The 144179-nt window shown below is 43.4% G+C and overlaps 1 protein-coding gene and 1 long non-coding RNA gene across 2 annotated transcripts; both read left to right on the top strand.

Moving 5' to 3' along the window:
- The first annotated feature begins 59891 nt into the window (after nt 1-59891).
- Nucleotides 59892-132048, top strand: RYBP (RING1 and YY1 binding protein). The gene is made up of 5 exons (XM_048857984.2): nt 59892-60076; nt 61152-61277; nt 124465-124641; nt 124785-124883; nt 127948-132048. Exons 1-5 carry the CDS (start codon nt 60045-60047, stop codon nt 128198-128200), a joined length of 687 nt encoding a protein of 228 aa, XP_048713941.1. The 5' UTR covers nt 59892-60044; the 3' UTR covers nt 128201-132048.
- LOC142072676 (uncharacterized) lies at nt 104328-106449 on the top strand. Its single transcript, XR_012669184.1, has 2 exons — nt 104328-104407; nt 106344-106449. It is a non-coding gene; the product is annotated as an uncharacterized LOC142072676 (long non-coding RNA).
- Nucleotides 132049-144179: the final 12131 nt, after the last annotated feature.

Raw genomic sequence — 144179 nt, 5'->3', positions numbered from 1 at the left:
AGATTTGAGGCTTTGGGGTATAAATGAGATGAGGAGATACATGGGTTTGCTTGTGCATAGAAATGGGCTTGAGGGATTTGGTGCTACGCAGGAAGGTAGCACTAAGATCAAACAAACAGAGGAAGGTATCAAGTATCAGAGGGGTAGCCGTGTTACTCTGGATCTGTAAAAGCGGCAAAGAGTCCTGGGGCACCTTATAGACTAACAGACGTATTGGAACATAAGCTTTCGTGAGTGAATAGCGACTTCGTCAGACAGCTTATGCTTATGCTCCAATACATCTGTTAGTCTATAAGGTGCCACAGGACTCTTTGCTGCTTTTAGAGGAAGGTTTGTTACCTCAGATCAGTTACCCCAGACAGGTATGTTAAAACAAAAGGCTTCCTCCATTCCTCAAAGCAATTTTCCCCTCACCCATTCCCACTTGCTTTTGTCGTCTCTTCTGATCACACCCTTTGTTCAGTGCATTCCACTTCTTAACGTGAAGCTGATGGTTATGTAACTGTCTCCCATAAACGAAAGAACCTGTTGCTATAACTACATTGCTCATAAATTCATCCTTAACTTCCTGTGTGTCTTTTAGGGAGCTCTCACGGAGTAGAGAGGATGAAGAAGGGTTTATTGTAATAGAAATGATATCCACTATGGTGAGATAGTGTCTTCGTACCAGAGCCTGTTCGGGTTATTTCTTGTACCCCAAGCGAGAACTCAGCGAGACACTGAACCCTAATTTTCTGTTATTACATTCATTTGAAAACCCCTGGAGATTCATAAAAGCTGGACTTGGGTCTCTGCATCTGTATTGATCTTCCAAACTTCTCAGCACTCAGAGTGCTGCAACTGATTGTACCCCAGCCTGTGACCCGTTGGGTTCATCCCACATTATAGTTATGTTATTTCTAACATCTTGTCTTCCTTATGCTAAGACGCTCAGTCAAACCAACCGGATCAGAGGAGCTGGAGGCATTGGGAGGCGTGTCATGAGTCTACTGAAGACACAGGCCTCCCCTCACAACCTCATACACACTTGGAACAGAAGGGCTGTCAGCGTGGAACCTGGGGCCCCTTCCAAGGTGGGGCAGAAAAGCAATTACTCCACGTTGTTCTGTGGGATCTGTTGGTGAGAAAAAGGAGCAATGTCAATCAAAGACAACTCCATCAGGCCCAGCTAGGCACTACAAATGTGTATCCAAAATATCATGATCCCTGTCAGGGACCATCAAAGCCTACAGCTCTGAAAGAACCTGGGCGCCAATCTTTATCCATCTCCAGGAGGACATCCTCAGTCATGCAACTAGCACCCCTTTCATATTGTACCCAGGCTTGAAGGCAATATCTGAACTCTAGACAATGCTACAAACTCTGCTGATCACACCCCATCAAGGGAGATTCGAAGCAGACAGAAGATCAGCCAGATTATTAATGACAAAAAATGGTGTCATGAACAGATGTATCCCAAATGCTTCCTTGAAGGTAGCTGCCCCTTTGTCCTCCTCAGTGGAGCTGTAGATAGCCTTCATCAGAAACAGTTCTAATAATTCCCCCTGGCCTACACCTGCCAGGAAGGGTACAGATCCAAGCCACAGATTGTGAAGCAAACTTCCCCCAGCATGACTGCAGCTCTGTCTAAGGGCTTGTCTACACGGGTAATTAACAGCGCTGCAACTTTCTTGCTCAGGGGTGTGAAAAAACACGCCCTTGAGTGCAGCAAGTTGCAGCACTGTAAAGCGTCAGTGTAAACAGTGCCCCAGTGCTGAGAGCCGCGTCCCTCGTTGAGGTGGGTTTTTTTAGAGCACTGGGAGAGCTCCCTCCCAGCGCTGCGCGTGACCACACAAGGCACATTAAAGCAGCACTTCAGCATTGCCAGTGTAGACTAGCCCTGACTCAGGCAGAGTCTTGGTCACTAGATTCAGGCACAGGTCAAAGTTTCAGCATCCCCTTGTGATTCTGTTCTGCTACAATGGAGCTCGGTCTGGATCTGAACTAGGAAAGGGTAGGAGAGAAGTCCAGGAGGCCAAATTTAGGCTGACAGGTAAGAGATTAAAGTCGAGGACCTCCATGGTAGCATTCTCAGATATGCTTCCAGTTGCACATGCCGGGCCAGAAAGACAGGCAGAACTGCAGGGTCTCAATGAATAGATGAGATGATGATGTAAGGAGGAGGGGTTTAGGTTTATTAGGCATTGCGAAACCTTTTGGGAAAGGAGGACCCTATACAGGAAGGATGGGCTCCACCTAAACCAAAGTGAAACCAGGTTGCTGGCTTGTAAAATTAAAAAGGTTGTAGAGGATTTTTTTTTAACTAAGGGCTGGGGGAGGGCCGAAAGGTGTGGAGGAACACCCATTTCAGGTGGAGGCATCGCTTAGGGATGAATTCATTAAAGGGAGAACTTGATAGCCTAGTAAAAGGGATAGGAAAGAAGCTGGTAAAGTACAGGTAGGAACTAGAGAGGAACAGTCAAACATAAGAGTCCCATTTAAATATTACACACAAAGGTAGACCACTAGGTATTAACAAAATGTACAGTTTATATTTGAATGTTAGAAGCCTAAGTACTAAGATGGGTGCCTGACATTACATGAGGATATTGATGTAATAGGCATCACAGAAACTTGGTAGAATGATGATAAGCAATGGGACACAGTAATATCAGGGTACAAAATATATAGGAATGACAGAGTAGATTGTGATGGTGGAGGAGTGGTACTGTATGTGAAAGAAAGCATAGAGTCACATAAAATAAAAATCTTAAATAAATCAAACTGTCCCATAGAATTTCTATGGATAAAAATTCCAGGCTTAAACAATAAGAGTATAGCAGTAGGAATATACTACCATGATGGTGACTGTGACTGTGAAATGCTCAGGGAAACTAGAGAGGTTACAAAGGCAGAAAAGGCAATAATAATAGGCGATTTCAACTATCCTCATATTGACAGGGTACATGTCACTTCAGGAAGGGATGCAGAGATAAAATTTATAGACACCGTAAATGACTGCTTCTGGGAGCGGCTTATCCTGCAACCCATAAGAGGAGAAACAATTCTTGATTTAGTCCTAACAGTGCACAGGATCTGGTTCAAAAGGTGAATGCAACTGAACTTCTCTGCAGTAGTGACCAAATTGTAATTAAATTTAACATCCATGCAGTGGGAAGACTGCCAAAGAAATCCACCACAGTAGCATTTAACTTCAAAAAGGGAAACTACACAAAAATGAGGAAGCTAGTTAAATGGACACTAAAAGGAACAGTTACAAGGGTGAAATGCCTGCAAATTGCATGGAGTCTATTTAAAAATACCATAATAAGGGCTCAAATTAAATGTAACTACAAATAAAAAAAAACACTAAGAGGACCTATATATACATATATATATGCCACCATGGCTAAACAACAGAGTAAAGGAGGTGGTTAGAAGGCCCCCCCCCCCAAAAAAAATAAATTGGCAGTCAAATCCTAGTGAGGAAAACAGAAAGGAGCATAAACTCTGGCAAGTCTAGTGTAAAAAATATAAGGTAGGTCAAGAAAGGATTTGAAGAGCAACTACTAAGGACACAAAAACTAACAGCAAAAATGTGTTTCAGTACATCAGAAGCCTGCCAAACAGTCAGTGGGGCCACTGAATGATTGAGGTGCTAAGGGAGCACTCAGGGCAGGCAAGGCTGTTGTGGAGAAGGTAAATGAATTCTTCGCATTGGTCTTCATTGCAGATCTCCACACCCGAGCCATTCTTTTGAGGTGACCAATCTGAGGAACAAATTAATGAACTAAAGAGTAATAAGTCACCGGGACCCAATGGTATTCACCCAAGAGTTCTGAAGGAACTAAAATGTGAAATTGCACAACTACTAACTGTGGTATGTAACCTCTCTCTTAAATCAGCCTCTGCACCAGCTGCCTGGAGTGTAGCTAACGTAACACCTATTTTTAAAAAAGGCTCCAGAGGTGATCCTGGCAATTATAGGCCAGTTAATCTAACTTCAGTGCTAGGCAAATTGGTTGAAACTATAGTAAAGAACAGAATTATCAGACACAGAGATGAACACTACTTTGGGGAAGAATCAACACTGCTTTTGCCTCACCAATCTATTAGAATTCCTTGAGGGGCTCAACAAGCATGTGGACAAAGGTGATCCAGTGGATCTAGTGTACTTGGACTTTTAGAAAGCCTTTGACAAGATCCCTTACCAAAGGCACTTAAGAGAAGTAAGTAGTAATGGGATAGGAAGGAAGGTCCTCTCATGAATCTGGTGACTGGTTAAAAGATAAACAAAGAATAGGAATAAATGGTCAGCTCTCACAATGGAAAAAGGTTAATAGCTCCAAGGATCAGTACCGAGATCTGTGCTGTTCAACATATGCATAAATGATCTGGAAAAAGGGGTAAGCAGTGAGGTGGCAAAATTTGCAGATGACAATTACTTAAGGTAAGTTCAAAGCTGATTGTGAAGAGTTATAAAGGTATCTCACTAAACCTGGTGACTGAATTGCATCTGACATTTTATGTTAAGTGTAAAGCAATGCATATTGGAAAAATAATCCCAACGATACATAAAATTGTGTTCTAAATTAGCTGTTACTACTCAAGAAAGATCTTCTTGAGTCATCCTGGATAGTTCTCTGAAAACATCTGCTCAGTGCACATTGACTGTCAAAAAAGCGAACAACGTTAGGCGCCATTAGGAAAGGGATAGATAATAAGACAGAAAATATCATTATGCCACTACATAAATCCATGATACGCCCACACCTGGAATACTGCATGGAGATCTGGTCGCCCCAGCTCAAATGATATAATTGGAAAAGGTGCAGAGAGGGCAACAAAAATGATTCGGGGAATGGAACAGCTTCCATATGTTCAGCTTGGAAAAGAGAAAATTAAGCGGGAATATGATTGAGGTCTATAAAACCAAGAATGGAGTGGACAAAGAGAATTAGGGAAGTGTTATTTACCCTGTCACATAATACAAGAACTAGGGGTCACCTATTCAATTAATAGGCAGCAGGTTTAAAACAAAACACACAGTCAATCTGAGGAAATCATTGCCACTGGATGTTGCGAAGGCCAAAAGGATAACTGGATTCAAAAAAGAATTAGATAGGCTCTTGGAGGATAGGTCCATCAGTGTTAGCCAAGAATGGTAAGAGATGCAATCCCATGCTCTTGGTGTCCCTAAATCTCCAGCTGCCAGAAGCTGTGACAGGACAACAGGGGATGGATCACAGCAAATTGCCCATTTCTGTTAATTCCCTCTGAAGCATCCAGCACTGGCCATTGTCAGAGACAGGACACTGGGCTAGATGGGCCATTGATCTGACACAGTATTGCCGTTCTTATGTTCTTATTTTATCCACAGAGCAGCAAGGAAATTCCTCAACCTGGGGGAAAGAACTTGACTTTGCTTCCAAGTGAAGGCAGGCCAGTCAGGCAAACCATCCACGATCTGCTGTCTGGCTTAGGTGGAGGTAAGCAACAATTGATCAGAACTGGAATAAGGTATCTCCTGCCACTGGCTTCCCCCTTGCTTCTTTTGTCACAGGCAGTCAGTCTCTGAGCCACAGTGACCTGGGAGGGGGAGACAAGTGGCTTATAGGAGTTGCTAGTTGGACAGTGATGGTCAAAAGTTTATTAGAACATCCCATCAGACTATTGACAGAGAGGTCTGTTGGCTGGATAGAGGTTAAAAGAGTCCTTCAGAGCATTAAGCCCTCTGCAAAAATATCTCCTTAGCAGGTTGGCCACTGAGGTAATCCATTGTGCATGGTCGTGCAAGTTTGGAGCAGTTCCTGACCAAACAACAGTTCGATGCTTGGCCCTGAATGTTTTATTAGATGCTGTTTAGAATCATCTCATTGTTCCCTTGTACTCGCCCATCTGTTGGTTGTAGCCACCCGTTGTATTCTATCACATACTTATGCTATAAGATCTTTGGGGCAGGTGGGTACAGAACCTAGCACAGTGCTTGACTAGGCCTTCTAGGTGCTACCCCAATACGAATAATACATAATTATTATTAGTTATTGAGGGGTAAAGATGCAGAGCTCTAGGAGGAATTACTTACACAATCTCACTTTGCTACAGGACTGGCATACCCTGAGAAAACTGGCTTCTACGGGAAGATTCATGGTTATGATCAAAACAACAAATGTGATGGATATTTTCTAGGGAATTGAATTCTAAGACTAATCACTTAAGGACCTAAGCATGGATTAAAAGGCCTCCCAAGATAGGTAAAGGCTCATAATGGGCCAGTTTCATAGCTGGAGTAAGTCGGCATAACCCCATTGAATTCAATGGGGCTATGCTGATTTATACCAGCTGAGGATCTAGTCCTTTGTTTTTAAATGGCTAAAGATTGCATCCCTAACTTAGCTATAAATAAATACAAAGTCATTTTAGCTCTGTTCCTGCATAAGCCTTGAAGTGATTCCTTTGGAGAAGGCTTAGCTCAGTCTAAACGCTGAATCTGTGAACTTCTAAGAGTCTTTCAAAGATAGTGTCAAATGTGGGCTGCCAATAAATAAGGCAGCAGCAGATGTAAAAGGCTTATGGGTCTGCCTCTGCATAGCTCGAGGGCAAATGCACTGGGTATTGATGCTCGCTGCTTATGGGATCCTGCGTCATTATTTTCTTCATGCTCCCTTGCAAAGGTTTCTTAGTTTAGGGAGGGAGGGGGGAAAAGTACAACTATACTTTTCCGATACACTTTGAACTCCGCATTAGAACTATTGAAAAATTAATTTGTGGTGCATTGGGACACTGTTTACTGTGCAGCTGTTTACCGTACGTTAGTATGACTGATCATTTTTGCAGTGCTATAGGTCTGCATGGTGCAACAAAAAGGTAGAAGCAGGTCCCTGCCTCAAGGAGTTTACAGTCCAAGGACTAGGGAGGCAGTGCTGCCTAGTGGATAGAGCACTGGTTGGCGACTTGGTTCTATTCCCAGCTTTGTGGCATGGAGACCTTGGTCAAGTCAGTTCCCTGCTCTGTGCCTCAGTTTCCCCAGCTGTAAAATGGGACTAATGACACTTACCTCATTTGAGATCTACTGCAGAAAAGTGCTAGCTGAGAGCTGGGTGGTCGTGTTATCCTGTGACCCTGACTCAGGCGAGGCGTCAGTGGGGCTAATCATGGAAGCAGAGTTGTGCAGGACTGGGCTCTGAATGCAATAGATGCTGCACATCATGGGATTACCAGGGGTTGGGGGAAGTAGGTGAGGTGAGGGGCCCAGCACGGATTGATTAGGAGACATGTTTTGTTCTGCACAGTGACTGTCTTGATGGTTCCTCTCTCTTTTGAGAAGGGGGAGTTGACTTGCTTCTCTGCCCCAGCTCCCAATGCCATGGCTGTCTGTACAAGAGGGACAGTGCGTGTGGATGGGAGTGTGGAGGGATGGATACAGCATCGTAATGCATTGTGCAGGATGAAAGCTGCCTTTTGTGTACGGCCCCGCCCACCAGAGATGGGGGGAACCAGGAGCCGGACCATGACTGAATCACCCGTGGACCTTGGAAGAAAGCCAGGATGGAGCCCAAAGACTGCAAGTTCTCTGGGGCAAGGAGCATGTCTTTACTTGCGTTGTCAGGTGCTTAGCACATTAGTGGATGCGTTAAACATAACAAAATCGGGATAATGCTTATGACGTTGGAGAAAACAACTGTCAGTAATAAACAGCATCTGCAGTTATCAAATGTCTCTGCTATGGGGGCTTGGCTGGTGTTTAACCCTTTACAGGCTGCAAGCCAGACAAATGCTTGGGAGATTTTGTACATATGTCCACAACACCCAGAGGCTGATTAACCATAACATTATTTCATTGCTTCATGTACCCAACACCATGAAGAGCACATAAAGAAATATCCTGTATGTCTTTTAAAGCACAGACATTGCCTTATTTCTCCACTTTTATAGATATGCTCAGTAGAGCCATATCGCTGGTGGTTTAAAACAAAATAGTTCAAAGTGCTAGCACAGAAAGAGGAACTCTGTGTTTTAAGACTTACTGCAAAACTTTTTCTAATCCCAGATTTAATACCTGACATCTCTGTCAGCATCAAGTCTTCTGCATAAGTAGGGAGGTGTGTACAAGGGGAGCTAAGCCGCAGATGTGTTGATGAATACAAAATGGTTATTTAGCAAACCACCAGAACTGGAGGCAAACTGATGTTAAATGGAGCAGCTGTTAGCTTTTATTTCACTCTAGCAGCTTATCAGAGATCATCTCCTCAATCAAAGGCACTTAAGAAAATCTTTGACAATCAATTCATATTCTACTGTGAGCTGGGGATAAAAGAATTACTAATAAGAGACTTCACATGATTGCCTTTGTAATTTTCTGTCTATAAGATAAGTTTAGCTCCCAATTCATAGAGCACAACACACAGGACATAAAGTTGTTGTTTTATGCAGAAAAACACAGAATAGGCTGCTAGCCCATAAAGAATTCAATTTTGTGATTCATTAAACCTTTATTCCATGTCTCTCTATCCCACCCCTCGAATACATAATTCCAGACAGACATGATTGGTAAAAGTGTGTTCCTATTTTTAGCATTGAACTATGCCTATCCAACAACAGGGGAAACTTTCAAAGCCGAAGGGAGCAGCAGGTCCAAAATACTGTGGCACCAGGGTAACAGAAACGTATGCTCACAAAAACAAGTCATACAAATTGATGGCCCACTGAAGTCAACGGAAAGACCATTAATAAATAGAAGTACTTGGCTTTGTTATAGCAATCCTGACATTTTTGTCCTGCAAAGCATCTTCGGAAGAAAACACCCTTTGGGCTCCCTTTGAAATCAATGGGGGTTTTGCCATTTTTTGTCAATGAGAATAGGATCTGATCCAAAGGGCCATTAGAATGTTGAAACATGATGTGTTAGGAAAACCCTACTCAGAGGAAGCTATAGCATTTGTGCGGTGGTTGGAAGGATCTAGGACAGCAATTCCACTGAAGAAGTTTAACTTCACTTTCCTCAGAAGGACCCTGACCACAAGACTCTGCGGATTATTCAGAGTTCTTAAGAATAAGACTGTGAGCCTGATTCTCCATCGCCTTGCACCTTGTGTCATTATTTATACCAAGGCACAGTGGGTATGAAACCCTGCTGTTCCAATCTGATACCCTCTTGGCACTACCAGGCCTTATATTTGCTATTTTTACTGTTTTCAGTCTTTGGATGCAAGTCTATTGAACAGACAACAGATTCACCTGAGGAGGGCATCCCATGTAGGAAACGCTCTTCATGTATGTCTCATTGTTTTGTGGCTGGGATGCAGTGATCTTGATGTGCTGGTTTGTCTTTCCCCCCCACCCCCCAAGTTATAAAGAATTTAGTAGAAAACAGACATTTATCCCCTTGAGTCACTAGGAGCAGAGACCACCACTGACTATGGAAATATATGGATGTTATGCCGCTGAAGATGTTCGCTTTCCGAATTTCCTAGCCACCAAGGCTAAGATCCCCAAAGGTATTTAGGCACCTAACTCCCATTGATTTCAATAGGAGGTAGGTGCTTTTTACCTTTTGAAGATCTGGGCCCAAGATGCTGTCTTCAGAACAAAGAAAGAAAATTAATGGTGGTGGTGGGGAGAGGGGAAAATAACTAATTCCATGCATTTCTCTGGGGTAAATTGGGATTATATTGGCTGAGCTCCTGTTCAGTGAACCCACGGATGGCCTTACCTAACACTGCACACCAGAGGGTAATGTTATCATGAGGGTAATTAAAGTCGGGTTGACTGAACTGGGTAAGCAACAGGAACTTCATACAAGGGTGCCTGGTAGAATACAGGCTGTTCCTTTGAATCTCCTACATTCTGGTTTGTATATGTATTACACCAGGTTAGTTTCAATATGGGCTAGGAAGTGTGGTGACATCTCTGTGAGTAGGGTGTTTGGGGTGGGAATATATTGGTCTGAATTGTGAACTTGCAGTAAACATCAGCCTGTATTTAATCAGCACTGATTGTATTTAATCCATGTGGGTAGCAGCAAATGATTGACGAGTCATGTTTAAAAACCAACAACTCACTCATGAGCGTGTCAACCCAGGCAGCATGTTAGTTGAAAAGGCCCCAGTACGCTGCCGCCCTTGGAGTGCAAGAGGCGGAATGATGCTCCTGCTGGCGCTGAAGCTGTTTGCCAGGACCGTGGCATGTGTGGGCAGTCTTTGTGCTGCTTTCTTGGTGGCTGACAAAACCCCGCCTGCCGCTGCTTTGTTCGGGAAGAGCCCCTGCCAGCTGCGCTGCTTTTGGCCCAATCCTGCCCCCCGTTGAACTCAATGACCAAACCCTCACTGACTTCAATGGGGGCAGATTGGGCTCTTTTATCTGTATTCTGAATTTATGAGAGCACAGGTCAAGTGAAAGGGCAAAGGTCTCAGGGCAAAGTGAGAGACTGAGGGGCACATTGTACGGTCATTCCACAAATAGCACGGCCTGCTTGCAGACAGGGCACTGAAATTTCCCCCAAGTACGATGCTCTCACAAGCTCGAGACAGGCTAAAACGTGCTCTATTTTGAGAACATCCTGTTGCATTTAAAAGGGTGAGTCACACTATGCACCAGGCCCCCTAGCAGCCAGGATACAAGGGGCTGGATTCTCTATATGAGCTGAGCAGCATTTGGTGCAAGTTCAAAGATGGTGTGATGCATGAGGAAGAGGGGAAATAGCGTTAAGCCATCTCTGAGTAGGGGGAATGGAACAGTTTCCGTACGAGGAGAGATTAAAAAGACTGGGACTGTTCATCTTGGAAAAGAGATGACGGGGGCGAGGGGAATATGATAGAGGGCTATAAAATAATGAATGATAAGGAGAAAGAGAATAAAGAAGTGTTATTTACCCCTACACATAACACAAGAACCAGGGGTCACCCAATGAAATGAATAGGTAGCAGGTTTAAAACAAACAAAAGGATGCAGTGCTGCACAAAACACACACAGTTAACCTGTGGAACTCATTGCCAGGGGATGTTGTGAAGGCCAAAAGTATAAGTGGGTTAAAAAAAAAAATTAGATAAGTTCATGCAGGATAGGTCGATCAGTGGCTATTAGCCGAGATGACCAGGGACACAATCCCATGATCCTGGTGTCCCTAAGCCTCTGACTGCCAGGTGCTGGGTGACAGAGAATGGATCATGTGATAATTGCCCCGTTCTGTTCATTTCCTCTGGAACTGCCCATTTTCAGAAGACAGGATACTGGGCTAGGTGGACCATTGGTCTGACCCAGTCTGGCCATTCTTATGTTCAAGAATTCCTCTAAACGGGGAGAGACCTCCAGTGGATGGATTCACTGGCTTTAGGGTCATTTCTTACTGCCAGATCAGTGCAAAGCAGGCAAGTGCGCTGGAAGAGCTGATCCAGCAGCGCCAAGTCTGCCTGGCTCTCCCCTCTGATCCAGACCTCTGCACTGACCCTGATAAAGCCACAGAACTTCACAGCACCAACTTTTGGCTTCGTTCTGATGGCTATACATGAAGTGGAGCTATTTATTTCTCCTGATTTATGGTTTGAATAAAACCAGCATTTTGAGATTAGTGTGGTTTAATGCTATCTAATGCATCCATCCATCTAGGAAGGTTCATATACCCCAGCCAGGAGGACCACGGTATTTGAACACTGTGAAGTATTATTTAAAGCCCTGGTAACTGGGCAGCGTCCTGTAGTGACAGAGGACCATATGGAGGGCCAGAAGGGAAAAATAAACAAATGCAGCTGTGCAACTGCTTTTGGTTTTGAGCTTTGGACAGCTTTGTGACTTTCTTTTCCAATCCATAGCGGTTAATAGAGCACAGTGTGGCCAAGTGCTTAGAGCAGGAGATTGGGAAACTGACTGTTGGGTTATATTTCCAACTCTGCTCTTCACTCTCTTAGCGCCACTGTGCCTCAGTTTACCCACTTGTAACGATGGGTAATGGAGCTAATTATATGTGCCTACGTCACTGAGGTTTTGGGGGTCTTAATTCTTTATTGTTTATGAAGTGCTTTGAGCTGCTCAGATGAAAGGTGTTACATAAGCACAAAGTACCATTGTTGTTCTTACTTTTGTCGATCTTCTACACTGCTGTGCCTCCAGGAAGACATGAGGTCAATGTGCCAAATGACTCCAGCTGACTACAGCCCTGTACTCTTTGGTCAAATGCACTGAGATGTTAGATGGGGTGGGATCTGAGTTACTACAGAGAATTCTTTCCTGGGCGTCTGGCTGGTGAGTCTTGCCCACATGCTCAGGGTTTAGCTGATCGCCATATTTGGGGTCGGGAAGGAATTTTCTCTCAGAGCAGATTGGCAGAGGCCCTGGGGTGTTTTTGCCTTCCTCTGCAGTGTGGGGCACGGGTCACTTGCTGGAGGATTCTCTGCACCTTGAAGTCTTTAAACGACGATTTGAGGACTTCGGTAGCTCAGACATAAGTTCGGGGTTTGTTACAGGAGTTGGTGGGTGAGATTCCATGGCCTGCGTTGTGCAGGAGGTCAGACTAGATGATCATAATGGTTCCCTTTGACCTTAAAGCCTATGATTCTACAAGCTTTGGGGAGGGGAACTGTACTTCATCCTCGGAACTAGTACACTGCGCAGCACAGAGGCTGGTGGGATCTCTTCTGTCGATAGGAGCTGGCAGCATTACAGCTTGTAAATCTTCTCCTGGACACTAAGGACCCTTCTGCTGAAACAAATTGGAAAAGTTTTCAACTTTGAATAACCAGCCACAGAGGGTGAAATCCTGGTCCCAATGGTGTCAATGGGAGTTTTGCCCTTGACTTCAACTAGGCCAGGATTTCACCTGCAATATCTATGAATTGAGCTACCTTAAATATGGGCCCAAACCAAAATTCCATATTCTAAGACTCCCAGAACTTGGGGACAGGGCCGGCTCCAGGCACCAGCGAAGGAAGCAGGTGCCTGGGGTGGGCAATAGAAAGGGGCGGCATGTCCGGGTCTTCGGCTGCAATTCGGCGGCAGGCCCTGCAGTCCCTCTCTTCCTCTTCTGCGGCACTTTGGCTGCAGCTTAACCAGTCTTGTTTTTTTGTTTTTTTTTTCCTTCACCGCTTGGAGCGGCAAAAAAGTTGGAGCCGGCCCTCCTTGGGGAAGTCTGTCCAGAGATCCAAACATCACAGCTCAGGGCCTTTTCTAAATCTACATGCAGAAACCTTATGTTAGTGCTTCTGAGGCAGCTTTATTGTTTAATTTGTAGTTTTAATATATCTATTGAAATCTCCCCTCCACACACACACACATCACCTTCATTTTAATGGCATTTGTCGCTTTGCCTTAACCTCAGCTGATTTCAGTGGAAGCTCAAACAGACCCAAGATTAGCTAGTTGCAGAGGAGGTGCGAACAGAAGACTCAGTAGTTTGCTAACCCATCTCTCAGATCATATTGGGGTCTGATAATTATTCTGCGAGCTGGAAATTAACATGTGAGTCATCAAAGAAGCAGCATGTGGGTGTGCACTAATCTGGAGGCAACAGGTGTGAGAACAATTCTATGTATACAGAGAATACATGGGCTCGTGTCTGACCTTTATCTTCCTGAGTCAGGAGAATGATAACTCACTGGCAACAGAGCCACAAGTGACTTCTCTGGGCTCTCTCCACGAGTGAAGATAAAGGTTGATTTGTATCTGAATTCAGCCAATATGTTCCCCCTATGGACAAGAGCCACTGCTCCTGTGTTAACCAGCTGCAAAAGCAGTTCTTTTAATATTTTAAACCAAAATTGAGTTAAACAGCAGTCATTAAAAACTAGCTCCAGGTGTAAGAAGAAGTGGCGTTAACATTCAGTTCAACTGATTTCCCCCAGGTCAGCAAGTCACTTAAGCAGATGCTTAATTTTAAGCCTGTGAGTAATCCAATCCCTATTCAGGCATTTAAGCCTGTGCTTAACATCCTTGAACTTAATGGAACTTATGCATAGTCTAAAGTGCTTTGCTGAATAGGGAATAGTATTATTCAAGTCAAGTATGTGCTTAAGAGCTTTGCTGAATCGAGGCCTACAGATATTGACCTTAAATTAAATTAAAAATATTAGCTGGAAGAAAGTGAATTATTTATAGCAGAGGTATGTTACTGTCTGACAACAGGGCGGTGATGCTAACTTTAAAACAGCATGGGAGCAGTGAGGCCAAAGAATGACATAGGTCGGCATTATACACGATAGAAACCTCTCTTTAGAGCTGAATGCTTATCTAGTCTCTGCTGCAGGCAAGTTAATATTGACATGGCCTCTACCACACCATGCTTAAGGGCACTGCTTGTTTAAACAGTGCTATTTAGCATAGCAAATAATGGTATATGGTGTATCAGTGCTTGTGGGTCATAGATCTCGCCTATCTGAGGGAGGCTTGTTCCCCGTGAGTTTGGTCAGGGGCTTCTGCATCATATGACAGGTTAAATGACTTGCCTGAGGTCACGCAGGAAGCGTGTGACAGCATTGGGAACAGAATCCTTTCCTGACTCTCAGTGCTCGGCTCAAACCAGAAGATAATTCATTACTTGGAATTCAGCTCAGGCTTGGGGGAAGGTCTGCAAATACGCCAAGTCGTGTTAAGTGAACTTCTACTAGTGCATGACATCAGGGCAGAAAAATGGGCCTGATCCAGAGAGGGACTGAGCACTTGCAAAGCCAATATGAGTATTGAAACTATTATTACAGTGGGACCTAAATGAGCTTGCCAGGGTCAGGGCCCTGTTGTGCTAGGCCCGTCACAAAAACACAGTGAGAGACAGTCACCGCCCCAAAGAGCTTACTGCACAAAATAAACAAAGAGTGAGACGGAAAACAGAGGCACAGAGACTTGCCCAAGGCCCCCGATCAGATCCGTGGCGGAGTTAAGAACAGAGCTAAAGTGTCATGACTCCCAGTCCCGTGCCCTACCCAATTAAACTCATTCAGCACCTCGGGCTATCTGGAAACAAAGGCCCTGATTCAGGACTGCCTTTAACCGTGTGCTTAACTTTCCTCTTCAGCTCAAGTCTCACTGATGTAAAGGTAAGCCCATGTGTGAGTGCTTTCCTGAATCAGGGCCAGAGAGCATGCACTGCTGTGTGTCAAACAGCAGCTATTTCCCTTCGTGGGGCCACGTACCCAGCTGAAAGCAGAGGTGGAAGGCAGTCGTAATCCTTAAGGTCCAAAACCTGCCTCCATTGCTCAATCCAAGGGCCCCTTGGATGCGGGGGGAAGGGGAGGGTGCGGGATCTAGTGCCAAGGAGCTGCGCTCTGACTTCAGAAGGCAAACAAGAAGAAGGTGCGTGTGTTCAGAGCAGAGCACTGCTGGGAACGGCTCTCAAGCTGCAGTTGTTACCATGGCAAATTTTGCTTGTTGACTGCACACCAAATGATAAAATAATCTGAAGTAAGTCTATGTGGAGCAGTCACAGAGCAGCCTTGTGCAGTGCTGGTCTACGGCCGAGGAAAAGGCTCCGAATCTTTCTGTTGTGACTCAGACTCGCAGCCACTTGTCTGAGAAATTGGCGTTTCTTCTCCCGGCTGATTCTCTTTCACCCTGTTGGGGTTTGGAAGCCCGGGAATGGTAAAGAAAGCAAATGGTTCACACTCCTTGGGAAGAGTTGATAGTTCTGAGCTGGGGAACTGGTGGAATCCATGTGTCCTGTGGAAAAGCAATGGGATTGTCAAATGAGTTCTTAGCCCCTTATCAAAGGTGAAGGCTGGATTAACAAGCATGGGGTGGGAGCTGGGGGCTTAGGGTATGTTTACACTGCAAAGAAAACCCCCTGGTTAGTTTTGAATTGCAGAGCCCAGGTCAGCTGACTTGGGCTCTCAGGAGGTCGGCTGTGGGGCTACAAATCGTGGCATAGATGTTCCTGCCCAGGCTGGAGCCCAGGCTCTGAAACCTGGCGAGGGGGCAGAGTCTCAGACCTTGGTCTCCAGCCTGATCAGGAATGTCTACGCTGCTGCCCTGCGAGCCTGCTGTGGGTTTTTCTTTGCTGTGGGCAAAGAATCCTCAGCAGGCATAAAGCTGATGTCGCCAGCCACCCCTCCCTTCTGACAATGGGCATATCAGGAGCACGGACAAGGCATCTCAAGGTGGAAGGAGACATTCTTGGGTCAGTGGAACAGTCCCTAAGGGACCATTCCAGCTGGCAGATGTTAGAGAAATTCTGTGGGTCGCTCCACTAAGGCAAGGCCAGTGCTTGGAGCAGCATGGCAGAGGATGAGTTCCAATCCTGCCCTCTGACGCTGACTCACAGAGAGACCTTGGGCAAGTGACTTTGCCTCACTGGGCCAACGTTTCCCCAAGTGTAAAATAGGGCTAACAATACTCATCTGCCTCCCACAGGTCAAGCAAGGATTAATTGCTGTTTGTAAAGTGTTCTATAAATGCTATGCACTAGCAAGTACTTTCCTACTTAATGGTAACACTCCAGTACCTATGCAGTGGGGTGTGGGGTAGAAGATGGGCCTATTTCTACAAGGGCGTGGATGATACTGCAATTCCCCATCGACAGAATCAGGAACTATGTTTTGTAAAGATGCATTTTTTTATTAAATGCTACAAAATAGAATGCTGCTCTCTGTCCATCGGTGTCCATCTATGGCACCAAACGTAGAAGAGAATTTAATAGTTCTTTTGAAAGATGTTCACAGGGAGGTCCAATTTGAAATGAAAATGTCAATGGTGTGAGCAGTCCTCACTGATAGTTCTCATTCCCCTCTTGGGACCCATGTGATGAAGTGTCATCTTCTGCCTTCTCACGCACCTAAACACAACCTGGTTGAGAACATACATGCTTTCACCTCAGCCACAAAACTCCAGTGCTTTAGACTGGGGACTATATGGAGTTAGAAAAATGGAATTCATTTCTCTCTCCCTTATTAAGCTTGAGAGGTGACGGGACTTTCACAATCACTTGCATTAATGTAACTCGGCTTCCTAAATACAATGGCTTAGCCAATACTGTCCTGAAAGGTGGGCAGAATTAATGATGCAAGTTAAGGTGGAATTTGATTGCTTCCTTAGCAGAGGCACATGGCAGTAAATCCAGGACCCAAAGGGCTTAGAAATATTTCCAGCTGCCAGGAATGCTTTTGTTCAGATATTATAAAAATGTAATATTTGGATTCAGGATGTTTTGTAAACCTGGATTTAATATACCATCCTGTCTGTTTCTTTGTGATCTCATAGGAGTTTGCATCTTACAGTGTGTAGAGTCCAACTCTTCCTCACTGTGGCTGAACCCATTGTAAGGGACTCTGGGGAAGGACACCTCTAACAGCTCTAACAACTCAGAACAAAATAATTAAAACAGGCCAGTTTTGAATTCTTCCTGATGGAATCAGAACTTCCTGATGTTTTGTTACTGAGCCATTGCCACATCTTTCATAGTCAAGGTTCATTTTATTTTCAGGGTACAAAAGTTCTTGGCACAAACATTGGTGAAACAAAGTGAGAGAACTTCCTTTGTGTTTTAGAGCAACACTACCAGGGGAATTACTTCTGCAAGAGCGGAGGAAGCCCACTCATGTTGTGTTGGTAGCCATCCTGTATTCGCCTCATTATGATGATTTCAATGGGTATTGTGCAAATTGTATTAATCTTATTAGGGTTCTGTACCTTTAAATTTCAGCGGTGTTCATCCTGGTGATCAGGCTACTGGGTAGCCTTTTAGTTGTAAGGTGAAATGGAGGGAGATTGCTGAACACTGAAAAGAGATGGGGCTTTGCCATGGATATCAATGGTGTATGGTGCTGGCTGTAGACTGAGAAAGAGGCAACTTTCTCCTGGAACATGGAAGCCAAGTATTGCTTCTCCCCCTTCTTAAAGTATTTTAGCAGAATGAACATCCCTTCAAGGAGGAACAGCATGCTCAGCTTTTGAGGACTGTCATGGATCCGAAACATAGGCTGGGGCCTGGAGGCAGCTTCATTCATAAGGGAGTCCAAAGAAAACCTGAATCCTCTGGTATGGACCAACTTGGCTTGACCTCTATATGTGACCAAGGTAGAAAACCCTCGCCAAGGGCTGTGGGATACACAAGCTGATGGAACAAATGCTTATTGATCAGGAGCATCAGAACCAGCAATCACTAAACTGATGGGCCCACACTAGAAGGAATGTCTCCTGCAAGGGATACTCAGATCAAAGTGGATTCAATGAACTTGCAAAAACATTATGGGTGGAATCCTCACCCCACTGAAGTCAGCTGTGAAACTCCCATTGACTTGAATATGACCAGGATTTCACCCTGCAGGGAAAATTTGTCTTGGTATAGAGGAAGCTTGTCTGGGTCACTCTTCCCATAAGCCTGAGGCATATGTTTATGCAATACTAGCTTTAGCTTTACCTGTGTTGAACTCTGAAATAAATAAGGCAGATGGGAGGTATGCTAACTCTTTGTGGCACTGAAGTGCTGGAGATGGCTGAATAAATAAATAAAAGCTCCCCTCCTTTTGTAAGTGGCTTATATCCTTGCTTATTGAGTCTCAGGCCAGGTAACCAGAAGAAATCTGTGGGGGGTAGGGCAGAAAGGGGATGAGAGGACCCTGGCGCTACTGGGCACGGCAGTGAACCCAGCACCCTCTCCAAGAAAGTTGCCACACTCTGGGAGCAGGATTGCCAGCAAACTTTGGAAAGCCTGAGGTTCACTTAACGTTGTACATTTTCTCCAATGCGGAAGTCAAGAGGCTCATTGCCAGTCTCAAAGCCCAGTGTACATGGAAATGGAAACCAAAAGATGGGAAGGAGAGAGAATGGCTGGGCTGGCAGATGAGTGGCAAGATGGAGGGTTTCCGGTTGGCTCCCACCACTGGCAGCACCTGGGAGAACAGCAAAGACAAGGTTCTCCATTCCCAGGTGGTGAGGTGTCTAATGTTGCTCTCTAGTGGCCCCTTCTTGTCAGCTGAAGGAGCAGTCGTGACAGGTTCTGGTGAGATCTTGCGCCACTTGCAGGGGGAATAGACACGGCACTGTCTAGGGTCTTTGAGGGATAGAGTGAATAGCCATTCATTCCATGGGTATTCCCCAGGAAGGAGGGAAATGGGAGAAAGCAGAAACAACAGGCTCTGGAGTGAAAAGGAGGGGAAGGGAAGAAGAGAGGCACAGAGTGACATCTAGGCTAGAGCAGTGATACTCAGACTGAGGCTCACCATCCTGTGGATCTTTGAAGCACATGATATTAAAACAATGTGTGATTTAATTATTAACCACTCAGGGTGCTTTTACTATGTTATTAACCAATTACGTTATCAGCTTGCACTAAGTTATTAACTTATTTGCTGTGAGAAGAACATATATAAGAGGTAAAAAATGTATAGTACTGTAGTAAATGCAACAATGAATTCACACTACTGTGGATCTTTCGGGTAATGCTGGTCACTGATTTGTCTCCTGAACCACTGAGGTCTGAGTCTCACTGGGCTAGAGAAAAGAAGATGTGAAGAGTGGATGGGAGGAGATCTCCTGGGAAGGAATAAAGACCTGGGGCTGGGCCGGAAGCCCAGTGTGGACTTAAATGCAGCTCCAGACTTCTCCAAGGTCTGGGGTTGTTCAAACCCAGAGTTTTGGTTCCAGCCCACCTCTAGAAATGTCAAGGGCTGGGGCGAGATGGGAGGTTCAGGGAAGAGGAAAGAAAAAGAGAAAATATGCCTGTGGTTCCTGCCCTGGCTTCCTGTGAGGTGAGCTGGGCTGGAGATACCCAGTCCTCCAACGCCGGCAGGCCAGCCAAGCCAGGGATGGCCTTCCCAGATGGAACATGTTGAGGAGGAAATGCTTCTGCTCCCCACGGACCCTCCCAACACTGCACCCTCGCTCCTGGAAGCACTGTCAGGAAACAGTACACAGCGCTTAGGTGTGTTAGAGGAAGGGCGGTAGGAAGCAAAATAACAGGCCGTCAAAAATCACCAGCTCTGCTGGGACCATATGCACTTCGCTACACTTGTTTAGCTGCTCTCTGTGAGTCGTGCCAAAATCGAGCTCATTTAAATGAGTTCTGTGTTGTGCCCAAGGTTAAGCGATCACCCCTTTGTCACTATATCTTCTTGTGTTATGCCAGGTGTCTGAAATGTGGCCAAGTTGTTTGGGTGCTGGGTTGAGTGGCAGCTGTATTGTCAGCTGGGTCACACTGCCACTGCTGGAAACGGGAAGGAACAATCTACTCCCAGCTTAATAAAAAAACCAACCCAAACCAAAAAGAAAAAAAACAACAACCACGCAGCTGCTTAGCAACTCTTGCATGCATGTTCCCTCTGAGCAAACGAGCCGGCATGAGCTGGGGAATAAAAAGCCTGGCAGGAGAGCAAGGAACAATGGAATCTGACAAACGCTCACAAGCAAGTGTGTGTGTGTGTGAGTGTTAAAGTTAGTGAAATTCTGAACAAAGATTGTCCCCAATTGTCCACTGAGCTGGTTCACAAACATCCACTCTCATTAGCTGTTACTCTACAGTGTTTCCAGAAAGGCTCTAATATACCGAGGATAGATAGATTAGACAGCGGTCCAGATTCCCTTTCACAATCCGGCCCATTTGTGCTGCTCGGTAAATGCAAAGGGGGCTTTATTTGGGCTATAAGTCACCAGCTGAGGATATCCCTGGTGGAGAGAAACTCCCAACTGGTGTAACAGGGAGTTGCATTTTGCACCTGCTACCTACCCTGCCTTTGATATAGGGTGTGTTCTGGGGAACAAGTGGGTATGGAGGTCTGCTAAACCGATCCCCCACAGGCAGGACCTTAGGACAGTAGCTTTGCCTTGTGCTGGGGCCAAGCTGGTACAGAACTGGGGAGCTGCTATCCCTAACACAGGGGAGAAGTGGGTAAAGTCCTGGGCCAATTGCTCAGATTGCAATCAGTCTTACTGATATGAGTAAGGGCTGCCTGACTAGGCTCAAAGTGCACTAGAAATGAAGTGGGGCAGGGACTGTGTGTGTACAAGGCCTGGCACAATGGAGTTGTGCTACTTCAGTACAGATAATCAATAAGTACTCAGGGTCCACTTATATCGCCCCCCCTTCCTCCCCCTGCAATCTCAGGGAATTAATTAGATAGCAGGCACCCAGCGCATCCTGACAGTGGCTCCCCATTCATTGCACTGGAGGAAAGGCCACACACAGGGCGATTTGCCCTGTACCTGTGCACAAGAACAGCCTCAGTTCAGCCCTTCATCCCATCCACCCCGAGGTACGTGAGCAGTCCACGCAATTCTGTGTAATTATCTGAATTCCTAATGAGGATACTGCTGCTGTCTCTCCAACGACAGGGATTCGCCCATTCGCCCAGTTTCCGACGAGCGGATCGTCGTTCATTGTCTGTACAGCACCAGACATGGCACTGTTCACGTTACCCATTGAATACAGCAGGCCAGATTTTCTGTTGCCTTCCGATCACTCTGGCAGCACAACCGGGCTGGAAAGCAGCTGGATCTGCCCAGCTGAGTGTTCCTCCCCCTCCCCCCCAGCTCTGAGCAGCTCTCTGCTGGCACCGAGCTCGTGTTCCCCATTCATCTGCCTCCTCTCCCTGCCGTGCTGTCACAGAGAGAGTGGCTGGGGCATGCTGCACTCTGGCTCTCCCCAGCTGACATCCAGTCCCTCAGGGGCTGTTGCCAGCTGGCACAGGTTAGCACTGCCTAAGCTGCTGTAATCAGGGCCAGGGCTGGTGCACAGCCTCCCTGAGACTCAGGGATTCATGTAGTCTTCCCCCTCCTCCCTCTGCTGCGCCAGTCAGAAAATTGGCTGAGCAGAGAACCTGGCCCGCTGCTCGTTTTCTCCTGCTTTACTTATTCTGCTGCTGGCAGGCAGTTTGCTCAGCTCCATCCTCTTTTCCTGATAGAGGGGCTGGGGTTGCTGTACCTGCTATGGATTTCTTCGGCTTGATGTCAGCCTGCCGCTACTGCACGCTTCCTTTGCCTGCCCCGTCTCTCCTTCCAGACAGCAGTGCAGGATGCTCTCTGGAGCAGCTTTGCTTTAGGCTCCTTGGAGGCCTGACCCTTCACCTCCGCACCCGCAATAGACAGCTCCACTCCCGTACTTACTATTCTGCAAGGGACCAGGGGCAGGAATGCTCTTTTTTTTTTCCAGCAGCATTTGATAACAAGCCCAAGGAGAGGCACAGGGAAGGCTGGAGCACTCATGCTGAGGGGCTTCTAGCTTCCCCAAACCAGCCAGAGCACTGCCCCTCTGCCAGAAAAATAAGCTGAGCACCCCAGGAGTGCAGGAGAAAAGCTCGGGGCTGGCGTGTTGCTGCCTGCAGCCACAGACATGGCAGCTGCTTCAGTGGCTGGCTACTTTAAGGGCCACTGACTGGGGAGAGCGAGAAGGTGGGCACTTTTCCAGGAGAATCCTGCCTGAGGCTTTACCCACAGCAGCAGAATCACTTTTGCAGTGCAGGATCTAAGGTGATGAAGCTTCTCTTCTCCTTCCCCTCCGCACCCTACCTGAGACCCATCTTTTCACACCTTACAAATCGTCCCATTGCCTCGGAGCGTTCCTCCCCCCCCCGCAAATAGAAATAGAGAAAAGTGTGCTTTTAACACATACACACACACACAAAAGCCTTTTGCAGCAGGTTTCTGGGTGCAGAGTGATTAGCAGCAATTACATTCCAGCTCCCTCACATCCTTCAATTAAGCCTCTTGGTTCCACATGAAAAATCTGCTTTATTAAAAATTGCCCACACACCATTTACAACATACATCGGAATTGGGTGTGCGGTGCTCTTTTCAATTCATTCAACTCCTTTCCCACCTGAACGGGAGCAAGCGTCACTGTTTAATAAGGGTAGGCTGTCTCCCAGGAGCGAAATACACCTGTGGGCCGTGAGCAACATTTATGCCTAGGCAGGGGGCAAACGAGGGGCTAAAAATATCAAGGGACTTGTGATGATGTAACCATGATTGGGCATGTAAGAGGTGCCTGTCTGTCACATGACTCACGTGGGTGGGTTATAAAAGGAAAGGATTCAGAGGAACAGCCGTGTTAGTCTGTATTCGCAAAAAGAAAAGGAGTACTTGTGGCACCTTAGAGACTAACCAATTTATTTGAGCATGAGCTTTCGTGAGACGCTACCAGCGGGAAAGGGTCACGGCCGCTCTTCTCCCAGCTGGCTGAAGCTTGGAAGGCCTTGGGTGGTTCGAGTTGATTTGGTGTGGTTCTGAGCTTTGTTCTTGGAAATGAAGCAAGCCCTGAGGAAAGGGATGTCAAGTGACTTGTATCCTTCGCCACCCAATGAGTCTGCACACTGAACTTAGCGTGCAGCATTCTTCCACGAACAAGCTCCAGCCACCTGAGACGCTAAAATGTCACTCACAGTGGATTATACAGCTTTTCCTTGTCTCTCTCCTTGCTTCCACACTTTGATCAGAAGTGAAAACGCTTACAAGGGTGACACTTCAATCAGCTTCAGGCATCTGAGTTAACACCTTCCTCCCCCCTCTTCTCTCCCTCTCCTGCATCCTCCCACACAGATGGACAGAAGCAGTTAACACCTCTCAGAGCTATTGTTATAGGCTCTCTACAAACTCAAGTGCTCGTCTGTATTAGAAAAATTGCCCCAGTTGAACTAAAGTGATCCTAAAGTGGTCTAGTTACACTGATGGACGCCCCTAATGGAGACAAAAACTAGTTTAATCGCTGCTTAAATAATTTCAGCTTGTGTCAGGAAAGGGCCTCTCATGTGGGTGTGATGATCAGTTTCACTGCTGCAGTTCGTGTTTCTTGTTGAACTAGGTGAGAGTTTTCCCTTTGGCCAGAACCAGTAGCCGATGTGTAGTGGGTACAGAACATCACGGGCTGAAATCTCGAATGGATGTTTTAGGGGAGGGGTTCTCAAACTGAGAGCCATGACCCCTCAGGGGGTTGTGAAGTTATTCCTGGGCGGGTCGTGAGCTGTCAGCTTCCGCCCCCAAACCCTGCTTCGCCTCCGGCATTTATAACAGTGTTAAACATTAAAAAAAAAAAAGTTTTTAATTTATTAGCGGGTCGCCCTCAGAGGTTTACTGTGTGAAAGGGGTCACCGGTGAGAACCACTGTATTAGGGTAACCCTCATCTTTTCTATGCATGCGTTCTCCACTACTTGTCTGAAGGGGCTGGTAATGGGCAGGAGATGAAGGTCACTGTGCCCCATTCACCTGTGACTGAAAGTTCCCACTGGAGGCTGTTTCCAGGCCTGACTGAATGATCAGCGGTTAGACCCCCAAACCCACCCCAGATAGCACTAGAGATGAGCAAATAAGCAGACCAAACCGATATAGCAGCCTCTGTGGTACTGTGCCCACGTGGAGGCTATCTTGAGCCCCAATGGGCCAGATTCATCCCTCCAGTAAATCCTTTGACTTCAGTGCACTTACCCGAGGGATGAATCTGGCCCTCTAGCATTTGTAGCCTGGGATATTAATTCAGGTCTCTGAACTAAACAGTTTTGTCCTTACTAGCTTCCTGCTGAGTTCTGCTTGTAAGGATTCTGCAGCCAAGCAAACTAGAGCTAGGAGTAGCAGGAATCTGAAACATCTCCCACCCTACTTGCCACCTCCCCCGATGCTGACTGTGCATAGCTAGGCACTTTGTCAGGCAGGCAGTGAAAAGACTGAAAGCAAGAGCTGTGCTCTGGAAGAATGTGCATTAAGCTCTGCACATGGGGGCCTGATATGATGCAGTGAGGAACAATGGGAATGTATAATGTGCTGAAGATGGAGCTGCTGGAGCTGGGACAGGCTGAACAAAGTAGCAGAATGATGCTTAGTAAGGGGCCTCTATATGGGTGGGGGTGTTCCTTAACTTACACCTATGCTTTATCCACCCAGATGCTTTCCAGGAGCCCTCTGCTTGTGGTAATAAGCCATGCTGGCTACCAGAACTAAAAAGGAACTGCCCAGCTGTTCTGCAGCAAGATGAGGCTTCATTTTAAAGAATGAGATGGCATGGTAAAATCTATCTGTTGCTCGACCACCTGTAGCCACCTGCAATTCCATAGCTGAATTTGAGCACTCGGCAGTGAGTCTAGCCACAGAGAGAGTGACTCGTCGCCTGCTTGTATTAATGCTTGTGTGTTTAGTTAATTATTGCTGCTATATTTGTTAAGTACTGTTGATGGGCTTGGTGCTGGACGAGACTCAAAAGGAAGACAATCGCTGCTCACGGCAACCAAGCGAGGCAGTGCCAGGCAACTATGCATGTGTGCTGTGGGGAATGCCAACCCCAAGCATTTAGCATCAGGAGTCAGCCTCCAAAATCATGAGATTTAAAAAACAAACAAAAAACAAACAAACTTCGAGGCTCATTCTATTTGCCTGCTGGGTTCTGACTCTTTAAGATCCACTTGGGTCAGGAAATTAAGCTTTCCTCTTCCTCCATGGGGTCTAGAAACTTACTTCTTGTTTAAATGAAAGTTCAGAGTCTCACCTAATCACATGAATCCAAGAGCTGGGGCTTTTAACAAAGTCCAATGTTGTTAGATTTGCAATAAAATCCTAACAGCTGGTAACACAAGCATCCTGCGAGCTGATGACAATGCTAGCGAGAACCACAGTTTGTTTGGAAATTGAGAACATCCCCTCTCCAATCCAGTTTCTTTAGCACGGCTTTGTAAAATCTTGTGGTTACTCTGACGGCATCCAAGTCGCTATTGCCAGAAATTGTCAGGAGCGGAGGGCTCCGTGCTTACACTTGGGGGCAGTTTCTCCAAAGAGCGCTGCTCCCTTTTGGGCGCCAAAATAAGCAGTCACATTTTCAAGAGAGCCCTTGTGAAAATCTGGCCCCGGTTGTGAGTGCTGGGCATTGAGAAATCTGCCCTCTCCTGCTTTCAAATACAGCAATGTGACTTCCACTGAAGTCAGTAGGAGTTCGTCATATGTATGTAAGGGCAGAACTCAGGGCTAAACCAGCAAAATAGTTTATTCTAGCACAGTAGAAATGGTCAAAAAAACCAAAAAACCTGTATGGGGACAGGCAAGTTTAGTGCCTCTTTGATATGCAGCAGAAGCATTCACTGAAAGTAAGAAACATTTGTCAAGCAAGACCTGTATGGCAGCACAGTAGCCTTCGCAAGGTTGATGTGATCTAGCCTGCTAATGTTTATATTAGTGTCTTTGCTGGAGGAACAGATAGCAGTGTTCCCAATTGACAATAAGCACTTTATGCTCTCACCTAGACCCATCTTTTTGTGGCTGGGGTATGGGCATGCATCACTTCCCTATGGTAGGCCCCGTTTCCTAACATTTGCTGTGCGTTGGTGGGGGTGTGCTTGAACACTAGAAGATGTTTAAAGGACCCAGAGCGCACTGAAGTCAATGGGAGTGTTTTAAACTGGCTTCACTGGTGTTTGGATCAGGTTCGCTGTGAATGTCTACGCTGCAGTCCGAAGTGTGACTGCAGCATGGGTAGACATACCTGAGCTAGCTTTGATCTACCTCGCTCGAATAACAACATCAGCGAAACAGCAGCAGGTTGGGCTGTACATGCTCATCCAGGACCCCCATTCTGCCCCAGACCCCACTTCCACTGCACCCCCTCCCTCAAGGCCCCACCTTGTCTCTTCCCATCCCATTCTGCCCTGGTCTCACCTCTTCAAGCCCCTGCTCCAGCCCCGTTCTGCCCCCTCCCCTGAGTGCCCCACCCTCACTTCTCCTCCTCCTTCCAGCAGCAGGTGAGAGGCGCTTGGAGGGAGGGGAGGCGCTGATTGGCGGGGACACCAGTGGGCAGGAGGCCCTGGGGGAGACGGAGGAGCTGATTGGGAGAGGGGCTGCGAGTGGGTGCTCAGCACCCACCCATTTTTTCCGGTGGGTGCTCCAGCCCTGGAGTACCCCCAGAGTTGGCGCCCATGGTTGCGCTAACCCAGAGTCCCAGGACCCTACAGGGATGGAGGGTCATATCTTGAGTTAAGCAGAGGGTCTGAGCCCCGTTGCTTTGCAGTGTAGACGCAGCCCCACTAGAGTTGGGTCCTGGGAGCTAGAATCATAGAATCATAGAAGGTTAGGGTTGGAAGGGACCTCAGGAGGTCATCTAGTCCAACCCCCTGCTTGAAGCAGGACCAATCCCCAATTTTTGCCCCAGATCCCTAAATGGCCCCCTCAAGGATTGAACTCACAACCCTGGGTTTAGCAGGCCAATGCTCAAACCACTGAGCTAGACTTGGGTCCTGGGAGCCAGCTGGAAGTATCCCACAATTCCATGGCACAACTTCCTTAGTCCTCTCTGTCCCGACAATCTGCAATCCACTCTATTGAAAACAGAAGCCACCCTCCCTCTTCATGAATGGCAGCAGCTCAGGTCAGCATTAACTCATTCTCTTCTGATCACGGATCTGCAAGCACGCTGTCAGAGCGCCTCCTGGGTTTGCAATGGAGAGCGAACGGATCAAATCTTTTGCAAAGCGAGCTGCTTCCAACTTCCTGTAACGTGCAGGGTGAGCAGTAAAGTTTTCCCACAGTGCACCACAGCCCCAGGGATAGAGCAGCCACATTTTTCGGGGGTGGAGGGAGACACTAGGGATTCTGGGATATGGCTACTTTGACTCGGGACTGCGCACTGCAGTGTGGACATCAGAGCCCTAATTTCGAGCATGGGTAAAAGAAGGGTTAACACACAATGTAGATGCTCAAGCCCAGGGTTCCCTAACATGGGTCAGTTGACTCGAGTCACACTTACCCTGGGCTTACACTGCAGTGTAGACGTATTCTAACCGTTCAGAGACATTTTACTCCATTGGGAAGAAGGGCCCTATTCTGCATGCTTTATTCAGGCAAAACACCCACTGACCATGAGGGGTTAAAAGGTGAGGCGAACCTTCCAATCTGGGTGCATTTTGTACACTGTATGGACTGTCTGTTTGGGCACCTCCGTGCCCCCATGGAAAATGCACCCACCTCTCCATTGTATTGGCTCAGAAGCACCAGCAAAGGGCCTGACCCAGCTCCCGTTCCCTTCAGCAGGAGATTTTCCATCCACCTGAGTGAAGTGTAATCCTGATGCTGAGCCCTTCCAGGCTCGTTTCATCACCATGGGCCTTTACAGATCCTGGGCCAGGCACTCCAGAGGGGCACAGGGTTGCAGTGGCCCATCATGTCTCCCACTGCAGAGGCAACAGAGGGCTGGTTGTGTGCTGCCCATCACCATTCCCAGGGCGACCTTGGCATAAGAAGGTCCCAAGGGCAGACCAGATCACCCCATTGGATTCAATGGGGGTGACCTGGTGGCCGGACGAGTGGTGGGAAGGGGAGTGGCTGAAGCACTCTGTGCTCTGGCAATTGCCAAATCTACTGCAGTCTGTAGGCAGCAGGGGGAAGCTACAGTCTGTTAGAGCAGCCGTTGGGGCTGCTCTAATTTAAGTAGAGGCTAGAGTGAACCCAAATCTAGGAGGGACAAAAGCGATTTCAAGCCGCCTCTTCCTGCCCATCCCCTGGGCTGTGCCTTCAGAGAAGCACAGCATGGAACCTGGTCCCAAACCCAATGTGAGGCAGGTGTACAAGGATTAGTGAACTTGTCCAGAAGGACAAACTGAGCCACAGGGTTAGTCTAAGGTCAGAACAGTGTCAGAGCTGGAATTAGCCCCCTGGAGCTGCTGGGGCCCAGTCATGGGCTCTGTCCACTAGGCTATGCTCTTTTTTCCTCTTTGCTTTTTGTTGCTTGGCTGAACTTCATTTAGACAGAGGTTTGATCTTACTGAGAGGCTTCCACAGTGCTATATAATTTATGGCACTGCAGTCATCCTTATGAGGTAGGAATGTTTGAATGACTTTTCTTTAGAGCCCTTTTAAAATCCTGTACACATGCTATTCCCCTTCAGCAAATGATGGTTTGACAGGGTTTTGCTGATGCACTAATTGGGAATGTTCACACCGAAATCCTTAGCTGAAATATGTTATAGGATTCAGGCTCAAGAAGTACAGGTCCACCATGGACAATGGATTCTTTAAGAATAATTTTTCACCCCTAAATAATGACGTTTTCCATCATGTTACATCCATTAGCTATAGCTTGGCAGTTGCATCCATCATAATATGCTATTTCAGAGAAATAAATGAGTATATTTTTCTCTCTAAGAACCAAGGCAAAATATCTAGCTAGTGAACTGTTGAGCAGGCTGTATAAAATATTACCCTAATGTTTAGTTAAACTTGGACAATGAACATACAGTACCGATTAGACAGTTTACTTTCTTTAAAATAACCTTGTATTCAAAGACCTAACTGGATTCCAAGTTACTCCACATTAAATTCACTTTTAAAAAATACAGGTAACTTTCAAACAGTGTTAAAGGATTTTGTGGCTCTTCCAAAACCACCCTTGTTCGGTGTACAGCTTCTCTCAGCAGTAAAAGCTCTTCTCAGTGATCTCTGTATGGATGGTGCCTATTTTGCACTTGCAGTTGTTTCTTTAGCTTTTTTACAGCATTTTAGTTAATTATCCTAAATCCTTATTTTTTCATTCTGTTTTAACTGTTTTCACCTTGTAGCTACAGGATTGGGAATCCTGGTACGGTAATTCAGACAGAAAAATTATCAAAATCCACCACCCAATATACATGCACAATTCTTATGGTTTTCAGTGGGGGATGGATAGACAGTGCAGCAGTGTTCCTCCAGCATCATTTCTGCATTGCATTGGGATGGGACTGTGGTGCTCTGGAGGAATTAGCAAAGGTTGGTTGAGTTGTTGTGATCCCAGCTCTCCGGAGCAAGTCACTTGACACTTGTCTCAATCTCTCCATCTGTTAAAATGGTGATAATGTAACTTAACCTAGACCTCACAGGGTTGTTGTGAAGATTAGCAAGTAGTTTTCACAGCATTTTGAGCATGTAAGGCAATACATAAATACTAAAAGGCTGTCTACACTTAAAATGCTATCGCGGTAACTGTAACACTTCTATGTAGACACTATATATGCCAATGGAAGGGAGTCTCTCAGCGGTGTAAGTAATCCACCTCCCCAGTAGCTAGGCTGACAGAAGAATTTTTCCATTTTAGCGCTGTCTGCACAGGGATTTAGGGCGTCTTAACTATGCCACTTAGGGGTGTGGATTTTTCACACCCCTGAATTATGTAGTTATGCCAATCTCATCTTCTAGCATAGACGAGGCCTACATGGTGTTCTCACGGATCTAGTGCCCACTGAAGACATTGGGAGTTGGTTTGGCCCTTTACATACCAAGCTGAGCTGTGCCTTAATACTACCTAGACTGAAGGGATAGAGGAGAGTCTCGATTTACAGTGTTAAAAGTGAGAGCAGAATCTGACCCAGTCTGTGTTTTAAGAGGCAGGCGTACTCAGATTTGTCTTTAGGCACTCAAGTGTTATGGTGATGAGCACAATATAGGAACTTACATAGATTAGAACCTAGCTATAGCACTTCCTATTTCCCATAAAATGCCTAAACCATCACCATTTTTGTGACATAACTAAACAGTTTGTCTGGTGGTTGTACTAAGTGAACAATGAGGAATGAAGTTTCCTTCACACTTTTTTTGGCAAATGCTGTTGAAAATTATTCTTTTACTCAGATTGTCATTCTCCACCGCTCTGCAAAAAACAAAAACAAAAAAACCCAAGCCACGACATTTGGAATTCCAGGAGGAACATAATTTTCTATTGCTCAGGGACGGATGTTCATGTGAGGCTGTTGGGAAATGGATGTATTGGAGGGCAAGAAAAACGTGGGTTGATAAACACTTGCAGGCAGCAGAGAATTCTGTGCCAGTTAAAGACTTTCAGTGAACTAATTGCAAGATATTTAAAAAGCCTGATTTTCAACCAGAACAATCAAAGGGAAGATCCAGAACTTCAGCTATGCAGTGAGACCCCATGCTGTAATAATACAAGTGCTAATCTCAGGAGCTTTAAGGAGCACAAGAGGAAACAATGTATATGGGACAGAGAGAGAGTAGAAGCTGCTTAAACACTGCAGTGTGTAGCTATACATGGCAGTGAAAGGCTTGGACAGGGGGAAGGCAATGCAGTGTGGCCAGAACCTTTCCCCGCTGCCTGCCCCTGCCAGAGCCTTTCCCCACTGCTGAAGCCTTTCAATGGGGCAGGGAAAGGTTCCAGCAGTGGAAGACTACACTGCTAAAAACATCTGTGTAGATGGGGGAAGCGCTGCTTGTAGAGAGCCATGCAGGGTACATACCCTAGGGGTTCAGGCAGGTTTTTACTCACCTAAGAGAGAGAAACAAGCACACTCCACAATTAACGTCCATGCAATTTCATATACGTTAACACAGGATCACAGAACTAGGAGATGGAAAAGACCATCGAGGGCCGGATCCTGCCCCCAATGGCAAATTCCCACTGATTTCAATGGCAGCAGAATTGGGGCCTTAGGTTCTATGCATCCTTATGGGGATAGACAGTTTTATGGATTATAGTTACCAAAACTTTTAATGAGGGAAATTTGTACAATGAGCTAATGAACAGATTGAATCTATTCTCTCTCTGCAATCTTTTCCTTGACATCACCAGTGATTATCCGCAATAAACACATTACAGCTCAGCATTCTCAATCAACCAGCAAGTGAAAGCCAGAACATTATAAATTCACCATCATAATCTTTACTGCAAGGTTTAAACTGAAGTATTGTCAGAATAGGTACCTAGCATTTGAACATCTTTATGCATCTCACAGTAACTTCCTGGGTGAGGTTGGGAAAATAAATTAATAAGGATCTATACCATATGCATCAGCAGAAAATGACAGTACATCTAACACTTCTTTTCACCAGAAGAGACATCTTACAATTACCTTATGTGACCCTGTCAGTTTCCTGCACAGAAGAGATACAACGAGGTTATTAAGCAAATATGATTAATGAATAAAAGTACCTCTGGCATGCTGGAAATGAGGTTTGGAGGCCTGCAAGGTGGTGGGAGAATTCTCCAGCCTGCGCTTTGGGAAATGTGTCAGGTTTCTGCAATAATATGATTTACATGCTGCATAATGGGCCAAATTCATCCCAGGTGCCCCTTCATTTACATCAATGGAAGGACACCTGGGATGAGTTTGGCCCATTGTGGTGTATGTATTTATTCCATAGTCTAGAAAGTGCTTATAATTGCAGTACTGTCCAGCAGCAGGACTGGGAGGGAGGTGGGTATGCCATACCCGCACTCTCACTGGTGCTGTTGGGAAAAGGAGTGCAGGATTGAATAAAGGACTAGAAAGCTGGATGGGATTTCTAGGGTCTTATACTGCACTTATCACTGTAGTATGTGAGCACTGCCACCCGTAGTATCAGAGGAAAGAGGGAGCAAAGAGAGCAGCAAACCATACTCGCTCCATGCTGTTTTACCAACCTCTGGGAACATGAGAAGAGACTGTAGGTTGGAGAAAATCTGCTGTGAACATACAGTGTTTACATTATCTTGCCATGTAGCTTTTATCTTTATGGAAGCTCTGCAGACCAGTCTCACACAAGGCCGTGGGCCTACCCTTGTCGGCCACACCACTGCTACTGTCCTCTGCTGTGGATAACAAAAAGCTGCCTATTCACTGGACAGGAAGAGTGGGAAGAATTAGAAGCACCTCTTTGTTGTTTTCCTTGGTTTAGAGCAGCTGGGGATAGATAAGACAGATGCAGATCTTGTATGGAAGGTGTATATGCCTCATGCTCCGTAAACTCATTGTGCTTCTCTCCCTTCTTCCCTTTGGTACTGACAGTCATAGCTACAGGGCACAAAATCTTCTGAATCACAGTGTTAAGAGCGAGAAGGCGAAGGAGGAGGAACAGGGTAAAGGACCGACAACAGGAACTTGAATGGGCTGGTTTCTGTTTCTTTGTGCACTTATTCTATATCTTGACATGGCAACAGCTGCTGTCTCCTCTTACTTCCCCTCCACTAGCCTACAGTTGGTTGGTTGGTACAGAGGGATTTCCTGTGTCTGCTGGAGGATGAATAGGGCATTAAATGAGGGTATCTGTGTGTGTCTGATGGGCACTCCCATATATGCTTGAAAGAAAGAACATTTCAAGAGGCCCACTTTTGTTTAACGCAACCGTTCAGGAGTGCCACATTTCTGTAAAAGAACTTCTGCCTTGGAACGTGAGTTGAAGGACTCTGTGGAACATCAAGAGGCACTGACTGAGTTCTTACACCAAGAAAGGAACCTCTTCCAGCAGAACCTGTACAAAGAAAGCACTAAATTAGACATGTTCTCTTCTGCCAGGTAGACTTGAATGAGATAGATGATGCTAGAATGAGAAATCTGAACATCTCCTCATGAGCCATAAAAAGGACTTTACTGGCATCAGACTCTATCGTGAACTCTCTCTACCTACTATTGATGACTGAGAAAAAGCTATCTTCTTTGAGGATGTTGCACAGGGTGGGTTTTGAACAAAGATAGTTGATATTCACCTCTCTTTACACTGGATGGCAGAGATATTCATGGACCTCCTATCAAATGGAGATGTAAATTTGCAAATTTACAAGAGCAACCACTCAGACACTTTATGGACCATCCCAATGAAGTCTCCATGAATTTCTGCAGATGCCAGTTTGAGACCTTTTCTTATAGACCATCTTTATGTAGGAGATAACAGTACCAAGTAGGATTCAGTAAATATGGGCTCTCCTAGCAAGAAAAGAAAGGTGAAAGTGTTCTTTACATACACTAAAGAAAACACAAGAATTTAATCTTTACTTTAGAAATTTTAGAAACACCTTTCTGCCCCAGTAATATTATATGGTGTGAAAAAGCTATAGCTCTAGACTGGTGGATACAGCTCGATTGCACACTTACTCTTCATTTTAGTCCCGTGCAATGAAGCTGTCTCAGACATATATTCAATCCTGCATTCATGTCTATTATGATATAAGGCCATGTCTACACTAGAGAGCTTATAGTGGTGCAGCTATACCGATGCAGCTGCACTGCTGTAAGCTCTCTCATGTAGCTGCTCTACGCCGACAGGAGAGAGCTCTCCTCTTGACATCATAAAACCACCTCCACGAGCGGCAGTAGCTATGCCGGTGGGAGAAGCTCGCCTGCCGGCATAGCGCTGTGCACGCTACCACTTATGCTGGCAAAACTTATGTTGCTTCGGGGTGTGGTTTTTCGCACCCCTGAGCAACAGAAGTTTTGCTGAAATAAGTGGTATTGCAGACATGGCCTTAGTCTATCAATTCTTCTTTGATATCTGGTATATGTCACTACTCATGTAGCTGCCGTACTTTCTTTGACACATCAGAGATAGGTGGAGCATTCAGATAAGGCCTAAATATTTATGCTGCCCAGAAATGTGGGTTCAGTCTTAGAAGTCAGACAGTCCCTGACATTACTTTCTTTATATGTTGCCAGTTTTTATTTTCTGCTATTGTCCATCACCTTCCTTTGTAGTTTGAATAGTATCTTAATTAACTGCTGATCACTAGGAATCCAGCTATCTAGAGTAACTGGATGGAAAATCATTAATCTCAACCAGGCCTTTATAAAATCATGTCACCACACTAATTCTCTACACTTATCAAACCCCACTATGGTGTGAAAAATTGATATTTCTACTCCGGAGTGTCAACACATGGCCTGTGCTCCATTCTGTGATTTACCGTCCATGGGGGTTCAAACTGAGATGGTGAGCTAGGAAATACTGCTTGGTTCTGAGTACTCAAAATGAAATAGCTGCCACCCGGGCCTGGGAGCACCAAGCATCACAGGCAGATTAGCTGCTCTCTATTAGCTGATCAACCTTCAGCAACTTGAAGTAAATGGCCTGAATCCTGAGATTCTTACTCAGCCTTTATTCAGGCAAACCCATTGAACCATGTGAAAACAGAATCAGGACCTCTGGTTTCTGCACCAGTGTATAAAATCTTCCTGTTAGCTGTGATCTGTGGCCATCCCACGTCACGCTGTGATCTCATTCTGTCTCACAGATGTAGTTGGTTAGTGCTTACACTGCAGATGTCTAAGGAAAGCAGAGATGCTGCAAGAAATGTTTCCATAGGTGACGTGCTCTCTTCTAATTCAGTGATGCCTCAGTATTGGGCTTGTGGGCAACATTTTTCTGGAGAAACTATCTCATGCCTGCATCCCAGGCAAGGGGAAAATATTCACAGGGAAGGGTTGCAGACTAAGCAGAATGAGCAAACATCTCAAAGAGGGGATTAAGAGAAAGCAGAAAGCCTACAAGGAATGGAAGATGAGAGGGATCAGTGAGGAAAGCTACCTCTTGGAGGTCAGAAAGTGTAGGGAGAACAGCTAAAAGCCAAGCAGAGTTGGACCTTGCAAAGGGAATTAAAACCAATAGTAAAAGATTCTATAGCCATATAAATAAGAAGAAAATAAGGAAAGAAGAAGAAGTGGGACCACTAAGCGCTGAGGATGGGGTGGAGATTAAAGATGATCTAGGCACGGCCCAAAACCTAAACAAATTCTTAGCCTCAGTTTTTAATAAGGCTAACAAATTGCTCAGGGTTAGTGGCAGGGTGGCTAATAGGAAGGAGGATATGGAGGTAGAAATTACCACATCCAAAGTGGAAATCAAACACAAACAGCTTAATGGGACTAAATTGGGGGACCCAGATCACTTCCATCCAAGAATATTAAAGGAACTGGTACATGAAATTGCAAGCCCAGTAGCAAGGATTTTTAATTAATCTGTAAACTTGGGAGTCGTACCCTGTGACTGGAGAAATACTAATATAGTACTGTACCTATATTTAAGAAAGGGGAAAGAATTGATCTGGGAAATTACAGGCCTGTTAGTTTGACCTCAATTTTATGCAAGGTCTTGGAATAAATGTTGAAAGAGAAAGAAGTTAAGGCGATAGAGGTGAATGGTAATTGGGATAAACTACATCATGGTTTACAAAAGGTTGATTGTGCCAGGCCAACCTGATCTCCTCCTTTGAGAAGATCACTGATTTTTCAGACAAAGGAAATGCAGATGTTATCTGCCTGGATTTCAGTAAAGCATTTGATACAGTTCCACATGAGAAATTATCAGTTAAACTGAAGAAGTTGGGGATTAATGTGAGAACTGAAAATGGATAAGGAACTGGCTGAGGGGGAGACGACAAGGGGTCAAACAGAAAGGTGAACTGTCAGGCTGGAGGGAGGTTACTAGTGGACTTCCTGAGGGATCGGTCTTGGGACCAATCTTAGTTAACATTTTGGCACAAAAAGTGGGAGTGTGTGAATAATATATGTGGATAACAAAGTTAGGAGGTATTACCAATATAGAAGAGGGCCAGAATATCATACAAGAAAATCTGGAAGTCCTTGTAAACTGGAGTAATAAAAATGGGATGAAATTTAATAGTGCAAAGTGCAAGGTCATGTATTTAGGGACTAACAACAAGAATTTTTGCTATAAGCTGGGGACTTATCCGTTGGAAGTGACAGAGGAGGAGAAAGACCTGGGTGTATTGGTTGATCGCAGAATGACTATAAGTTGCTAGATGTGATGTGGCCATGAAAAAGGCAGTCCAAGGATGCATCAGGTGAGGTATTTCCAGTAGAGACAGGGAAGCATTAGTGCCATTATACAAGGCACTGGTGAGACTTCATCTGGAATACCATGTGCAATTCTGGTCTCCCTTGTATAAGAAAGATGAATTTAAACTGCAACAGATGCAGCAAAGGGCTACTAGGATGATCTGAGAAATAGAAAACCTACCTTATGAGAGGAGACTCAAAGAGCTTGGCTTGTTTAGCCTAACCAAAAGAAGGCTGAGGGGAGATACGATTGTTTTCTATAAATACATCAGAGGGATAAATACCAGGGAGGGAGAGGAGTTATTTAAGTTAAGCGCCAATGTGGATACAAGAACAAATGGATATAAACTGCCTGTCAACAAATTTAGGCTTGAAAACTAGGCAAAGGTTTCTAACCATCAGCGGAGAGAAGTTCTGGAGCAGCCTTCCAAGGGGAGCAGTGGTTAGGCAACACACCTAACTGCCTTCAAGACTGAGCTTGATAAGTTTATGGAGGGGATGGTATGATGCAACTGCCTACAATGGCATGTAGCTGCTCCGCATCTGCTAGCAGCAAATATCTCCAATGGCCAGTGATGGGACAGTAGATGGGGGAGGGCTGTGTTCTGTCTCTCTCTCTCTTGTATGTCCTGCTCCTTGCACTTCATGTGACTCACACAGAGACAAAAACTGCTCCACCAATCCAAGCCCTAGCCACTGCTTTTCAAACCCCTTGAGCCACATGGTTCAACTTCTACTCAAGCTTTTTCATGTGCTTGTGTCTTGGGTGCTGCTGCTGTTGTTTCAGCCACTTCTTTACATTTATCCTGAATGGCTATGCCCATCCCATCACGTGAATAATCGGTACATGCTTGTGCACTCCAGCCTCCCACTGAAGACAAAGGGAGTTGGGGTGGCACAAGGAACTCAGTGTGGGATGCAGGGGAGTGGAATTCTGAATGCCCACAGAAGGCTCAGGGGATGTGCAGTGTTTGTTTGCACGTGTTAGCACAGGAAATATTGCCATGCAGCCTGTCCAGGCCAACCCTCTGTTGTATTCTTCTTGAGCCTGGATTCTGGATGTTCATTGGCACAAGGTGATTTAATGGAGATAAATTTGAGGTGGGAATTCCTTTTTAATTAAATTTTTAATAATGTAACAAGCATTCTGGAGGACAACGACCAAGGTAAATATATATGGAGACCCGGGGACTTGTTGAACTGTTACAGAAATCAATATAAATCAGGAAGTAACCTTGACCGGGTATCTTTCTTATCACCTCTGAGGCTCTACCTGCCTTTGTCTAACAACAATCTCAGTTAATTAGGTAATTAATCTAATTACTAATTAGTGGAATTGCTATTGCTAATTAGGCCAGTTCTCTCTCTTTTGGCTAATCCTCCACCTTATTCCATGATTGAAACCAGACAGTGACAGAATTCATTGCTCTTCGCTGCTTTAACCAAAACCACCTGGAAACACATTTCCACTCAGGCTTTCTTTGAATGAAAGCAAGGCAGCCAGTTGGAAAGTAGAAAGGGAGGCTCTCAGCACCAGATTAATTGTTAGCTCTGAATGTTGCAACCTGTTAGTTTTTAATTCATCCTCTTGGCATAAGATTAATTTTAGCTCTGAATGCTGCAATCTGTTATGTTTGAATTGATCCTAAGGAAACATTTTACTCATAGCCTAGAGAAAAAATCCACTAACTTTTTTGTCTGGACAAGTTTAACTAAATCATGGCTTCAGCTCCCAAAGTAGATTCCTCTTCTAAAGAGGAAAGTATTATTGTCTGATTGTGACTATCCAGTCAGCTGTGTGGAAGAGTTGTGTGTAGCTGCACCACCCCAGAAGCGGACCAGAGACGGGATTATGATGCAGAGTCAGACTTCCTCTCCTGCTCCCCCAGCTAGTTCACCCCTTTCTGTGGAGTGTTTTACTTCTTCCTGTGCCCCCAGCCGGGGATTAAGACCTACGGCAGCAGGGCTTTTAGTCCTCCCACTTTCCACCCATCTCTACGCCTGCCATTTCCAATTGCTTGTGGCAGGGAGTACCAAGCCAGGGGCCCCTGCTCTCCCGATCACAGCTGGAGTCATTCCCAGGGTATGTCTACACTATGAAATTAGGTCGATTTTATAAAAGTTGATCTTTAGAAATCGATTTTATACAGATGATTGTGTATGTCCCCACTAAGCCCATTAAGTCAGCGGAGTGCTCCGGAAATGTCATCGCGAGTGCTTTTTTTCTCGTCTTCTAATCTGTGATAACCTCGGGGGCGGAGATGATAGGGGGAGCATAGAAACATTTGCACCTGGGGGGGGGTAAAAAGGGAGAGTTAAATTTAAGATGATACATTTCTGAGAACAAAAGGGAGACTCTTCAACAGTGAAACAAGCAATTCACAGCAGACAGCACATGTGCTTTAGGTACAAGGTCACATTTTGCCTTTTATATTGAGCACCTGTTGGTATGGTGACACATCACACAGAGCTGGGCAACAGAATTTGGTTTCCAGGCAGCCATGGTAAGCCAAAGGGTACACGGGGTTGGCTTCTTACGCCTTCATAATATGTGAGAATGGTTTCAAACTGCAGCACCCTCCTTTCCCAGAGCAAGCAATGCCGGTTGGGTTTCACATTTAAAAGGAGGGGCTGCGGTTTTCGGGTGGATGTGCAGCACACACCTCCCCCCACCCCACTGCGTGGCTATTCTCTGGGATGATCCCTTCACCCCTCCCCCTGCCGCGTGGCTATTCTCCGGGATGATCCTTTTTAGCCAAGTGCAAACAGCCCAGCATGAATGGGGTCCTTTTACTGTTCCCTTACAAAAATTCCCCTTTTTCAACCAGGAGACCATGAATGATATCACTCTCCTGAGGATAACACAGAAAGATATAGACCAAATGTTGCTTGAATGCGACCAAAACCCAGGACCATTCGCTGCCATGCTTTGTACTGCAATGATTCCAGACTATTTGCTACTGGCTTGGCATGGTAAAGTGTCCTACTGTAGAGGACGAAATAAGGCAGCCCTCCCCAGAAGCCTTCTGCAAAGGCTTTCAGGGTACCTCCAGAAGAGCTTCATGGAGATGTCCCTAGAGGACAGGTTAACAGACTTTTCCAGTAGCTGTACTGGCCGCAAATGCATCCCAAGTCTTCAGGGCAAATCAAACATTAAACACTACTGCTTTTAAACCCTGTACTGTAGTTACAAATGTGCACTCACCAGAGCTGCCTTCTCCGGCTTCAGGGTTGGGGATCCCACCTTCGGAGGAAATTGAGTCCAGGGTGATGAAAAGGTCCTGGCTGCCGGGGAGAACGGATTCACCGCTCGCCTGCTGTGCATTCTCCTCCTCCTCCACAAATCCTCCTCCCTGTTGCGTGAGACTCCCCCCTTGCAGGTGTCCACGGACAGTGTGGGGTAGTGGTAGGGTCCCCCCCTAGAATGCCATACAGCTGATCATAGAAGTGGCATGTAAGGGGCTCTGACCCGGAACGACCGTTTGCCTCCTTTGTCTTTTGGTAGGCTTGCCTGAGCTCCTTAACTTTCACGCGGCACTACTATGTGTCCCTGTTGTAGCCTCTCTCCACCATGTCCTGTGTGATTTTGGCATATATATTAGCATTTCTTCTTTTTGATCGGAGTTTGGCCTGCACAGATTCTTCTCCCCATACAGCAATCAGATCCAGTGTCTCCCTTTCGGTCCATGCTGGAGCTCGTTTGCGATTCTGGGGGGACTGCATGGTCACCTGTGCTGCTGAGCTCGCCACGCTGACCAAACAGGAAATGAAATTCAAAATTTCATGGGGCTTTTCCTGTGTACCTGGCTAGTGCATCAGAGTTCAAAGTGCTGTCCAGAGCAGTCACATTGATGCACTCTGGGATAGCTCCCGGAGGCCAATGCAATCAAGTTGCTTCTGTACTACCCCAAATTCAACCCAGCAAGGTCGATTTTAGCACTACTCCCCTCGCCGGGGAGGATCACAGAAGTCAATTTTAAGAGCCCTTTAGGTCAACGCAACGGGGTTGGTTATGTAGATGTATTCATTTTAAAATTGACCTAAAGCGGCTAAATTCGACCTAACCCCATAGTGTACACCTGGGCCCAGTCTGAGCAGGGCTGGTGGGGGGCAGTAAGTGCTGTGATGTTCTAGCATTTTCAAAATTATCCTCTCTGTAATTAGTGTTTGAAAATGGGAATGGGATTTGTGAACCCAATGTGCATGTTTAAGGAAAACTTCTATCCACCCAAGAAAATGAATAGAAGTAAAGTCTAAAGTAAAGAATTTTCAGGAACTCTTTCGTCTCTCGGGGTTTTGGAAAAGGTACTGCACTCTGTCCATTAATCGTCTTTCTTTTCTGCCTCGTGATTGCTGCCGGACTCCATGACTCTTAGGTTATTCTCAGCCCGTGCATGTTGGCCACCTCTGACTCTGTTGTCATGGTGGTGCTGTGATCCCAGGGCCTGTGGAATCACTGTGATTCCAGCAGAGAATAGTTATCCCTTCAGGATATGAGGCAGGCAGTTACCATGCCCTGGATAGACAGATTTTAAAAGGTACCTATTTGGGACTCTACGGTGCCTTTGACATGAGTTTCAAACCCAAACAAACTAGCAGCCGTCCCCACAACAGACAATAAAATTTGACCACCAAGGAATTCCCCACCTCCCACACAAATCTGAGTCCCCATCAAACCCCACCCTCTTCAAAGGCCTGGATAAATAGAGAAGCCCTGCCCCAATATGCCTTGAAGGCCAACAAAGCTGGGCTATTTAGATCAAAGCGGTGAATTGATTCCACAGCTGAGGCCACTCACAGGGAATGCTTTGCCACCAGCCATCTCTTTTAACTCACAGGCCATCTGGTTCCAGTGCCTCTACTGATCACTGTTGTGGTACACATTAATTGTTATTGTGCTAAAGGAAGTTAGGTATTATACCCCAGAAATAGCATTACCTGCCACAGAATCGATGGAGCTGGCCACAGGAACAGGTTTTAAAACACTGTGGAGCCTGGTTGTAGTTCACAGAAGGCAAAATCCTTGTTCCTACCAGGGTCCACCTGCAGTATCAAGACCACAGTCAACAGGTGAATGTCATGGTTTTTTGTATATTACCTTTTCTCTTCTTCTTTTTTCTTTTTTTTTTTAACCAAAGAGTTGCAAAACAACCCCTAGGCTTACTTGATGATTTTCCTCTGTAAAAAATACTTTTGTTTTGTTTTTTGGGGGCTGCTGGGAGGAAAGTTCACCCGGCGTTTCCATTTTAAACCTCTATATTGCGGTGTTTATTACTCCGTCATGAAAATTCACATTGAGCTGAAACTTGGCAAATGTTCTTTGGCTTGGAGCTTTCTTTTTAAAAAGAGTTTACTACTAAAAATGTTTAAGTTAATTTAAAAACACACCCAGCCCCCTTTGGAATGGGACTCAGAAACAGTGGGCCAGAGCCTCAACTAGCATAAATGGCAAATGGTGTAAATCAAACGTTATGGAGCTACACCCTCTCATACTGGCTGAGGATCCACATGCTAGGGAAAGGGGTCAGAGGGAAAAAATGACTCATTGAAAACATTAAGTCCTGTCCAGCTGCACTCATTTCAAATGCTACTGATATTAATGATGGCAGGTGTACAGAGCCCAGCCAGCTGTCCTTTCCCAAGGCTGCGCTTTTACTATGTTCCAGAGCAAGATGGGTTCACAGCACCTGTAACAAAGATTTGAAATCTCTGCATCATTCTATGCAACAGACAGTGCACCAGCGCTGGTAGCTATTTTAAAGTGGCTTGTGTAGTCACGGCATAGCGCTGGGAGAGAGCTCTCCCAGCGCTATTAAAAAAAACACCTCCAGGAAAAAAATAGCTAAATCAATGTAAGGCTACTTTGGAACTGAAGACCAGGTCTACACTAGGAAATTAGGTCAGTATAACTGCATTGATCAGGGGTGTGAAAAATCCACACCCTTCAGCTACACAGTTAAACCAACTTAACCCCTGGTGTAGACAGTACTGGGTCAATGGGAAAATTCTCCCATTAATCATCAGCGTAGATTGTGTCTTCACTGAAGTGCTACGTTGAATTGAGGCCATTTGATTCTGAATAAGAGCATCCACACAGAGGTTTAATGAATGCACTAAAGTTAATTTGGATTAATTTTCCTGAGTGTCCCCATGTAGACAAGCCCTATTGTTTCTGATGCAGCAGTGAAGTGCTTCCATTCCTCTGGGGCAGCAGAAACCTTATCTGCAAAGATCATGTGCTCAAATTCTAGTGCCAGGAGAAGCTTCACTTTGGATTTTCAGAGCCCTGCCGGGGGCACTCCCATAAAAGTCAATAGGAGTTCCATGCGTGGGGCTCCTGCAGGAACATTCTTCCATTGCTATTGCTTCCAGGCAGCAGGGACTGAATGTACTGCAGGGGACGGGCATTAGACCTGGTCTACGCTTACAGTTCACACCCCTGAGCAGTGTAGTTAAGCCAACCTGCCCCCAGTGTAGATGGGGTTAGGTCAATGGAAGAATACTTCCCTCAAACTAGCTACCACCACTCAGGGAGGTGGATGACCTACATCGATGGGAAAACCCCTTCTGAGGATGCAGGACAGATTCATGCTATTGTGCTACATTGGCATAGCTGCAGTAGCACTTGTAGTGTAGACATAGCCTCAGCCTTTGGTTAGAGGGAGATGTCTTATGTTACACAGCAGCAGCTCCTTGGGCCAATTATTAAGGCTCAACTTTCTTCAGCCTGAAAGACTGTGCCACTGAAATGGGACTTAATAGGATTGCCAACTCTCCAACAGAAATATTAAGGACAGCAGTAGGGCCAGCTCCAAGCATTCAAAAATCGTGAGTTTGGCTTAAATTATTGGATTTTTTAAAAAAAAAGTCTGAGTTCTTTTTATTTGCCCTTTGGTTTTTGAGCTTGGGTTCACGTTTTCAAGCTCTGCAGCCATGAGGGCTAGAAACTTTTTTTTTTTTTTTTAAAATTAGGGTTACCAATTTTGGTTGGACATATTCCTGGATGTTTCATCACATGACATAATCATTAATTAAAGATTCATCTTTAATTCCTGGAGACTCCAGGACAATCCCAGACAGTTGGCAACCATAGCTCAGATTCTCACTTAGTAATAAGATTCCAAGAGCTGGGGCGTAAAGAACACCAAATATTGTGAGACTGATGATAAAATCATGAGCGTTGGCAATACCAGGGCAGGTTGTAAGAATTCAAGTGCAAGGTGTTAAATGCAAATGAACAGTGGTAGGATCCAGCCAGTTCCTATTTATCCCCGCCCCTGCTGAATTACACTGCCCTCCCTGCCTTAACTTTAAAATTTAAAGCCCTCTAAAATTTGCAAAAATACATACAAGAGTCAAAACAACTCTTTGCAGTTTGGTTTTATGCTCATGTACAGACATTAATTTGGCTATGACCTGATACTACTTTTTCAGGGGATTGCTTCATGTGCCTATTAGTCACAGAACGCTAGTGTTGACTGGGTCTGACAATGCGCAAACTGGTTCCAAGAAAGCCAGACCCCTATTTCCACCACAGACCTTTTCTAGAACTGCACACTAATGGAATCTTTTAGTAAGATTCTGAAACTCATGGATAGGGCTTTTTCACTTCCACTCCTGGTCATAGCTAGAAATCTTGTGAGCATATCAGTGCCCACAAGCTCAAGCTTGCACACACAGGAAGTTGTGATAGTTCAAATAAGCATCGTCATTTTGGTTGCTTTTCCAAACTAAATCTGAACCCCAGCACTCTATGACACAGACCTTTGCAAAGATAGATTCCCCCTTTAGTCTGATCTCCATTTTCAAGGTGGTTTCTGGCTCTCGGTTAGAAAGTTTCAGAGTAGCAGCCATATTAGTCTGTATTTGCAAAAAGAAAAGGAGTACTTGTGGCACCTTAGAGACTAATAAGTTTATTTGAGCATAAGCTTTCGTGAGCTACAGCCCACTTCATCGGATGCATTCAGTGGAAAATACAAGTGTGGAGATTTATATACATAGAGAACATGAAACAATGGGTGTTACCATAGACACTGTAACCAGAGTGATCACTTAAGGTGAGCTATTACCAGCAGGAGAGTGGGGAGGCAGAGGGGGAACCTTTTGTAGTGGTAATCAAGGTGGGCCATTTCCAGCAGTTGACAAGAATGTCTGAGGAACAGTGGGGAAAAATGTTTTACTTTGTGTAATGACCCATCCACTCCCAGTCTCTATTCAAGCCTAAGTTAATTGTATCCAGTTTGCAAATTAATTCCAATTCAGCAGTCTCTCCTTGGAGTCTGTTTTTTAAGTTTTTTTGTTGAAGTATTGCCACTTTTAGGTCTGTAATCGAGTGACCAGAGAGATTGAAGCGTTCTCCGACTGGTTTTTGAATGTTATAATTTTTTATGTCTGATTTGTGTCCATTTATTCTTTTACGTAGAGACTGTCCAGTTTGACCAATTCAAGCTTGCAATATGGAAAGACAGTAAGGCACTGAAGAGATTACCACAACAGGATAAGTGGGAAATGATACATTGTACATGGCAGAGGGGCATTCCTGGCACATGATGGCATATATCACATTGGTAGATGTGCAAGTGAACGAGCCTCTGATGGTGTGGCTGATGTGATTAGGCTGTAGCTCACGAAAGCTTATGCTCAAATAAATTTGTTAGTCTCTAAGGTGCCACAAGTACTCCTTTTCTTTGGTTAGAAAGTTGAGGCCAAATCCTGCTGGCTTCAGTGCCACGCTGATAAGAATAGAACAAGCAGGATTTGACCTCTGATAAGAAGGCCACATCATTGGTATTGTCTGATTGTGCTATAAAAGGGGATTTGCTGTTCATGCCACCACAAGTCTGTAGCCAAGGCTGTAGATTCTAGATTAGTATTTATTAGCCCAGACAGTCCTGCAAACAATTACTCCATCCTGAAAACATCCTTACTGATCCCATTGAAATCCTGACTACAGGATTGGCTCCATGTCACTAGCACGCCAAACTGTGAGCAGCATTTTGTACTGTGAGCCTGGAGGTTTCGGTGGAATACTTCAGAATCCTTGCTGAAATACAAGGGACTGAGCTAGTGTGGATTCAGTTCTGTCTGCACTAGTGCTGTCAATTTGTTTCCACCAACCATATTTTGCTCAGCTGGTTGAACTGCAATGTTGGGTCCCCAAGGGCTCCATCATGCTCCCCTGCTTTTCAGTGTTTTCATATGATATTTATTGTTTTCCAGCATTTTGCTGCTAGGTATCATTGTTATGCAGATGTTGCACAGATCTATTTATCATTTTCCACTTATCCTGTTGTGGTAATCTCTTCAGTGCCTTACTGTCTTTCCATATTGCAAGCTTGAATTGTTTAGAGCTGGTAGACGAACGTGCTTTTTTGTGGGTTGCCAGTGTCTGGCAAGAGAGGGAAGATTCTGAGCCATTGGTTGTTTTAAGGATAATAATCAATAAGACCCATTAGAAAGACAACTACATACATCACTAAACTTTGACCTATGCTCCCCAGAGCGGTCCCAAGATGCCTATTCATACGTTAGTGACATCCAGATTGTACTGTTGCAAAAAACCTCTTTGGTAGGTGTCATAAATATAAAGGGAAGGCTAACCACCGGGATAGCTCAGTGGTTTGAGCGTAGGCCTGCTAAACCCAGGGTTGTGAGTTCAATCCTTGAGGGGGTCATTTAGGGATCTGGGTCAAAAATTGGGGATTGGCCCTGCTTCAAGCAGGGGGTTGGACTAGATGACCTCCTGAGGTCCCTTCCAACCTTAACCTTCTATGAAATCCCTCCTGGCCAGAGGAAAAACCCTTTCACCTGTAAAGGGTTAAGAAACTAAGAGAACCTCGCTGGCACCTGACCAAAATGACCAATGAGGAGACAAGATACTTTCAAATCTGGAGTGGGGCGGGTGGAGGGAGACAAAGGGTCCTGTCTGTCTGTGTGATGCTTTTGCTGGGACCAGAGCAGGAATGCAGGTCAGAACTCCTGTAAAGAGTTAGTAAGCAATCTAGTTAGATATGCGTTAGATTATGTTTTGTTTAAATGGCTGATAAAATAAGTTGTGCTGAATGGGATGTATATTCCTGTTTTTGTGTCTTTTTGTAACTTAAAGTTTTGCCTAGAGGGATTCTCTATGTTTTGAATCTGATTACCCTGTAAGGTATTTACCATCCTGATTTTACAGAGTTGATTCTTTTACTTTTTCTTTAATTAAAATTCTTCTTTTCAGAACCTGATTGCTTTTTCCTTGTTCTTAAGATCCAAGGGTTTGGGTCTGTGTTCACCTATTCAAATTGGTGAGGATTTTTATCAAGCCTTCCCCAGAAAAGGGGGTGTAGTGCTTGGGGGGATATTTTGCGGGGGGAGATGTTTCCAAGTGGGCACTTCCCCTGTTATTTTTGTTAGACGCTTCGGTGGTGGCAGCATAAAGGTTCAAGGACAAAAGGTAAAAGTTTTTACTTTGGGGAAGTTTTAACCTAAGCTGGTAAGAATAAGCTTAGGGGGTCTTTCATGCAGGTCCCCATATCTGTACCCTAGAGTTCAGAGTGGGGAAGGAACCTTGACAGTAGGCAAGGGATTAGAGATTTAAATTGCACGGACATCAGCCGCTGCAGAATACAGCAAGCAGGATGCTTTACCAGTGTCTCTGCTTTCAGCTGGTTTTCTCTTCAGTTCTACTCAGGTGAGATTTATATTTGACTCTGCCACACAACGCATTTCATGCATCTTTTTACCTATCCAGATTTTTTTTTCCACTCCATTCTCTGTCAGTGGTTGGCAGTTTAAGGGCACGTAGACACTGTTTGTAGACTCATGGCACTGACGGGCTTGCATGTTACACCTCCTCTTTCAGATTCCTTTTACACTGTGTTGTGCTAGCTGTAGGATGTTTCTGACAGAAATTTTTTGGCTCATTAATTTAAGTTTTTGATGGCAGAGATTTGATCATTTGCTAGTTTGGTGCTAATTAGCTATTTTATTTATTGTTCCTAAAGAATCATGAAAGATAATCTAGAAATAGATTATTAAAAACTATTTTAACAACAAGGAGTCCGGTGGCACCTTAAAGACTAACAGATTTATTTGGGCATAAGCTTTTGTGGGTAAAAAAGCACTTCTTCAGATTTATACCGCAAAAACTATTTTGTTTTCCTGGAAGACAACAAATTAAGAAACGGAATTTAAAAACAAGCCAAAACCTGCTGGGCATTTCAATCTGCCAACTGCATTTGTAACTAGACACATATCACCATGAGGTCCCTCTCTCTCCCCTGCCCTCTAAATCCCTGTGCCTTGACACATAAATTGCAAATACCTATCAGTAGTAGCATCCCCTGAATCCCATTCACTAGGACTAAGTCAGAGAAATGTATTCAGTGAGGGAAAAGAAGGCTAGGGTTATAAAATAACATATATTGTTGCCCCCTTTCTGATTTGAGTGGCTAGTCAAAGTTCAGGGCCCAGGTGATGTTCCATTTGGGAGCAGAAATTGATGGAGTCTGGTATTTTGTTTGATGCAATCTTGTTTATTTACAAGGAAGTACAAAGTCCTGTTTTGTAGGCGGAACCAAGAACAAAAGGTTGAGTTTCTTAACTTATAGCCCCAAGTCTCTTTAGCCAACAGACCCAAGTTCTGTCTAGCTTTTCAGTATCAGGGGGTAGCCTTGTTAGTCTCTATCCACAAAAACAACAAAGAGTCCGGTGGCACCTTAAAGACTAACAGATTTATTTGAGCATAAGCTTTCATGGGTAAAATCCTCACTTCTTCAGATGCATGGAGTGAAAGTTCCAGATGCAGACATAAATATACTGGCACATGAAGAGAAGGGAGTTACCTCACAAGTGGAGAAACAGTGTTGACAGGGCCAATTCAATCAAGATGGATGTAGTCCACCCCCAACAATAGATGAGGAGGTGTCAATTCCAGGAGAGGCAAAGCTGCTTCTGTAATGAGCCAGCCACTCCCAGTCCCTATTCAAGCCCAAATTAATGGTGTGGCCTTTTGCCTCTGCCTCCCTCTGTTCTGTCTATTCTCGGTTTCTGTGTGTTCTCCCTACACACACATAGACATGGGAACCTGAGGTGTTGGGGGTGCACCCCCGAGCTCCCTCCTGCTAGCCCTGTGCCCAGGGTCCCGGCTGCCACCCCACATGCCCGGGGCTCTGCTGCCGCCCAGCACCTGGGGCTTTGCTCCCGGCCTCAGCTCTGGAGGGGATGTGTGTGTGGACAGGGGTAAGGGGGCTAGCTTTCAGCACCCCTATTATTAAAATGTTCCAGCTCCACTGTACACATACAGATAGCTCAGCAACACCCCCCACTCACTCCACGGTCTGGGCAGGTTCACAACCTGCTTTTGTCTCAGGTGAGGGGCTTCCGATTAACTCATCCTGACAGTTATGTTAACTGAATTATGTGTTCACACCCAATCTCTGTGAGGTTTTTGATCAACGCACTCACCACTACTTCTGAGTATAACAATATTTAGGCCAGGTCTTCTACACTACAAACTTACATCAGTATAACTACATCACTCAGGGGTGTGAAAAATCCATGCTACCACCTATCCTGGAGGTGGATTAACTACGCCGATGGGAGAAGCTCTCTCATTAGTGTAGTAACGTTAAAGCGCTACGGTGATGCGGGGCTGCTGAAGCACTGTACATGTGGAAAAGGCCTTGGACAAAAGAGGTGCCAGAGAGAGCAATTCAAAACTACAGCCCTTCCTACTAGTTAGAGAGACTCAGGAGCACTTTTGTCATTCATGGTGAATTTCTCAGTCTGGTCTTCTTTCTTTGCCACTTACTCCCCGGTTTTATATTATAACTGTCTCTGTTTTTAATTTCTTTAACTCCACTTCCCTCCTCTGACAACGCCCTCCTCACAAACTGTCATGGTTTCTGTTAATGCTTCCTCAACTATTTCCTGCTTCTCTCCTCAAGGGTTCTTTGTGATTGTCACTACAGTTTCTTCAGGCCCCCTACCCCAGCCCTGAGCCCCGTCCCGCATCTCAAGCCCCTCATCCCCGACCCCACCCCAGAGCCCACACCGCCAGCTGGATCCCTCACCCCTTTCCCCGCACCCCAACCCCCAGCCCACTCCTGCAACCCAAACTCCTCATCCTCAGACCCACCCCTGAGCCTGCACCCCCAGCGGGAGCCCTCACCCTCCCGCATTCCAATCCCCAGCCCCTGACTCCAGCCCTGAGCCTCTTCCCGCATCTCAAATCCCTCATCCCCGGCCCCATCCCAGAGCACATACCCCCTCCCGCACCTCAAACCCCTGCCTAGGGTGACCAGATGCCCCAAATTTATAGGGACAGTCCAGAGTTTTGGGTCTTTTTCTTATATAGGCTCCTATTACCCTCCTACCTCCCTCCCGATTTTTCACACTTGCTGTCTGGTCACCCTGCCCCTGCCCCAGTCCAGTGAAAATGAGCGAGTGAGTGAGGGTGGGGGAGAGTGAGTGATGGAGGGAGGGGGGGATGGAGTGAGCGGGGGTGGGGCCACGGGGCAAGGGTGTTTGGTTTTCTGCAATCAGAAAGTTGGCAACCCTGCCAGATCTTCCAAAGGTATTTAGGCATTGATCTCAATGGGAGTTAGGCTTTGTCTACACTACACAGCTTTTAGCGACACGGCTGTGTTGCCACAGCTGTGCCGCTAAAAGTCATGCAGTGTAGCTGCTGTACGTTGGCTCTCCTGCTGACAAAAAACTTCCACCCGCAACGAGTGGCATTTCGGTTGTTGGCAGGAGAGCGCTCCTTCTGACAACATGCTGTTCACACTGGCACTTGTCAGGGCAAAACTTTTGTCTTTTGTGGGAGGGGGTTCAATTGCCTGTGTAGACACAGCCTTAGACTCATGAATATCTTTGAGGATTTGGGCTCGTGTGTCTAGCTCCCATTGAAATCAACCCCTGACAGCCAGTGTGCTGTAGGGCTATTTTTTTAAGAGTAAAAAGAAAAGGAGTACTTGTGGCACCTTAGAGACTAACCAATTTATTTGAGCATGAGCTTTCGTGAGCTACAGCTCACTTCATCGGATGTAGCTCACGAAAGCTCATGCTCAAATAAATTGGTTAGTCTCTAAGGTGCCACAAGTACTCCTTTTCTTTTTGCGAATACAGACTAACACGGCTGTTACTCTGAAACCTTTTTAAGAGTATGTGACCATAAAAGATGGTGAGGTCAGTTGGACAAATTTAACACATACTTTCTGTTCTGGTATTTTCTCTTGAAGTGGAGACTTTCAGGCTCCTGAGCATGTCTTCCTCACGGTCCCGGCCAAGGGAGTGATCACAGGCTACAGCATATGATGTTGGTCTGTGTGAGGTCCACAGGCTGTTACCAGACCATCCCCTTTTTTTCTAGAGGCGTGGCTGGGGTTATTTAGTGCACTGGATGAGGTACTCCATATGTTGTGATAGACATGTGTAGGACCCAGCGATCTTGAAAGTAACCCCCAAAACTCACCAAGAAGTCTGTTATGTAAAGCCAGGCACTCAGACACCATAGGATATGCTCCAAAGAGGAAGTCCAGAGTATGCACCTTAACACACTCAAAACTGCCTTCCCCTGAGAAGGAGATCTCATTATGTAATGGGCCACCCAAATACCCCGAGAGAACCTGCTCATCATCCTGAAAGAAATCTTCTGGCCTTCAAACAGCCCCCAATCTCTCCAAGCTCATCATCAGAAGCAGGCTTCCCACAGACAAGGACACAGCAACTCAAAGTGGCACCAGACTGACAGATGCAAAACCTAAAGATATATCTTCACTACTACAATTATCAACACCCTCCACAACACAACTTTGAAGATCCAGGGGTCCTACACATGCCTATCACAACATATGGTGTACCTTATCGAATGCAATAAATGTCCCAATAACAACTAAATGGATTAAACCAGACAATCACTACAATCTCAAATGAACTCTCACAGGAAAATGATAAAAGACAAAAACACTGTATCACCTGTGAGTGAACACTTTTCACAAAGCAATCACTCCATATCTGACCTATCAGTCCTCATCCTCAATAGAAACCTGCACAGCACTTTCAAAAGACAAGCCTGGGAGCTTAAATTCATAACTTTGCTAGACACTAAAAATCCTATTCTTAATAAAGACACTGGATTTATGGCTTATTACAACAGTCTGTAACCCACTGACCCCTGTCCCCCTTTTTTTGTCCTATGACTACACGGATGCTAACGGACCACTTCACTTTGAATGGTCTCTTAGTTTAGCATAAGTAGTTAGCCCATATTCTATCTATTCAACCTTGTATTTAGCTGTGACACTCTGAGTACCTTTTCCAGATGTGAGAAAGAGCTCTGGGTAGCTCAAAAGCTTGTCTTTCTCACCAATAGAAGCTGGTTCAAAAAAAAGAGATTACCTCACCCACCTTGTCTCTGCTGTAGTATAGACATACCTTAATACAGAGCCCCAAGTCCTGAGTTTGTTCCCAAATCCCAAGTTCTTTACTAAAATAAACCCACCACCAATAAACACACAAATAAAAACAGCCATATACAAGTGGTTAGGAATCAGGCTGCTGTGCACAACAAATCTCTTCTCACAAGTTACACATATTTGACATAAAATTTTAAAAATGCATATTTATCACATTGGTGGCTATTAAGCTCGAGTTAATATTTACATTTGGCATCAACCCCTATACACAAATACTGACTTTGGCTCCTTGTGTTTCACACCAGTTTATTATTAAAACAGTTTATACTGACAGACTAGGTGCAGGAAAATAATCTCAGGATCTCTGCTCCCTGGGTTGGAGAAATCCACCCACATTGCAGAAGCAATTAACTGGGTGCTGAGTTGGAGGATGCAAGTTGTTGGTACACTCACAGAGCATCCCTTGCCAGCTGCTCCATGGAGAGGCCTGGACAGTAGACTTGGACTGTATCCCACTTTCTCAGCTGAAGCAAAGAAGCCAGAGCAGCTGCATGCTACTGGGGATGAGAGATCATTCAATCAGGAGTTAAGTGGCTGCAGGGAGAGGGATTGGGAAGACAGAGTTAGGTGCGTTGCTTAGATTTCTCTAGGGGGGATTCTTATATATAGGGGGTTGGGAGGAGATGCCCTTGCTAGCATTCCTCTCTCACATGGTCAACATGACCTTTGTGAACAAAAGTGCAGAGAAAGTGGTTATCATTTGTTAAAGCTATCTGCCCATTTGGCATTTCTAATCACCTGGGTTTCTAGGTTCTTCATCCAGTGATTACCACAGAAAAAAGATGGATCAGTACTAACGGCAAACTGTTGGATCTGCCCAGATTAAGATGGTAATTTATGATTTGCATGTATTTATCTATATTTAGTAGCACTTTCTCCCCCCTACACCCCAAGAAATGACCAAATCAGTGCTTTATTAACTACCAGGAATACAAAGATCTGGCATAGTGTACAACTATTTAGTGGACACTGATTTGGACATGCAGCCAGGCACGGGGGTGGACCAGGAAATCAAAAAGAGTTAGGGTCACTAGGAAGGGAGCAGCCAATGGAGTGGCTAGCTTAATTTGAATGGCACAAGTTTAACAATAACAACTGCAGTTGTGCCCAGAGAGGCCCTGGATGTGTGCAATAGGGAAGTGGCAACCGGCAACCTGGCTAGTGGGGGGAAGAGGGCTAAAAAGACATATCCAGGGGGGGAGGGAGAACAAGCTACTGAGGAGTCTTTCAAAGAAATGATAGTAAGACGGTGGAGTGCTGCAACTGTTTGAGCTCAGAGCTGTTCCTAATGTGCCACTTTAATTACACAACAGAACTACAGGTTAGAAATTCAGAGTGGGTGTGTCCCAAATTTTAGGGTTTGTGGGTGACTGCTGGCAAAGCCACCCTAGATCTAACTGGGATTGTTTAGTTTTGAAATGGGTGCCATAGATTTCACATATGAGCTAAGCAATCTACCACTTCAGCTCTTAACATCAGTAGTGCTGAATAAACAGATGCTAAGTGACTTGTCCAAGGGCCCATAGTGAGTTAATAACAGAACCTGGACGACAATACAGGTCTCCTCATGCTCAGTCTTCTGCTCTAGCTCCTGCTGCATTTCAGTGAACTCGGAGGCAGGCTTTAGGACAACTTTTTATTAAACTAATTTAAACAATTTATGAAGTAAATACTGCACTAATGCTGACTATAGTTACAGACTTACTCTCTGCAACTGGTTCCTGTCTCTATGTTAGAGGGTCTGTGTGGGTCAGCAGGAAATAGTGTCCTGTAAGATGTAGCAACATCAGGCTTCCTGCTGAAGAGTAACTCCCCACTGTATTTTCCACTGAATGCATCCGATGAAGTGAGCTGTAGCTCATGAAAGCTTATGCTCAAATAAATTTGTTAGTCTCTAAGGCACCACAAGTACTCCTTTTCTTATAGCACAACCACTAGACTATGCTGCTTCTCAGTGAACCATTGCAGCCTTTCCATCCAGTCTAGGAAGCTAAAATCTACTAATTGCCACTTGAAGAGCATTTAATAAACTGGGAATAATTACCTCCTGTTGTATATACATGATTAAATGAAGTCACACTATGGTTAGGTTGCCAAGCTTTCAACATGTGACTATGAAAACATTATTTGCTAAGAAGGAAGGTTTCCAGGGCAATTTACATAACGGATGTTGTAGGTTTTAGAAAGAAAACAATTTTCGCTAAGAAAAAAATTAACTTTTAGAGAAGATAAATTGCTTCCTATGATGTGTCATGGCTCCTTAGTACCTCTCAACAATAACTTATTCTTTGTTTATAGAGACTGTCCTTTAGTACAGTACAGGCACTCTGAGTTAAATCTTTAGCAAAAACCTCAAGCAAACATGAGATTTTTCTGGTATTTCAGAATGTGAGAGTCAAATTCTGCTCCGATCAACTATTAAATCAAAGTTCTGAAGCTTTTCAATTCCGTGTATTCCTTTCTGATTATCCATTGATGTTCCTCAAAGTACTCAATCACACACACAAAATCTTTGGTATGATAGTGTTCTCGTTGCAGTCACCCTTGGCCCAGATCCACTGAAATCAATGGAAGTTAGGTGTCTAAGGGTTTGTCTACACTTGAGATGCTACAGCAGCACAGAGGCAGAGCCTCAGCTGTGCTGCATAGTACTTTAGTGTAGACAGTACAGAACCCTTCCCATCAGTGTTGGTAATCCACCTCCCTGAAAGGTGGTAGCTAGGTTGACAGAATTCTTCCATCGACCTAGTGCTGACCACACTGAGGGTTAGGTTGCCTTACTACGTCATTCAGTGTGGATTTTGCAGAGCTCTGAATGACGTAGCTGGGTCGACCTAACTTTTTAGTGTAGATCAGGCCTCTATATCTTTGAGGATCTGGGCCATTGCGGTTACTGGCCAGGTCTACACTACAGACCTATACCGGTATAACTCTGGTGCTCAAGGGTGTGAAAAATCCACACCCCTGAGCGACATAGTTCTATTGGTCTAACCCCGCCATGTAGAGAGCGCTATGTTGACAGGAGAGCTTCTCCTACCAACATAGCTACCGCCTCTGGGGGAGGTGGATTAACTATGCCAATGGGAGAAGCTCTCCTGTTGGAATAGTAGTGTCTTCACTAAGGTGCTACAGTGGCACAGTTGCACTGGTGCAATTGCACTGCTGTAGTACTGTATGTAAAGACAACCTCATCATGTCCTTACTGAATGTTACAGTTACTGTTCTAACATAAATCCCTCACAAGAACATTACAGCTATGATAGAGAGCAAACAGCAAATATTAGGAAAACAGGAAATAAGGTGACATTTCTCACATATATCCACATAACCTTAACTTTGTTCTGGTGGGGATGTGAGCATCCTGTTGTCTCAGTCCTTGGGGCTGGATGAAGAGGGAATTGGTGATCTGTATAAAGTACAAGAAAGCAATTTTTGGAAATTCCCTAGTGTATTGTTAGCCTCTTTAACTGTAATTGTGCAGCTGGAAACAAGGAGGAGTGGTAGCAGTCTGTCAATCAGTTGCAATTACTGTGCAGATCACTGCTACTACACAGGCTGGACGAACAGGAATCTTAATTTGAAGTTATGGTGGGTCCAGATAACATGGAACTTTTCAGAGTTGCTAACTCCACTGATTTTATCACAAATCTCATATCTGGTGTTTTTCTTTAAAGCCACAGCTCCTGGAGTCATGTGGTTACCTGAGAATCCTACCTTTCATTCTTTTTATAAAGTAATTTTCTATCCCTAAGGGTTGTGGAAAAAACTTGAAAACATAATGCCTAAAGTCTCAAAAGCCAAATAAAAAGAACCCAACATTTATTATTTTTTAAAATTATCATGATTTTTAGGCGCCTGACTCATGGTTTTTGAATCCCTTGGATTGGTAATTCTGCTTTGTGTTAAAGGTAGGTAGGATATTGTGGTGTTCTGAGCTTCTCTTGCCATCTCTGTGGGCAAAGGGTTTAGGTTGTGAAGTTTTCATGTATGGGAAGGTCTAGGCGTGGAACCGGGCTGCAACCTTTGACTACTGAGAGGCCTGCTGCTCCATAAAAATACAATCTGAATCTGTTAAATTATACCCAGGGCTTGACTTTGAATGGGCACGTGGGCAGGACTTTCACCACCTATGGATAAGCCTATGTCACTGAGGCTTTAAAGTACAAAGCACAGCCACACTCTCGCCTTTTCCCGATACAAGCATATGCTACCTTAAGTCATTATTTACAAGGGTTTGTTTTCTAAATCATGAAACAACTCCCTTTTTTGGGGTGCACTGTCACCAGCTAACTTCTCCAGCCCTGCCTTCCTTTGCCACCCCCAAGCCCTGCCTTCTTGCTGACTGATCTTTTTCCCTTTGGATTGCTGGGTATGGCTAAGTGCGTGCCACTTAAACTCTCCTAGGCTAATACTACAGGCCGTATAGTGGCACAGGCATGGCACTGCCATTGTGTCGCTGTAGCGTTATAGTGTAGCTGTGTCCTACATCAACAGAAGGGGATTTTCCATTGCTATAATCTACTTCTCTGAGCGGCGATAGCTAGGGTGATGGAATAATTCTTCTGTCAATCTACCTGGTTAGGTCAGCTTAACTAAGTTGCTCAGGGATGTGAATTTTTCACACCCCTGAATGATGTGGCTAGGTCATTCTAAATTTTAAGAGTAGACCTGGCCCTCTAGATTATGTTGCATCCTGCGGTCTTGTCTGCACTAGCAAATTTGGCAGCTGTAATCTTCCAGCAGTGGAGGCTGTTAATGTAGACACACATTTTTGCCAGTGCATCATCTAACCCTGGTAATGTGATAAAAATGCCTGTGTACACTACACAGCTTCCACTATGTAGCTACATTGGTGCAGAAATATGGTTGTGGCTAATACCACTATAGATGCACCCCTTTGCACTGCCCTTTGCTTGTGCATTAGGGGAAGGGGAGAGGATGCACAGCTTGTGCTGAATATGCTACTCCCTATTCCCTTTTTGTTTTTAAAGAATGTCAAATGGTTCATGAGTCAATCATGAACAAATGTGAATGTCACTTTTGAAAAGCTAAGAAATTACAAATATGCCATAAAGGCAATAGTCAAGTATCTGTGTGGGTCTATGATTCACCACAAAGAGCAATAGAGAGAAGGAAGAGGAGGAAGTGGAGATTTGGGGCTCAAGTATGGATGTCTCTCCAAAGGCACTCCCTACACTCTTTGCTTCTCTTTCCAGGCTAAATTCTACACTCCATTACATCAGAGCAAATTCCATTGAAGTCTATGAGGTTGCATACGTGTGTGAGGACAGAGAATGGCTCCGTCTTTCCCCCGAGCTGGTTATGCTGCCCTTTGCAGGGTCTAAGCGAATGTGTGGCAGGGGAATGGGGATATACCTGCTTGGCTTTCCTCTTAATGTCCCTTGACTCTGAGATACTCAACTTTGCTCCCATGGGAGTAGACTCTCCTTCTCTTGCCCTGGGGCTTATTGCATCGTCCTTTGGGTGGGTACCTCCCCTCTCTCCCCCGGTCTCACTGAGCCCTCCTTTTGGTGGATGGGAGGGTGAGCACATCTCCCACTGCCGTGGTGCACAAGTCCCCTTTTCACTGGGCTGACTGGGGGTGATGCTGGTCTTTTCTCAATGCCCTCTCCCAAGATCTCCCATCACTGGTCCCTATAGGAAAGGAATGGGAGTAGATCTCCTCTGTTCCTTGATCAGGACTCCCATTTGCCTTTTCCCAGGGCTAGCTCTTGGTTTTCTGCATGGGCTGGATATGGACACAGTGCCCCTTGCCTTCTCCCCATACTCTCTCTCCACTTGGCTGGACTCCTAGTTGGGTGGGGAGGAGCGCTGTTAGGGGAAACAGTGCTTCACTCTCCCCTGGGCTCACTGGGGTCCCTTCTGGTTGCATTGGATGGAGAGGGGTTTGTGACCTTACTCTCTCTCAGGAAGCCTCTATCCTCCCGGCCCTGGGCGCTAAAATCTCTTCGGGTTCAGTGGGGGAGGCCATCCCCCGGGCTGTTTTGTGCCCCTGATAGCAGAACTGGATGGGGCACATTCACAGGTCTCTTCTCCTAGGGCTGTTGGATGGCATAGGCTGCTGGCCCATCTCCCAGCCTAGGAAGGACTCACAGCAGCACCTGAGACTTTCAGGGCCCTGCCCCAGGGCTTAGTTTTCAACATAAAACTTAGGCAAAACCATTACAACACAGCAGTTGCAAAAACGAAAACACACCCTTCCTGTCAACCCCCTTACTTCAGGGCCTACTGCAGAGCCCCTCACCTTCTGGAGCGGCTGCCAACTAACCTCTCTGTCCTTTATAGAGAACAGGCCTGGCTGGTCCCAGGCATCCTGGCTCCTTAAAGGGGCAGGCCACTGTGTTACAGCTAGAAACAAGCCGCCTTGCTGTCCCCCACCCCACCATTCCCATGAGGTGGCTCTACCCTGCTTTGGGTGGGTACAGACCCCACTGTGCTGTCTTTCAAGAGCACCCTCTTCCCCGGGCTCAGGCTGTGCCTTCCTCGTTGGTTAGTTTAGCTTATTGTTCTGTACCTGGTCTCAGGAGCTCCCTTTCTCTCTCCTGGGTTACCTGGGCCCACCTTTGGGGAGGTCAGGGCTGGCTGTGGGGAACATTCCCCTCTCTCCTATGCGTGGGCAGCTGGCTGGGTCGGGGGGGAGGGCACATTCCCCTCTCCCCTCATTGGAGCGGGTGGGTGGGTTGTTGGCTGCCTACATTCCCCTTTCCCCTTTGGGTGGGTGGCTGGTTGTGGGGGGCACATTCCCCTCTCCCCTGTGGGTGACTGGCTGGTTGTGGCTGGGGGGACATGTTCCTCTCTCCCCTGTGGGTGGGGAGGGACATTCCTCCATCCCCTGTGGGTGGGTGGCTGGGGGGGGGCACATTCCCTTGCAGGGTTGCTGGGGGGCAGGTTTCTCTCTTCCCAGTGGGTGGCTGGTTTTGGGGGCATGTTCCCTTGGGGGCAGGTTCCCCTATCCCCTGCGGGTGGCTGAGGGGAGGCAGGTTCCCTTCTCCCCTGCGGGTGGCTGGTTGTGGGGGGAGGCAGGTTCCTCTCTCCTCTGCGGCTGGCTGGTTGTGGGGGGGGGCACGTTTCCGGGGGGTGGAGGTAGGTTCCTCTCTCCCCAGTGGGTGGCTGGCTGTGCAGGGGGAGGCAGGTTCCTCTCTCCCCAGTGGGTGGCTGGTTGTGGGGGGGGGGGGGGGAGGCAGGTTCCTCTCTCCCCAGTGGGTGGCTGGTTGTGGGGGGGGGGGGGAGGCAGGTTCCTCTCTCCCCAGTGGGTGGCTGGTTGTGGGGGGACGAGACGTTCCCCAGGAGGGGAGGCAGGTTCCTCTCTCCCCAGTGGGTGGCTGGTTGTAGGGGGTGGGGGGGAAGCAGGTTCCTCTCTCCCCAGTGGGTGGCTGGTTGGGGGGGGACGACACGTTCCCCAGGAGGGGAGGCAGGTTCCTCTCTCCCCAGTGGGTGGCTGGTTGTAGGGGGTGGGGGAGAAGCAGGTTCCTCTCTCCCCAGTGGGTGGCTGGTGGGGGGGGGGGGGAACACGTTCCCCGGGGGGAGCGGAGGCAGGTTCCTCTCTCCCCAGTGGGTGGCTGGTTGGGGGGGGGGACACGTTCCTCGGGGGGGGCAGGTTCCTCTCTCCCAGGGGTGGCTGGTTGTGGGGGGACGACACGTTCCCCGGGAGGGGAGGCAGGTTCCTCTCTCCCCAGTGGGTGGCTGGTTGTGGGGGGTGGGGGGGAAGCAGGTTCCTCTCTCCCCAGTGGGTGGCTGGTTGGGGGGGGGACACGTTCCTCGGGGGGGCTACATTCCTCTCCGGGGGCACGTTGCCCTGTGGCTGGGGAGCACGTTCCTCTCTCCCCCGCCGGGGGGTGGTTCGGGGGGGGGGGTGGCACATCCCCCCCCCGCGGGCTGCCGGCTGGGGGCCCGCCGCCCTGCGGGTGGGGGGGGGGGGCGCATTCCCGTCCCTTCTCCCCTCCCCGGCGGAGCCCAAGGCCGGGCGGCCCGGATTGGCCGGGCCGGGCGGCGAGCTCCGCCCGCTGTCGCCGTGCGGTCGGTGGGAGGGAGCCGGGCTGCGCTGCTAGTCTGGAGCGGAGCCTGGCAGCGGCTGGAGCGTCGGCGGCGGCTGAGGAGCAGCCGGAGCCCGCTGGACCGAGTCCGCCCCGACCCGTCTCCTCTCCCTTCGCGCGCAGGGCAGGGGGGCCCCGATCCATGACCATGGGCGACAAGAAGAGCCCGACCAGGTACGGAACGAGCGGGCTCCCGGGGGGTCCAGCAGGGGAAGCCCAGGGGGCGGAGAAGAGGCTCCTAAGATGGAGGGAGGGTGGCCGGCCGGCCGGGGTAGGGGAGGACTGTGGGGCCTCCCTCAGCGGGCAGCTCCCCTCTTGTCTGGGTGTTGGGGGCGCCTAGGCCCTTGTGTGGCTGGGGCGGAGGGGGGAAGAGTGGGGGGGGGCCCTAAGATGGAGGCAGCGGGGCGGGGGGGGGGGGCTGTTTGCGTCCCTCCAGCCAGGTACAGCAACTCCAGCTTCTCCGCGGTGCGCGAGGGGGCTGCTCGCCAGCCGCGAGGCTCCTAAGATGGAGGGAGCGTGTGAGGGCAAGAGGAGGAGGGAGACGGGCTTGTGTCTCCTTGCTGCTGGTGCCAGGGCTAAGCTGGTGTGAGAGCAGCTATGGCGGCTCCTCTCCCTCACACAAACACACTCTCCTCCGCTCCTCACTTCTCCCAGACAAAGGGAGATTTAACAAGGTGGAGGAGACAGACAGACATGGGGGTGGGGGGGAACACGCCTCCCAGCTTTTCAAGTCTTCACCACCCACCCGTCTCCAAAAAAGGAGGGTGAGGGGGGAGACGGGCTCCTCTTGTCTCTCCCCTCCCTGCCCAAGTCTCGCCCTCCCAGGTTCACTGGGTAACCGTTGTTGTTTGTGTGAAAATCGATTGTCTGGGTTTAAAGATTGAGGGGAAACGCCCCCCACCCCCCAGTTTCTTTCCTTCCAGGGTGTGTGTGGGGTTGTGGTTAGCAAATGCAGGGTGTGTAGTGTGTGTGTGGGGGGGGGTGGGGGGGCGAAGGCTAGGATAAAGCAAAGTGTGGGGTGTGGGATTACCCCCTCGCCCCCAATAGCAGATATTTGATGACTCTGTAGGCAAGGAAGAGAAACGGAGTCTGGCGATGCAAGTTGAGAATTACAGAATGCACTGGATTTCACTGCTTGATAATATGGTTTCTAATGTGTGTGTTTTTCTTTTTCTCCTCCTCTCTTCCTCCTCCTCCTTTTTTCCTCCTCCCCATACACACATACGCACACGCACACTCTCTCCTCAAGGCCAAAAAGGCAAGCAAAACCTGCAGCAGACGAAGGCTTTTGGGATTGTAGTGTCTGCACCTTTAGGAACAGTGCTGAAGCCTTCAAATGCAGCATCTGTGATGTCAGGAAAGGCACCTCCACAAGGTATACATATACGTTAAAATATTTCTTTAATCCATAATTATTCTGTCTTGTTGATTTTACCTGCTACCTTGAAGTGGGTTCAGTATTTTATTTCCTTTAGAGGAAATAATCTCCCCTGTTCTCCTCTTAATACTGTATGTTGTTTTAAATTCTGTTTCAACGCTTAAGTATACCTTGGACACAACTGTTTTATAGGCTTGGTAGTGACCTGATGTTTTTTTCTGTATGTTCCATTTGATGATGATAAAAAGACTCATTTTTTTTTAAAACCCTTTCAATTCTGATTTGGGTGGACATTTCTCTCTGTCATTTGGGGAAACAATTTTTGTTCTGTTGGAAATATTTGTTATGCCTTTTGGGGGATAAGGGAAGTGAAGAGAAATAGCTGAAACTAAAGATGCCACAGAAACAACTTTTTTTTATTCCTCTCGTCTTGTTGATCTTTGAATTCTATTGTCATTTGAAATTAGTTGGTTTTCCACAGAAATTTAATGTGGAAGTCATGTGGCTTTCTGAAATCTTTAACTGTTGGTTCTTTCTGCATGATGGAAGTTTTTGCAAGACAGTGAGACTGTCATACTCTAGTTAAATGAATACACATGATTCTCCTCCCCCCCCCACCCCCTTGGGTTTAGAAAGTTACTCTTGACAGTGAGAGTTAGGACTAGGCCAGGGGTAGGCAACCTATGACACGCGTGCCAAAGGCGGCACGCATGCTGATTTTCAGTGGCACTCACACTGCCTGGGTCCTGGTCACTGGTCCAGGGGGCTCTGCTTTATAATTTAATTTTAAATGAAGCTTCTTAAACATTTTAAAAACCTTATTTACTTTACATATAACAATAGTTTAGTTATATATTATAGTCTTATAGAAAGAGACCTCCTAAAAACTTTAAAATGTATTACTGGCACATGAAACCTTAAATTAGAGTGAATAAATGAAGACTCGGCGCACCACTTCTGAAAGGTTTCAGAGGAACAGCCGTGTTAGTCTGTATTCGCAAAAAGAAAAGGAGTACTTGTGGCACCTTAGAGACTAACCAATTTATTTGAGCATGAGCTTTCGTGAGCTACAGCTCACTTCATCAGATGTATACCGTGGAAACTGCAGCAGACTTTATATACACACAGAGAATATGAAACAATACCTCCTCCCACCCCACTGTCCTGCTGGTAATAGCTTATCTAAAGTGATCAACAGGTGGGCCATTTCCAGCACAAAGCCAGGTTTTCTCACCCTCCACCCCCCCACACAAATTCACTCTCCTGCTGGTGCTAGCCCATCCAAAGTGACAACTCTTTACATAATCAAGTCGGGCTATTTCCTGCATAGATCCAGGTTTTCTCACATCCCCCCCACCCCCATACACACACAAACTCACTCTCCTGCTGGTAATAGCTCATCTAAACTGACCACTCTCCAAGTTTAAATCCAAGTTAAACCAGAACATCTGGGGGGGGGGGGGGTAGGAAAAAAACAAGAGGAAACACTTCTGAAAGGTTGCCAACCCCTGGGCTAGGCTATGAACATGGAACTGCTTTTTTGTTTGCAGATCTTTCAAATGCCTTTGACTCATTTTAATGTTTTTATATTTTGTACAAGTACATTCCTAAATTTGAGGAGTTCATATTTTTGTCTCTTTCTATTAAGGAAATATTATATTCTTATTTTTTTCAAAGTTTAAGACAATGTTTTAAGTAAAGCTCTTTGCATGCTGAGAGACATTTTCGTGAGCAGACTGTTGCTTGAAGACTTCTGGTGTTTTGAGTTGTTTGACAAAGGAGACTAAAAATGTATTCAATTAGTTTGTACAGTGCTTTGAACAAAAAAAAATGCCTTATAAGTGCTAAGCTTTTCTTTTATAATTTGGACCAAGCTTTTGGGCCATTGAGCCTGTGGGTGACATGACCATGACAACTATGTGTAGTATTGTAGTACTCCACTAGGTAACTAGCATATTTTAATTATAATGCATGTTGATTAAAGTGTGTGTATGCTTTACAGTAGGGTATTCTGAAAAGTGTTGAGATAAATTGTCTGATCATTGGCGTATCATTAATTTAGATATGATAATATGAAGAATATAAAGCCATTTGAATGTGGACCTAAATCTTTAAGTTTTGTTCTATTACTCTCCAGTCCTGCAAATTAACTTCTTCAGGTGGATCTCTGAGTCTGGGCAAAGTGCTGTGGGCTTTTGTGGGATATTTTAATGGATCCATCTGGAGGCTTAAGGCCTGACTTTACTCCTACGGGTAGTCCTATTGAAATCAGTGAGTGTAATCATGGTCATAAAGTTGAGCATGTGTATAAGTACTTGCAGGATGGGAGTCTAAATGAGACTAGGAATCCAAGTGTGGGTGGTGCATGGACTAACTTGGTGTATCTTATGAGATCTTTTCAATTTGACCACAGTACTTTCTGAGAAATGAAAATCCATATAAAACTTTTTTGAAAACGATACATTTGAAAATGTTTGTTCAGCCAGAACAATTACTCTTCCAGTTAAGAATGAAAAATTGTTTTGTAGGAGACAACTTTAGGTTAAGAAATGCTACATAATTTGCAAATGTGATCATTGGGTCTGGAACATCATGAAGCATTTTCCCATTAGCACTTTTTCTGGACAGCTTATTTTAATTTAGAATATATTAAGTTTGTGTGCATTTGAGTGCATTAAGTTTTTGTGTGCCGCTGTTTGAGTTATGTTGTAGAATTTGAAAATATGTATGGTACAGGATACTCCATTAAAAATCATACAGTTTTGCTTTAGTGTCATTTACGAATACTCAACTGAAAGTAGTAGTCACTGTCTACTGTGAGTGCACTTCTGTTTGTGTGCCTATGTAGAAGACCTCAGAGGTCAGAGTTCTTTATTGTGGTTTGGCTTTGAGTGTTACTGTATGTGACGTATAAGTCAATAGCTGGGAAACTCTTCAGAGTTTTTTCATAAGTGACTAAGGAAGTGTAGTGGTTTATGGCTGACGATTTATTACTCAGAATACTTTTGTTTGATGACGAAATCTGTTTGAGTGATTTTATATAAATTTTATTCAGATAAAACTGTGGTTAACCTGAGATATTGGATCAGCAACTTAAGATATAATTTGACAAATTGATGTCATTTAGCCATACTTAAAGCTAGTGAGTTTCACTAAAGTTTGAAGTATTTTGCTTTATATTTAAAAGTAATTTGGACAAATTCATAATATTTTTCAAAGACATGAAGAGAAGCAAATGTCTTTCATCTTTAACTGTGTGCAGTTAAAATGTTCCCAGTTTCAACAGATTTACATGAATCCAAAGTGACTTTTTTTTAAAAAAAATCAACCCACAGTGAAGTCAGTGATTTGCTGTAGAATTTATTTTGGCAGATTAATGTTTTCTGATTTGTGAACTAGTTTAGACTTTAACTAACTTTGATTGTGTACGTTTTTACAGACTTGATATAATCCTTGTCTGCTGTGTGGGAGGGGTGACTGGCTTCAGTGAGACGTTTCACTTATTCTCTGATTTAATGTCCCTTCCCTAGGAGCCTAAAAAGGGAATTTTACGTACAAATACAGTGACTTACGAGTTTGCTAATGAACAGGAAGAACCAAGATAGACTATTAATTATTAATCTGTACCGGAATGGTGTTTTTCAGTGGACCCCCTGTAAATATTTAAGTTACAAAATAATATTTTTAAAATGTGTGGGGCCATGTTCAGCCCAGGAGAATTCATAAATGTTATGGTTGGTTTAAACACATAACATTGATGTAAATTCTAGAGTTGTCATAATATGCAACCATTTACTTTCACAAGTTATCTTCTAAATTTTATCTCCCTCTACTTTAATAAATGTATCTAGTATTGAGTGTTCTTGTGTTCTAAGGAATTTTCCGATAAACAGTAAAAGAAACAAAGGTGCAAATTACATACAATCCAACATTCATTTCAGTAAGGTGAAAACTTCAGAGCTGACTTGACTGAACAATAGTAACATCAAGCCAATTAGGTTGAGGCTTTGCCTACACTGGGGTTTTTATACTGGTATAGCCACATCAATGTGAACTGCTAGTGTAGATGTGGTGCACATGTGTAAAAAGTGACTTATGGTAGATAACATGGCTTATCTTGGTTTCAAACCAGGGAAAGTTGCATTGGGGCAAGTCTACTTGCATCTACTAAGAGGTTTGTGCTAGTGTAGCTACCTGTTAGCTAAAAAGAGATTAGGGCTTGAATTAAAACTTCTGCTACTGGGGAGATTTGCTCAACACACACTACCCTTCCAGTACCCAATACTACTTCAAAATATAGAAGGAATATTTAATCTGGACATTTTAGGGCCAAATTTTGCCCTTGTTGATATTAATACGATTGTTTATTTGAGGGCAGAGTTTAGTCCATTTTGTTTCCAACTAGTTCTCTTAAAGGTACTGGCAGTCCTCTCCCTTTGTTTCTATTTTGAGGTGTGCACGTGTTGCATTCTCACCCCCTCCCCCATATCTCCTGGGCATTTCCTCTCCCAGCTGAGTGATCATACCTGAGAATCCTGCCCCTGTTCGTAGTTCGTTTCACACTGCTCCTGGTGCTCCTAGAAAAGTGGTATTTAGCAACTATATTGATCATGCTCAGGTGACTGGGGAAAATGTGGGAGGGTGATAACTTTCCTAGCTTAACCCTTTAGGATAGGCTCCTTCTTTGCCTCTCTGTTCACAAGGCAGGGCTTTTCCTATCAAGTTGCAGTGATTGGAGTCTTCTCTGTACACTGAAAAATGTGAGAGCGGCAATTTGCCATCTTCTTCTAGAGAGTAAGTGACTTTTGAATAAAAGAGCAACAATTTGATCCATAAATATCCTGAAGAGGGTATGTGTGTTTATTAATAGGCATTTCTGTGGTTCTTATCACTAGTATTTGTAGACACAAGGTATGCACTTGGAGATCTGATCGGATATCTTTGTTGTACTTAGGGTAATACGTGTCTGGTATTAGAATCTTGATCTTATCTCTCATTTCAGTGTAGTATATTTATGAAACACAGATTTACAATGCTTCCATTACATCCTTATTTGGAAATAACTGGTTATGGATCATACATAAAAGCATTTGATACAAAATTAATAATCTGTAGTTTGGGACAAAAATCTAAATTGCTCTATCCAGTATAAACATGCATCACTGTGTGGCTCTTTTTATTCAGTCTTGAGCTCATCGTAATAGTTGCTAGGTAGCCCAGTTCTGTTCTGGGAATTAGGGGCTGCACTCTAATTGTTGTCCCATTCTTTTGACTTAACTGCTGGGCCACCCTTTCCTGAAGATTTTTGTTTCACTCTGTAGTCATGATGTAGTTAGAAGCAAGCTGCTTTCATTTAGCTCTAAGTTAAATGTCTTTCACATGTATTAAAATTCATTTGATTTTTCAAAATAAGTATATTTCTATACTCTTAATATCCTACAGCTGTACCCCTGTAAAAAGATTCTTCCTATTTTTAGCTCCCCAACCACAATGGAGTTGGCAAACCCAGTGTGATTGGGGAGCTAAAAATAGGAAGAACCTTCCACAAATCTGACATTGAGGCAGAAAATGTTGGATGTTCACAAACATGGCCTGAACTGCTCAGGTTTTTTCCCAGAGCTAAAACTCTGAACAGGAAGTGTGTCCTGGGTATTGACATTCAAATAAGCATGCCAGGAGACACCCCACACCCCCTCCCTGGATCTTTCTAGCTCCCAGCCTTGGGCATCTGAAATGCTACAGGTGATTAATACAGTAGGTGCCATCTGACTGGCAGAGATGTTTGTTTTCTACCTCCATTCTCTACTCCTCTCCTCCCATTTCTGAACACCGTATTCAAACAAAATAAATAGAGCTTTTGGGGTACATTTCCACTGGGAAAATGTTGAGGTTTTTTTTCTATGTTAGCTGACATGGTAAAATTCTATTTTGGACACAGCAGGCTGTTTCATGTGTTAGCAGGATGAGGTAAACGCTAGAGGGAAGCTTAAGGTGTAAAAGACCTAACTTTATTCCTAGTGAAAACAAGACCTTAGAGGCTCCCATGGGTGAGCCTGCTACTCCAGCGCCAGATATAGCCTGTTACTCCAGCGCCAGATGACCCCCCTTCATCTTCGTTTGTCTCTCAAGCCGAGGTACTGAAACCAAAGCATGCAAAAAAAAAACAACTTTCCTCTCTTCTTGTAAACAGGCCCTGCATCAGCTGGACGCCAGCTCCCTCTGTGTCTCTATAGAGTCTTGTGCTGGAACTACGTGAAGACAGAGGAAGGCAAAGTCCCTTTCCGTGCATGCTTTCCTTAAACTGACTTGATTGTTTCACTTTCCTATGGGCTGGTCAAAAAAACTGGAAAGCTGAGCAGATATGAGATTGGCTTCTATGCAGTGCACCCTGAAAGATCTCTTATGTGGGCACTTTAAATTACTGGGACCCAGTCACACGTGGACCTGAAATAGGCAGCAAGTGTACACTATACCAAGTAGTTAGGAAACTGCCAGATCCTGTCATCTCCTTCGAGCATGTCTTTTCTGCAGAATTAACTTGGGCTCATACTTGCTACTCATGCTGATAGTCCTCCAGTGCCTTCCCACAATTCCACCCTGTGTGTCCAGAAGGACAGAAAAGTTCTTCTACAATTCAGTAGGAAAGCATCATAGAGCGGCTCAACATATTGCAGCACAAAGAATCCTGGGATGTGCCATAGTGACACACACAGCTGAGTACAGCATCAGTGAGGACCTGGTAATGGGTATAGCTTTTCAGTGTGGCTGCTTATACCCAGGTTAGGCTAACCTGGGTGCTTAGACTGTAGTGCCGAACACTTGAGTTAATTTCATAGTGAAAACCTACCCTAACTGTTCTCATTTGGTTATTTGCTCCTCTGCATGAAGCACATAAATTTGTCTCTACATATATGTAGTCAGTCATGTCACTTTCACAATGATTACACACTCCTTTTAAAGAGAGGAACCCCAATGACCTACTTTGTGGGCATTCAGCTAGTTCTGTAGGTCAGTAGGTTTCCATTCCACAATGTAGGTCACTTGGCAGGTGTGCAGTGCTTCTGTAATGAGCAGCTTTTGACCTCGAACAAAGTTTACCCAGGCTATGCATACAACTACTTTTTGTGGCAGTTCTAGGTATAGCATAGTATTTGTCTTTGTCCTGTTGTTCCTCTTCCTAAGGTACAGTAAAGAATTTGGGCTTTCCTGGATGGAAGCACTTTTACAAAAGGACTTGTGTGGATTTTTAAATTTTATTTTAAGTATGCATATTTTAGACAGACAGATAGGGACAAATTGTACTTATTGCTGCTTGGTTTCTATTGAGCACTCAGCAAAATCACAGAAACATCTATTTACTATTCTTCATATATTATGCTAAGCAAATCTTCAGTATCCCAGAGGAGGGAGAAAATTGTGAAATTTTTGGCTTATCTCATCTACCTAAGTCCACTCTATGGCTGTATGTGCTTACTACATCTGTCAACCTTTTGTGCAAACAAAATATTTCTGTAAACAAACAAACAGTGCTCTACTCACACATCTTTACTGCACCTATAAGCACAGCCAGTCCTTTCAGTTTATTTCCTAAACTCAGCATCAGCCCTTCCATAAAACAGGTGTAAATTAGAAGCACGTTCTGGATATTGACATACTAATAAGCTTGTCAACCACATGAGTTTGCATTAGAATTCTGATATTCCCAATGTTCAGTTAAGGACTGAGAAAGTGGGTCTATTTTTCCTTGTTTTCACTTTGGAGTCAGCAATGGTATCTTCAGAAAATTCAGATAAATTTTGCTCCAGCCAGAGAAATCAAAACTGACACAAACATGATAGAATTGGTTAAATACCTGGGTATAACTCCTACTGTATCGTGGGGCATTTCCCTTTTGTCATGGGAGGTTTTGCCTGTGTTTCTGAGGCAGTGTACACACTACAATGCTCCTTTTGCCAACAAAACTCTCCTGCTTTGCCGACAAAATAAAACCACTTAGACGAGACATAGAGTTTTTTGCGGCAAAGATATATCCATAAGTGTCAGCGTGGACACCGCGCTTGGTTATGTTGCTGTAAAATGGCCTCCAGGAGGAGTCCAACAGTGCCCATTCTGGCCGCTCTGATCAGCAGTTTGAATTCCCGTGGACTACAGCTAGGTACGCAGGCATTTGCCCCTCCCCCTTTAAAGGCCCACAGATTTTTGAAATTTCACTTCCTGTTTGCTCGGCATGGAGAGCTCATATAGCATCTTCCCAGCTGATCATGGCGGCGCCACGTAGCAAACACTGTTCTGTTTGAAGCACACCTGAGTTATTGGATTTGCTGGCACTGTGGGGAGAGGAGGCTGTGCAATCCCAGCTTCACTCCAGCCATAGGAACTTTGACATTTATGGGCAGGCTTCTCATGGCTTGTTGGGTACGGGCTATGAACAGGGGACATGCAGCAATGCTGTGAAAAGATAAAGGAGCTGAGGCAGGCATACCGGATGGCAAGGGAGGCCAACAATTGCTCTCGTGCTGCGCCGAAGACCTGCTGCTTTGATAAGGAATTGGATGCCATCCTCTGTGGCAACTCCACTTCCACTGCAAAGAGCCCTGTGGATACTTTGGTGAGGCTGGGGGTAGTGGACCGTGGACCTAACCCCGAGGACAAAGTCATGGATGAAGAGGTCAAGTTAGAGGACGATGTGGCGTACATGGCAGGGTCGTCTGGTGGCACGGTGAATCAGGACCTCTTCTCCACTCTGGAGGGTCTAGCTAGTCCCAGCTGTCTGTCTCTGGCACGCATGATGCAGGAGAGGAAAGCCCTGGTAAGTGATCTTTTTGAGTTGATGCTGCTCAATTATGAGAGATAGAACTGTCCTTTATATTCTTGAAGTGGGTGAAGGGACAGAAATGTACAAGACTAGCTGTGTTTGAGTGTGCTCCGCATTCCTTTGCGCAACTGAGCAGTGTGGCGGAACAGCAGTGTGTTAACGCACACTGAGATTTCATGGGACTCATCCAGAGAGATCTGTAGGAAACTTTCCTGGAGGTACTCGCCAATCCTCTGCCGAAGGTGCCTTGGCAGAGCTGCTTTGTTCCTTCCCCTGTTGTAGGAAACTTTCCTGCGCCACTTGGCAATCACTTGTGTAGAGACCAAAGCAGTACACAGGCAAGCAGCATAGGGTCTGAAGCTGCAAGCGTGCGGGAGATGCACCCTTGCATCCTTGTTTATTCTCAGGAGTGAGATATCGGCTTCAGTGATCCCTGCCTATGGAAAACGGTGGCAGAATCTACAATATTGTCCCGAGTCGCCTGCACTTATGACCTTAAAAAAAACACCTAGACCCTTTGCCCCATCTTAAATGCCAACTTGTACCCGGGCCGAACTCACCATGTTTAGGACATTCGCAGACATGTGTGCTTGCAGAGGGACAGTGAGAAAGTGATTTGTATGTAAAAAGATGTGTATTTTACTATAATAGTTCACGCACAGCATTGAATCAACAACCATGCTTCTGTGTATTGTTTCTTGTGCTTCTGCAGATGTGTAAGGCAGGGGTTCTCAAACTTCATTGCATCGTGACCCCCCTTTTGATAACAAAAATTACTACATGACCCCAGGGTGGGGGATCAAAGCCTGAGCCCACCTGAGCCCCACTGCCCTGGGGCGGGGGAAATCCGAGCCCAGCTGCCTTGGCAGGGAGAGCCAAAGCCTGAGCCCCATCGCCCGGGGTGAGGGGCCCAAAGCCCAAGGAGGGGGGCTTGTAACCTAAGCCCCGCAACCCAGAGCTGAAGCCACTCAGAGCTGAAGGGCTTTGGCCCCAGGCCCCAGCAAGTCTAACACCAAGCCCTGGTGACCCCATTAAAATGGGGTCCTGACCCACAGTTTGAGAACCCCTGGTGTAGGGGGTTCCTGTGAAGGCCACACTGGCAGAATGCTGCTGCGCGATAAGGAAGTGATCAAAGCGGTGCAAGGAGGATGTGTTCCAAGAGGTGTTCAAATCCTCAGAGGCCGATAAAAGAGTAATGCAGGGAGGAAAGGCAGGACAGAAAGGAGAGAGAAGCGTATTGTAAAGGGCTGGGAGTGGATGATAAAAGTGATGGAGGAGCAAACAGAGATGTTGAAGTTGCTAATCATGCTCCAATGATAACACATGCGTGCACCCCCCTTTACCCCCCGGAGCCAATACAGAACTGCTTTCCATGCCCTTCCCAAACTCCTCCTACACATTCCTTGCAACTTCCTGGCCCATCTTAGTACTCCATTCACTTCACCCCTTTGGACAGCTTCCAAAATGATAGCTGGACTTACACACAGCTGTGAGAGCCTACACTGCTCCTCACTGTTATCTTCCTTCCCATCAAACCTTGTGTGTGTGGTGTTAATTGTTATTTAATAAAAACAAGCTCTGAAATATAACCAATCTTTGTCTTCTATACATGGTGATTTCTGTTGGTAGTAATACATAGTATCAGTTTGATCATTTTCTGACTATAAATCCTGGTCAGGAATCCTCACAATTTTCATGCAAGGTGACAAGTTGTTAAAGCATGGCAGAGTACTGTATAGAAAGATACATTACTGGTGGTCATTATAAAAATGTTGCTTCAAAGCCTCCCTGATTCAAATTGTGCCCTCCTAATAGCCCTGGTGTCTGGCCGCTCAAATGCAGCGGTCAGGCAATCAGCCTCCATGGTCCACGCCAGGGGAAACTTTTCACCCTGAGCCTCACAAATATTATGGAGCATGCAGCAGGCTGCTATGACGATGGGAATGTTTTCTTCATTTAGATTTAACCTGCCATAAAGGCAGCACCAGCGTGCTTTTAATCTTCCAAAGGCATGGTCCACTATCATTCTGCAGCTGCTCAGCCTATTGTTGAAGCGCTCCTTGCTGCTGTCCAAGTTTCCCATGTAAAGCTTCATGAGCCATGGGAGTAAGGGGTACTCTGGGTCTCCCAGGATCACTATGGGCATTTCAACATCCTCCACTGGAATCTTCTAGTCTGGGAAGAAAGTCCCTGCTTGGAGCTTTCTGTACAGGTCAGTGTTCCTGAAGATGTGTGCATCATGCATCGTCCTGGACCACCCTGCATTGATATAGGTGAAATGACCCCGGTGATCCATCAGCACCTGCAGTACCATAGAGAATTAGCCCTTTCTGTTGCCGTACTCCATTGCAAGATGGCCTGGAGCCAAAATTTGGGATATGTGTGCCATCTGTCGCAGCTTTGCAGTAAGGGAATCTTACTGCCGCAAAGCCATCCTCTATTTCACGCACATTGCCCAAAGTCACTGTCCCTCATAGCAGGATGCCCTGCACGCTTGCCTTACCGCAGCCCCAACGCTCAATTTCCAGACTCCAAACTGATTCGCGACTGACCGGTTGCAGTCTGGAGTTGCCTGGTTCCACACAGCGATAGCCACACGCTTCTCCACTGCTAGGAGATCTCTGATTTTGGTGTCTTGGCACCGCAGTCTTGGGGCTAAATCTGCACAAAGTTCTAGGGAGGTGGCTTTCTGCATCTGAAAGTCCTGCAGCCACTGCTTGTCATTCCAAACCTGCATAACAATGTGATCCCACCACTCAGTGCTTGTTTCCTGAGCCCAAAAGCAATGGTCCACTGTGTTCAGTTGCTCCGTGAATGCCAAAAGTAATCTGGTGGTGTTTTTTTTCCGTGGCATACAGCAGGTCAGGCAACTCTAATTCCTGTTCAGATTGGGAACTCATGGGAAAGCGTGACCATCTGAGACGGGTTCGTAACTGTGACCACAACAGTAGAGAGCCGTGTGGATCTATCTTTTCAGACAGTGATGGCGAGCGCACAGTAAACAGGGGCCATTAAAAAATACTGTGAAACATAGTTGGAAAACCATAGAATGTTGGGACAGAAAGAACTACATTATGGCATGTTGAGCCTACACCCATGATGCACTGCGATCCACTCTGCCTTCCCACAACTCCTACCTGCAGAAGGTGGCAGGCAACACAGTGGGATAGCTACCCACAGTGCGCTGCTCTCACTGTCAGTGGTAGAGCATCAAGAGTAGACGTGCTCCACCGACAGAAGGAGTGTAGTGTGACCACGTACAAGTGATGTAATTATACTGGTTTTTGATTGTCGGTTTAACTTGCGTCAACAAAACTCTGTAGTGTAGACAAGGCCTGAAAGTAGAAGTGGGCCTGGTGTGTCCCTGGTCAGCATTCTTTTCACAAATGGTTGTTGCTAGGAATGCTTGAGATGAAAGATGTATCTACATTTAAAGCAAGGAACTTGTGGTACTTAGGAGATGACCTGGATTTGAGCCCTGACTCTGCTGGGGCTCGTCTTCACATAAAGCGCTATAGCTCTGCAGCTGCACCGGTGCAGCCATGCTGCTGTAGCACTTCAGTGAAGATGGTCCTACACCAGTGGGATAGCTTCTCCTGTCGGCATAATTAATCCACCTCCCCAAGAAGCTCTCCTCCTGACATAGCACTGATTTAACCACCTGAGTAGATGGTGTAACTGCATCTCTCAGGGTTGTGGATCTTTCGCACCCCCAAGCGACGTAGTTATAATGGATCTGTAATGTAGACCTGGCCCTAGTCTTCCTTCCTACCTTTGCCTCTGTATAATGGTGATAACGCTCTACATTACAAGGGTGTTGAGACTTAATATTTGTAATGCACTTTTGAGATTCCAAGCTTGAAATTGCAATAGAAGCGCAGGATTTTTTTAATTTTTGAGCTGATCACATTTCTGACCGATATGAATATAGATTTTTGTGTATCTGATCAAAGTTTATAATTTATGGTGTTTTGATGGGAAGCCTCCACTTTTAGGTAGATGTAGCAATGTATTTTCTTTATCTCCTTTACTGCCATTCTTAATTTGAAATTATTGAAATCCCCAAGAATCCTTTTTACAACTTGTGTTCAAATATGTACACAGGTTTTAGCTGCTTTTAAAGCCCATGGTATCCTTTTAGACTATCTTTTCTTCAAAGCATGCTCCATTTCTTGTTATGAACGTTAGGTAGTTTGCATTCTACCTAAGGACAAACAATGAATAAATCCTTAGACTCGTGTGTCTTTCAACAAGCAGTGCTGTATTCATCAGTATTTAAGAGTTATGATAGATTTCTTTGTAGCGCGCAGAAGTGCTGAATGACGTGAATTATCTTGCCTATGATAAAACTGTCGTCTTTTTATAGTGGGTAAACGTGTGACTGAGTGGAATCTGAAATACTGTTTATTTTCTGAACTAAGTTGGTGGCTTCATTTGTCTGGAGTTGACCTATATTGGGAGATGTTACATAAAATATTCAGACATAACAGGCAGAGTAACTTAACCATTATTCATTCTAACAGATTTGGTTAGGAGATGTAGATGGACCAGGATTAATTCGTATGAATTATTTTACAAAAGTTCTGCAGGTTTGGAAATTGAGACCATCAACTGATGTATGTTGAAGACAGACTAGAGGTCTAATTCTGCTCCTGTTTAAACCCATGACAAAATTTGCAATGACTTTAATGAGTGTAGGGTGGAGGCCTACCTGAATATAAAAATGTTCTATATATGGTTAATAGTAAAGTAATATAAATTCTCCTACTTTTATATTTCCTTCTCAGTCCCATCTTTAGTGGCCATCAAGGTAATGTAATATCCAGTGCATTCTGAGCCTATGTGAAAAGAACAGTTTAAAAATGTCAGGCGATCAACTAGTCTTTTCTTAATTATCCCCAATTTACCATTTGCTAATTAGTTGAGATCAGATGTGAAGGCTGAGTGTAATTCTATATAGATTAATTTATGTACAAAGGGTTTTACTCCCTGTTTGTAGCTGTGTAAAATCCAGAAGCATGTGAGGGCATATAACTTTATTTATTCTTAGTTGAACAGTGCATTCACGTATGCTCAAGCTCTTGAAGCTGTGTTCTGAGATTCTGTTCAAATATTTGGATCTAATTATTTGAGCTGCTGTATTTGGCATTCTGATTTTGAAAATGCTTGCACTGATTTTTTCTGAAGCAGCACTGAACACTTTCTCTTCCTGAGAGTTCAACAGAAGAGGCAATACATTGATGGACGATTGACTCCATCACAGGGCCATCAGCCAGTGCAGACATTTGTCTCCTCTAGGATGGAGCATGGCATTAGCTGTGGCGGGGAGGGCTGCTCCTCTGTGATGTTAATATAGTGTAGAAACTTTGCTATCCCTTTGCTTCTATTGTGTTGTTCTAGGTACTTTGGAAAAATGGTTTTTTTTCCTATTTTCATTTTTTAAATATAGTAAGAGTGGGTGTGTTGCTCAGTTTAATAACATATTTAATGAGCCTTATTGAAATGCTCTTTAGTAGAGGTAAGACTATGTCACAAACAAATATTTCTAACACGTGCTTAAGTCCAAAAGTTGCAAACCTTCCTTTGTTTGTGACATGTGATATGTAGTTTTTAAACTGCTTTTATACACTTAATTTAGGAATAAATTTGAGGATTCTAGTCACAGTTTTATATCAGAGGAAGGAAGAAGGCTATTTTTAAAAATACTTTCAAAATTTTATTTCAAGTATTAGCAGTTCTAGAATTTTTGGCCTGGTATTACTATAAACATAAAAAATAAAGCAGGAGTAATTTGTCTCTTTAAAATACGTGACTGTAGCTAACGGCTTGTCAATAAGTTGTATTTAATGTTTCAAGGAAACGTTATGCATTCTGCTTATATAGTAAAGTTATTATTAAAATGTAAACACCTGTATCGGGGAACAGCTGAGTCCCCATAAAGCTTTATTGTGTCACTAAGAATTATGGACATGTTACTCTAGTAATCTAGTACAGTAAGGAATTATCTTTAAACTGAGCATACTCAGTTTGGTGGAAACTGAAACAGAGAAAAGAAATGGAATAGGGTTGTTGAATAGGGTCATATCGTTTAAAAACTTCTCTCCATCCCAACCCTCCCCCACCCAAAAACATATAATGTAAATTGCTTATTTAAAGCTTTTGAATATTCAGTTTTTTTCTTTATAAACCCAGAGTTGTTTATAAGCAACGTTTTCCAAAGGGGGAGATTTTTACTGGCAAATTAATTACAAATAGCTTAACGTGGGGTGTTGGATGTAATAAAGGACAGCACAAATTAAGTGTACATTTTTCTGTTGGGACAAATAATATCAGTTTCAAGAATGTGGTGGACACAGGTTATCTGTTTATTTTTTACGGACAGTTTTAAATACTGGAACATCAGAAAAACAACTTAATTAACTTATTTTGGTGCCTTTTCTATAAACGATTAAGATCAGGGCTTGAAAACCAGACTCTTATTAGCTCGAGCTAGGAATCAAAGAAAGGGAGCATCACAGTGAGGTGTGGGGCAACACAGAGGTGAGAGGCCTAGTGCATCCCTTTGGCTGCTTTGAACCCTCTGTGGAGCGGGAGGGGATGGGGATGTTGGTTGGTTGAGATTGGCTGTTCTCCCAAGAGTGCAGTTTCCAAGACACCCCCATCTAGGCCTCATCTTTCATAGTAATTTTGGCTTGCAGCTGCCAGATAAACACAAAGAAGGGATATATCTTTTATTTTGAAACTTCCTGTTGACTTTTGAGAGGGAGTCTCTGTCCTGTCAGCCCAACCTTTACAACTTTGACTGGTTGCAAAAAAGTGTTCTTGGGGAAGTTTGCCACTCATTCGCCTTTCTCTTCCTGTCAGCCCCACCGTCTTCCGCCCCACCAAAGAAAACCAAATCACCCACACTTTTATATTGTTCTATGAACAACTTCAAATATCAGAGTGAAATTGACATGTCCTATCCCTTATTTTGAGTAGTTGTGAAACTGATCTGATTCTTGTTAGTTTCACTTCGCTGAGGAAAAGCTTCCTGTTTGCCAATGGCCAGTGCATTTTTCATGGAATGACAAAACGTTCTTCAAAGAAAAAATGGGGGCAGACAGCAGATGATTAAATCCAGCCTTCTAGGTCAAAGAACTGCTATTATAATGGAGCCTGACAGAACTCCGTTTCAATCATGGTGGGTTAGAGATGGAGTAGTTTTCTTGGTGGACTCAGCTTATCACCCAAACTATTTACTGTCAGGTTCATCATTTCCTGTAATAAAGCATACTAGCAAGCTTTGTAAGATGTGAGTCTGAGTTATTGACTCATGACACTGCATTTATTTGTTTAAACTTTGTTTTTGTTTTAGTTTTATTTTATTTTCAAATTTTGTTTATCAGAAACCTCTTGCGCCTTTTACCATTACAAGATATCAGAAACTTACTATATATTTTGGGTATATTTTACTGGATATCATTCATCGGGGATTAGTGTAAAGGTAAATCCAGCTGCCTCAATGAGGAGCAGACCAAGGGGAGGAGTTTTGTTTCCAAAGTATCTTGACGTCTTAGGGAGGTCCTGCCTAAAGAGACAAGGGCTGAAAATTTTGCATGTGTGAGAAGGCTAAGTGTCCAAAGATGTCTGATTTTGTGTGTGTGTGTGTGTGCTTCCCTCCCCCTCTTTCTTCCTCCCCTGTTCTCCCTTTCCTGCAGTATAAACACTGGCAAAAGAAGATAGGGGAGTTTAACAAGAGTATTAGTTGGATTAGTTGCCTGGTCTTAACGTTATGCGCTACAGCTTGGGAGGCTCAAGAGAGGGAATGGTCAGAGCTAAGAGCATGAAAATAGGAGTCAAGAAAGGACATTTCTGGATGTTGTATTAAATTGCTTTGACATAATCAATTGCCTAACTTCTTTTGTGCTTCAGTTTATCCATCTGCAAAACAAGCCACAAATGGCTGATGTGTGGTTTGTTTAATGTTTGTAAAGTGCTTTGAGATCCTCAGTCTCCCCCTCTCCTTCCCTCTGCCCCCCATCCGAAATAAATGCAAGTAGGCTTAGACTTAGAAGCAACTTTTGGACCTTCCATTCCCCAACCTATGCAAATACGCCTTTAAAGTGACTGGGATGTCACCTGGGCTGCAAGAGGACTGGGGATGATCACCTACTAAATTATTCTTGGTGTGGCATGGCTAATAGTTTAAAGTGCAAGTTGGATTTATCCACTAGAATTTTGCTGTTGTATGGACTGCAGTGAAATTTCTCCAGCATGTTACAGGAGTTTAAAATTCAGAATCATTTGTATTATATATTATTGTACTGTTTCACACTTACTTTTAAATAGGTATATGATTGGTAGGTGGAGGGTTGTATGTTTTATGTCTTGGAAAGTGGAGTGAGTAATACACTTGCTTAAAGATGGTACTACAGTGTGTTATACTGGGAACAGTTAAGGATCATTACTTACGAATACAAATAATAAAATCACATCTGGAAATAGATGGGGGAAGCCACACTTCATTCCTTTTAAATTGCCAAAAAACCTTAGACACATCAGTTTTCTGATTCTGTAAGCTGTTTCATGCAGGCAGACCCCTGTACCTCTAAGGTGCCTTAGCATCAGTGGAGTTTTGAGTGAGTGTAAGAGTACATCCTTATGGTCCAGTTTGCAAGACCAGAGTCTGAAATATGGTCTTAATCCTGAGGTTCTGTTAGATAACTTTCTGCACAGTTACTTGACACGCACACTGGTAAGGAACAGTACATTATCCAGACAGAGGCTCAACCAGATTAGCCAAAAGTAAAATTTCAAACAAAGCATGGCACTCTTAATATATTTGAAAGCTTTTTCTACTTGGTTTCTGCAAATTAAAGAACTAGATTACTTAAAAATGCCCCCAAACAGATGTACACTGTGACCAAAATATTTAGGTTTGGGTGTCTTAACTGAAGAACTGATATCCTTATTTAGGCATTCCATTGACTTCAGTTGAAGTTGCAGATTCATGGCATCTCTGAAAATCAGGCTAAGTATTTAAGTTCAAGAGTTTTGATCTGAGTCCACAGGAGATTACCAAATGAAAAATATAAAAGAAATAAGTAGTTTTTCTGTATCTGTGAACTGCCTGTCTGACCATTATACTTCAAATACCCTTTGGTCGTAAGTAAGTAAGGCTGTGATTTAGTCACGGAGGTCAGATGTCACAGAATCTATGACTTCCCTCTGCGACTCCCTGCCACTGCGCCAGCAGGTGGCACAAGGCACGCCTAGAGTTTCCCGCCACTGCAGGTGGCACAGGGCATCCCCTGAGCTCCCTGCCACTGTGGGTGGCATGGGGGACGCAGTGGGGAACCCCCGCCTGCTCCCCACCACCATGGTGGCAGGGGGGACCTTGCAGCTGGAAGCCACAGTAGGAGTGGGACCCTGTAGCTCCAAGCCCCCATGGGTAGTGGGGGTCCCTGGAGCTCCCAGCCCACGGCAGATGTCCAGGCTTCCCATTTTGTCATGAATATTTTTAGTAAAAGTCAGGAACAGGTTAGGGGCTTCCATGAATTTTTCATTATTGCCCGTGACTTGTCTGTGACTTTCCCAAAAATATCCATGACAAAATCTTAGCCTTAATTGTAGGCATAGACAGTGACTCCCAGCTGCAGAGAATCATGCCTGGGCAATCATGAGAGTGGGACAGAATAGAATAGAAGTCTCTGAGTTCCATGCTACTGCCCCTGCCTGGTCAACTGAGAAGCACTGTGTGCAGTAGCAGCAAAGCAATGATGTTCTTGTACAGAAAAATTTCTGGCTTGGGGCAAAGCGGAATATCAGTGTACCCTTACTAAATTTGATCTCCTGGGTTGTGTTTTTGTTTTTAAATTCATGTAGTTTGATCCATAAAACTTCTAATGGAAAACACTAATTTTTTTTGTTGGGTCCACGTCATCTCATCACTATGTAGCAGGAAAGAGTATTCTTGGGGAAAGGAAACATTAATTTTTAAAATTTAATTTAAAAATCCATTTTTAAGTGTCTAATTGGGCTGTTTTAGAATGTAACTTACATCACGTTAAGTTCTTGGATGAGACTGAAAGTACTTGTTGATTAGAAGAGCGCTTATTGTAGTCAGCTGAGTATTTGTCCTAGTAAAATATATATTGTGCTGTTAAAGCAAGGATATATGCTTTGATTTCATTTATTCTTTGCTAATCAATAGAAATTCTGTAGATATCTCACCTTTAACATATTTCAGTGTTATGCTACATGAAGCCCTGTAAATCACAAAGAAGAATTTAATAACTTTCCTAACATTTCATTAGATGTTTTGCAAAACCAGCTCGTGTTCAGTGGTTATTGGTAGATGTGAAAATCTAAATAATGCATTAATTCTGGCTTTATTAAAAATACCATCTTTCATATTGGTATCCTCTTTTTAAAATTCACTTCTAACACTCTACTCCTAAACAAAGGTTTTTAAAGTTTACATTTTTTTAATATGATGAGGAAAAAATACATTTTCTGTGCTCAAACCATGCATCAAAAGCAGTCCCAAGAAAATCGGGGAGAATAATAGAGCACATAACATCTAATACAATCATAGCAAAGTATCACTGCAATTATTTAAATAATTATCCCACTGCATGACTTAGCAGAACCCATAAATAATGCATATAGAATTGTGTTGGCGTTTGCAAGGGAAGAAGCATGCTGGCAGAGTGGATGAAAGAGAAAGGAGGATAGGGAGAAGGTACAACGCACACAGCCTGACACATCAGATCCTTTTTTTGGAAGCCACTAACTCAATTCAGACTCCTAGTGCTTATGTTAAGTAAGATTCAGAAGGGTCCCAAACATTTTTCCATTACTCTTTTTGGCTGTGAGGTCGCTTTCTGCCTGAAGGTTATCACTGCCATGTTAGCAAACCAATTGTCATTAGTGGCACCACCATACCCTAAAAGTTGGCCTCACTTTGTTTTCACCGATACATTATTAAAACATTAAAAAAAATTAAAACCTAGTCTGATGTTTTGTTTGTAGCTGGCTTGTAGTTTAATTTCAGATTATATTTAGGATTTGTCCAATCCTGCCTCTACTTTATTGTTGGAGAGCTCCTTCTGTCTGGGGCAGGGAGCTGACAAGAGACAGCACATGCTGAACTAGCTACTGTGCTGGGATGTTGGCAAGAGTGCTTCTCCCTAAAGAGCTCAGCTAGTTTTGGGACTGGGTTGTGATGTGAATTATGCAAGAGGGAATGGATTGATGATAGTTTGGGAAGCTGGTGTCCAGGAGTCATTAGGAGGATAGACAACCAAGTGGAGTTATCTGCCTTCTTTTCCTGAGTCATGAGAGATCAGAGAGCTTGAGTAGAATCATAGAATATCAGGGTTAGAAGGGACCTCAGGAGGTCATCTAGTCCAAACCCCTGCTCAAAGCAGGAGTAGGGAGCAACCCTTTCGTCCCCTGCATTGGTTCTGCTCTCAGGAGCAAATTCCTTCCTCTGCCTCTTGCCTCCAGATTGCAGGCTCCCTGTAACCTATAGGACATATGACTGAGGGTGTCTGCTGCTGTGGGACTCTTCAGGCTCTCTGCTTCCCCTTTGGCTCTATATGGCTAGTTGCCTTTTTTTCCACAGTAGCTCCCAATTTCTATACGCTTCATCTGCATTCTTTGTCTGCCGTATAGCTGGATTCATCCTTGTCTGCTGTCACCTGGGCCTTTGAGGACAAAGAGGAGAGTGAAAGTCTCACACAGGCTTTGTCTACACTACACAGGTTTGTTGACCAAAGTCAGATTTTGTTGACAAAAGAGTGGAGGTGTACACACAATGCTCCTCGCGCTGATTTTACTCTTCTGCTACACCGACGTAATAAAACAATCTCGACGAGTGGCATAGAGCTTTTCCCGACAAAGTTAGAGCCATGTAGTGTCAGTGTAGACGCTGCTTGCTTATGTCGCCTAAGTGTCCTCCAGGACATGTTCCACAATGCCCATCATGACTGCTCTGATAAGCAGTTTCTACTCCGCTGCCCTGCAGCCAGGTACAGAGGCATGTGCCCCTCCCCCTTTAAAGCCCTGGGAATTTTTGAAATTCTACTTCTTGTTTGCTCAGTGTGGACAGCTCATATTGCATCTTCCTAGCTGACCATGCCAGCTTTCCTCAGCAAACATCTGTTGATGGAATACACTGGAGTTGCCGTATCTTTTTGGGTCTGTGGGGAGAGGGAGAAGATGGTGATTTGTTTAATGGGATAGCTACCCGCGGTGCACTGCTCTCGGTCAGCACTAGTGCACCAGCTGTGGATGTGCTCTACTGACACAAGGAGCTTTGTGTGAACATGCACAAGCGATGTAATTACAGTGGTTTATGATTGTGGGTGTAACTTAACTCTGTAGTGTAGACATGGCCTCAGTACACTAGCACAGCACTTCGCTCTCATCTTCTGCTCTGAATTCCATCAGCAGAGAATTTTTTCAGGCACATTTGAATGGCAAAATTAGGGCTGCTATTTAATACTTTTAAAGATAGAAAAAAGAAATACCCTTGGTCTGTGTACCTCTGTAAAGAGAAAGAGGGAGCAGCCCATGCATTCTGGATAAATGGAGGACTGGCAACAGTTTATGAATCTGTCACACTGTAAATGACTTTGAAAAATAGTATGAACTAGTTATTAGTATGGGATATACCAAACCTTCAGCATCATGAACAAGCACAGGAAAATAGAATACAGTTTGAAAAGCTGCTCACCTCTTAAAGGAAATTGTCTCAAAGTTGTGTGTAACTCTTATGTGTTAAAACCCATTGTCACAGGGCAAGTACGCCCCGTCCCCCTTTAGGGTGGGGGAAAGGGTGTTATAGTCCCGCAGCTGAGCCCAACTGACCACCCGTAGCTTCATAGCAGTATGGCCTAGTGTCCAGAGTCAATATGACTGCCCTTTTCAGTGGGGCTGCATGTCCTAATGGCCAGAGTCAATACAGTTGACCTCCTTCACAAGGCTATGTGGCTCAGTGGCCGGAGTCAGTACAGCTGCCCTCTTTAGCAGGGCTGTGTAGCCTGAGGCCAGAGGGGGCTAGTGGCCGGGGCAGGGGGACCTGATCTCTCCTTACTCCACCAGGTCCCAGCCCAGGGCCCTATCAGTGACGAGTATATTCACCACTGGGTCAGTGGGGATCCAACTGAAACCTGCCGATTTATTGTTCGGTTCTACAACTGGACCAATGGCTAGTTCCCGTGGGCTGCTTCCTACCCTTTCTTCCAGGGGCATGGTCCACAGGTCTTCGGGGTCTTTGGCCTATGAAGCTCCCGACGGTTCCGATGTCTCTCAGGCACCTGCAAGTAGCTGGGTACCTGCCTGGGTCTCGGCATGGCTGGCCTCCACAATCTGGGGCTCTGGCAGATCGCAGGTGGGAGGATGAGCCCTGCAACATGTGTCTTCTGTCCTTGGGGGTCAACCCTGACTGAACTGGGCTGCTCCCTTTTATGCTGCTGCTCCAGATGGAGCATGCCCAGCAAGGGAGAGGGGTGTGTGGCTTCTGCCCAGCATACGGGATTAACCCTAAGTAAACCCTTCAGTTCCTTACAATATGAGCTACTTTTTCCTGCTGCTACTTGTGTTCAACAATACAGGCAACACCTTTCTTTAATTGAGCATTAATAAAACTTGGTCAACATTTTATCTACCTTGTGAACAATCTATTTCCGTCAGAGATGCTGAATTGGTTATCAAAATTAGCAAAGAAATTGCCACCATTTGGCAATCTCTAATATCTGGAAAGACCATAAACTTCATAGAGACACCAAGCTTTTGGTAAGTAGTGCTAACCATTCTGTATCGTTCTCAGGTCTGAACTCTTAATAGGCATCAAACCAAGTGGGTGAATGCCATTCATTTGTGTTCTCCAAGATTATTGTTGTATCAATGTTCTAAGCATATAAAGGTGATGGTCAATCAAAATTATCAGATGCTGCTGTAGTTCTGAGGGGAGGGAGGAAAAGTAATTGAACGAGGTTAAACAGCTGCTTGAATGCCTCTGAATATCATCTTCTAAAGAGTCGTCTTCTGTAGTCAACTAAAAAAAGGTTTGTGCTGGCATACAAGCCCAATGTCTCTATTTTAAAGATGGGTATTAATATTGCAGCTGATACTTGGTTTGTTTAGATTTCAAAATTTTCCAAGTGGAGGATCACTAGAAAAGGAATTGCTACTTTTGAAAAGAACTAACTTGAGAAACTTATACAGCTTTTTTCGGTGCTATGGCTTCAGGCAAACTAGTATAATCCACTGTTCAGTGTGTGTTGCATGTCCCCCTGTGCGTGGAGTCTTGTCTAGTGGAGGCTTGTCTAGGATTCAAACTGCTATGCGCCTTGGATGGTAAGGACAAAGTTCTTCTGCTCTAGAGGAAATGTATAACCCTCTGGTAAGTGCACGGAACGTGTCCTCCCCACCTGTGCTTGATGCACAGATGATACGATTATGTAACAGCCCCTGATTGTTTTTAGCTCATGGTTGAGGCTGCGAGTCTGTCACGGAAGTCCGGGATTCTGTGACTTTCTGGGACCTCTGTGACTTCCACAGCCGCACCAGGGAGCTGCTGGCCCTGGAGCTGCCCAAGCAGCAGCAGTCCGGAGGGCGGCCCCGGAGCAGTGGTCCTGAGGGCGGCCCCTCTCCCCCTCTGTCTGAAGCAGCAGCGGGCCTCTCCTCACCCGGGGCAGCAATGGTGCCCTGGGGCCCCAGGAGGAGCTAAGATTTAGTCGGGTTATTTATGGTAGAAGTCATGGACAGGTCACAGGCCATGAATTTTTGTTTATTTCCCATGACCTATCCATGACTTCTACTAAAAATAACCATGGCTAAATCTTAGCCTTACTCAAGGTTTTAGCTCTGTAGTTCCCCAGTGTTGGCTAGGATGTCAGACATCACATCAGCATCCCGCCTCCATTATTTGGTGCTCTATGATCTTGATTGAAGAAATTTTTAAATGTCTTTAATCTATGTGAACTGACTTCACACCTTTATTTGATTCACCTTAACTTTTCTGAATGTCCTGTGTAGACAGTCCTTCAGACTGGAAGCTCTTCTTGGCAAGGACTGTATATTCTATTTGTTGATAAAGCACTTAACACAGCGTAGCACTGATTATGGCTGGCATCTTTGGGTACTGCTATAGTACAAGTAATTAATAGGTATGGGTCTTTATTACTGAACCTGAAGTACAAACCCTAAACACAAAAATATGGGCTGACCTTGGGGTGCCACCCAAGTTTTACAAACTTCTGAAACCACCACTTATTGACTGCAGACTTTGAAAATCTTTGGGGGGAAGGTTGTTTATTTTAGCTTTTTTGATAGGATCTCAGTTATTTGAAATGATGTATAATCTTTGTTATGGAAATTATCACTATCTATTGTAGGATTTACAACTTGTGTAATTGATTTGATATAAAAATGTTAAATAGATTAAAAAAAGTCAGGCAGCGACTGTCACTGACATTAAAGTTAACTTCTGCAGGTGGAAATAGTTGAATGGGGAAGGGCTTTAATGAAGGTAGTTCTTGATTCGCAATAGGAGTGACACAGAACAGTGTGTGGTATCAACTCTTAGATGAGCTTACACCCCTTTTCATGAACAATTCAATTTCCCACTCTGTATCCTGCACTCTGAGAAACAAGTGAGGGGAAAGGTGGTATTTAGAGTGGAAAATTTAACATAATCCTACTAAATGCTCAATATATATTTTCTTATCTTTTTATTAAATTAAAAATGTGTGTATGTGTGTATATATATAAAATTTGTTTTGATTACTTATTTTAGGAATTAAATTATTTTCTTAAACTAGCATGGATCCCATCTTTATTCTTTTCAAAATGATGCATAATCTCAGTCGTCTGCTTTTTATGAGATTGATGGCAAAAATGGAATACTTATTAAAGACCATTTCAAGCATCAAAAAAGGACTCTCCAAGCCACTTGTCCCCTTCGTGCTTTCCTGCTTGAGTATTTTAGCAAGAACCTGACCATGTCTGTATATTCTCTGGTAAAAGAGAGAGCACTAAAAGTGATCAATAAAATTTGTTCTGGCTGTTGAATTCACAAGTAGCTTGTTGGCTGAACTCAGCAGTTGAGGTGGCAGCTGTTGATCATCAGCTTTGCCCTGCCAGTAGAGTCTGGAGAGCTTTTCAGGAGATGGTGATGGATAATCCACAGCAATACATGGCGCCACTACTTAGAATAAAATTAAACTGATAATACCTCTATAAAGTTAAACTGAAAATGGGATGCACATCTAAATTCTGGTTGTTAGGAAACAGATGTATTAGGAGGATTTGTTGCATGTTGTGTGGTTAAGAGTAAAAGATTTTTTGTTTCCAGAATAAAAAAGGAGTAAAGTGAAGATATTTCTTGTCACAACTAGTACTTCCCAGGGGTGATTTATTTTTCCTCCTACATTTTGCTGCCACTTGAGAGCATTTTATACTTTGCCTCCCACATAGATAAGACACACACCCTAATCTGTGCTTCCCTGAGTAAGGAAAACAATTCTATTACTGTTTTAAATAATTGACTCACTTCATGAAGCAGACAGGCACGCCTGATATTCATGGACTCTTCTGTCCTTCCATTCATTTTTGGAAGTACTTCACTCAAAATGACATGTACCCAAAGGGCTGTTAGTTTGTGTACAGATTACTTAATATTACCAATATCTATCACAAGCATTTAGAAAAATCAGGGTTTTCCCCTTTCATTTTCCCATGTAAGGAAATGTATTACTGTCCTTTTATGTGTTCACAACAGAGATTAGAAATGAAATGTGATATAAAACAAGAAATATTAACAAGAACCTAGAATCACTTATCAGTACAAGTACATCCACTCAAAGTGGATCCAGACTTCAGCGGAACTAAAAGATGGAACATTCCTCTGTCAATTTATATTCCAGCTTTAAAGCATGTGCTCCAGGGTTTTTGTAACCCAAGTATTTTTAATGCCCCCAGCATTGTTTATGTCTGAGCATCAGGTCCTGAGTAACCAAATAAAACATGGGGATACAGGGGTCCATCCAGCTCTCATTAAAGTCAAGGGAAAGACTGAAGTAGGAGTTAAATCAAGCACTTGAAGTCACATGTGACAAACTAACAATATTCTGAATGAACTTTATTGAATTAAGTTAAACCTTTTTAATTAGTTTTAACGTCTTTGGAGTTCATTGTATTAAAATGCACATATTTATGCACTATTGTGAGATTATATGGAATTTCTTTAAATTTAACAAGAAGCCAGGATTTAATGCAATCTCTGGAAGGGATTGTAAGAATCTTCAAAGGACCTTTTGAAACAATGCAAATTTTTAAGATTAAGGGAGTTTCTCAAAGAGGAGGGGTTATGTGCTAATGTAGTTCTTCCAGTTGTCAACCCTTTGAAGCCCCCCCGCCCCATCAATGGGGAGGTTTGCGTATAGTAGTTCAGATGGGATTCTCTAGAGATCAACAAAAGAAAAGACTCAGGGATAAATAGCCTGAGACTCAGGACCTTCTTCCTGAATCCCCATATCCCTCATCCCTACACACACTTCATAGATCCTCCGGTCCACAGAGGACCTCAATCCTTAGGGAAGGATGGGGGAGTTTTGGCCTAATGAGGCCCCATAAGACTGGGTGCCTGTTCTGAGCGGAAGCTGTTGTGAATTTGTAACCACAAGAAAAACCCTAGGGTAGAGTGTTTAAAGACTGCTCTTCTTTTATTGTTTTTAATGTTTTCTCTATAGTACTTTTTATCTTAAGAATAAAATAGGCTTGCTTAGAAAGAACTGTGTGGTGATTTATATCTGTAGCAATTACTCAATCAGTCTCTGAAGAGAAAGCAAGTTGGTCTGTTTAGGCAGACTGTCTTTGCTGGGAATAACACAGTGAAGGCAGGGAACTAACTACTCAGCATGGACATATCCTGGTCAGAAGGGAGTGAGATGTGCCTCTACCCAAGACAGGCAACAGCTGAGGAGCTGGAAGCCAGAGACTAGGTGCCCTTGCTGAACCGCTATGGGGAAATACTGGTACAATTGCCCTGAACTTGACACCACATTCTTTGTTCACTTTCTTAAAATCCCCGATTAAAATTGGGGCCTGCCTAAGCAGTTGGATTGTGTCATAATTAGGACATAATGAGAGCTAAAAATCAGAGCTCAAAATTTTAGAATGGAGAACATACATAATGGTAAGTGTTTTTTTGGAAAAGATTTGTGTGGAAACCATTTTAATTGACTTAAAAATATCTTCTGAATCTACACATTCTCAAATTTCTGAATGCTGCTTTGATAGCAAAGGTCTCCATCTTCGATAGAAAAATCCCTAGTCTTTATCTAAAACATACTTACAGGTTAACTTCCATATGGTTTGTAAATCATTGCTGAGCAATCACTTCCCAGTGAGCAGAATTGTTTTTGTATCTTTTTAGTCTATTGGAGTGTATAGATACAGGGTTAAAATAGTTTAATCACACTGAGGAATTTGGCACATTGTTCCTTTAAGATCTGAAAGAACCCAACGCCATGGTAATAGGAATAACTCTCTCACTGGAATGAGCTAAAAGAATAAATGATCCAAAGTTTTGAAGTTTGTAGCAAAGTTTTCAACTATCATTAATACATGATAGTAGTAATCAACTAATAGTCCTTTGGGTATGTGTCATTTTGAGTGAAATACTTCTAGGGAATGAATTGGAAGAGTCTATGAATATTAGATGTTCCGGTCTGTCTCGTGAAGTATACCGATTATTTAAAACCTGTTTTCCTTACTCAGGGAGGCATTAATTAGGGTGTATGTCTTCTCATATCTGGCAAACATAGGACATAAAGGCAAACATAGGACAAACATGAATAAATTCTTAAAACTGGGAACATAGTGTGATGCTTGTTATTTATGAAGTGGTGGATAACAGTGGCTTTGTGAAAGACTTAGGTGCTGATCGTGCAATGAGCTCCATGTGGGCAGACTTCAGTTGCAATGTAGAGTTAATTACAGTATTATTGAGGTGATCTCTAATGTTTGTTCTTGCTATAAGTGTACTATTTTAACTTTCAGATATTTCATGAAAATGCATACCAGTCATTTGAAATTGCCTTTAAATTACACACCTATCTGACAATTTCCACCCCCCCGCCCCAACCACTTTTTCTGAGTAACACCCAAGATTTAGGCTACTTTATTGTGGATTTTGACAGCATTTGTATATAGTCCGTTGTACTCTGCTGCTGCTGCATGAAAGACTCACAAATTAGGGAGAGAGAAGCATCCAAGAATGCGGAACATGTGATGGTAAAAGCACAAAAATCAGCATGGGGGACTCTGGTAGGTGTAACATGGAAAACTACTTTAACTAATTCTTTTAAAATTGACTAGATTTCAAGTTACCTCTGTCCCTCCGATGCACTGTTACCTCACTGAGGGCTTGTCTACACTGGTAATTAACAGTGCTGCAACTTTCTCTCTCAGGGGTGTGAAAAAACACGTCCCTGATTGCAGCAAGTTGCAGTGCTGTCAAAGCGCCAGTGTAAACAGTGCCCAAATGCTGGGAGCTGCGCTGCGCCCCTCGTTGAGGTGGGTTTTTTAGAGCGCTGGGAGAGCGCTTTAGCGTTGCCAGTGTAGACTAGCCCTAATCCTTCTTTTTTTAGAAGCGCCATGTGTTAATTCTGTCTTCGGCCAGAGGAGGACATGAGTTTGAACTGCAACTAATTCAGCTTGTAATGGAATTGAAGCTTCTCTGAAATAATTTGAGCACAGCATGATGACATGGTTATTGTGACATTTACTGTGTGAATGTTAGTTTAGTAATAGGGGGTTGTCAGGAAAAACAAGCAGAAAGGGAAACAATGGTTCAAGATACGCCATCCCTCAGTAAAAACTTACAGGTTATTAAGAGATAATGCCCAAATTGTTATTTCTGAAGATTCTACCACCTAGTTCCAGCCCATTTACAGAACTGGTTTTGACAAGCAGGGTCAACATGAGAGAGCTTGCAAGTTCAAAGGAACTTTTGCTGGGTTAAAAGGAACTCTCTCAAGAGAGTGAAGTTGTTCAGTAGAACCAAACTGACACACAGACACTAGCGGGGAATATCTGAAGAAGATAGGCCTGCCTACATCTTCAACGCAGAATGCTTGGGCTTTAGGTAGGATAGGTGTGGGTTTGTTCCTACTTTTAAAATAAACCAAATGACATTTGGTTTTAAAAGTGGTCTAGTTACTGTATCTATCACTGCTCACAGATTCCCAAATGGAAGAATCGCAGGTGCTGAGCTGAATTGGATCTGCAGGGTAAGCATGGCTGATACACAAGGTACTGTATCTCAGGGCTCAATCTAAAAGAGTGGAAAACTGTGGAATTCTGCCCTAGGATGGGTAAAGCCACAAGGCCTGACACCTATGGGGATGCACTCAACGCTGTTCTACAATAATGGTCATCTGTGCACGGAAAGGCTACAGCATTAGAACAGCAATGATGTTGCATATTAGGAGCAATGCGCATTAGCCAAACTACATACGGACAAATTTACACAAACTGTTTTGGCTCTGGCTAGCTGGTTTTGACCTTACTCTCAATGTAAGCCCGACCCTGCGAACACACAATTGTTTAAATATGAGTAGCCCATCTGAAGACCTACTCATGAATCAAGTTAAGTATACGGGTAAGTGTGTGCAGGATCAGGGTCTTACTAAGCACACACAACACATCACTGAGGTATACTCTTCAGTATCTGAAGAAATACAATTCATACCCGACATTTAGCTCATATGAGAGTGAATAAAGGATCTCTGGGAAAATGTTTGCCAAGGGTGTAAGATTTTGTAATACTTAGAATTCTTTTCCTGCTTTAAGTCTTGAATGCAGATTCAATTTCCTAAGCAGTATTTAAAGTTTAAATTCTATAGGTACAAGACAAAATTCAGACTAAGCGCTGTGTGTGTCAGGGGAACAAAAATATACAGAAGCTGTAAAAAAAATTTCTTTTTAGTTTGCATAATAGCACATTTTGAATTGAAATAATTTGCCCTCTTCTCCTTAAAAACCATTTGAACCTGTGTACATGGTAAAAAGGGAGTAGCTGCCTGAGTTTTAAAGAGTCTTGTGTGAAGTGAGCCCAATGGTATGGAATTATGAATCCATTGAGAGTACTACTTGTTTTTGGATAAAGCCATCTGCCCTGTGTTTCAGCTAGCAGCATGGCTTACTGCTACAGAGGAGGAAAGAGGCTGAATAAACAGGGAAACTATGGAATAAACAGAAACAAAGTAAAACTTTGCTCCTACATAGAGTGTGTTTAAAACTAAATAGGTAAAGCAGTTGTTTGAAAATGAGGTGTTTTTTTTAATCAGGAATGATGAACAGAAAGAAGCATTTGAACTTTCATTTGTGCCATAATATTGTTCATTTCCAGGCATTTTGCTTGTGTAGCTGTATCACTTGCAGACTGTTTTTCTCTTGAGGAGACTCATATGGAAAGTAAACTTTCCAATTGTACTTGAAAATTGGGCAATAACTAATTTACTTAAAGGGGTGCCACTAACATGAAAATCACATTTGTCTGACAAGTTTGTACCTGCTATTGTTAAAAAGGGCACCCAGATCATTAAAACCGAGAAGTTAGTGAGAAAATGTTTTTCTTGTCTTTTCAGTGTATTTACTTTATGAATTTGTATGTTTATCCTGAAACTAGGAAGAGACATGTAAATTGCTAATCACTCCCCAATCTACCTGATGTTACTACGAGCTAGGGCATGCAGTACCTCTTGGGAGATGCTCAGTAGGTCACTGGATCAGATCCAATGTGATTCATTAATAAATAATACAGCAAGAACTTGTTACTGTTTCTAGACCATCACAAGCCCCAGGAAGTTAGTAAAAAATAAGTGATTGGCTATCCAATCCCAGGAAGCAATTAATATAGGAAGCAACATAAGTAAGTTAGAATCTCTCTCTCTCATTTTTGTTAAGCTGCAGACAGCAGTAATTGTCCCAACCTGATGAAGGATGGTCTAGTTGTTAGGGCACTAGCCAGAGACTCAGGAAAACCTGAGTTTAATTCCTTGTTGCACAAAATCTTATGTGAAATTCAGGTAAGTCATTTAGTCTCTTTGTTCCTCAGTTCCCCATCTGTAAAATGAAGATAATAGTATTTTCCTACCTCACAGGGATGTTGAGGATAAATATGCTAATAGGTTGTGAGACACTCTGATACCCTGGCTATGGGGTGTGTGTGTGTGTCATATAAGCACTTAAAATAGCCATAAAAACCCCAGACCAATCCAAGCTGGTGGTCACTCACCACTTCTCAGTCTTTAAAGACTTAATATGGCTGTGCTATGATAAGGTATTGTATTACCTTTTTGAAATATATTATAGTACATTTGCTAATAAGAAAAAAAACGAGAACTATACTATGCTTGTCAAAATAAAGTGTATTTTGTGATGGAGTTTCAGATTTTTTTTTATTATGTTTCTTTGCTTTTGCGTTAATTCACAAAATTCAGTAATCTGTGATCTGTTTGCCAGTCAGTGCAAACTAAAAAATCCTACTTTATATATCTGCCTATGTCTGAGTTATTTCTGAGGGGACTTTCACATGCTGTGTTTGGGCTTTTCAGCATATGTTGTTTTATTTCCAAATACAGTATTTCATTTGTTCAGTTGTTTCTGAACTTTCAATATGTCATTCATGTACAAAGCACTCAAATTTAAGCAAGTTTCATTATTTATCCCCTTACTTTGGTAATGCCTGTTTACATCACATCTGTCTACCAGCAGTCCGATCATATTGTCTGTATGATGCATCCCTTTCCTCTGCCCTTCATGTAGGTGTCCTTCATCAGTGTTGATAAATGCAAAGTAATGCACATAGGAAAACTTAATCCCAACTATATGTACAAATTTGTGGGCTCTAAATAAGCTGTTACCACTCAAGAAAAGAGATCTTGGAGTCCTTATGTATAGTTCTCTGAAAATATCTGTTCAATATGCAGTGGCAGTCAAAATAGATAACAGACCATTAGGAATCATTAAGACCAGGACAGATAATAAGACAGAAAATATCATAATGGTACTGTATCGATCCATTGTATGCCCACACATTGAATATTGTGCAGTTCTGGTCACCCCATCTCAAAAAAAAAAATTATATTGGGATTGGAAAAGGTACAGAGAAGGGCAACAAAAGTGAGTAAGGAGTTATGAAGCAGCTTCCATATGAAGAGAGAGTAAAAAGACGTGGACGGTTCAGTTTAGAAAAGAGATCACAAAGAAGGGGATATGATAGAGGTTCATAAAATCATGAAAGATGTGGAGAAAGTGAATATTCACCCCGTCACATAAAACAAGAATCAGGGGGTCACCCAATGAAATTAATACGCAGCAGGCTTAAAACAAAAGGATGCACTTCTTCACAAAACACACAGTTAACGTGTGGAACTCATTGTCAGGGGATGTTGTGAAAACCAAAACTATAACTGGGTTAAAAAAAGAATTAGATTAATTCGTGGAGGATAGGTCCACCAATGGGTACTAACCAAGATGGTCAGGGATGTAAACCTGTGCTCTGGGTGTCCCTAAACCTCTGACTGCCGGAACCTGGGACTGGATGGATGGGATGGATCATTCGGAATTGTCCTGTTCTCTTCATTCCTTCTGAAGCGTCTGGCACTGGCTGCTGTCAGAAGGCAGGATAATGGGCTAAATGGACCATTGATCTGATCCAGTATGGTTGTTCTTTTCAGTTGTAAACTCTTAATGGCAAGGACCATGTCTATACTCAGAATTTTTGTGTCTGATTTCCATCTCCTCCTTCAGTCCCCAATCAAGAGATGGTATAAGAACTTTTTTAAATAGCTACATGTTAATGCTGTTAGTGATAACCATTTCAGTCAGAATTCACTTTTGAGATCATTCCATTGAACCTTTTCTATAATTATACAATTAAGAAGATGAGTTACATACAAAGTAATTTCAAAACAGAATTCTTACTTCCAAATTCTGAATGCTTTTTGCTGTTGAAAAGGAAATATACTGCATTCAACTTCCATTTGTTTATTTGTGTTTGCATGCTTTGTTATAGCAATATAAGGCTCAATTTTGTTCTTGTTCTTATCACAATCTATTCATCCACCCCTCACTCCATAAAACTAGGGGGAGAAAAACCCCAAATATTCACGCCCCTATCTTTTTGGACCACGATTTGAAACTTTAATAGTTGGAAGTTTTGGAAGCCTGAGGCTGTTGCTAATCAGGCGTTGTTTAGTTCTACTTCAGTCTGAGACTTTCCAGATGACACATTGTATTGGGCTGACAAGTCCATACGTGTTGTGGGTCAGGCACACTGCCAAGTGTTCAGCATTTAGCCAGCAGGGGAAAAAAGCATTAGGAATCCCAATAATCCACACATCAGTCTCTGTATACTCCTTGGTCAGTGGAGACTGAACAAGTGATCTGTGGAGAGATTGCGGGTATTAAGTGGGATGGGTAATGAAAGGCTATACTGGCATTGATGTGAGACTCTTTAAATGGAAAATGACTTTAAATGATGGTGCCAGGATGGTTGGAGTGATTTACAGCTGGCACAAGTTCATAGTTTAACTGTTAGTTCTCAACAAGACTATCCACTTCAGAATGTTGCACCAGAAATGTGCTTTTAGAATTAAAAAGAAAACAAACCTTCAATCTGAAATTTGCTGGCTTCCACTCTTCTTTAGTGCATGCATCAGAATGAAAGAGATTAAAAGATGTTATACATATGGCACATAAATGTATTTAAAATATTTGGCATGTTATAATAGTGGCAAAGCAATGGTGACAAGTAAAATACGTAAATATTCAGTCTGCTGGACAAATACAATGGAATTAACGTTATACTACTTAGGCTCACTTTAAGCAAGCAGTTTTTCCTAAAAATGATAATTTTGCATTGTGGACAAATACCTTGAATATAGGTCAGGAGGTGACTTCTGAGAGTGCTCAAAAATGCTGCTACTTAAATTAATTATTCCTGGCTTTCTATTGTGTAGGATTGTTCTTTGTGGTGCTAATTTTGTTTATAATTTATAATTATGAAGAAAGTTGTTTTTCCTTATTGGACAGTTTGTTTGGTACATGTGGACAATTAGGATTAGGACTCCGTAAGTGAGGAATTGATTGTTTATGAAGTAAAAGGACAGGAGGAGAGAAAGAGGAAGGTTTTCAACTGAGCATAGCAATGCGTTCTGAAGCTCCCTGTAAACTTTCAGCAAACATTGGGGCCACATCCAGCAAACATTGGGCCACATCCTCAAGCCCATTAAGAATAAAATTAGCAAGCAGGGATACACAGTGTCCTGTATTTTTAATAGCTGTTCTAGCAGCACCTATATTGATAGTACTTAAATGTGTTGGTGCAAATTTGAAAATACAGGATACATACAGGTATGCTATGCATTGTTCTCTGCCAGGGTGGATTTGTTTTAAATCACTAGTTAGGAAGACTCGATTTAATCATAGATTTCTACATAAAAGTGCATTCTTGTTGGTTGTTATAACCTTAATACATAATCTTCACAACTCAGCGATAGATGTAGGTTTCATTTTTAGAAGGTACACACTATACATTTTTTAAGTGATTTATTTTGAAAACTTTTCAGATTAGTTTTACAGCTATATCAGAAAATGAATGATTCTTTGGTTGTTTCATTTACCACAGGTAATTGAAGCAGATATTTATGAAGTCATTGGGAGGCAAACTATCTCCAATTTAACAGGTTAATCGTTAATATTTGGAGGATTTCTTGCCATACTGTATTAGGAGGAGAACATCACCAGACAGACATTTAAATTGTTTTATTTAACTAAAACAACAACGTTATGTGTTCTGGATTTTTTTCTTCAACAGCAAACACATAATATTTTAACAAAACAATATGAATTTTTGAATTTAGTTAAACATTCAAGTTTTTAAAATTGTTTTAACTAAAATAGTTAAATGAAATATTAAAAGAAAAATTAAATCAACTATGTCAGCCAGGTCAACTTGAGAAACTTAAAATATTGGCTTCTGCAGCTAACGCAGTCATCTTCACCTTCATTTTCCTGTTTGTTCATAATCTGGAAAAGAAAAACAAGCTTTCCTGTTTTTTCAGGGCCCAAATGATTTCTCAGTTTGGAATTAATTAGTCAAAAGGAAGAAAATATTCTTTCTACACCAGCAGAAGAAGCTACTGCTGTTTAAAAGTGAGATTATCACTTCAGCAGTCTCTGAATCCAAGTGCTTAAGTGACTTCCACAAGTTCACTGGTGTGACTTTCTTTAAAACATCATCTGCAAACATATATTTCTTGAATGGTTCTTAGTCCCAAATTGGGTCTCTCTTGCAACCTGCTGCCATTATAGGTTTTCCCTTCTAGTGAGAGAATGGTATGGTAGATTGCAAATCAATGAAGGCTACACTCAAAAAGACCTCAAGGCTTCTGGAATATGCTGTTCAGAGTTTCACTTTTGTTTCTACTGCCTGTCCCTCCCTTCTCACATTTATCTCCAGACTTCTTGTCCAGATCCATTCCGCCCCCAACAATCTTCTGTTCATTGAACTTTTTGAACCATTGCACTTTTAGAGAGAGGTAAGGGATTGATTCTGTGTACACAAATTTGCAGAGGACAATAGGGTTGAGGTCTGTTGTTTCTCATCTCTATGTATTATTTAATTAATAAATTAATTGAAAACATTTTTGCTGTTTTCAAGCATATCATCTCTGGAGACACAAATCCACAGTTTGAGAACTGCAAAACTGAGCATCTCTGATGGTATCTTCTAGAGTGAGCACTGAATCCCATTGGGTAGATAGAAAGATTAACCTAAGTAATCTATACAGAAGCCCCTGGAACCCCATAAGGTGGAGTCCCTAATCCATGAACTGTTGGAACTCATTTACAAAACTTTTCTTAAACATTACATGAATATATTGTCTCATACTATAGAGTTAGAGTTTATAATCCCTATTCCATGATGATATCTTTGAGCTATAATGTATCTTAGTTAGAACTATCTTTAGATAGGTAGATTTTTTCCTCAAAAAGCATTTTATCAAAAAAATCAGTTTTTAATAAAAATCTGTTTTAAATTTTTTTTAAACTATTGACTTTTATTCACCCTGTCTTCTGCTGATAAAGGTATTTACAGGAATTCTTAATCTCATATTTCATTTTTGAAAGAAGCAAACTGACACCTTGAGTGGTAAATTTTCCTCTTAAAATAACATAACCATTGACAAACCAAATTTCCTTACAAATTGTGCCAGAAATATGTGACATAAATTGCCTTTGTCCTATAAACTGGAACTTTGTTTATAAAATTACTGTTACTTGAAGGACTAAAGCTTTGTTTTCATATCAAGTGAAATCTATCGTTGATCCTCTCTTAAAGAGATTTTCACTTGATCTAAAGTCAAAATGCCCTTCATTTGAGTAAAACTTTTAGCATCTGAAGTGCTTGGAGAAAACATGTCTTTTATAACTGGATTCTTACTTGGTTTTCAAATGGAATCCTAAGAAATGTAGGAAGTGTAATAGGAAAACATCGTTTGGTGTATCTGTCTTTGAACAGGTAAACTTTCCAGTTTTACCTGTTTATGATGAATGTAGTGCTTAACAATGAATGATAGGGTGAAGGCAGTGCTCCTTTGCTTATCTATATGTGTAAGGTGTCCCAATATGTTGTGAGTGTAAAACTTTACTGTGATCTGCCAGTGTATCCCAGCTTGCCATGTAGTATTACAGCAGAAATCAATCTCCATGCTCCTTTCTCAGTCATTTTAAGCAAGACCTACCCATTACTTGAAGCAGGTATATTTGTAGTGACATAATGACATTGGAAGCAGAAATGTAAATATCCATGCTTCTCCAAAGGTATGTTTATAGTAGAACCTCAGAGTTATGAACACCTTGGGACCTGAGGTTGTTTGTAACTCTGAAATGTTCATAACTCTGAACAAAACATTATGATTGTTCTTTCAAAAGTATTTACTATGCAGAAGGAAAATGCTGCTTTTAACCATCTTAACTTAAATAAAACAAGCACAGAAACAGTTTTCTTTCTTTGTCAAACTTTCCCTTTATTTTTTGACAGGTTTCAGAGGAACAGCCGTGTTAGTCTGTATTCGCAAAAATTGGTTAGTCTCTAAGGTGCCTCAAGTATTCCTTTTCTTTTATTTTTTGAGTGGTTCATGTTTAACACAGTACTATACTGTACAGGGTTTGCTTTTTTTGATCTCTGTCTGAGTGCATAATTCCAGTTCCAAATGAGGGGTGTGGTTGACCAGTCAGTTTGTAACTCTGAAGATCTACTGTTATGTGTAACTTTAACCATGGCTCTCCCAAGAGTGACTGGCCTGGATGGAACAGCTAGTTGATTTTCCTGCCAGGGATCACCACTGGCAGATTCAAAAGCTGTTTCAGACCCAACTGACAGCATTGACTTCAGGCCAATATTTAAGAATGTGGGTATGGGGAGAATTTAAAAAGTGGTCCCATGAATCAGGGTTGAGGCGCATGGCTAGGGAAGTATGTGGGGAAGTTTGAGTTAATGCTGTACTTGACTTCGTTGATCAAAAAGATTTCATTCTCTATGGCAATAAATTCACCACATTTCATAATTTGAATCCATCCCTAAATTTAGTAATAAAAGTGGTGCATATCTGGAAAGCATATATGTTATCAAAAATGTCAAATTGTGAACCTAGTAACCTTGATAAAGTAATTTTGAAGGGATCATTGTAACTCCTTTAGAATCCCATCCAACATTTGTTATATTTATCCGGGCATGGTTGTCATGCCTTATTGCTTATCTGTTGGTTTTATAGATTATATCCTGTTAAATTGTCTTCACGTCTTTTTTAGGGTAGGAGTAGTTCTCAGGGATCACAACAGTACTACTTAATATGTTAGAACACTGAAACTTGTATGTCATACATATTTTGACATGAGTAACCCAGGACCATACTTCTAAAACTTTTTTAAAAAATACTGATTTTGTTTTGTGACGTGATTAATACAGGCTATGGAAATAAGGACTTAAAATTGGAAACATTTATGTTGGGGAGTCTAGGGAAGAACACATTGTTTTGTTATAGCAACTCTTGGGCAAGATGTTTGCCATTCCCAGCGTCCCTTCTCACTGTGCTCTGGCGCAGTTATCAGTGTTTATCCTTTTTCTCTCAGTAGTCTCTCTCTCCCCTGACCTTTTTCTTTTTCCTGTCCTGTTTTTTTCCTTTTTTTCTCTGGAGGATAGTGTTGCCATCTTTTCCCCCTGTTTTTGTTTCTCTTCCTCTTCCTCCTTCCTTTTCCTTCAGCAGACAGCCACATGCTGTTTGTAGTTGAGACTTGGTACTATTCATTCATGGCTGGGCTGCATGTGCTCTAATGACTGAGATGAGCGCTGTGGGAGCAGAGAAAAGTTTGGCAGGCTGCTGCTGTCAGAGCCTGCGGCTTACATGTGAAATTCTTCAGCAACCCACTGTAATAGGGACAGCTGTGGGATCATGGAGGGAAGCCAGGCAGCTTTCAAGCAGCCATCCACTGCTATACCCGAAGCCTGGGGAGCACATTTGCAGTAGGAGATAAACATGAGAACATGCAGCTTTTCCCATCCCTCTCTGGCATATTCTCCTCTCCCTGAACAAGTATGGGGCTCCTCTACCTCCAAAAGGGACACAGTCTGTCCCCTTCCAAGGCTAGGCTGGAGAAACACTGAGTTGAAGCATTTTAAATTAGCTTGAACCTTCTTGTTTGAAGTGGCTGAAATGCTTGCGACAAATGCTTCCAGATGGGAACAACTGTCAAGATAAATTAAGGTGTGATATAACCTTGACAATTTTTAAACTTGAGAAGTCAGTCTGAGACATATTAGAAGTTGTTTTAAAGTATTTGTGTAAATCGTGTTAATTCAAATATTACTCTACTTCAGATATGGTTGATGTTGTAATAGATCCCATCTGTACTTCTCAGTTCTGAGTCTGAGTTAAAACAATGACATATGGTGCTAGCCATTAGCAGTAGTTCTGCAAACTTCTGTGAAACCTGCGTAATAAGTCTAGCTTGGTTTTGGACCCATTTGTACTCCATATTGTGGAATGCTCACTGCTATAATTAGTATGTTCTGATACTTGATTCAGAAGGTTCACTTAGCTTAACAAACAGTCATAAATTTGAGGAAGTATTTAAAATAAATCTATTACCTATTTGTATTGTAAATCTGAACATTTGATTATGGTCTTCCCAGTTGCTGGTAGCTCCTCATTCTATCACAGCCTTGCTGAATTCCGCTGATGAGCAACTTTTTTTCTTAAACAGGCAAGTAAAATCTCATGAGTTTTGCATCATTCTGGCAATAGCAGGCAAGTGAAATTTGTGTCCAGGCTAGTACATTTTCATAGTGATTTTTGAAAGGCATCATAAATTTTGAGCCTGTGGTAAATGCTGTGATTGGTGGGGAGGGGGCTTAAATAATTCTCACCATTTACTTAATCGGAAGGCTTAAACAAAAGTGAAAATAACCCAAGAAACCTCATCCTAATGTTTCCCCTGTTCTTGTGCAAAGTACCAATTTGGAGTTTCAGTACTAGATTTATAGCCCAAACAGTAGCTTATTGATTACATTATTGAGTTGAAGACAGTGGCAGAGAGTTTCAGAACCATTTTTGGTGTCTTGTATTCTTGTCTCTTCTCCTCCCTCCTCAGTTTGAATGTCACTCAGAGGGTTAGTTGAACATGATGAGTGTGCAGGTGGCATATCAGTTAGCTCCTGCAGAATGGTAAATGATTCCTGACATATGGCTTAACATTGACAAATCCACTCATGTAAAACATATTCATACAAGAACCAAATAATTCTTTTTTATCCTTCAACGTTTCTGTGGAATGTTCCTGTGCTGCTTCATGAATCTGAGCCTGTGCAAAGATTGCAGTTGTGCAGTTATTTCCTTGCATTATGGGCAAAGGAAGGCTTTGGAAGGGAGGCTCTTTTTACATTACTATCTTTACTACAGAGAAATGTAAGTAATGCTGTAGTGACACAAAAGTGTCTTAAAATACCAGTTTTTTCTAAAAGAATGTTGTGTGCTTAATAAAACGGTAGTGGTTCAATATTTTAATTCTGGTGATGCTTTACAGGTGGTTTCATTTTCTATCGTGTTTTTCATATGAGAAATCTAAAATAGCCCTTTTATTTATTTATTTGTTTATATATATTTCAGTTCGGGCATCATTTTTGGGGTTTACATTGGAGCCAGTTGTCTTATTCCTCATCTTTCCCAAAAGTCTTGGGTGTGGAACGTGTATGTTTGCACTTGTAAGACTTGTCTCAGTTGTAAGAAAACTTTTCTTCCTTTAGATACAATATAGAAGTTCTATCAACAGTATTTTCAATTCCTTTAAATTCTCAAGACTAATGCTTTGACATGGGACTAATCATTGGAATTAATACAGGAACACTTGTTACATGGAAAAAAAAAACTCTAAAGTTTTTTTTCTTGCTGAAACAGAACTTTCCTTAATTGCATGACCCGTTGGATGTTTGGAGGACATTGCAACAGGGAATTAATACAGTCTGTAAATTACCGTACGTTGCAGATTTGGGAGCCACGTAAGGAAGGTGTTTCTTTCCTTGTTACCTACGTAGTTAGTTTCTGAATTCCTGTTTAACTCTGTTCATGTCCTAACCTGGATAGAGCGTTTCTGTTTGCTTAAAACAGCAGAAAAAAATGTAGGTAACACTTCTGGAAAACGGATATCCTATTTGATTATAAACTACGACGTGTCTTTTCTTTTAGTTTTCATGTAGTGTGTGAACCACAGTAGTTTTGATATGAAGACTGCATTTTTAATGACATGAAGAGTTTTTTATAATGACAACACCAAGGGTTTCAGATCTCTTCTGTATCTTTGGTTTTCTTTTAAGAGGTGAAAGACTTGTGCGTTCAGTCTTTCTTCATTAAGAAGAGGATGGATATATTTGTGCTGTTTTCTGATGCCCTAATTTTAAATTTTTTAAACTAAGCCTCTCTCTCTCCCTCCCCAAGACCTGTGTAATTTTTGTATAGTGTACCAATTTCTTCTTACTGATTTCTTACACTTTATGCTCATCAGTATCCTAGTGGAAATAGAATGTGCTAATTTGTACTATTATTTCTGTCCTGTAGTAGATGTACTTAATTAACTGGAGGAAGTGTAAGTTAACTGTGAAATAATAAGAATAAGACGGGGACTTTTCAGCTTGGAAAAGAGACGACTAAGAGGGGATATGCTAAAGATCTATAAAATCATGACTGGTGTAGAGAAAGTAAATAAGGAAATGTTATTTACTCCTCATAATTCAGGAACTAGGGATCACCAAATGAAATTAATAGGCAGTAGGTTTAAAACAAACAAAAGGAAGTATTTCTTCACAGAATTCACAGTCAACTTATGGAACTCTTTGCCAGAGGATGTTGTGAAAGCCAAGATGATAACGGAGTTCAAAAAAGAACTAGATAAGTTCATGGAAGATAGGTCCATCAATGGCTATTAGCCAGGATGGGCAGAGATGCAAAACCTTGCTCTGAAGTGCCCCTAGTCTCTGTTTGCCAGACACTGGGATTGGTTGATAGGGGATGGATCAGCTGATATATCACCTATTCTGTTCATTCCCTCTGAAGCACCTGGCATTGGCTACTATCAGAAGACTGGGTATTGGGCTAGATGGACCATTGGTCTGACCCAGGATGGCTGTTTTGATGTTCTTATGAAATAATCTTACACTGTATGATGATAGCCTCATTTCGAAAGATTGCCGTACTTTACAAACTTTGTATACAGGAGTTACTGAACTGGTCACAGAGAAGTCTATCTAAGCGCATAAGCAACTCCCTACACAACTGCTTAGGACAGGAAGCGAAGACTGTTGGATAGAATTGCAACTGCAGGGGGAGGATGAGATATAGATAGGCAGAATATAGTTCAATTGCTCAAACTGGAATTCAGCCAAGACACTAGGCATGGCAAAGAAGGTGGATGCTTCTCCCTGCAGTTATTGAACTGTAACTTCGGCTTCCCCACAGCACTTTTGTTAGCAACTAGAGATTACATTTGGAAGCAGCAGAGCCTCAGAGTTACAAACAACTCGGGAATGGAGGTTGTTCAGAACTCTGAACAAAACATTATGGTTCTTTCAAAAGATCACAACTGAACATTGACTTAATACAGCTTTGAAACTTACTGTGCAGAAGAAAAATGCTAACCCTAACCCACTACCCCACTCTCCTTCTCCCATTTCTACTGTCCCACCCCACCTCCCTTGCCCTGCCCCACCGCTGTCATTCAGCATTGTACAGGAAGTAGGATGGTGACCATGCAAGGCGTCCAGCACACACAGAAGGGGAGGATGAGTGACACTAGGAGGCGGTGTCCAGGTGCACAGGCAGTGAGCTGGAGCAGCCACCCTCCCTCACCCAGCAGAAGAGGCTCCGTCCCACTCCCTATGCTCCCCACCCGGGTGAGCTGGTAACATGCCAAGGGGTGCAGAAGTGCAGTGTGGGAACAACAGATTCCCCCTTCCCCAGCAGGCCGAGTAGAGAAAACCATGAGCAGCTCAGTGCTCGCAAAAATCGAGGGTGGAGGCAGTGACTCAGCCCTGTGTGCCCCCTCCGCCCCCCCCGCCTCTGCTTGGTTGGGCAGTGCCCCCTCCCAAATTACACCCATGTCAGTTCATAACTCTGGTGTTCATATCTCTGAGGTTCTTCTGTATTCTCTGTGTTGTCTGCAGTGCCCATCTCTCTAATGCTATTGAGTTGTCAGTCCCTCTGAGGGCTTGACCAGGAAAAAGTGCTGGGTGTTGCCTTTTTAAAAACATGATGGCTCCTATTTTAAAATCCTGATGTAGACGTGGGAAGTTGTAATTTCAATGTGTGAGATAGCTGAGGTGATCCTTGGTCTCTTCCCCCCCCCCCCATTTTTTTTAAATCATGGTTTTATTTTTTGAAAAACAGAAATCCCCCCCCACACACATTATGTACTGGCATAGAACAGTGATGGAGAATAACTATTGGTTTACTATTGTTTCTAACCACATTGAGTTGCTGTGTGAAATATTTCATGAATGGAAGAAAATTGGCCTGCTCTTAGCCTTAAACCATGCTATTTTGAAAACAGACTTTGCAGTGCCTTTTGCTCTTGCCCTATGAGAATAATTGAAGCTCTCATTCCAATACAGGTAAGGCAGTGTGCAGTATTGTGAATTTTATTCACATTGATGAAAGGACTTCTGAAGAAAATTATGTGTAAGAATGTATAGAAGGTAAGCACAGTGAAAACTCCATATGACTTTCAGTAATGATTTAGGAGGGCAGATTTGTCTTGGAATTCATCAAAATCATGGTCAAGTTAGTAAAAGTCACTGTATAAGGGAAAGTGATGTGTAATGTCCTGGGAGTGCCATTTAAAGTGGTGGAGCTATGCGGGGCGGGGAGATGTAAAGTCCTGACCCAGAGGTGGGAGACTCTGGGAGGGGCTGAAAAATGAGCCTGCCCTGCAGCGGCAACTCCTGTCATTATGGAGGAGTGGCAGGGCCAAACCTGAGCAGCGCTGCAGCCCTTGGTTCCAGCTCGTAATACCTGGAACAGGAATCCAGGCCCAGCGCCACAGGCCAGAAGCCAGCACTGCAGAATGAGTTTATTAAAATCACAGATACAAGAAAAAGGCACGGACAAACGGATGGTATTCATGACATTTTTAATGCCCTGACAAACCTGCAGCCTTACTTGTGACTGTTTGGCGGTGGTGGTGGGAAATTAAAAGCACAAACTCATTTTAACTAACAGTTTACAACTTGCCTCATCTGGTTTAACCTTTGTTGGTCTGTTGTCATTTCTTGCTCAAAATGGGAAAACAGACTCCTTTCATTTTGGATATGTATCATAGCAGGTTTGTTCCTTTGAGGATAGAGATTCAGGTTTTTGAAAGTTTTCTTTTGGTTTGCAGACCATCTCAAATGAACAGACTGACTGATTTGGTCGGGAGCAGTCTCTCCAGAGGCATGTCTGATATGTCTTGCTTGATTTAATCCTTCTCTTAATGTAGTATTTGCATCTGGAATACACTCCATATAGGAATTGCCTGCTGTTCACCAACATGATTCATAGCCCCTGGATCCTATTGGGATCCATCACTGCTCGTAGATTCTCAGGAAGCAGCGGTGGTGTATAATGCCTTTTTCCATCTGTAACTACCAAGAGGTTATGACCGTACTACTTTAATGCAAGCCTCACAATGGCATCCATGTCTTTGTTACCTCCAGCCAGGATGACTGTAACGTCCTTCTGTTAGGGCTACCCTTAAAGACTCCCTGTTTGCATTTAAAGGTTAGCAGTGAATGCTGTGGGACCCAACTATTTAAGGCCCTGAGGCTGAAAAGATGTATTCATGTGCTTAACTTAGGTGTGTGTAGTTGTATTGAATTTAGTAGATCCTCCTGGTCTACGCTGAAAACCTCTCTCTCTCTCTGTCTCTCACACACACACACTCACTCACACACTCACACACACACACGATGTAGATAGGTCAATGGAAGGATTCTAGTTACCACATCTCGGTGAAGTGGATTAACCACTGCAGTGCTTCAGCTTTGCTGCTGTAGCATGTTAAGTTAGGCATATACCCTAAGTGAGTGCCTCACATTAGTTATGCCATAAAGATAAAATCAACTGGGATGCTCTCACTGTTGGCCCTGTTGTCGAACTTTCCAGGACTGGCACTTTGGCTTTCTCAGTACAGGGCCTGAACTTCGAAACTCATTCTGATTGACAGTCTACCACAGCCTCAGTTTGGCAGCTTACTGAGGACTTTGTAAGATGTTGTTTGTTTGATTTGGCTCTTACTTAATTGTCCTGCTTTGCTTTTATATTTAGACTTGTTAAAGTGCCTGTGCTACCAATTATGGGAAGTTTGTGTACATGGTTTTGATTTGGTATCACAGTTTTAGGCCGGTTGTTTATCATTGCAAAATATCTGAATCTTCATGGTATTATCTGGTAATAATTTTAGTTTTAAAGAAAAGTCATGTCACAATATTCTAATAAGCTGTTTTGATAGGAATTGTAAGAAGTCAAGTACTCAATTCTTTAATATGATAAAAACTACAGTGTTGTATAAGAGAAACAAGGTTGGACAGGTAATATCTTTCTCAGACTCGAAGAACTCTGTATAGCTCAAAAACTTGTGTTTTCTCCCAACAGGAGTTGGTCCAATAAAAGATATTACCTCACCCACCTCCTCTTTCTAATACCCTGAGACCAGCGCGGCTACACTGCAAACAACAATGTTGTGTAACATTTTTAAAAGGTATAAAAACATGAAATTTTACTATACTGGAAGGAGACCACATAGAGACAGATTTGTAAATTAATCATGGAATCTTGCTCAATAGTAAGTTCACTAAGTAGGATGACAAAGACTATGACTTTTAGATTATTTCATAAAATGTGAAAGACCATAAGCATTGGTCATGAAAGCCACACTGTTACAAATATAGAGCCTTAATCCTGATAACTTCGATACTGTGGTTATAAGTAAGGCTGCGTTTTAGTCATGGGTATTTTTAGTAAAAGTCATGGACAGCTCACACTGCAGAAGTCACGGAGGTCACGGAAAGTCATGGAATCCATGACCACCATCACAAACTCCCATCCTTAGTTATAAGCCTTAAATAAAACAAATGTGGATCCCTGGTGGCATGATGGTGTCCTGGATTCCTAAGGGCACTCAGATAGTACGCTAATTATAAATAAATAGGCAGAACATGGTTAGCCCATTATCAGCAGATGCTTCCTTCCCTAATATCTATGTTGATTTAAATAGAGAAATGAAACCTTGCCCTTCATAATCGTTCTCCTACAGTCCTCATTTTAAAAATCCTCTTATGAGGAAAAAAGCAGTTTTTTTACCCCTAAAATGGAGGAGAGACGGAGACTCTGTGAAGTCTAGTAGGGACTTCATTATTGATTTTATAAGAAAGATGCTCATACTAGGGTGATGGGCAGCAGCATAAAATTCTTCAATAGGAATGAAGTTCCAAATACCCTCCTCCTTTCTAAATCAACTTTGTCATCCCAGCTGCGGATACCTGTTTGAAAACTGACGACCCACTCCTGCACGCACTCTTGAAAATGGTCACTCCGTAGCCTGGGAATTAAAAGCTGGTGTATTTTGTAAAAGGGAAGGAAAGGACTGAGAAAGGTGGGTGAACATGGAGAAGGAGGTTGGGTATCCAAGGAGTTTTGGCGGGTAAGGGAGACACAGATCAGGGAATTAAATATAGAATGCAGAGCTGAGATTTCAAAACTGAATGATTCCTGTGGCACCCAGGGTCTACCAGGCTGTGAAGATGATCATGGGGAGGAGCCTGGGAGACCCTAGTCTTCTGCCTGGTCTTTTCTGGAGTTGGTGCTGAGAGGAGAGGTAGCACCAGGGAATGTGGGCTTAGATCAGCCTCCTTCCGGCTCTTCCTCACTGACGTAGGGCCTCCATATGGAAAGGGGGAGGTCAGGTTGTTGGTCTCACTGTCAAAGGCAGCCTGTGCTAGATCTGGGGAAGAGAGAGGGGCCAGGCAGGCCTTAGAATATGCCCCCTTCTGACATTAAGTTCTTAAGCCCTGGTCTACACTAGGACTTTAGATCGAATTTAGCAGCGTTAAATCGATTTAAACCTGCACCCGTCCACACAATGAAGCCCTTTATTTCGACTTAAAGGGCTCTTAAAATCGATTTCCTTACTCCACCCCTGACAAGTGGATTAGCGCTTAAATCGACGTTGCCGGCTCGAATTTGGGGTACTGTGGACACAATTCGATGGTATTGGCCTCCGGGAGCTATCCCAGAGTGCTCCATTCTGACCGCTCTGGACAGCGCTCTCAACTCAGATGCACTGGCCAGGTAGACAGGAAAAGAACCGCGAACTTTTGAATCTCATTTCCTGTTTGGCCAGCGTGGCAAGCTGCAGGTGACCATGCAGAGCTCATCAGCAGAGGTGACCATGATGGAGTCCCAGAATCGCAAAAGAGCTCCAGCATGGACTGAACGGGAGGTACGGGATCTGATCGCTGTTTGGGGAGAGGAATCCGTGCTATCAGAACTCCGTTCCAGTTTTCGAAATGCCAAAACCTTTCTGAAAATCTCCCAGGGCATGAAGGACAGAGGCCATAACAGGGACCCGAAGCAGTGCCGCGTGAAACTGAAGGAGCTGAGGCAAGCCTACCAGAAAACCAGAGAGGCGAACGGCCGCTCTGGGTCAGAGCCCCAAACATGCCGCTTCTATGATGAGCTGCATGCCATTTTAGGGGGTTCAGCCACCACTACCCCAGCCGTGTTGTTTGACTCCTTCAATGGAGATGGAGGCAATACAGAAGTAGGTTTTGGGGACGAAGAAGATGATGAGGAGGAGGTTGTAGATAGCTCACAGCAAGCAAGCGGAGAAACCGGTTTTCCCGACAGCCAGGAACTGTTTCTCACCCTAGACCTGGAGCCAGTACCCCCCGAACCCACCCAAGGCTGCCTCCTGGACTCAGCAGGCGGAGAAGGGACCTCTGGTGAGTGTACCTTTTAAAATGCTATACATGGTTTAAAAGCAAGCATGTGAAAGGATTACTTTGCCCTGGCATTTGCGGTTCTGCCTTTGCAAAAGGTTTCTGGGGAGGGCAGCCTTATTTCGTCCTTCATGGTAGGACACTTTACCACTCCAGGCCAGCAACACGTACTGGGGAATCACTGTAGAACAAAGCATTGCAGTGTATGTTTGCTGGCATTCAACCAAAATCCGTTCACGCGGTGGGAGGAGGCAAAATGCGACCTTGTAACGAAAGCACATGTGCTATGTATGTAATGTTAACTTTCAAGGTTTACCCTGAAAGAGTGTAGCCACTGTTTTATAAAATGTGTCTTTTTAAATACCGCTGTCCCTTTTTTTTTCTCCACCAGCTGCATGTGTTTCAATGATCACAGGATCTTCTCCTTCCCAGAGGCTAGTGAAGCTTAGAAAGAAAAAAAAACGCACTCGCGATGAAATGTTCTCCGAGCTCATGCTGTCCTCCCACACTGACAGAGCACAGACGAATGCGTGGAGGCAAATAATGTCAGAGTGCAGGAAAGCACAAAATGACCGGGAGGAGAGGTGGGGGGCTGAAGAGAGTAAGTGGCGGGCTGAAGAGAGTAAGTGGCGGGCTGAAGACAGGGCTGAAGCTCAAAGGTGGCGGCAGCGTGATGAGAGGAGGCAGGATTCAATGCTGAGGCTGCTGCAGGACCAAACCAGTATGCTCCAGTGTATGGTTGAGCTGCAGCAAAGGCAGCTGGAGCACAGACTGCCACTGCAGCCCCTCTGTAACCAACCGCCCTCCTCCCCAAGTTCCATAGCCTCCACACCCAGACGCCCAAGAACACGGTGGGGAGGCCTCCGGCCAACCAGCCACTCCCCCACAGAGGATTGCCCAAAAAAAAGAAGGCTGTCATTCAATAAATTTTAAAGTTGTAAACTTTTAAAGTGCTGTGCTTAAAGTGCTGTGTGGCATTTTCCTTCCCTCCTCCACCACCCCTCCTGGGATACCTTGGTAGTCATCCCCCTATTTGTGTGATGAATGAATAACGAATGCATGACTGTGAAGCAGCAATGACTTTATTGGCTCTGCAAGCAATGATTAAAGGGAGGAGGGGAGGGTGGTTAGCTTACAGGGAAGTAGAGTGAACCAAGGGGCGGGGGGGTTCATCAAGGAGAAACAAACAGAACTTTTACACCGTAGCCTGGCCAGTCATGAAACTGTTTTTCAAAGCTTCTCTGATGCGTACCGCGCCCTCCTGTGCTCTTCTAACCGCCCTGGTGTCTGGCTGCGCGTAACCAGCAGCCAGGCGATTTGCCTCAACCTCCCACCCCGCCATAAACGTCTCCCCCTTACTCTCACAGATATTGTGGAGCACACAGCAAGCAGTAATAACAGTGGGAATATTGGTTTCGCTGAGGTCTAAGCGAGTCAATAAACTGCGCCAGCGCGCCTTTAAACGTCCAAATGCACATTCTACCACCATTCTGCACTTGCTCAGCCTGTAGTTGAACAGCTCCTGACCACTGTCCAGGCTGCCTGTGTACGGCTTCATGAGCCATGGCATTAAGGGGTAGGCTGGGTCCCCAAGGATAACTATCGGCATTTCAACATCCCCAACAGTTATTTTCTGGTCTGGGAATAAAGTCCCTTCCTGCAGCTTTTGAAACAGACCAGAGTTCCTGAAGATGCGAGCATCATGCACCTTTCCCGGCCATCCCACGTTGATGTTGGTGAAACGTCCCTTGTGATCCACCAGAGCTTGCAGCACTATTGAAAAGTACCCCTTGCGGTTTATGTACTCGGCGGCTTGGTGCTCCGGTGCCAAGATAGGGATATGGGTTCCATCTATAGCCCCACCACAGTTAGGGAATCCCATTGCAGCAAAGCCATCCACTATGACCTGCACATTTCCCAGGGTCACTACCCTTGATATCAGCAGATCTTTGATTGCGTGGGCTACTTGCATCACAGCAGCCCCCACAGTAGATTTGCCCACTCCAAATTGATTCCCAACTGACCGGTAGCTGTCTGGCGTTGCAAGCTTCCACAGGGCTATCGCCACTCGCTTCTCAACTGTGAGGGCTGCTCTCATCTTGGTATTCATGCGCTTCAGGACAGGGGAAAGCAAGTCACAAAGTTCCATGAAAGTGCCCTTACGCATGCGAAAGTTTCGTAGCCACTGGGAATCGTCCCAGACCTGCAACACTATGCGGTCCCACCAGTCTGTGCTTGTTTCCCGAGCCCAGAATCGGCGTTCCACAGCATGAACCTGCCCCATTAGCACCATGATGCATGCATTGTCAGGGCCCATGCTTTCAGAGAAATCTGTGTCCATGTCCTGATCACTCACGGGACCGCGCTGACGTCGCCTCCTCGCCCGGTATCGCGTTGCCATGTTCTGGTGCTGCATATACTGCTGAATAATGCGTGTGGTGGTTAATGTGCTCCTAATTGCCAAAGTGAGCTGAGCGGGCTCCATGCTTGCCGTGGTATGGCGTCCGCACAGAAAAAAGGCGCGGAACGATTGTCTGCCGTTGCTCTGACGGAGGGAGGGGCGACTGACGACACGGCTTACAGGGTTGGCTTCAGGGAGCTAAAATCAACAAAGGGGGTGCCTGTACATCAAGGAGTATTTCAGGCAGGACTGCACGGAGGGTTCCAATAAGAAATGGTGCACCTAAGTTATCGTTGTTATTGGAACAAGGAGGTTAGCCTGGCCTCTGATTGATACATGGCTAGATTTACCTCGCTGCACCTTCTCTGTGAGTGACTGCAGTGTGACCTAGAGGAATGAGTCCCCTAGACAGGGGAGGAGGCAAATGAGTACAAAACAAATCTGGTCTATTTCTTGTTTTGACCCACTCCATCTATCTTTTACATCTTTGGCTGGCAGCAGACGGTGCAGAAGGACTGCATGCCATCCACATCTCATGGCTGCTTGGCAGAAGATGGTACAGTACGCCTGCTAGCCATCCCCATCTCTTGCCTGCCTGGCAGAAGATGGTGCAATACGACTGCTAGCAATCCTCATCTCTTGCCTGCCTGGCAGAAGATGGTACAGTACGACTGCTAGCAGTCCGTATCGCCTGCCTGCTCACCATAAGACGGTTCAATAGGACTGACTGCAGGACTAAAGAGAATGACCTGGTCAAGTCACTCCAAATTTAGTCCCTGCGCCCATGTCTGCCCAGGCGCTCCCAGCCGACGCGGCCAGGAGCACCTCGGACACGATGAGGACGACTACCAATCGTATTGCACCGTCTGCTGCCAGAAGGCAAGGGGTTGCTGCTACTGTGCAGCAAAGCCGTACCGCGTCTGCCAGCACCCAGGAGACATAGGGTGACGGTTACCTGAGCGGGCTCCATGCTTGCTGTGGTATGGCGTCTGCACAGGTAACTCAGGAAAAAAGGCGCGAAATGATTGTCTGCCCTTGCTTTCACGGAGGGAGGGAGGGAACGGGGGCCTGACGACACGTACCCAGAACCACCCGCGACAATGTTTTAGCCCCATCAGAGCGCTCCATTGTGACTGCTCTGGACAGCACTCTCAGATGCCCGATTGTTTGCCATTGCTCTGACGCTGGGAGGGGCGCTTACAGGGTTGGCTTCAGGGAGCTAAAATCAACAAAGGGGGTGGCTTTACATCAAGGAGTATTTCAGGCAGGACTTCACAGAGGGTTCCAATAAGAAATGGTGCACCTAAGTTATTGTCCTTATTGGAGCAAGAAGGTTAGCCTGGCCTCTGATTGATACATGGCTAGATTTACCTCGCTGCATCTTGACTGCAGTGTGATCTAGAAGAATGAGTCCCCTAGACAGGGGAGGGGGGGGAAGCAAATGAGTACAAAACAAATCTGGTCTATTTCTTGTTTTGACCCACTCCATCTATCTTTTACATCTTTGGCTGGCAGCAGACGGACTGCATGCCATCCACATCTCATGACTGCTCGGCAGAAGATGGTACAGCACGACTGCTAGCAGTCCGTATCGCCTGCCCGCTCACCATAAGACGGTTCAATAGGACTGACTGCAGGACTAAAGAGAATGACCTGGTCAAGTCACTCCAAATTTAGTCCCTGTGCCCATGTCTGCCCAGGCGCTCCTGATCGACCTCACAGAGGCGACCAGGAGCACCTCAGACATGACGATGACGGCTACCAGTCGTACTGTACCGTCTGCTGCCACAAGGCAAGGGGTTGCTGCTACTGTGTAGCAATGCCGTACCGCGTCTGCCAGCACCCAGGAGACATAGGGTGACGGTTACCTGAGCGGGCTCCATGCTTGCCATGGTATGGCGTCTGCACAGGTAACTCAGGAAAAAAGGCGCGAAATGATTGTCTGCCCTTGCTTTCACGGGGGGAGGGAGGGAACGGGAGGCTGACGATATGTACCCAGAACCACCCGCGACAATGTTTTAGCCCCATCAGGCATTGGGATCTCAACCCAGAATTCCAATGGGCAGCGGAGACTGCGGGAACTGTGGGATAGCTACCCACAGTGCAACGCTCCGGAAGTCGACGCTTGCCTCGGTACTGTGGAAGCGCTCCGCCGAGTTAATGCACTTAATGCACTTAGAGCATTTACTGTGGGGACACACACACTCGAATTTATAAAACCGATTTCTAAAAAACCGACTTCTATAAATTCGACCTTATTCCGTAGTGTAGACATACCCTAATTTATTGTGCCCACATTTTTTAGAGGCTCTGGATGTATACTGAACCTTTCAATAAATATATAGTACCTCCAAAATGTGCTGTCTGAATATGCAGTATTCATTGTGGATCTCTCCAGTTCGCAGTATAAGGAAAAGAATTTAACGTTTCTTCAGCAGCTTCTTTGTAGGAGAAAGCTACTTCTGAAGAAAAACCTGTAGCTTAAATTTGGATGTTGTAAGACTCAAGGTTTCGATTGTAACCGTTCCAGATCCCAGGCTTGAGATCAATTGAAAATCAGTTTTTTGGGATTTTTTATAGTTTTCTCCTTTAATTACTCTGCAGCCTGTTTGGGATTTAACTCCTATTTTAATATTTTCTGGTACCTAGTATAAATTATTCCATAACTACTTAGAAACATTGTTAGGTGGCCTCAAACTGTGCAAAGGTTTAAAAATTCTCATGAGCAGATTTCACTCAGTTTCTCAAGAATTCCTCCTGTAGTACAGATTTTCATCCAGTCCTGCAGCATACAGTTTTCAGGAACCAAGCACTTAAGAGATAACCATTACTTCCTTAAGCCTAAGCTTTGACCTCCATGCAGAAAAATTTCTATGGTCTTTAATTACATCACATGCAGTATCTCTACTGTAGTCTAATGTTCTATGTCAAAATCAGAAGGAACTCTTAGATTTGGAAAGTGACTTATTTTTAGGTAATATTCCTCATGGAGCAGAGTTAGGATTTTTAGTGAGTATATTAATGTAACTTCTTGTATCTCCTTAATGCTGATAGGCTCGCTCTCAAGTTGTTTCCCCCTGTAATGCATATTTTGGTTGTAAACTATTTCTTCTGAATTCTATCAAGTTAAAAGTTTTATTAAATAAGCGCCTCAGTTGATCCATTGATACAGCTTGATATGTACCTGTAACTATGAACATGGTGATTTTATAACTTACTAAAAGGAACGGATGAGACAACATAAAAAAAATTGAGGCCAGGGGAGTTGATTTCACAAAATCAGGTGTTCCAACTTAGTTGGCAGCAAAGAGTTAAAAGTTCCAATCATTAAGTGGTATATTGAAACCTTTCAATAGTTTGTGTATGTTTAAATATACTTAAGTTTGTTGGGGGGGGGGGGTTGTTTGAGGAGCAAAGTTGCATATCTTAGCTTTTTGTCAAATGGATGATGATTTTCCTCTTTCGCATTTTGTTAAATTTAGAAAATGTTATCAGTGATACTTAATCTTATGTGATGCTTTCTTGAGATAACTTTCTCGTATTTCCTTATATACTGCATCTTAGATTAATATCAATTCACATTTTTTTCCCACTTAGAAAAGATAATTGCTCCATACTGATAGTATAAAGAACAATTAAAGCCCATTTACACTGTGGTTATAATTTGTCAACTGGCTACAAGAAAGCTGTCCTGTGGTCTTGTTTTGTTCAAAACTGAAGTATGGGTGGGACCACAACTGTTAAGTCCAATTATGGAACATTGTTATGGTTCCCATCTACACTACAAAGCGGAAGGAACTGTGCTTCGGGTGATTAGATGTCCTGATTTTATAGGGACAGTCCCAATTTTTGGGGTCTTTTTCTTATATTGGCTCCTATTACCCCCCCATCCCCTGTCCTGATTTTTCACATTGCTGTCTGGTCACCCTAACTGTGCTTGAGCCAGATTCTATGTCTTGGTTATTACTGTAATGTAGACAGGGCCTTGGCGGTGTGTGTGAAAACTGATGCACAATATATTTCTTCACTTGAGAAGTCTATACTGTTTTTGATCATATTTATCAGACTCTTGGGTTACTTAGATTAATTAACTGTTTCTGGTTACTTGTCATCTAAGAGTAAAAGTCATTCATATTAGTTTTTGTTTTACTTTTTGGCTAATCGCAATTGAAACAATACTTCAGAAGATTTTGGATTTTCTTGAAGTAATGTTTTGTGTGCTTTTATTTAATCACTCATGCTCTTTCTGTTCCTGTTGGGGTGTGTTCTGTATTATCTTTTAGTGCTCTGTAGTCATCCAGTTGCCTTGTCCTTTTGGTGTATTGCTTAGCCTATACACTTGGGACTAAAATCTCCCCTCAGATACATCTGAGCAACTTCCACTGAAGTCATTAATGTTGTGCAGTTTATACAAGGAGAGTTTGTCGATTAGTCTACACTCTTTCTGATCTCTGAAAATGACAGCGGACTCACAAGTGAATTTTGTAATATGTGTAAAAGCATGAATACTTTGATTCAGCCACCACATACGTGGCTTAACATCTTCTAAAACTTTTCTCTTTTTTTTAGATTTGAAAAAACCAAGGTTTTGAGAAAATAGGACTTGCTATTTGAAGTAATGTTTTGAAGGGTTACTGTCTACTCTCTTCTTGCAGTGCATCTATCTCAGAAGAGTGCTCCTTATTGTATTATGATCTTGGAACAGATTGTTTTATAAACAACTCTCAAAAACTGCTTTGGACTCTTTTTCTTTGTTAAATGTGCAGTTGAACGCTTGAGGAGTCTTAAACTATTTGTGTACTTACACTTCATGCTGCATTGCATATGAGACATATTTACTTTCTTCGAAGAAATGGTGAGACCCCACTCAGAGATTGACATATTGCACCACTGTGTGTGAAATTATTCAAATCATCAGTACTTCATGTTGCCATGAGGTTTTTGACTTTGTAAAATACCACTTGATGCTACTTCCACTCCTGTGATAACATGGTGCAAAGGTAAAAGCAATTATAATTGGATCCATACTCCTGGGAATTGCATGAGTCCTCTAAGACTTTCTGTGCTTCCATGTGTTAAGCAGGCCATTGATTGACTCCTCCATTTTAGAATCTTCTCTGTCTTCAGGAGGTAGATGGCTTATGCCTTTCAAATCCTAGAGAAAGGGTCAAGGACTCTTGAGCAAGTACAGAATACAGGAGCACACAGAAAATATTCTGTACCATGTGGTGAAAGTGATTTTGCTACATAATTCCACTTTATTTCCCAGTAAATAACTTGCACCAAGAGTATGGCTATTATTTCGATTAATTTGGCTGCTGGCTATTATTCTGATTAATTTCACATTAACAGTAGTTGTGAATAAAAGGGCAGAACTAATGGATTTTAGTATCCTGGACCTGATTCCAAAGGAGAGATGGTAGTTTGGCAGGGAAACATTTTGTTGGAGAAAAGGAAGGAAATGTGTGTAAGGTATCTACAGAGATTTATCAGAGTCCCAAGAATGTGAATCAGTTACCACTCTTGGAAATTAGAGACATGTGCCATGAGACCCCTGCTGAGGGATCTTGTGCCACTATGTCACTAAAATCAAACCAAACCCAAACTCCTTAACTCTGTATTTGGAGTTGGTGTGACCACTGTTGGAATATTGGGTCCAGTTCCGCTGTCCACGGTTCAAGAAGGATGTTTGTAAATTGGAGAGGGCTCAGGGAAGAGCCATGAGAATGATTAAAGGATTAGAAAACATTCCTTACAGTGATAGATTATTAAAGATGTCAGTGTGTCTAGGTTAACAAGGAAAATATTTAGGGTTGACTTGATTATTCTGTATGTACCTACATGGGGAATAAATACTTAATAATGGGATGTTCACTGTATCAGAGAAAGGTATAAAGGATCCAGTGGCTAGACAAATTCAGACTGGAAGTAAGGGATACATTTTTAACAATGAGTCATCAGCAATCCCTCAAGGATGAGGATGATCTCTTTCACAGGTTTTATTTTTCATGGGTCCTTTGGTGACTGAGGAGTCCGATCCTTAAGCCACAGGCTTGTTGACAGAGGTGGTGTTGGAAGACAGGGCTAAGATGCGATTGTTACGTGACAGTTGTCTTTCCTTTCTTCTCTGGCGTTTTTCTGCGACCAGGGCAAGGCATTTTTCCTCAAAAGTGGACGTTCCCTCTCTGACAGGTCTTTGCCAGTTATACCTATCCTGGGCTGCTGTCTCCCAGTGTGTGGTGTCGATGCCACATCTCTTGATGTATACCTTGAGGGTGTCTTTAAAGCGTTTCTTTTGGCCTCCCTGTTTCCTTTTTCCTTTGGTGAGTTGGGCGTACAACAGTTGTTTTGGTAAGCGTACATCAGGCATGCGCACACAATTTTTAACAGTGAGAGTAATTAACCAGTTGAACAATTTACGGTAGTTTCTCCACCTCCTAATTTTTAAATCAAGATTAGATGCTTTTCTAAAAGATATGCTCTAAGAATTACTTTGAAGAAATTGTATGGCCAAACAGGAGGTCAGACTAGATAATCATAAGGATCCTTTCTGGCTTTAGAATCTATCAATGTGTGAAACTTAACTATTGCAGTGATTGGGCATCATTTTTGGTAATAAAAATTTCAATCTGTAAGACCTAGGTGCCAAAACTACTTTCTGGAGAGTTGAATGTATTTCAGCGTGTCAGTTCATGCCTCAATATTGTATTCCGACAAAGATTACTAATTGTATTTTATTCTGCAAATATCTGCTTTTGTGACATGAACTACAGCTTCCCAGAGACTGCCAAACTAATTTTAATTGGAATATTTTATTGCTCTCCAGTGATAATTTTCAAAACATAGATTGATTTGGTTTGGTTTTGTGACTTGTCTTAGAGGACAAAGGTAGGTATTATTTCTCTAATTTACTTGCTTCTGAAAGCGGAAGATTATCTTGTATGTTATTAGTCACATCAGGGTCAAATTTGATAGCTAAGTCCTTACCCAGGAAAACTGTCACTTAAATAAGTAGGCCAAGTAAGGAATGACTAAGATCTCAGCATTTGACCTGAAAAAATTTAAACTCTTTTAGACGCTTGAGTCAGAATTTGGTCTTTCACTACTAATATGTTGGTAATATTAAAGAACTTGAAGGTGTTCTGAAATTTGCTTGTTATTTTAAGGTTTATATTTTTAATGCAGTAATCTGGGGCGTCTGCAATGAGTTCCTAGTTATAAAGCCATGTGCAGGTGCGTTCTCCTACAGAGATGGCAAAAAATCCTGATTGGGAAAGAAGTGTCTGCCTTGCCTAACTGCGCACCTCCTGAATCTCCTCTCAGATCTCAGAAATAATCATGGCATCAAGGCGATGCAAAGGGGAGAGGTGCAGACTGTCAAAACGTAGGAAGGCTCGTACTTGTAGCGTACCTCTTTGTGATCATTCGTAAAGATGAAAGTGAGGCTTCACGACACAAAGTAGCCTCCGCGTGCATCAGCCTCTCTGTTTGTACCACTTCGTGCTTTTGCATTGTGTAACCTTCCTGCTTCGGCAGTTTGAACTCTCATTGTTGAGTTACTCTCAGTCTGAAGGGTCTGTCCGCTGAAGGGTGAAAGTGTAACAGCAGCCTCCCTTTTATTCCTGGCAAGAACATATTTCCTGTCCGTCTCCAGATCGGTTTCTTCGCTAGCCTAGCATATTCGTTACCTTCTCGTTCCCATTGGCCTAAATGATCCCAGAAATAAAACCCTCCTCCTTTACTCCTCCTTTTCCTCTGGGCCGGAGTCCGCTAATCATTGTTCCTACCTGAGGAGAAACTTCTTGACTAAGACTTTTGCCTAGCATAAGACCTGGATTTGTGTCTGCTTGCTGCCGCTCTGGGCGTTATATTTGCCTTGCTCCAAGTCCACACGAATCAAGGAACTAAGTGTGGCTGGCTAGGCTGAGGAGAATGTCCCTGACACATTAACTCTCTCCATAGCTGGAAGTATTGTCATATAATACTTTGCCTTCATTTCCAATCACTCGTCTCACTAACATCAGACACCTGTAAAACATACTTGACAAGCAAAGCCAGCTGCTGACATGTAGCAAATACCAGTTCACATGTGACCCTGGAATCCAGACTCTGGCCAGATCCATTGGAATGATGATGTGACCCAGGGATCCAGATTCTTTGGAATGATATTGACTGGCAGGCTGTTGTGTGAATATATCCTTTGGATTTTACTCAGTTGTTTTAACATTAGTAAAACTTGGCCCTCACTTTTTTGTTTTTGGTCTGGTCTATGACATCTCAGCGATCCTGGTCTGAAAACGACTAAACGGTGACTACAAATTAGAACCCATATTGGCCAATGATTTCTCACTGCCAGCTACTTGAAATAATATTTTTTGTAAAAAGTCACATCCAGAAAAATTGGGCTAATCTGTTGCTGGTGTCTGTCCCACAGGTAAGCTTTGCAGAATTAAATTTTTATTTTTTTAGTATTTTGATAGATGATGTTTATTTTAAAGCTTTTTTTCAATGTCTATTGATTAAAATTTTCACAGTTGCAGGAAATAATGAGGGGCTAGACAATCATTATTTAATGACAGATGTTGATATGCAAAAAGTTAAGCTTTATAACTGTTAAAACACAAACTGTCAGCATCATATATGTAAAAATATACAAAGTAAATAGCCTTAAATCAAACTCTAAGAAATTCTCAAGCAGCAGCATTGTTCCTACTCTGTAAATTTTGATTATTATCAATGGAAATATTTCTTAATGTTTTGTGTATATGTGTTCAAGTTGATGTTTATCAATATTTACCAATAAAAATCTAATCCTTCCAAGCCTACACATAGGATTCAGAATTCAGTCACGTGACATTTACTGTCAAGCCTTCTGACTGCACTCTTTAACTCCTCAGCAAAGAATGTGGAATATACTGATACGCAAGCTCCCCAGTCATTGAAGTTGGAGCAAAGCTCCACACTTGGCTAACATTATGAAGAGCAGATCAAAGTACTACTAAATAGAAAACCTTATATGAGATTCTTAGTGTGAGTTTCCTAATATGATCTTTTGACAAAATGCATAAGCACAAATGATTGCAAGAGTTTCTGATTTAACTAGTTATGTAAGCAGCAAGTAACTAGAACTTCCAGTCACTGCTGGAAAGGTAGCTTCAGCAGTGAGGTCAGTCGTGCAGTGGGACAGCCTGTGCTCTCCAAGGATTTGTTAACTGCTACTTTATTGTGTGGTCCATTTTGGAGAACTGATGTGAAGATGAAGCAATGTGTGAACATCCATTTTTTTGGTCCAATAGTACAAGCTGATGACATGAAAAATTGTAAAAGTTGCAAAATTCTTTAAATTATTTAACCTTTAAAAGGTTGCATTTCACAATCTCTGCTATTTAAGCAAGACTTTTGTGAGAATGGATTCATTAATCAGGTAAAATCTTCCTTCTACTGCATAACCCAACTGCTCTGCTCTGTCATGTTTATATCCACTAGTTGTTATGCAGTCACAGCTGTAGAATCCTTATTTAAAATGCAAGAATGCAAAACTGTCCCCAGTATTCCATTAAAAAAATCAGTAGATAGTCTCTTACCCTTAAATCCCCCCCGAGGAATATTCTTGATAAGATAAGTAGGCTGTTGATGTAATGGTATTTATAATTGTTCATATCTTGGGCCTTGGCTATACTACAGGCCATATGAGCAATAATTGTACCAAAAAGCTTTCTAGGATACATTTTTCAGTTTGACTGTTTAGTGAGGCCCTCTGTATGCACACACTTGAGAAGTGTAAGCAAACCACATTATAAACAGTATTGGGCTCTAACTGTGTTGAAGAATCTAAATGCAGCATGGGGTGTTTCATAACTTGGTTACAAATATTATTCCAATTTGTTGTGCAGACTGGACCACAATAGTATGTTGTAATAAAGCTAAAGCCTTGTACAAACAGAACCGTGGTTGCAGTACAGATATGGTCTTCATGGAAGCAGCTTTGGACCCACAAAACAATTGCCAGCAAAATTCCTTCTGTTGATATCAAGAGAAGTTTTTTGTTACATATGCCTTCACATAGTGGTGGCAGAAACTTTTTGGGACACTTCCATTGTTTTTATGGGGCATCTGTAGATTTAAATGTTACATTTTTATCAACAAATAGTATCGTTCACCTTCATTTAAAAAAACATGAAAGCACTGAGCAGGTTTTAAACAAGCTCTCTCATCTAAATTTTGGTGTTATAAGAACAGAAATGTCACAGGCAGTTCTTAGTGTAGTGCTTCCTTCTGTTAAAATAAGTTTGTACAGCAGACTTCTTAGTCTGGACCAACTACCATCTATTTACAGTAGGTATCTTTAGCTGCCTTGTTTTTACTACTTGGTAAGATCTAACAGGGCCACAGAACGGTCATTCTGAAGAGGTGGCTGGCTAATCAATGGTGCCGAATTTGGTGATCTCCAGTGGTGATTTTACATATTGCTAACTTGCACAGAGAAAGAGGTTAATTTTGATCTTGTCACAGAGCCCTAACTTTTATTGGGCTTACAAACTCCATCAATAGTTTTAGAAAGACAAAAATACTGACATATGACCAAAAAAAGTGAAAAATTGCTCCTATATTGCATGTGTGTATAAGAAAGCAGATCCCAAACTAGTGAAGTATAGGATAGTGCTATGTAGAATTGTTTTCACACTATTTCAGACACACGGCCTCCTAGCAGTGGTCTTATGTGACTACGTGAAACCAGAGACCTTCTGTGCACTAACTAGGCAGATCTGTTTTTCAGCACCAGTTTAGATGCAGGAGTCCTTTTAATGGTGTATTGGGCACAATTTTAACACTCTGTTATCTAACCATAGCATCATAAGGTTTTTTATTTTATTTTATTTTATTTTTTAAAGCCTGTGATGAGTCTACACTACACAAACTGGTAGCACTGATGCAATTGCATTGCTGCTAAAAAAATGAAAGAATCTTTAAAATGTATCTTTTACCCACTTTTGCTGTTTCATCTCCCTTTCATTCAGCAAAAACAGACTAGTCAATTTCACTTTTAATTTCTAGCAAGTTTCAATATCCAGTTCTGCTCTAGCATAGTACTTGGGAAATGTCTGAATCCCCAAAAGTTGTGTTCAGCAAATATTTTAATTGATTTTTTTCTTGTAAAACTAGGGAATGTTTAGGTTTGTATTAATTTATTTATTTTAACGTTGGGACTAATGTTAACTGACCCTTTCTAAATTTTTCATTTAGTGCTGAGGTGCAGTAATTTATGGAGTCCTTTGTAAAGGCATATAAGAGTGGTGGTTACACAACTGGACTGACCTATGCAAAAATGTGTATGTGTAGCAAAGAATGCATTGATTATGTTTGTCTCTCTGGTTCCTTGCAGAACACTTTGTGCTATCTTTGGATCTTGTATGAAATGGGAACTTTGTGTGCCAAGATAAACTGGCTGATTTAATTCTTGAGAGGAGTTATTTTGTAGTTCGTAGTATTTCTGTTTTTGATTTAATCTATCAGAACTACGGATCCATGCTGCATGAGTTTACGCTATATTTAAATCTACTTTAAAAAAAATTAATTGAAAATGTGTTAATACAATATGTGTGTACACTACAACTTTAATTTTATATAGTATTTATAGAAGCATTGTCTCCGTATATCCAGAGTTAAACGTTAGGACCAGGAGAGAGAAAAGAAGAGGTATAAACAAGTTAGCAAACAGCTATTTAAAGAGATGGGCAGTGTGAAGGAGGCTGTTAGGAATGGCTAGAGCTGCAGAGGTGAATGCTGTCTCTACAGTCCAAGGAGTTTGCAGAGAGTGAGCAAAGGGTGGTGCTAGATAAGGGAAATAGAGAGGCAGCTAAGTTCACAGAGCATATCTGGTAAAATTTTCAAAAGTCCTTGAGTGATTTGGGAGCCTGAGTTCCACTGATTTTTAGTGAGACTGAGGATCCTAATCTGTTTAGACGCTTTTGAAAATTTTTGTCCTAGGAAACATTCATAGAGATGTTTTGTAAACCAGAATAATTTTGAACTTGAACCTGAAATAAAAATAGGGAGCCAATGGGGTTGTTTGACAATAGGGAGGATGTGTTAGTGCTGCTTTGAACACATGAGAAGGAAGTCAGCAGTTTGCACATGCTGGGCTTTGGAGAGGCCAGAGAGAAGGAAAATACACAGTTGTCAAGGTGAGAGGAAATGAAGGCAGGAATGAGGATTATAGAAGGGATGAGTGTATGAATTTCTACTGAGAGCACTCAGCGCAGAATTGTTAACTATCTGGTGGGTTAGATTTCTGCTTGAAACATTTGAAATAAAAATCTGGCTAAAAAGACAGAGTAATTTGTTTACCTCTTCTCTTCCCATTTCCCCTCTGTAATGTAACCTTTTCTCTCTTTTTTTTTTTTTTTTGCCTGCACACTGCCTGCCCCCTGAATCACATTATCTCCCTCAAAAACCCAAACCTACTAGCCTTTAGTCACAGCAGAAACCAGCCATTTCACCTCAAGTTGTCTTTTTTGACCCTCACCTGGACAGGAATAGACCATTTTAGACTTCTTGATCTCAGTTACAGCAAGTCAGCTCACTAGGGTCTTTGACTGAGGATATAATATTCCAGAAAGAGCATCCTTCAATTGTCCTTTTTGTCTAAATGAATATACATTGTAAAGATTACTGAATACTATTTGGAGTTTGTAAACAGTTGTGTTGGGAGTGAGTGCTAGTTGGAGATTGGCACAGACAGACGTGACACTTAATGGTACAGTGAATGTCCCGTTTGTTTTGTTGTTTGCCATGAATTACAATCTGAGCCTTTGGTGGGACACAGTAAGTCTTAGTTGCTCTTTATCAGTAAACCTTCTGTTGCTCTTTATCTGTTATCCAGGCCAAGTCCACTGCTTCAGGGAACTAGAACTTATTCTGAAAATCTAAATGTGAATGACACCTTACTAATTTTGTTTTTCTGTATTTAACATATTACCAATGTCTTTTTAATAAAATGAGATCGCACTTTAAGTCTAGATGTTTGAAAGCTGTCAGTCCATGTAATTCTGAAAGATTTAAAAGAGTGTAAATTTGTGAAGCATGTGGAAAAAGAGCATTATATTTGTTAGAAATATTGAGAAGGGTTCCTGGACTGTGGATTAGTACCAATGAAATTCCAGTTTGTAGGGCTATCAAATTTTAGTTGGAAAATTTCATACTTGCTGGTAGCTGGTAATATGTGATACTAAGTAAGGAAATATACTCTGTACCTGAAAGTCAAATATCCTTCCATAAACAATGAAACGGATCTTAATGGTGCTTCTGCTACATTTGAAATGACATGTCCTTTATTAAATCATTGATTGTGGGTCTTATTTTTTTCTCTTTATAGAAAACCTAGAATAAACTCTCAGCTGGTTGCCCAACAAGTTGCCCAGCAATATGCCACACCCCCACCACCTAAAAAGGAGAAGAAAGAGAAAGTGGAAAAACAAGACAAAGAAAAGCCTGACAAAGAAAAAGAAATCAGTCCAAGTGTTACGAAGAAGAACACCAGTAAAAAGACTAAGTAAGTTTCAGGGGGACACTAGTTAGGTGTACAGTTAGTTATTCACTATTTAAGCTTTATCAGTGATTGGTTGTCTTGCCAAGCAATAGTGCACATTAATCAGCAAGAAAACCTATAATAATAATTTTTTCCTACTTTTACAGACCAAAGTCAGATATTGTAAAAGATCCTCCTAGTGAAGCAAACAGTATACAGTCTGGGAATACTACAACAAAGACCAGCGACTCAAATCACACTTCAAGGTAAGTTTAATATAGAATCAATTGATGTTCATTTAGTTAGATCTTGACATCTGAGAACTGAACTGAAGGGTCCAAACTCGTGGGTTTTTTAATTGGGTTGACAGCCCTAGAGACAGAAGACTCTGATTTATCCACAGAATTGGTAAGGCATGAACATCAGTAGTATAAGCTTCCTCTGTGCCTGTGCATCTGAATGATTACCTGGAAAACAGCAGCTTCAAATAGTGGAAGCAGTTGACTCACTAGACACTCAGTCATTCGCCTTCTGATAAAGCTATCGTGTCAGTTGTGGTGGTTTGTTACTTTTAGGCAGTTAAACTGCTGTGTAGAAAATAGATATTAATCTGGTCAAAAGAGGTCACCTGTCAATTTCTTCTTACCTTCTCTCCATTTAGACCCAATAACAGTGTAAGGAGTGGATATATTATATTTGCCTGTACCCATGCCTCCAATGCTACCACTGCAGTTAGGAGAAAAATTGTCTTTTGATTGTGTTCTTAGGGGACCACATGAAAGGTCTCATTAAACAATTCAGGCATTTACGAACTTTATTTTTGTCCAAGGATAAAACAGTTGATTCAAGCTGATATTTCAAATTGGCTTTTGCCTGTGTGTTAGAGTTAAGTCCTATCCTCAGCTGTGCTGACATTACAGGTTTCTTTTAAAATAAAAGCTATTGCTCCTTATTTCTCCAATGCAACAGGCCCAAATTGTGGTCGTCTTTACGCCTTGAAGTCATGGAGGCAACAAGCAGAATTTGACCCCACAGTTTGACTACCTGTGTGAAAGTGCCACGGGTGTGTGAAAGTGCCAAGGGGAGGAGAGTGCCTTTAAACTCCCTTTTGAGCTTCAATCAGATTTGTTAAGTCCTCCCAGACCTTGAAGAATGAGCAGGGGGGTTAGTCTCAAACATCAGGGTGGATGGGAAGCCACGGCTGTTACCGCCTATCAGACTCCCGCAGTTCTCCCCTATTTTCTTGTCAGCATGTTCCAGTGCAGTCATGGTGACAGGGTATCTCCCAGCTGCAGCTGTTCAGGAATCCCCTGAAGTGGTTTAGTAGCATGGAGTTATTCTGGACAGAAGTTAATGTGGCTTGGGGCCATGTTAAGCAGATCATTGAGAGGGAGCAGTCTGCTCAATGCACCTGTCATTGTTCCAGCTCCTGTCAAGTGACAGCAGAGAGGTGTACTCAATAGCAGAGAAGGGCACTGGCAGAGAGATCTGCCCCAGCATCCCAGAGACAAAATCCGGGCCAGGATTTTTAGCTGTTTCTGAATACAAGAGAAAACAAATGAGTCTGTAAAGTTACAGGAAGAACTGGGTTTCCTAAAGGAAATGGGGACTTGGGGGAGAAAAATAAACAAACCTACTTCCTGGAATATTTACTGTAGATACAAAGGATCTATCAGTATAGGGTGGCCTTTGCCTGCTAAGTCTGAAAACTGACAAAATTGCCCAGATATGCTGAGCTAGTTGGCCTTTAGCATCACCCACATGCCAGGTGACGTTAATCGTTTCATCTAAGTCTGTGGTTACATGTTCAAATCGCAACCTCTTGGGTGTGTAAATGAGTATATACATACTTACGTGTATGTGTGGCTTCACATTAGAACTTACTGACAGCACCTACGGGTTTGAAAAATCTAGTGACTAAGTGGAGGGGCAGTATTAAAAAGAAAATGAAGTTATTCAGTGTCAGGTTGTTATCCCAACATAGTTTATAATTTAATATTTAAATGTGATTAAAATATTAATGTTTTTCCTGTTAAATTTGATGCAATTTTCTTTCTAGGTTACCTACAAACACAGTTTTTTAGAGTGAGAAATTTATAGCACACTTAATTGAAGGTTTAAATTCACAAGAATATCATTTATTTTTCTTTTGAAACTATTTATCATCACCATTTCCCACCACTTTAGATAACCCTAGTTTAGAACCTACATCTATTTCAGTGATTTTATAGGATAATCTTGAACGGGGTAGCACTGGGATGATCGTCTACCAATTCTCGACACCAGCAGAGAGGCATTGAAAATATAAAATTGGATCCACTTCCTCTTTTCTCACTATTTTGAGTTAGTCCAATATGACCCAAATGTAGAGGAGAGGGTTATTTTCTGCTCAGTTGGGAAACTGGGGCCTGGTCTTGAAGAAAAACCTGTCTGTCTCCTATCTCCATGAAAAACGCAATTTCTAGCGCTAGCGAGCTAGTTCTACCTGATGTCTGGAGAACGCCCCTCTAATTTCCCTAGTGGGGAAAGTTCTGCTGCATCAGTCTGACCCACGGTTGGAAGGGAAAAGAGTTAACTGTAAATCACAGGTAATCACTGAAGCAGACGTGGCATCCGCCAACAGCTAAAGGACTGTCTCAAACGGCCAGCAATAGCACACGCCAGCAGAAGTTTGCCCTTAAATAAACTCATTGCATTGTATTTGTATCAGAATTTTGGACCAAATCCTGCAAACACATGGATGTCAGCCTCTGTGCAGAGCACAGTCCTTTATTAGCTGGGTTACTAATTGCATGAAAGCGCAGAAACAAATTACTGATATAATCCTGAGCTATAAAAACCAATGTGTTCGCTTTGTTTTGTCTTGTGACAGAGAAAAGCTAACACTGTGAGAAATGTCCTGGGTTTTACTTACAACAGCCTTCTGGAGGGAGCATTTTGAACAATTTTATACTTGGATTGATTGGGCCTCTGATTTGTATAAACTCAAGTTGAGAAGGGGAAGCCAAGTTGCCCCAGTGCCTGAGTTATTTGCAGCTACAGTGTTCCCCACATGGGAATGAACGTCCATGTTCAAATGCTTTCATGTGGTTTTGTATTGCAAAGTCACAGCCTTGTCTCAGAACATCAGGGCACGTGATGTGGCAAGATGGAGTATTCAGATAACAGAATTCTTTCATCTTTTGTCCCATAGGGCTGGTACCAGAGCTCACTTCCAAACTAATCTGATCTGTCCAAGAGAGCTCAGAACATATCACTAAGTAGAAAGTTTGTTTCTGAAATATGGTTCCTAATAAACGTTTTCCCTTTTTTTCCTCACCTGTTCTTTAGGCCCAGACTGAAAAATGTGGACCGAAGTACTGCACAGCAGCTGGCAGTCACAGTGGGGAACGTCACAGTAATTATCACAGACTTTAAAGAAAAGACTCGCTCCTCTTCCACATCTTCATCTACAGTGACCTCCAGTGCAGGATCAGAACAGCAGAATCAGAGCAGCTCCGGCTCTGAGAGCACAGACAAAGGCTCGTCCCGTTCCTCCACGCCGAAGGGCGACATGTCAGCAGTTAACGATGAATCTTTCTGAAAATTGCACATGGAGTTGTGGAAAACTATGAATCAGGGTATGAAATTCAAACACTCCACCTGCCCATGGGGCTTCAGTCCTGGAGAGCCTCTTCTGTGCTTGAACACACACTTTCTTGGACATCACTCTCTTACTGATGCAACCAGGATAATTTCTGCTTGTCATGGGCATCTGGCCACCAAGGAATTTCGCACCCTGACAATTACTCTTGACACTTTTATGTATTCCATTGTTTTATATAATTTTCCTAACAATCATTTATAATTGGATGTGCTCCTGAATCTACTTTTTTATAATATCTGCTGTGCACAATTTTCCATGAACATTACAACTTTTTTTGGTTTTTTGGAGTGTGTGGGGGGAGGGGAAGGGGACTTTATTTATTGCATTCACAAACTCCATCCTCCTTCAGCATATCCTTTAAGTTCAGTTCTTTCTTTCTTCCAGTTATACTGTGTACTATCAGTTTTGATATAAATTATATATAAATATATATATAAATAAATATATATAAAGGGTTATTTGAAACCAATACATGGAAACGCTGGTGCTTGAAACACTGTGAAGTGAAACAAAAATATTGAACAGTTAAAGATCTGGGACAGTCCCCTTTTGTGAAAGTGCTGATACTGAAATGGATCCAGGCTTAGATGAAAAGTATATTTCAGAAGGTTTAAAGCCAGATGAGACCTGATTTTCTCTCTCTTCCCCTCTCCCCCCTACCCCCCCAACTTTTGGCTAAACAGTACTGGGCAAATAGCTTTTATTATACATTGTGATCTGTAATGGGAAGACTCCTCCAGATAGCCTGCATTCCCAATAGAATAACTCAGAATGACAAATCACAAGTCCGTGTCCAATTGGAGCCTGCTTATTCAAAAGTAACTAAGCTGGTTTCAGAATGCCATGCATTAATGTATATTTTGTTTACTTGTTGACATGGTTATTTCTTCCATAGCCAATCACACAAAAATGTGGTATTCTGTAATTTTGATTAATTCCATCCATTTTCCAGACCTGCATCAATGACTGAGGTGACATTAAATCTCTGTGGAGTGGCTGTTTGCTTTAGAATTCAAGGCAGAAGAGAACCCTAAGGCTGGAAGCTTTTTGGAGCTGATCAACCAAACCATTACATGTTCACATCTGATGTGGTTTGGTTCTTTCTTGGTCAAGCCTTTTCATTTCTGTCTCTTTCCATTCTGTTGTGGGGAGTATTTTTGGGTTTAATTGAGTTGGGTTTGTATTCCAAGAGCAATTTCTGAACAGCATTTCATCCAATGATGACATATGTAGGCTTGTTAATGTTTGGACACTTCTAGATATTCTGCTGTGGGAGCTACAGTTGAGAAAAAACTTTCATGCTGGCAGGTCAGCAACAAGTGCTGCTCACGTTGATGGTCCGTGTCTCTTTCATTCTTGCTCTGTATCTTTTCAGACTATAAACTTCGTTCCTGGTCTATTAGCATTGCTTTACAGTTTACCTTCTGTGCATTATCCTGCTAAAATAATAATCTGAAGAGGTGAAACAAACGTTTTTTTAAGATTCAAGTTCTATTTGTCTTTTTATCCTTAATTATGTGGCCCAGAGTGCTTTGCAGTAATTTCAGGCACAGAGTCTGTAACTTTATTCAACATCAACAGGATAGCTTTTGGGTGTTCTACTTGGAAAGAGGGCCACTTCTCGGGAACTTGGTGCCAGCTTTTTACATTGTGAATTAGTTGCTTGGTAAAAATAATTTCTGTCTGTGGAGGCAACTGAATAAAATTCTATTTTGAAATCAGCTTGGTTTTGAGTAGCAGACATGTAGGTTCCTTTCAAAATGATGATAAAATTATTCTGTGCTTAATTAATCCGTTACCAGCTCTGCTTGCATGTGTACGGTACAAAGCAGTGTCTTTACAGCTGCAGTTTTATTCTGAACACGTTAACATGGGCACCCCCTTTTAATTCTGTTTTATATCTGGGATATAAGCTATACTTACCTTTTTAAAACCGCATTTTTAAAGTATTTATTGAAAAACCAAAGGAAATCAGATGCTACCTATGAGCATCAATATGTTATACATAGTTTTAATACTATGAATTTCTCAATCCACATTTTAACATTAGTGGAACATTGCAAAGACATTCCTTTTCAAGTTTTACTGTTCCTTTAAGGGTCTCAGGGAGGGTAAACTGGTCAGCCATATTTATTTATTTTACTGAGATGTATTGGAATAATTTTTTTAAAGAGAGATTTTCTGAAGATGCCCCTGAACTTGTATATTTTGCACTGCTTTATAAATGAACCATAATCAGTCAGCTTAAATGCATTTGGCCTAAGCCAGCAAAGCATGTAAGCAGGAGTCTAGTCCCACTGACTTCCGTGGGGCCACACTGATGCTAAAAGTTATGCGCGTGCTTGTGTGCTTTGTTGGCTGTCGTACTTTGTGCAAGAAAGCATTGTATGTACCAGAAAATTACTTCATGTTAAATGAATGGGCCCATAGATTATTTGAAAAAGCTTTAACACACAGTAACGAGCTACTCAGAGGCTACTGATTAAGTCATTGAAATCTTCTTTGGTGGTGGTTTATTTTGGTTATGCCTCCTTGATAAATTAGCTGCTTGTAAGGATGGAGTGGAAAATTGCTTTGGTACAAGAGAACTGAAACTCTGCATTTAGTAGAAATTGCTAGCTAAGCATTTGAACCTAACCGGGCCACATTTTTAACTGTTGTGTTGTGGATTTGAAGGATAGTGTTTACTTTTACACTTAATTTCTGAAATTGATAACACCCCTAAGGCATGTATCTGGAAATGGAATTCCCTTCACTTTCTTGCATTTTCAGTTTACCCTGCTATCATTAGGGAGCATGTTTAAAAAAAATTAGACACTAGTGTAAAGGAAAGACCAGAAATGCTTGGTATTCAGTGGCACAGAAAGCAGGTAAGAAAAGCACAGTGTTATGTTTGCAAGTTTAAACTTTTACACACAAACACAGCTTGCCTGACTTGCTCAGTTTGACATAGTCATGCAAAAGAAAAAGTAAAATAATTTTAACACAGACTATTTATTTTAATCAAAACACTTTGGTCATTTCAAATTGGACAGATTTAAAATTTGGCAGTAGCTTCTGTGAGTTTATTTCCACTGAGATATTTTCACCTGCCTTATTAAGATCATTCTCAGTCTACTTTTTTAAGCTACAATAAACTTAAATTATTGAAAATTTATTAATTGCTGACTATATAATAACCTTTGCTTGTATGTAACCGAAAAATGGTTTTAAGAGCCAACATTTAGAGTATGACAATGGAGCTGAACAGTTTTTAATGCGCAAGCAGTTCTGTTCTTGTGTATGACTTGTAACCTTAATTTACTGTGTAAAGATGGTTACATTATTTCCTTAGCTTTGTTTGTTGGAGACAAATATAGAATGCTTGTTTAAGTATGTCAAAACATAATCTTATCTTGTGGATTTTTATGTTAATGTATTATACGAGCTATATTTTTCATTTGCCCAGAAAGACAGCTTGTATAACGCTTTTGAAAGTTTCTCCGCTCTGTAAAGTCTTTAGAGCTGACAGTCCTGTTAGGTTTGTTTTGATCTTCATGCTAAAGTGTCAATGGTGGTTTTGTGAACTGGTCAGAAATTCACAGGTCTTAAATGTTTTCGGGAAATTTATATTGGACACTGCTCTTTGTCTAGCAAATAAAAGATGTTAATATATTCCTGTTACTGGCATGTGCACGACTGTTATTAGAAGCCACTTTATCATTTTCCTGCTTTAAATAGAAATGTCTATTTATGAATTCTGCTTGTAGTTTTTTTCACAAATAAAATAGTAAAATTTAATTAAATCTGAAAGCTCTCTTTTTTGGGAGATGCCAGTATTCAGACAAGGTGAAGAGCTTGTATTATTGTAGCTGCTTTTCTGCAGAATGTACAGAATTATATATGGGAAACACAGTTGCTGTACTCCAATCCTGCAAACACTTAATGCGCGTGGTGAACTTCGTGCACGTAAGTAATACCATATTGTTCACTGGGGCTAATTGCATGAGCAAAGTTGCAGATGTGTTTGCAGAATTTGGGTTATATTGCTTTGCAAATAACAGAAATAGACAATTTCCCCTCCCTCCCCCATTTCTGCAGCTATGGTGAAGTTTGGTGCAAAGAATTTTAGTGAGAGCCCCTGGGTTATCTTGAGCTACCAAACTCTTAAGAGTAACATTTTATAAGACTTTAATTGGAAATCTAGATATATTTTTGCGTTGTAAAATACTGCTATTTTACAAGTAGTATTTGCTTCCACTGTCTAGGAAACAAGATGGTATGAAATACTGAACTCCTTCCGGTTCTGGGTTTTTTTTTTTTTAAGTGATTGAGTAATTCAATAGAACTGTATAAGTTATCAAATTAAAAGGAGTTGATTCTTCTGTGTCTTATAACTAATGTCACTAGAAGTTGCTTAAAAAAACACCTCACTATAGATGCAAACTGTTTAAGTACTTATCACACTTGGAAATGTTTCAAAAGAATTGGTGCCAAAAATACATAGCAACAGGGAAGGTAGTTTTAGAGAGCCCAGAAGCATTGCTTGGTGCATCACAGAAAAAAGTAAAGAAACAGGCCTTGCCTCAAAGAACTGAAAGTCTAAGGCCCTGACCCATCAAGCAACTGGGCAGGCAGACCTCAGAGTCAGCGTAATCATTTGTAGGATTGGGGCCTCAGGCCAGCTTTGATAAGAGTGATAGAAAGGAGAAAGTGAGGATTGCAGTAATAGAATCACTTTTATTAAGAAATGTACACAGCTTGAAAGATCCATTAAATTAGCATTTTTAACCTGCTACTTGTAGGGAACAAGGCACAAGCCAGATGTACTTGCATGCGGGAATCTAGTTCATAGCAGCTGTTCAACTTCTGTCCTAAAATGTCACTAAGTTTAAAGTGTATATTGGTCATGGTTATAAAATAGTATCCTGCTATTTCATTATACAAAATAAAGGTGATAAAACTCATCAGCTTGTATGTCAGCTAATTTTAAAGCTTTTCTTTCCTGACTTTGTAGAGAAGAATAGGGACAGACGCACCAAAAAGGCGCCAGCTGTAATAAGAATTAGCAGAAGTCTCTTAGTTCATGGGGTCACTTTCAACATCCATTGCAGAACCATGAACTCACTAGGTTAGTTTGGGCACACAGGCCGAACAGCCAAGAGCCATGTTTTGAAACTGTTGCCTGTGCCCTAATATTCCATAACTTCATATTAATAAGATACAAGAAAATTTTTGTTACCAAGGGCTAGATTACAATCAGTTTGAAAGATCCATGCAATCAATCCTTTGAAAGACACAAGGCCACGTGAATTTCAGTCCAGGAATATGGAGCCCCATTATCAGCTGCTCCAACTAATAGTCTTTATCTGATACAAAAATGAGTAGGGATCCTGATCTAGCTTTATAATAACACAGTGAATAAGAGTGTGAGGGTGGCATTTGCTGTAAAAGAACTTGCCTTACTAATTCAATGTGAACACAAAAGTCATAAAGAAACTAAAAGAATAATTAACACAGAAAGATACCCCTGAAGACTGGGTCAGAGTGTTAGAAACCCACAGCAGGATTATTCTATTTAACTACTAGACGGACACCCTCATAGTGATTAATTACATGTGTCTGGCATCACTTTTATTGCAGTGAATCACAATTGGAGTTTCTAGAGCTCAAGCTGAAAATTGTCTACAAAAGAGATGACAGATGTGACGAATGGCAGTTTCTGCCCCAGCTGTAGCAAGGTGTTGGATTACAGACCACTGAGTACCATGTCAAATCAGAAAAACACCAGAAGACAGGATTTGTGTTAGATCCACAGTGTAGGCAAACCTTTCAGAATCCCATGGAGACACTGTTACATCAGAGAAGAAATGGCTGCTGCTTTTGTCATTAGGATTGTAGCTGCTTCCCATCCATCCTTGCAAACTCCAGTTTCTTTAATACCCATGTGCAAAGCAAGCAGAGAGAGAGCAGCCTCTTTGGAACCACTGTGGAGATATCTTAGGTTGAGGTATGTGAACTCAAACAGCGCTGTGCAGTCTAATTAGAAAATACTTCTGTTCCACTTAATGCAAGAACAGCTTGCAGCAGGATGATGTGCTGCTCTTTTAATTTTGCTTTGAATGTGTAATTCTCTTCTTGGTGGCTTTGGGCTTGTTTCCATGCCACTAAGCTCAGCACTGTCCACTCTCAATCTCTGTACAAACGTGTGTCTGTCACTGATTGGCAGTGCTTGCTATGTGCTAAATGTTGGTCTGGAGTGATCCCTTGGGTAACTCCAATGCTTTAACTCCATCCATTATTCTTAGCCTCCTTCAGTGCAAAGTCAAGGCTTTCAGAAGTGATTAGTGAGGCTGGGTGCCTCTGTTTTTACATGCCCAATTTTAAAACACCTTGAAGGGGCTTGATCTTTCAGAGGATGGGTGCTCACACTTTCTGGAAAATCAGGCCCATTTCCGGGAGTCCCAACTTGTACACTTTGGAAGGAGTCACTTCTTGGGCAATTTGCTGAAATGCTCATTATGTTAATGGTGACCAGCTAAAGTTCTAAATAAGTAGTCTGACATTTGTGTATTTGGTCTCGGAATGGGGTTTTGTGTGGTAGCCATGTGCTCAGGAACCTTATGATGACATTGCTGTTTCACCTAGAGATCTGGCGTGCTAGCCTGGAAGAGTGGTCTCTAACTTGGTTATAACTGGTTAGAGTTCTTCTGTGATACGGTATTGAGCCCAGCAGGAGTTATCCAACTCTTGAGGCTGGTGGCAGGATTGTGTGGAAAGAGCCTGGGTTTCCATTTAAGCAGCAAGGAAAGGGGGATTTGCAGCTCAGGTTGCACAAATAACTCCTGGCAACTACTTGTGGAAAAGAAAGATGATCAGAAGGACACACCTGAGGAAAGATACTGTGATCTCTGAGACTTCAAGTCTGTTCGTGTTGCTGTGCATAGTTGTTATAAGGCCTAGGAAATATTTATTTACAATGTTTTCCTTGTGTTTCTTGTGTATTGGTGGTTTCCTTCTATAATAGTTATATAATTGCTAATCCTATTTTTACTTCTATAATTGTTAAGCCAAATAATACAGATCTATTACTCTCCCTAACCTTGTGATGTTTGCTTTGTATTTATAAGAAATCACTCTCCAGGGATGGATTGAATCTAACATCGATGCATCCTTTGAAACCTGCTATCCTGTTACCATTACATCTAATACAGAGAGATAAGCGAGACAGTTTGCCCTAAGTAGTACACTCACAAAAGGAAAGGGGTGTGTGTGTGTGTGTGTGTGTGTGTGTGTGCAAACCAGCAACAACACGTAAGAAATTCCAAAATGATTGTTTTTTAAATAAGCACTTAGGTTCTCAGTCCCAACAATGCAGTCACAGCCAAGCAAGAAAATGAAGAGCAGTAAAGAGCAACATCGATGAAGTTTTATTTCTTTGCTTTGCTCTTTGGCTTCAACTGGAAAATATGGTGGCTTCAGTCTTTCCAACTCATGATGTTATCACAAGTCTCATAATATCTGCTCCTTTGTTTAAGGTCCCAGCTCCTCCTGGTGCTGAGACTCTCAAGTTTCCTTTAAAAAAAAAAAAAAAAAGTTTCTAGCCCTCTTGCAGAGGGTAGCCTTTAAATGTAACCTAAGTACCCCCAAAAGGAAAAGGAGGACTTGTGGCACCTTAGAGACTAACAAATTTATTTGAGCATAAACTTTTGTGAGCTACAGCCCACTTCATTGGATGCATAAGTACCCCCCTAAAGGATAAGAAACCAAGAAGTCAAAATCCCCAAATTTTATATTTTAGAAAATCTCTTTTTGGGGCCTGATTTATGATTTTTTTAAAAACCATTTGGTATTGGCAATGCTGCACCTGATGTGTCTGAAAGGGTGTTCCAGCATGCTTGTTTCCTGTTTGCTCACAAGTGTTTTCATTTTCAAAATCAAATATTATACCTGAAGTGCTTGAAAGTGTCATGCTGTGAAACTCCATGTCCTGGATTCCTTGGAGCTGCTGCTCTCCATTTCCTCTTGCCAGCAGGTGAGTCAGAAATGTTTCAAGCGTGTAACCTGACAGTTCACTTAAATGCTTTGAAATATCCGGTGTAATACACATTTGAAAATTGTACATCAAAAGCTTTTAGGATGTATTCATTGGTTAGAGCTACTAGAGCTGACCAGAAATCTAAAGGGCCTGAAAGGCTGTTGGAGAGCGCTGGAGAAAGCTAGCAGGGAAACAAAGAGTGAATTTTAGAATGGCCCGGGGGGGTGGAGCATGTATGCAATCAAACAGAGCTCCAGCACGCTGCAGAGGGACAGCATGTTGCACACAGCAGAAGAGGAGGGACCGATAATGCATCAAAACAGTTGTTTGCCTGGTGCCACACTGTGCCTTTCATCTGCTGTTTATGGGGCTTTCTGCTGTACGGCTTGCTTCAGATTGTCTGCCTGAAGAATGCGGCATTCAGACATGTGGTTTGTATTACCCTGCACGTTGTGTGCAACTCGCTGTTTTTAAATGTAAAGCCCAGAGCAGTGCAGAATCGGTAGAGCCATTGTACTATTTTAATTACACCTTTCCCCTGCAAGTTAAAAATCTAGGATTTAAAATGGAAACAGGCTCAGGGCTGCAGAGACATCCTCAGCAACAGGGTAAATACAGAAAGATGCGATTTCCAAATTTCTCTGTCTAATGTCTGCTCACCCACCTCTGCTGGCTCATCTTCGCTCTAGTAAGAATTGGCAACGTATCACTATGGATAAGAATCCCAACTGTTCTGCATAAAGCTTAGCCTGTTATCACTGAATTGGAGCCGAAAGATTCAGCCCACTTGCTCCTTAAGTTAGTTCTCAGAGAGGCTCCCAATAGTTTATATAAAATAATAAAACAACTTTAGCAACCCATTACATTAAACTGATTTCTCTAGCATAGGGGTATCTTGAAACATAAACAGAGTAGACTTTTCTAGCAGGAGAGATCTTGACTTTCTGTAAGTGCCAGTAGATATGGTCTCTGATAGCTAAATGTAACCTTTCCAGGTTCAGGAAGGCCAAAGATCTGCCCTCATATCTGCAATAGTTAAAATTCATGGCTGCTGACTGATCTTCTCTGGGAAGTTCAATGTAGAGATCACTGGACAAAGTTTCCAGTTTTGAAGAAATGGTATTTTTCCATTGACCACATCCAGGGCTAATTCACAGCCACACCAAGTATAAATCCTACCATCCGCCACCAGTTTTTTAGCGGGTGAAATGTGTAGTGCAGCAGTTCAAAAGAACAAGCTTCCCCCCCACCCCCCATTTGTCGTTTTACTCTGCTGTATTCGAGATGAGTTGAATAATGCAACATGAATGGAGTTACGCTGCTTTTCTGTACACCTTCGCTGCTCAGCTGCCATCGTAACACTCCACCGCCACCTCATTGCCTGTAAATAAATGGGGCTGCTGCTGTTTCATTCCTCAAAACACACAGCTTTATATAACCTAGCACACCAGCCTTGCCCTGCAGCCGTAAGCCGGAGTGTGAGGATACCGACAGCCCCTATGCTCAATGGGGCCCTGCTCCACTACGATCAGAAGCTAGGAGGCAAATCAGCATATGCTCGGACAACCACACCAAAAATGGCCCCCAGCCTGGCTCTGAGTGCTTTAGCTGTGCTGGCTATCAACCCCCAGATCTCCTTCTCATTGCTTGCTAGATCACTTTGTCCTTCAGCCGCTCTTCCTTTTTGGCGTTGCATTGGAGGCAGACAGCAACTGATTTCCAGGGCTGCTTTAGTGTCTGCTAAGCCAGTTACATGGGTGGGATTTTCAAGTGTTTGACAGAGTTGGCGTGTCCATCTCCCTTAGGCATTTTTGAAAATCCCACCCATTATTTGCTAAGCAACAACTATGTGCTTCTGGGCTAAGCGCCAGCTGGAGGAGGATCAGAGACCGTCTGGGGAAAGATGCCCTACAGCCAGAGGGATGTAGATCAGATGTAGATGCCATCTTCCTGGGAGCCATGTTGAGCCATGCCAATGTCCCTGACTGCAGATCCTTGTGGGACACCCAGCAGTGTGTCAGGAAGCTGGGAGCGGTTGTCTGTACGCACAGCTGGGGGTTGGGGGGAATGTCTAAAGCTGATGAATGTTTGTTAACAAAGCCCGAAGCTGTTTGTTGCAATCTTCTTGCATCAAACTGGTGTCAGGGGAGGCGGTGGTGGCCACCACAGTGCGTCTAATCTCTGAAGAACTCTGAGTAGCTTGAAAGCTTGATCCGTCCACCAACAGCAGTTGGTCCAATAAAATATTCTCACCCACCCAGTGTTTCTCATATCCTGGGACCATCACAGCTTCTACAACACTGCAAAAAGGCAGTTTGTATCCTTAATCCAGACGCTCCTGCCCTTTATTTCCACCAAGGAGAATGTGCAAGGCCTTTGAAATCTTCCTGTTGTGAGTCTGGACTTTGCCGCATAGGGTTTGGGGGGATTGTATGTGCTTGGGCGCTGATGGGCAGAATATAGCAGATGGGGAAAAAACCCTCAGTGAGCCAAACAATATCCTCATAGGTTTCAGAGTAACAGCCGTGTTAGTTTGTATTCGCAAAAAGAAAAGGAGTATTTGCGGCACCTTAGAGACTAACCAATTTATTTGAGCATGAGCTTTCATGAGCTACAGCTCACTTCATCGGATGCATTCGATGAAGTGAGCTGTAGCTCAGGAAAGCTTATGCTCAAATAAATTGGTTAGTCTCTAAGGTGCCACAAGTCCTCCTTTTCTTTTTGCGAATATCCTCATAGCAACGTGCACTGATGTGTTTGCTGCAGGGTATGTTCTCCCTATCAGGAGACAGTCGGGCTGGTTGTGTAATTAGCTGTTCCAATTGCTTCCCAGCTATTCAATAGAAATGTTGCTGGTGTGAACTTAGTGATGTAAAACCGGGGCTGGAGTTAAAACCATGGTCTGGATGTAGGAATAAGTGCTGCGCTGTGCTGGCAATCCCAGAGGGGTTTAATTGTTACTGCAGTGTTGAGCTTGATGGGTGTGTGACAGTCTGTGACAAGGAGCTAATTGGGAGTCACTGTAATACAATAGGAAGGAGAAAAATGACTGATGGGAAACCTGCATGACTGCAAATGATCATGAAATGTGATGACATGGGGGCGGGGGGGCTGAGACAAATCAGAGGCAGTGAGCGCGAGGGGAGGCTGCTCTGGGAAGGTGCTAGGTTTGGGTGTTGTGTGATGACTGGCAGCTCTGACTCAGAACTGAGGAGTCTGTTGCCTGCAGCCACCTTCGCTCAGCTTCCCAGGGACGCATTATAGCTTCTTGCTTGGAGGCTGCAGTGTGAAAGCAGCCAGAGTTCCATGAATCCACAGGGCAATCCTGACCGTCACTTGCAGGGGCAACACAGGCAGGCAATTCAGCCATAGCCCTGTAGCCCACAATTGGGGTTTGCTTTAGAGCCCTGTGCAGGACTCCTCTTTAATTCTGCTCCCACTATTATGGCAGCGGGTCCTCTGGGACCTGTGGGATCCCAGTCCCGCTGCAGGGCTCTGGTTTGCTTCCAGCTTGCCTGGGGGAAGCACGTGGGACTCTGTGTGTGGGGGGCGGGTTGGCTAATGAGAACAACTTGAGCAGACCTGTCCCTGTGCTGTATTTACCCTGCCAAGGAAAATCAGAGAACAGCAACATGAAAACAATCTGAACAGGAGAGAACTGAGAAGGGAGCATGTCCTCCAATGTTCCCCTCCTTTATGCCAGCCCCTGGGCCTACCAAACAAAAATGGAAGTGCTGCATTTTTTTTAGACCTTCCACCTGGCAAGTGTTCTCTTTAGCAGGGCATGTGCACACATGCTCTCCTTGTGATCAGCCACTCTGCAGAGGAGGAATACGTTCCCAGCCAGAGAAAATAGGCCATTCTTTTAATAAGATTTTGTGTCTAGCCCTCAGTTGCCATAATCACCTGGAAAATGAACAGCATTCTGTGGGGTAGTGAAGTAGTATTTACTCATCCCATTTTACAGATGGGGAACTGAGGCACCGAGGACTTGTCTTCGCTGCAAAAGTTAACTAGTGTCACTCCACTTGACAACATTGCAAAGCAATGTTCCAGCTGCACAGAGTGATTGGGTTTGCAGCTGATGGGCGGTGCTAGCTGGAGCTGCATCACTACTGCTCAAGCGTCAACACCTCCTCTCCCGCAAGGGGGCAAGTAGCTGGAGTTTAAAGCCTCCCGCACTAAAATCCCAGGTCTCCAGAATTTATAAACCCAAAATAGAGATTTTTGTGTGTGGATGGGAGTCAGGTTAGGGACAACTAAGGATCCACAGGGCTAGAACCTGCAGTTGTGGGGTTGTGGATGATCGATGCCTCCACATTGCCACTGGGGAGCTAGGCAAAGGAGCATCAAGAATTAGTGGGGTGGGTTAGGCACTGCAGGAAGTACCGCCTGGAGAGGCCAGAGTGACAGAACCCTGCGGCCACCTGATCGGTCCACATCAACTATTCAAACCAAGAAATTGTCTGAGCAACACCGCAGAACAGGTGGCTCCTGTTACAGATCTCGTCTTTCGCCCCATCTTGCTCCTGACTCCTGCCCTCAAACCTGGCCCAGCTTGGTGCTTGTCTGCTGATATGGCTTGGTAACAAAGGGAGGAGTTGAGACTAGACTCCTGGTCCGGCTGCCGGCACCTCGACCATTATAGCAACACTCTAGTTCCAGCTCATGCTACAGTGAAGACAAGACCTTAGCTGAATGCCCAGGGTCTCACAGGGAAGTGAGCGCAGCTCTCTCAAGTCCTAGGCTAGTGCCCCAACCACTGAGCCAGCCTGTCTCTTTACAACTATGAAACCTAAAATGATAAGGTAAATGTCACCATTGTTAATGATTCACAGCTGACTGCTTTAGCAGAGACATTCAGCTGCTGTACTTTTGCCCCTTTGGGCCCGAGTTGTTAGCCAGTGTGCAGGGCCTTGATTGGTTGGTTGTTAGGAGGAGGAACTGATGATCCAAGCAAGGTATTTCTATTTATTTACAAAGCATGTACACAATGTCCTGTGTTCCCTGGACACAAAAGGAACAAACAGTACCAGGCAGTTTCCTTGCTCACAATTTCCAAGCCTGCCTTTCTTGCCAGTCCCGTGCCCAACAAGCATCATCCCCCTGCTTCCTCCCAGGGCCATGCTCATGACTGCTTCTCTTGCTGTCTACTAGATAGTGCTGGCTTTCTACCTCTTGCACACACACAGGTTGCAAAACTATCCCTTAGCCCCTTTGATTTCAATCAGTCCCAGAGAAACCCCTCTATCTTTACCAGAGTTAGATCTTCCTCTCGGGTTGCCATACTCCCACTGCCTCGGGTGGTGGCTTCTATGGTTTTCAGTTATCACTATGTAAAGGGGGCCTAATTGCGCCTTCCATTTAGCCTGAATGAAAGGTGATTAGCACACCCATTAGCTTTAAGCAGGTCTGTGATTGATGGCAGACATCAACACCTTCCAGCATAACGGTGCTTACTCTACAACTGCAGATTGCCTCCCACACTGAAATCCCAGCTGTCCAGAATTTACAAACCCAGCTCCCAAAACTTCCAGCTTCTGTCCCAACAACAGCTACCCTGTAGTTTTGTGTTGTCAGTACAGAGATCTGTGGCACATTGAAAACGCTGGAGGAGGGCACAAGAAACTGAATTTAATCTCACTGCATTGCTGTCTGTCGCAAGCAAACGAAGCAAATACCATACATTCTATTGAAACTACGGGATGACATGGGGTTTAACAACACTTTGTCTCACAAGTGCTGTGGTCTTTAATGACCACAACTTGAGAGAGGTGGAGCCTGGAGGGAAGTGTCCTCTGGCCAGAATCTCCCTAGCCCTGACATTGATTAAGGGAGATTCTGTCGAGCCACTCAATGCTCTGGCTCTCTGTTACTGTCCAATCTATTGTAATGGTCTGTCTTGCCTATGCCAATGTAAAATGCAGCTCTCCAGCAGTACCAGGTCTGACAAACCCAGCTCAAGTACGGCTATGAAATCCTTTAAAACCAGCATATGCTGCCTGGGGTGTTTCACCATTTCCAGCAGCCAATGACGTTCTGTAGAATAAAAGGACATTCATAAAAGGACAGTCCTAACTCCCCACCTCTTTCCAGCTCACTCTCAGAAATTCAAAATGCTCCCAGCTGGGCAACAATTAATTGATCTCGGCTGCCAGTGGCACATTGCCCTCTCATGCGGACTCTGAAACAGAAGCTAAGCAGGCATCAATCAGGGGCTTTTCTGCCTGCTAGTAACGAGGAGCCGAGTCCTAAGAGAGAAACAGCACCTTTAATACCCCCTGATGTCATCAAGAATAGCAGCACCGTGAGCAGGTAGACATAGGTCACCAGGAGGATTCCCGCAGCAGCTCTCACAGGGCTTTGGCACAACCTGCTTTTAATGAGCAAGGGCAAGTTAGCTAGGATCACTGAGTCTATATCATATTATTCCACCGATTTTTTTGGCTTCCAGCTTGTCCAGTAGCCCCCAAACTGTGAGGCACCCCCCGTTCAGGGGGGCGTGGAGGAATGTCCGGGGAGAGGTGGTTGGACCCAGGCCAGCCCCCACAGTAGGCAGGGAGGGAGCACTATCCAACCCCACCCTGCCCCCCAGCTCTGCTCCGGTCCCAGCCACAGCTGCAGCTCCACTCCTGGCCTGTGGGAGCGTGGACACGTTCCATTACTGGTAAGGGGGTGCGAGAGGAAAAGTTTGGGCACCCACTGAGCTAGAGAGCTGGAAGAAGTGGGGAGATGTGACCCCCGTCTTTAGTTTCTGAGCTGAAGAAGACACGGTTAAAGCGAGAAAGGGCGCATGCGTGTGTGTGTGTACACGATCCAGAGATTTTGGCTGTGGGCTTGTAGACTGAGGAGCGGGATCCTGGAGGGGGCAGAAGAGCTTGTCTGGCCAAATGGATCTTGGCCAGTCTCAGGCACTTTCTCCCCTGGTATTTGTGAATCAGTGGGAATGATTTGTATCTTGTGGGTCACTTAGAATGGTATCCCTTTGACACCACTTCCAGTGTATTTATGCCCAGTAAAGCTAGTAGATGAAAGCTGCTGCAAATAATTGTGCTCATGGTATTACTGCTCCCATGGCAAGGCTTCAGGGAAACCCACGCTATTGTGCAGTCACAGCATGCACACGTGCCCTGGTGCTACCCACACAAGAGCAGCAAGAGCCAATGTACGACACTAGTGCACTGATCAGAGGAGCAAAATGCTTTCAAACCAGGGACGCATGAGTGTCCAATTGCCGCATTCAACAGAAGCCATCGCCACGCTCCCCAAACCCTTTCTTACACATAAACTCGCTGTGAGTGACTCAGATCAGTGCAATTCAGTATTTTCAAACACCTCCTAACAGACTGCGTGAACCGAGCTTGGCAGCTACATGTTCATGGAACAAGGGATACTGGGCTATTAACGAAAAAAAATTTTTTTTTAAATCACCGGTGTTCCTTTAGCTTCAGGCCTTCTCATTAGCAATGGGGTTTAATCCAGCAAAAGCTGTAAAGTCTCTTTATTAACCTCTTGTTCAAATCCAAATAAGAGTCCATATGGCAAAAGTCCTCTAGAATTGAATGGAACATAACCATTCTACTGCACCGTCCTATACAATTTAGACTAAGAATATGAATTAGAAATTCATTCAAATTATATATGATGGCTAAATCCCTCCCCCCAACCAAGAGGAAGGACTTAATCCTCTAAAGTTCTATAAGGACCATATTCTGCTTTCTTTGTTATTATTAAATCGTACTTTTTTCCACAAGCAAGTCCACTGAAATCAATGGGGCTCCTCAGAGAACTCAGTGAGAGTAAAGAACTCAGCCTCTGGCCCAACCTGATTAGGGTAACTTTAGAAGAACCCTCTTACATTTCCAAAGAAGGCTACTGTTTTTTTTCCTATTAACCTTG

The sequence above is a fragment of the Caretta caretta genome, chromosome 7 (assembly GCF_965140235.1).
Source record: "Caretta caretta isolate rCarCar2 chromosome 7, rCarCar1.hap1, whole genome shotgun sequence".
Lineage (NCBI taxonomy): Eukaryota > Metazoa > Chordata > Testudines > Cheloniidae > Caretta > Caretta caretta.
The sequence above is the reverse complement of the archived record's forward strand: the minus strand, read 5'-3'. Positions and strand labels throughout refer to the sequence as shown.

What these genes read in the sequence shown, in the direction of transcription:
- RYBP (XM_048857984.2), top strand. Translation starts at nt 60,045, where the DNA reads ATGACCATGGGCGACAAGAAGAGCCCGACCAG. An exon ending in AGGAAAGGCACCTCCACAAG is followed by an intron (nt 61,278 to 124,464) that starts GTATACATATAC and finishes TTCTCTTTATAG; the next exon opens with AAAACCTAGAATAAACTCTC. An exon ending in AACACCAGTAAAAAGACTAA is followed by an intron (nt 124,642 to 124,784) that starts GTAAGTTTCAGG and finishes CTACTTTTACAG; the next exon opens with ACCAAAGTCAGATATTGTAA.